Source organism: Apteryx rowi, unplaced genomic scaffold (assembly GCF_003343035.1).
Source record: "Apteryx rowi isolate R43461 unplaced genomic scaffold, aptRow1 scaffold_300, whole genome shotgun sequence".
NCBI lineage: Eukaryota > Metazoa > Chordata > Aves > Apterygiformes > Apterygidae > Apteryx > Apteryx rowi.
Window position 1 is genome coordinate 1 of NW_020449420.1, and position 129622 is coordinate 129622.

Genomic DNA, 129622 nt, shown 5'->3' on the forward strand with positions numbered 1-129622 from the left:
CATCTCCTCCTCCTTCTGGAGGGCACTAAACCTGTTCTTCAGCTGCAAGTCTTCAGGAGGAGTAGGAGCCTTTCTCCTCCCACGAGCAGTGACCAGTTTCCAGCCTTCTTCTACGATGTTATGATGTACCATTTCACACGGCACAGAGCCCTCCAGCAACTCCACTGCCGTGGGGGGTTGGGACTCCCGAAGCTGCACAGTCTCTGAGAATACCCTGTCTATCTCTTGCTCTGCTTCTCGGATGCTGCGCAGCCTACTGACCTCCTCCTGTAACTCCCTTACCTGACAACACAGCTCATCAACAGCAGCACAGCTCCTGCAGGAGAGCTGGCTGCCAGCCCAGGCCTCCCGGAGAGGCCCCAAGCACTCCCTGCAGCCTGAGACCTGTAGAGCCGCATCTRCTGTCAGAGGGTCGGTCTGGGTCCCAGCCTCTGACACAGCAACTCCAACAGCCACTGGGGAACGTGCTGTGCGGCGTGTCACGACCATACTTGAGGAARCGTACACCACAGGGAACAGAAATGAAGGTTCCTTTGTGCACCCTTCTGCGCAAACTGCTGCCTCTGTTCGCTGCACTCTAGGAGCTGCGCTCCAGGCCTGGCTCTTATATAGGCCTCTCCCTAGCACTGGCTAAGAGGGTGCTTGATCTGCCCTAATCAAGGGCCACTGGGATCAAAGGCCCCAACTCCCTCTGGTCAGGGGCAACCAAGAGAGCTCGTTAGCAGCAGCCACTCCTAGCTAGAGCTTTTCCCAGGAGAAGTCAAGGCCTCCTGCAGCTGTCCTTGCCTAGCTTCCCCTTTCCTGTTCACAGCAATCACCTGCTAGTTCCTGGGGGGTCCTCAGAAAGCCCACAACTTCCAACAAGGTCCTCAAGTTCTAGTCAGAGCCCAAACACTGCTGCGCAAACTGCTGCCTCTGTTCGCTGCCTCTGTTAGCTGCGCTAAAGGTATTGCTGACGTAAAAACATGAGTCCTATTGGACAGAAAGACCTTTCAGCTGATGCTTCTCACTATATGCCTGAAAATTTCTGAGAACATATTTTCAAGTGTCCTTCTGAGGTGGTTGAAATCATGCTGTTCCTAACTCATGATCAATCAGTGTATGTTCTCTATAGGCAGAGAGCAAATGACTGAGGTTTGAAGCTGGTCATCTTCTTCTGGGGCCACTGGCTGCTGTGGCCTCACTCAGACCATAAAGAAGTTCCTAGTAAATGGAGAGACACTTTGGACTGAAAAGCAAACATGATAAGTTTGATCTCAGCTGAAGTCCTTATTGTTCTTCTGGAGAGTTAGGGAGAAAAATCCATTCTTCTTCCAACTTTGTTTCCCTAACCTAGCACTGTACCTTGTTTTTTGCCCTCCAAAGTCTGACTGTTCTTGCAGATGAAGTGGATAGTGTTCATTTTGCCCAGAGCAGCTCTTTAACTCTTTCTTGGCCGATGTGGATTTGCACAGTACATAATAGTGTCTAAGTGTCTATCCTAATGTGAAGAGAGCTAATTGTCAGAAAGTTCTGACCACTTGAAAATCCAGATTGCTTTAGTTTGCCTCAATTTGAGGAACCAAAAGAAGAATGAAACTATCAGTAATTGTAAAGTAGTGTTCCTGCCGGCTGGTGGTGGGCAGATACAGCACCTATTTTGAGTACTAGGCAAGATGGGGAAATGGCAAACTGGGAATTTACACAGTCCTTTCCAGTAACAAAGCCTTACAAAGAAACATTAGTTTGAAATGATGCTGACATGCTGATCTTTTTGTTTAGAATATAGGTACGAAAGTTTATTCTGGTAGAGCAGCATGGTGTAAATGCCAGCTTAAATAGTACTGGGTTTAATATATAAAAAGTAAATGGTCAAGCCTATGTATATAATATGTACAACAGAGGGAATCTCTGACTTCTCAGTCAAGAGCAGAACCATGAAGTACCCTGCCTGAACTGAACTCTCAGTGTGTTTTGCCACTGATGAAAGCATCACCGGCCATGCAAGTCATCTGAAGTAGGACCATATGACTCCTCTGATGTGAACATGTGTCACAGACTTGTCTCTGTTTCTTTTGTGAACCCACACCACCTAAGATGGAAATCAGGTTTTCTCTCTTCTTCTACATAACTCTGAGGCCCACTGAGCAGAAAAAGCTTTGGGGAGAGTTTCTTGTGCGTCCTTAGACACACAATTGTTGCTTAATATATGACATATGAGAAGGTCCAAACTAGCTTCTACAAAATAGTTAAACTTGACAGCTATTTAATTTGAAGTGCAAAAATGAAGGCAAAACCCCATTGGCACAGGGCAAGTGAGAAAATTTAAGAGCAAAAATGAGAATTGCTGTCAGTGAGGTTCCATGTAACTTTTGGCACACAGATAATATTTCTGACAGCTTAATTTCATCTTTAAAGGAGAGCACTGAATTATTGCTGACCGCCCACACTCAGAAAAGCTGGAAGTCACTCCAATGTGAAGTATTTATTACCATGTCAAGTAGTGGGAGCAAATCATTAAGTACTTGTTAACACTGCATTCACTGAGAAATGTATTTACTGACAAAAGACATGCTACCAGAAAAATTTCTGAATGATTTTTGCTTCCTAACCTGTACTGCACAGTACAGCATGGAGTTGGAAAGTCCAGGCTCTGGGAGTCAGTGCTGTGACAGAGACTTACAGCAGGTCTTTTTCATAGAAAAGCAAATTTGAAAAACACATAAAATGGGGAAATGGGAAAAAAAAAAGAAAAGGGGGAAACATTGCAAACACTTTTTTTCTTTTCTGGATTAGTCTGCAGTACTGGATAAAGATGAGTGTGAAGAAGTTAAATGCCTTCAGGAGTGAGGGGTTAAAACATACTTTGTACCTTGCTCTGAGGAACGACCATAGTGGGTTGTACCATGGGAGTACCTAGCCCAGAAGCCTGACTCTGGCAGTGGCTGGTTTTGAATGTTTAGGGAGAAGCATAAGTACAAAATGGTGCTTCCTCCAGTGAGTGCTGCCGGCTCCTGCCTCCTTCCAGGGTAGTTATCCCTTGTTAGTTAGCATGACTCCAAATTCACCAACAGCAAAGGGTAGTATAAGAAGGGTACAGTAATCATCAGTAACATTTTCTAACTGTTTGAGCTCAAAGAAGTTGTTTGGTATGAAATGGGCTTTGTAGATCAATTGCATTTGTAGATTTAAGCTTGAAAAAATCTGCTGAGCAGCAGAGCCGCTCCTGCTGTGAAGGAAGAATTAGGCTCCAAAGTATTTCCTTTTAGATTGTAAAAGTTTGAAGAGGTGCATGTGGTAAACACAAATATTTGAAAATAAAATTAATAAACTTAATCTTTACCTTATGAAAGTTCATATTAAATGTTGAGTATATCTGAATAAGCAATTGTAACAGCATGTATCCTTGAAAGTGGAAACACTGCTGCCCTTCTTGGTTGTAAATGAAAACATCACACAGAGGCTTATTTCCTTCATGCCTCATTTCCTTTTAAAGGAGCTTGTGGGTATCTATTTTTTAAAGCAGAAAACTTCCTGAAGAAACTAGATAGGAGTTTCAAATCTCATTTTAAATATTAATCTTAGGAAAACRTTGTCCAAAATGTTTGAGAATATTATGTCTGTTAGGTACCAGGTGGGGGGGTGCACCAGATTTAAGGCTGTATGTATCTATAACTAACTCTTCTGACTTTGAAACACTATTTGTTGAAATGCAATATACTAAATACCTACATTTCCAAATATAAAACCCTTTATTTTGGTCCAGGTGCTCAAAGACATTTAGGCACTTAAATACCTTTGAAGAACAAGACCTTTGTCTTTTTGAATGTCATTAGATATTGTTATTAAATGTCCTCTTAAAGCATTGGTTTCATGTCTTCATAGTGCTCTAAGAACTTTTGTTTTCTTGAAAAACAGATTTTTAGATAAAGATTGAAAGAGAATAAAGCTTATCTGTATGTTTAAAAACTTAGAGGTACATGTCAGTGAGTCTTGACCCTCTGGCCTGAATGCACGGTGAGACTGAGGAAACAAATAAAACAGGGACTGTTTATTCTAAGTATATGTATGCCTTGTACTTACCAGCAAACCAGGGCACAGGGAAAAGACAGGCTTATTATTTTGATTCACTCAGTATTTCTCTCAAGGTGTCTCAAGCTCCATCAGCTTTACTGGAGGTGCTTCAGGATTTCATGAACAAGAACTATTTAGATCACTTACAATATAAGCTTTATTAAACGCATGTGAAGTGCTCATAAATTCGCAAGAGGTTGCTGAATTAGAATACAAGGGCTATCTCTGGAGCTTGGAAATTGAAGACCCATCCCTCCAGGAGATATGCAATCTTACTGAAAGTGCCATGAAGCCATACTTCCTTGATATAATGCTTACGGACTTTGTAAATATTGCAGTGTTGAGTTACAATCTTAAAAAAATTATGTGATGGGTCACAAGGAAATAGTTTGTGTCTGCCCATTCTTTTGGTAATGGACTATTAAATCTCAGCATAGGAGGCTGTTTGACACTGAGAATGGAAAGATTCTGCCTGTTTCTGCTTATGGGATTTAGAAATGATAATCTGTTTTGTCAAAAGCTCTGAAGTGCTTTGCAGTTTGTCATCTCCCTCAGTCTAAGCCAATAAGCTTTTATGGGTTTATAGTTGTGCTGACTATAGGTGTGATGTTTATAGATGCAGTAAGCTGTGAGAGGAGCTTTACTAACTCTCAAAGACTTTGTGATGTTCTCAGGAATGTTACAACATTGATATTAATTATGCACTAAATCGAACAACTGAACTTAGGTGTCAGCAGCTGGACTGTGTAATTTTCATCCAAACCATTGATAAAATTATAATAATGGCTGCCCTGATTGAATGTCAGCTAAAGCAGTTCCTTCAGTTTTCCTCTTTACGTGACTCAGTTGCCCTACAATGATTGTGCTGCTTAGATTCAAGACCAGTGGTTTCCCGATGGTTTGAGAGGAACAAAAATCCAACAAAACAAAAGTCTAAGGGGAATTTTACCTTGTAAGGCAGGACTTTCAAAGAGCTTTCACCTAGAATAAACTTAGCTCTTTGGGGCCCAGGTTCTGAAAGGGTCTTTTCCTATTGTCCTCAGCTGTTGTGCTTGGTGTGAGGCCCTGTTACTCCCTTTGGTTCACCCTTTAGATTCTGGTTTATTATCTTTTCTTAAAGTGCTTTTTCAATTTTTTTCATATCCTCCTGGGCCTCTTCTTATCTTCTTATAAACAATTCACCAGAGAAGTCCTGACCACACATCCGGTTTCCTCTGCCTCCAGATCCCCCCAGCAGAACTTCCCTTGTCCTTCTGTTCTGAGGAAAGACTGTTTGTTACACGTCCTTGGGAGCCTCTGCATTATGTGCTGCTGCCTTCATATGGCTTCTTTACTCAGAAAGTCCTAGTTCTGAGCTCGAAAAAAACATTGCTGGGCCTGGAAGAGCTCTTCAAGATCCAGCTGCGACATAGACTCTCCCCCTCTGCCCCATCCCCAAATCTTCTTCACATCAAATGTTCCCCCACAAAAAAAGTCTCTGCCTAAACTATCCTGACCATAATTTGTATTGCCACAAATAAGAACATGAAAGAAGAGCATATTCTGATTTGGGACCTTCAGATGTGGATTTTTTAAGACCCTGCTTTTTGAAAAACACTGCTTGCAGTCTAGCATCTTCTTGCGTGGTCTCTTACACAGACCTGTGCTTGCTCCACTGCACTCCAAGCCAACTTCATTCAAGTGAGCTCTAATCCAAGGGTGTTGTACACAGTTAGTGCAGAAAGCTTGAGAGCACTGTGCTTCTGCACAGGGCTGGCTTGTGTACTGCTGACCTCAGGCAGAGGCAGAGGGCATACAAGCCTACGCAGATTAGGAAAGCATAATGTGTTCTGCAAAATGATGAAGCTTAGGAATACACTAAATTTTCAATCAGGTGGGGAAAATCTAGGAAGGAAGGAGAAACTAGTGTGTGCACAAAAACAGTAACAATTGATTCTTCTGTATATTTCACGAGTGTCTCTAAAATGTAAAAATCAGCCTAGCCAGTATGTCCGCAGGCACACAGCAATGCTTTTGGGTCCCCACCTGGACCTAATCCATTTGCACGTAAGCTCTGAGGGATGAGACTCAAGAAGACCTCCAGCTTTGTGCTGAGCTGCAGTATGTGCCAATGTTGCCTGTCACAACTTAGGAGCAAGCTGGAATTAGTAGCTGTCATCTGAGCAAGCAGATCTTTCTGTCCTCCCATAGGAGTTCTGGAAATGAAACCTTGAAGATCATCTTCTCGCAGTGAAGAGAGACCACCATTAGGTTCCGGTTTTACTGTGCCTTTGCAAGCCTTCTTGTGACAGATAACCTCTTCCTTCCTCCCAAAAAGTTACCTTATCTAGGGCTTGCCTTCTGAAGGAAAAGGTAAAGTACATTTGAAAGAGCAGACTTAGGTTGTGTCTAATAGGCTATGGAGAAGAATGTGTTCATATATTATAAGGGGGAAAAAAATTGTTGTTAGGAAACTTATTCATTGTGTGTCAGCAAATTTTATAGAACAACCCAGCCTCAAATATAGAATAGATTGAACAGGTCAAAAATGACAAAGAGCATTGCTGGAAGTTTGTTTTCATAGGCTTTGCTAAAAATTGACTTGTTTACATCCAGATTGTGACTTCTGGGTTAGATACTTAATTTTCTTTAGTGATTCTGTACAGCGCTTGGATTTGGATTTGGGTGAGTAGGCAAAACTTTTGCCTGTAAAAATAACCTGAGCATGCATCACTTAAAGATTTCATTTTCTGTTTCTATACAAACCATCTGGGAATTCTCATTGTATACAGTCCTGATTAAATTATAGCCTCTTCACAATTCTAAGTGCATCATGAAGATCCTGCTATGAGGCAAAAATTCTCAGCATCAAGATATTCAAGAAATAAGTTCTGGATATTTAAAATGCTGTCTGCTTTGCAGCAAGGGAGCATTTTGGCTAGTTTGTTTTTAAACAAAAACACACTATTCCTCAATGGAGCTTCTCCAAAGTGCCAAAGGAAGTTAACTTTCTGTTTGTGGGTAATGAGTTCTGCGAAGGTTCCCCTTGTTAACAGTGTTGCTCAGGTTCCTAGATAGCAAGTTCTTCCTACTGCCCTAAGGAAGACAAATTTATTCACGTCTTTGCTTAAATAAAGGTAAAGATTATAACCAATCTCCCTGTCTTTCTCACTATCATTCAGCCAGACTGATTCTCACAGGAGCACATACTTCTGCACTTGTCATACCCTCTATAGGTAAGTGCAGGAATATTGCCCAGTCCTTTCCTGTCCACAAATTTGTTCCACTCTGCTATTACAGTAATATCAAAATATAGCTTAGTATGTAGTTGTATATTCATTTGCAACTCAGCTTCAGCAGCTTAATATGTTGCTGCCCCAAGTAGCCTAATTTTCTTCTCTTTAAAGTTCTGGCAGCAGTACAGGACTCACAAAGCGATTCCCAGCTGTCTCCATGAGAAGTCTAGCAATGAAGCAGAAACTGTGATGGGACACCTAGCATCAGGCAGCATTTGCGCTTTGGTTTGCACCAGGCATCTGCTCTTGAAGCAATTCTCTAGTCATCCCTGTTCTCTCTGCTGTCACAGCAGTTTGGGATCAGACAAGCTGGATTCCTTCCTGATGAAAAGAAACCAGCACACCCAGTGCCCTCCAGCCCCTAGTGGGCATTCAGGCYGTGGCACCAACGTCTGACATCAGCTCTCCAGAAGGCATATAGTGCCGATATCAGGTCCCCAGCACCCACTATTACTTTTTCTAGATTGCTGCAGCTGCACTACACTGCTTGCTAACACAGACATAGGTTTAGACCAAAGTTTCCAGACTTTGCAATGAAGAAGTTGAGGAGCGCACCTGTGTTTGTATTTTTCACCTGGTAAAGCACAGAACTGTCTTAAATTATTCCATCTTTTTGCTAGGTTAATGTGCCCATGCCCTTAGCTTCTAATCCTTGAGCAGTCCCATAGGCCTCTTTAGCAGCAGCTGAAAGTGTTATTTGGGCATTCATATGATGATTCCCTAGAGAATACAAAGGAGATTCAAATCTGAAGTCAAAAAATGAGAGCACTAAAACCTCTGCTGCTTTCTTTGGCAGAAGGGATATGTTCTTTACCTGTGATCAAACTATACAAGTTTGTTCTAAACATTTGTTGAGTCACACTTTTCTGTCAGTGAAATATGAAAGAATCTTAAAAAAAAAAATTCTAAAAAACCAGCAGCATTTAAATCTATTCTCTGGCTATTCTAGCCAGTCAAATGGTAGCCTTTTTTTTCAGTAGTGAGTAGTCTATCACATTTCCAAATTTTCCAAATTGCCTTGTAGTTTTCAGTCAGTTTGCCATCTGCCTCTTTAAAGGTTCTGTTGATCCTGATATGCTTGACACAGTGAACAAGTGGCAGTGGAAATACTTAAAACTGCAACTCCTGTAGATGCCATCAGTAGAAAGCCTTCAGAGCCAAACCCATTCTTCAAAGTATAAGTAGTAGACATGATCACAGGCCTTCCACTACTGCTTGCTTTCTCTTGGATTATTCTTTTTGTCAGGATCATTGCACTGTATATACAATGGCAGCTATTTGCAGATGTAGTAAATCCCAAATCAGTTGTTGTTTTACAAAAAAGATCACATTTGATATTTTCTACTGTCAAGTAGCAGATTGTTGCTATTTGCATTGGGTATAGTTTCAGGAATTGAGAGACTATGTCGACAGTTGTCCTGAAGCCATGAATGAAATGTTTATCCTGTTTTACAGTAGTGATGTAATTCCCTTTTCTCTGCAGAAATCCCATTTTTACCAGGAAAAGGACTGGGGGGGGGGGGTGTGATGGCCTTTGTCAGCCCTCACACCTCTCACCTGCAATAGCTGGGAAGCACAGAGAGAAAAGAGAAAAGCACAACTCAGTTCAATTAGAACAGGTCTATGAAGAGTGACATAAAGCTAGTGCTGAATGACCTAGTCCAGAGGGAGACCAGCTCTGCTGCCTCTGAGCAGTGCTCTGGCTGGGCCAAGTGCCTGGAAGCAGGGACTGGCTGAACCCCAGGAACAACCGCGGTGGCTCGACTATTCTGCGGGACCAAAGCAGAGGGGGGGAAGGCACCTCCAAAAGTCATCCAGTCCACCTCTCTGCCATAGGGAGGCTCAGCTATGCTACTGTCGTTCCTAACAGATGTTTGCCTAACCTGTTCTTAGGCTTTCTCTGTCCTTGCCATTAGAAAATGCTTCCTAACATCTATCCCATATCACCCTTGCCAGTTGAAACTGTTAGTTCACATGCTCCCCACTGAGAACAGTTTCCTCTCTGCAGTTATCTGTTACGTCCTAATGCTTGTTAACACGTTTACCCTCAATCTTCTCTAGACTAAGGATCTTTCATCTTCCATTCCTTCCTCAGGGTTCATGTTTGCTAAATGTCTGGTTTAGAAGAAGATTTAGTTATACCCTTGTGCTAGCTTGCTAGCAGTAGGTAAGTCAGAGGTGACTGTTGAACCAATTGCGCTTTGCTCTGGCTGCAGGTTCTAGATTTCAGATCCTCTGTGAATATTTATTAGTACAGAAGTAACAGCAGTGCCCCCTCTGTACCAAGTAGATTGTTGGCACATCAGTTTTTTTAACTGAAGTGATATAAATGTCCTGCTGCAACAACAGTAGAGTGGTAACATTGTTGAGCTGTTTAATGCTTCTTAGTTTGGGGAGTCTCCTTCACAGAAAGTTCCTAGGAAAAATCAGTCTTTGGGTAAGTTTTGTAGTACAGTTCTTTGCATTGCTGCTTGAGACAGCAGCATTTCTGGAGGGGWGTTTTCAGCTTTTCAGAGTTGTTCACAGCTGTTGATCTCTGTTCCCCTTCTGTCATATAGTTAGCTTTTTAATTAGGCATAGCATCAGTAGGCAGGACAAGCCCCATGCAGTTTGGGTCTACTAGAGTTAACATAGTATTGGTCACTGTTTTAGCTTGCCTTCTGCCCTTAACTTTTGCCTTTTGGGCTGGTATCCTGTAGGTCAAATGGGAATCTTCACATGAAAGTCTACTTTACTGGTTTTCTTTTGGCTTGGCCTCAAGGTTTTTGTTTATTCCCTCTTGTATATTCTGAGCTCTCTTTAAGGAGCCTTTAGGCTTTCTGTTTGCTTGTACTTTTAAGACACCTGCTGCTGAGAAAGAGAAGCTATTGCTTGTGACCCATGAAGTCAGCTGCACAGAGCATGAGGGAACTATTGGGAGCCTTTTAATCCTGCCCTATGTCCAAGAACTTGCTCTTGGTACCATTAGGCTGTATGAATTGTAGGAAATTACAGAAAATTTGTTCTTTCGGCAAATACAGGCTCAAATGCTTGTGATGCACCACCAGAGGGGCGTCCGGGATTCTTTCGTGTTCCAGGTTAGTTGTACTGAACTCAAGAGATCGTTATTTGTCAAGTGTGAAAATTTATTAGAGCTAGGAGGTTATAACAAAGCTAACAGTRTAGCAAAGCAGAACTGAAAAATATACTGAAAATATATATACATATCAGAGCTTTACAGTTCAATCACAGGTGCACGATACAATGACCGCTCTCGCCCTTTCCTTGAGGGCCACCCCTCTGGTAGAGTTTCCCCAGATTCTCTAACAACGGGTGCACGGTACAGCGACCGCTCTCGCCCCTATATGGGCTGCCGCCAATCACAGGGTTGTTAGAGGGTGCGCCCCCAGGCTGCAGCAACCCCACAGTGTGGTGGCGCTGGCCATGATGCACCCGGGGTTTGTTTACTCTTGGGGAGCACCCCAGAGCAAACCCCTCTTCTGTGGGCTGCACCATCCGGAGCCCCACGCTTGCTTGTGTGGTGCGTGTCAATGCTTCAGTCTTTATCTCTTTTGTGTTTATGTCACGTAGTCTGTTCTTTCATGGCAGGCTGTGCTTGGTGTAGGAGCTGGTACCTCAGTTAGGGAGTTGCAAGACTTTGATTCTGTTCATGTTTCTGCTGCCAGCCTGCTACATGAACATAAACCAGTTACTATTACTGCTGCTCCTCTCAGTTTCCATATCTGTAAAATTAACTTAATCATGCCAACCTCTTCTTCACAGTGCTTGATGTTCTTATGGAAAGTAATAGTCAGATATTAATGATGTTATTAATACTGCTCCCCACTTAAGTGCAATCTGCTACATTATGGAATTTAATGGATAAAGAATACAAATCAAGAAATTGTTAGGAAATGTCTTGTCTGTTTAATGCACTTGATTTGAAATAATCAGAACTTCAGAACTATGAATCAACTGCCCTTATGAATATATTTGTGGCTGTAGTGGAAAACTAAATTGGAAATGCGATAGCAAAATATCCCTGGGATTTTTAACCTCATTGATAGACTCTGAAAATCTTTGGCTGTAGTGCAAGTCTATTATCTATATGAAAAGCATTTGTTGTTCTGTTCACTGAATAAGTTGCATCAGTTGGAACATCCAACATAATTGCCATTTAACCTATTTCAGCTGCCTGCAACTGCAGTACATTTATAGTTCATTGAAAACTGAATTCATTATCATCTTCTGGGAGCTGCATCCCACTGCTTTTACTGATTCCCATAATACAACAGAAAACGTTACCTCTCTTCAGCCATGAGGGCAGATTAACAGGGAGGTCAACAGTGCCATTTCATGCCATTTTGAGTCAGAGTGACAACAGGTAGGACAACAGGGTAGGAGATTTTACACTGCAGACAGTTTGCCGCACAGCATGGTGGTTTGATCACTCGTAAATCTTCACCAACCAGCTCGCCAGGCCTTCTGCTCGCAACTGCTGCTGGAGGTGTGCTAGCACTCGCCTGATTCTCTGTGAAAGTTAGATTACGCGGTGTAGGAGACTACCATCTGTGATTTGTTTCAATGGTAACAAAATTCTTACTTGTATTTTTATACTCTTCACGTGGATTACACATGTCAGTTATGGTTTCCTTATGGCTGTGGCATTTGTGATGATGTTCAGAGACCAGCAATCAGCATCAACAGCAACCTCTCCTTTCTATTTGGTCTATAGCAGTTTCTATCTGTATGTGAATGTAATTGACAAACCAGAAAGGTTTCCATGGCGCAGTAATTTAACTGACATTTTCTCAGCGGTGCTAGATTATTTTTGTAAATTTGGGCAAAGTCTGAATTGCTCAGATAATTGTGCTGTGTCCCTGGTCATCTTTCAGACATTGTTTGTGCTGTGACATAGCTCCCATTTGGTGGGCACTTGTGATCATCAACATTGTTAACTCAAAGCTACCTTTCACACTCAGGAGGAGTTTCAGGTTTATGAGATAAACATCTATATAGCTTTTGTCAGTGCTAATCAATTCTATTTTATTATTATAAGCTATCCATTTTCATTATGGATATAATAAGCTATACAATATAAAATATGAATGTCATAAATCTAGGTAGGATGTGAATAGATACAGGTACTAACTTTAACCTTGTGTGTTACCAGTAGAAGGAAGTATTTTAAAATGTAAGTTTAGAAAGACTATTTTATACTTTTGTTCTTTTACATAGTGATCCTCACATTTTAGGTCACCTTTACCATCCATCTCCCTCTTCTAGAATATTTCCCCACACAAGGGAAAGGATGGGCCCCTCAGCGTGTGCCCTCTTGCATGCACTTTGTTCAGAAAAATAGCCAAGGTATTTGCTCAGCAGCTCCAGCAAGTGTTGGGGCAGACTTTTACCTGGAGAATTGTCTCTTAAGCGGCACATTTTGACATTGGTATCAAGGAACACAGGAGGCTGTCCCTAAACTATCACACTAAACGTATAGCCCTGGGTGCAGGTGCCAATATTTCACAGCATGGTTATCTGAAGTGTGCTTTCCTCATGTTCACCCGCACTCTGTTTTCACTGAGAAGTGTTTCATGATGATGGGCATTCTCTGAAGATCAAAGTGTTGCTACTGCCTAGCTGTATTGCTGAGGCAAATGCTGTAGGAGTTCAGTGTTTTCAATTCTATAATCAACAAGCATTGCAGAAAGTCCCCTCAGCCTTTCCCTGAAATTCTGGCATTAGAAGCAGTTTGCAGGAGTGTTATCTCATTGCATACTGAGGGAGAGATGCTGTCAAATAACATGTAGAGGCTTTCTTCATTTGTCTGACTCTCCAACCTACTAAAATCTGGACAGTCTGTTTTTCAAAAGCCACTCCGTCTTCCCCAGCTGAACAGGTGCCTGTGACACGCAGCATCCCCCTGGACTCCCAAGTGACATCACTGGGGCAGTGGGCAGCTGCTGTCCCCAGAGCCAAGAACCGGGGGCAGCGACTGCCTTGGAGACATGGCCTGGCGCGTGTGGAACCGAGAGAGAGGCAACAGCGCAAAGCTGCGAGTCACACTGGAGAAGTGGAGGGCTGTGAAGAAGGAGGGCCACAGATCACAGGCAGAAGTGTCTCTGGGTGGCATTACAACGGGAAAAGCGAGCTTGGCGGCATGAGCTAGACAGGGACATGAAACAGCAGGGCTGGAGCTGGCCTCTGTTCTGCAACTTTGGGAAACAGACGAGAGCTGGCTGCCTGCTCCTCCAGTGCTTCCCCCATCCTCTGGCTGCTTTCTGCTTGAGACCCCAGGAGGGCAGCTGAGAAGGAAGGGGGTTATTCACTACCAGGGCTGGTAGGGCAGGTGCTGCAGTGGCTTGTCTTGAAAGAGAGAGGTGGCAGCAGGGGTGATGCTGTTCAGCCCTGCTGCCCAGGTGGGTGTAAGAGATCTGAAGTGTGACTATAGGTAAGAGTGATGGAGCAAAAGGGAGGCTCTCATGAGGTGTATTGCAGGAGATTTGCCAAAGTCAGAGGGCTCTTGATGTGTGTCTTCATTAGAAATATGCAGAAATTGTGCCATGCTGTTATGTCACACTTTTTTGCAGAATGTTTGCTATAGAAAGTTTGTCACATGACAGGTTTTGAGAGCACTTTTGCACAAGTGGAACAAAATAAGCAACTTCCTACTGCAAGTAAAGCCTTGAGGAAGCCTGAAGGTTTGCCCAGTGCACATGAGGAGTATTATTGTCCAAGTAGTCACCAGAACTGCTGCCACAGTGGCTGGTGGCCACTGTGCTGGGTGGCCTTGGAAAAGCTGTATTACACCTCTGACCTTCAACTACCACCCGTAGGGTAACAGAGGTAGTGATCTAAGTTTCTTGGTAACACTGAGATCTAGGAATTAAAAGCACTGTGTGAAAGCTAAACTTTTCATTGTTATTCTTAACAGGGTTTTCAAGTCACAGAATCACAGAATCACAGAATGGTTGAGGTTGGAAGGGACCTCTGCAGATCATCTAGTCCAACCCCCCTGCTCAGGCAGGGTCACCTAGAGCACGTTGCCCAGGACCCTGTCCAGATGGGGTTTGAATATCTCCACAAATGGAGACTATACAACCTCTCTGGGCAACCTGTTCCAGTGCTCAGTAAGACAGTTGATTCCATATATGAATTTTTACTTCTCTGTTTTTCTTTCACTTAGACGGGATGCTGTAACATAATTTTACAGGCATTAATCCTGGTAAAAATGACTGTTTCATTTCAGTCACGCAAACACTTGCGCATAATAGCGAAATCTAGAAGTTCTGTATTGAGATGAAATCCCTGCAGCAGAGGAACACACAGTAAAAGATGTAACCTCATTCCCCTGCTGCCAGAGCAGGCTGGTCTGTTACTAAATCATTATTTAGCTTTTTCTGTCTAGTTTTATTTGAAAATGTGTAAAGCGATAGAACTCCAATCACATCCCTTCACTCTGCTCTTAGGGGTTCATCCTGTTAAGGTTTGCCTAACACAGCCTACATTTCCTCTTTTTCCATTTCACTTAGCTCCTCCTATTTATATTCCTCTCTTCCCTTTTATTTTGATAAATAATTCTTCTCTGTCCTTCATGTTTATGTCCTTTAAATATTTATCTGCTCTCCTCCTGTCCCTCTTTAGTCATTGCTTAGTAAGGTTTATGTTTAGATCTTGGCGGTTACCCAGTGAAATAGAAAACAGGAAGATTTCCTCTTCTGTTAGGTATTCTGTTAGAGTTCAAGCAGCTACATATATTTTCAGAACTGTACACAGGGTCTGAGATGTAGATGGTGAGATCCTATTAATGTCAACAGCAGTTTTACTACTGACTGTTTTAAGGCCATGATTTCAGCCAGAGACTCTCTGAACTTAGTCATATCTTCCACTAGGCTCCCTATATGGTAGTGGAGTCCAGGCTGAAAAATAATTTGCAATTGTTTGAGCACTGTGTTTCCCCTCTTGCAGGAGAAAAGACTAGTTCAGCCTTTTTCTTCTTATAGCAGATTCTTACTGTTTGTGTGGCCAAGGCGTGTTGATTGGAAAATTTAGTTAGTGTGGCAGTAATTATACAAGACCGGGATTTTCCTTATGTTCTAATTTAGGAAATGACCTTGCCTTGACTTCACACACAACTTGCTGATTGGACTGAAGGATTCATTAGTGACAGCAGCAGTCTTGCAGGTGCTTATTTACTTTTATGAGGCAAACATACCAACTGAGCGGTATTAAGAATGTCTGTACAGTGTGTCAGGGCCAGGCAAAGCTAATGTTCGGTTTGCCTGAGTGTTGACCATAAATGCTGCAATTTGCTTGAAGCATTTGGATTCTAAATTCCCATTGACTCCATATGCAAGTAGTTCAGAGGTCTGGGTTGTAATCAACCTAATAAACCTGAGCCTGTATGGTTTACAAATAGAAAATGTATCAGGGTCTTATGAGACTCCTTAGCTTTAGATGATAAACCAGTGTCCCAGCTTCTTAGTGATGCCTTAAGTATACTTGTGACTCATTTCACAGATTTTGGAATTTAGTGACTGAAATGCTTGTCCAAAACATTTTATTAGAGAAATAAGTTTGGCTCGGTGTTTGCCAAGTGCAAACAGCCTAATGGAACAAGCGTTTTAGAGTGGAAAGTCAACATAGTGGTTGTGAGCAGAGTTGCTGTTTTGCTCAATGTGAACGTTCACATTTGCGTGGTGCTCCATGACAAATCCATTCAAAATCCTCTGTTTTGAAACACGCCTGTGTGTCACTGTCAAGTCAGAGTCTTGGGTTAGCCATATCAGAACTAAACTGTCAGAGGGCTCTAAAATTAAGATAATCAAAATTTCCTGGCTTTTTTTTTTCAGTATGATTAACCTCCACCTAGAGGACACTGTTTTTTTGTTTAAAATCCCTGATGGGGTTGGTGAACATTTTTTTTCTCCTAACACCTATAAAGCCCATGATTTGATATTCTGTCTTCCTCTGAATGTGCGATTCAGCATACCTTTTCTGGTAGAGTGTCTATCCACAGGAACAAGGCTGTTAAGTGAAATTTCATTAGAGAAAACATTGAAAGTAAGCATTTCAGTGCGGGTAGAATGCTCAGTTTGGATTGTATTTCTTTTTTAAAATGATTTTATAGTTGTATGTTATAATTAGAGTTTAAAAAATAATAGATCAAAATCAAAATTAAAAGCCTTAACAAAACTGTGCTTTGATGCATGCAAAACAATTTTTTGTGATTTCATTTTGGCAAGAATTGCTAAATGTGGGCTTTTTGTTCCAATTCAGAACAAAAGCCACAGCCACAACATCTTTGAAAATGCTCAAAATTACAAGTTTCAAGCTGCTGTATAGCAATCATTTACCAGGATTTGTTCAGCTTATGAGCAAAACTGCCCTGGTGACCTATTACAGAATCCCAATACCTGCAGTCTCCACAGAAAGAGAGAATATTACCATCTCCAGTCCTTCCAGGAATTCTCACTCAATATTATATAAAAGAGTTTTGGTCCTGTCCATAAGAATCTCAGCTGGACCAGGCATAAGGTTCCATACTTTGCCATTAAAAGGCACAGTGCAGACCTCATGTAGGAAAATAGTAGGGTCTCAGGTGGGCCTTAAGTCGCTCTTGTGCAGCGGTACTTTGCACTGAGGTAGTATGCCAAGGCGCTCTCTTGGGAACTTCAGTAGCACCCTCATTACCCAGTTCCAGTGCCAGCATGAGGTCTGTGCTGGGGTGGCAAGTGAAATCGTTGCAGGGCAGCTTTACGTGAGTTGCTCAGAGATCCTGAAGGAGAGGAAACTCCTTTTGATAGAACAGACTTTTTAGTCCCTGAGGGACTAAATACAGGGACCAAGGTTTTTTTTCTGTAGTAGGGCTGGTATGAGAGGGAATGTTAGACCCTACATCTCTTTGTATTTTCACCAGTGAGCCAGTGGTCACTCCTAATAGCTTTTCAATCATAAAAGTTGTATTTTTGCCTTTGATGATACACTGCAGAGAATATTTGTGGTGAAAACCAAAGCGTAGACAGCTTTCATACTTTAGACTAAAGTAACCTACAGACTTTATTCAACTCTGCCTGTAAAATCCACAAAGCAGGTGTGTTTTAAGAGCAAAGAGCAATGACAGTTGATTAATTCATGCTAGGCTTACAGCTTAAAAGGCAGTGGTGAAACTTATTACCCTGGGAGACCCAGTAGTTCCTGGATGTCTGGATCATCTCCATCTCAAGCAGGGCAAGAGAAAAACAATTTCTTCATTGCTCCTGTTGACTTAGCAACATTGCAATAGCAAACACAAGCCAAACACTCATTTAATACTGGAATGCCCCACAGATAGGAAACATTTGGGCTTACTGCTGACTCTCCTTTGCAGCTGCATGCTAATTAGCCAATGCTGCACCATGACAGTAGCTCTGTGGGAATCAGAGTCTTGCAGGAGAAACAGGGATACCAGAGAAGTTTGGTGGAGAAAGTTAGTCCCTGTTTTGACTGCATTTAACAGTAGGATTGAGGACTAAATGTACCTGTACATCTTTTCTCTGCTGAATTCCTGTAAGTTGGTACTAAATGCTAAGTGTCTATTTTGGGAGGGAAAAGAGGCCAACCTATCTCACAACTGTTTCAAGCAACTTTTCTTTATTTCAGAACTATATAAAATAGCCACCAATTTCTCCCTTCAGGTCATCACAATTTCCAGAGTTACTAATGAACGATGTTTACTGGGATGTCTGAACTCTAAGAGTGGCCTTCTTGTTGGTTTCTCATATTGAAATTATACCTATTCCTAGAGCATGGATAATTATTGCCTGTCAGTGAGATTTAATACTGTAATTGCTGCTATTGCTTGCAATAATAATAATCATACACTATTTGACTAAAGCAAATATAGTACAAAACAGAGGTAGCTTACAGTAAATTTCAAGAAACAGAAATATCATCTCATGCATCTTTTGACAGAAAATCATGTCTGGTAAGGTAAATAATTTTAAATAAAACAAATGTATTACATCAGAAAAGATGACCCAGGTGCAGCTATGCAGAGATATTGAAGATTTCCAGTTTTGCACAAGTCATGGACAGATGGATTTTCAGCTGTAGATTTTTGGCTTTTTTGAGGATGTTCCATGCTAGCAACTGGCAGCTTTGTCTGCTCTTCATCAAGCCTTTTATTCAGTGTGCTTGTAACTATGTTAGTTTGAACTGATTTATGTGATCATAAGGGGTGTAATTCTGACTTTGTTGGTGTCATAAATCACTGTAGGATTTGGCTTATTAAATATCATTGTACATCTGCTGTTCACAGAGCTTGGGTGAGGTGGGAATGAATTCATCTGGGAGTGGTGTGGAAATTCATCTGTGTATATTCAATTGGTCCATCTTTGTTTAAAAATACCTAAAAAATCAAATTTTACCTCTGCATAAGCATGTGAGGTTTATATGATCATTCTGCTCATCTGTCTGTCAGTCCTTTATTAATGGTGGTTGAGCCCACTGGGTAATTTCAAACAAAGTGGGAGAAAAATCTGAAACACAGTGAAGCTCCTACAAGGCCTGTGAGATTTGTTGGCCAGGGAGAGAGATCCAAATTGGTGTCCTGTGAGGAAAAGGCAGGAGGTCGCAGTCATTATACCTTCCATCTGGCAGTAGCAAGCCCCCCAAACAGCATGTGCACAGCTCCAGACTTGCTGCAGCCTACGTAGGCTGTTTCTTGCCTGTCATAAAAATGTGGGAAAGAGCTTAGGTTACTACTGTGACGGAAACATTGTAAGCGTAAGTCATAAAACTGTAGGAAACAAGGCTTTATTGGCTCTCCCACTCACAGAACAACTTGTTTTTTGTTTTCATTATCACTTAAATGTTTTGCACAGCTTTTTCAAACATGTACATTATGGTTGTTGTTTGGGGCTTTGAGGGGCAGGGAGTTAGGGGATTGCCATTTAGTTGCATTTGTATTCARTGGAGTTAACATGTCCTGATTAAGGAATTTGCAAGATCAAGCTTGTCCAGTGTTTAGATCAGAAAACACAGAAACTTGTGTTTACTCCTGACAACTCCCATTTGATTTGTTTTGTAGCCTTAGACTTCATCATTCTGTATTTTAATTCTCCTGGTGGAAAATTGAGTAGAGATACTTCACAGGGATATTGGGAGATTTAATTATCTTTTCCAAATATTTTAAGATTCATGAATAGGTGATAAATAATATAATTAGAAGTTCAATATTAAATTCAATTCATTCAGTTATTTCAGAGGCATCTGTCATTCCAGATCTCAACATTGAAGCATTCAAGCTGTGTTTTTAAAAAGACAAAACCAAAGTCTTTGTTTTCTTAAAAGCCAAATGTGTTCTTTTATGTAAAAGGAAAAAAAAACAGGGAAAAAATGGACCTTGAGCTCCTAAAAACTAGTCCGAGTTCTTATTGATTTTTCAGAGTGCCCTTCTACAAAGGAGTGTCTCATGTTCTGTAAATCTGTTTTTCCCTTTGCCACAGCAGCTCTAGGGCTAAGCAGTAAAGGTCTGTTTTTAATGGCTCTTTCCCCTTCTCTAAAAGGTTCCATATTTGGGGGCACAGGGGATCTTTCTTCCAGAAAAGTAACCTTTCCTCCAAGGAAAAAGAAACACACATAAAATCTCTACATGCCGTTACCATTATAATTCTACATTCAGGTAGCAATAGCACACTTTTCTGGATTTTTTTTTGTGTTGTAATATGCTCCATTGAAAAGATACAACATGAAAAGCCACTGTTTAGGAGATTTTAGTGTAATACTCTGAAGCAGAAACACGGTAACACAAACAGTATTTCCAAGCAGAGTCATTAAAGCTAGATTATAATCCTTTTCTGGAAAGCCTGTATTTATCTGTATCCCATATAATTAATCACCATACAGGTACTTTATCTTCCACATACGCAATGTGTATTTAAAATTAGAATCTAGCCCTCTGTTTTTGTCTACAGTAGCTTGCATTAAAAAACAAACAAAATAACAGAACTGACAAGAATATTGCACAGTTTTGTGTATATATACAATTTGCTATATGATTAGCATGTTTCAGTGCTACATGAGAAATTTTGAAATTGAATTGTGTCTTCCTGAGCCTGAGTTATATTTTGCCTTTGTTACACTTGAGACATGTTACTGAGTTCTAGGGAAGTGATGAGAGTAATGGATGAAGTTTAGATTCATCATTTTATTTACTGGTTTTCTCCTGCTACCAATATTTTTCGATGGAGATTTGATTCAATTAAAATAGTTTCTAACTCCTGCTATTCTTGCTTTTTTAATTAAGAAGTGCTCCACCTCCTGGCCGAGCAGGGGCATTTCTTTTCAAAAAGTCATATTGAAAGGTAGGGGCAGGCAAATCATTTGTAATCAATAATGCATTTCACCAAATGTTTCTGAACAGATTGTTAAATCTTTGACATTATTCATGTGTTTTCTGTATGTATCCTCCTGCAGGATTAGCTTTCTGGCAATTACTTGTGTCGAATATGCAGGGGGGGTCTGTCCCTGGTGTGACAGGTCAGGTGATTAAACAGCACTTTGGGTAAAATTGTCAAAAAGAACAAAGGACAGTAACAACAAGTTACTGAGGCACCTAATGCCCACTGTCTTACCACCTGTTCCCAGTTCCAAAAAAACTTGAAGTTTTCAAGAAGGTATTCAAAAAGCCCATTTCAGCTTGGTGACACCGCTTAGGCTGCCTCCAAAACCAGTGGAGAGAGACTGGCCCACCTTGAGAAGGAATCTGAACAGCCCAAGCAGGCTCCTGCTGTATCACCTTCAGAGGACCCTGAGGAAGGTCCTGGTGCCTATGTCTCACAGTAGCCAGCACATAGTTCATCCAGAGAACAGAGTTATAAAGGGATCTGTAYGCTTAACACGCACTTAAAAAAATTAAGAGTTATCACTTTAGTACTATTGAAGAGTAGTAGAACTGTCTTCATCTTTAAGTACCTTGCAGAGCTCACAAAATTTATCTCCATCTGCTTTTTAAAACAGAATTTAGGCTAGAAGTCATTTAAGTATTTCAAGAAATGTTCTCCTGTTTGAATTTTGCATTTTGCAGTTGATTGTACCTTGTAAAACTTGCTCTGGGGAAGTATTGGGGCTTCCAAGTGCTTTGTTTGCATTTGTGCGGCTGCATTAGTAAGTCACAGACATTCACAGAAAATGAACACACAGAAGCCTGTGGTCATAAGCACAACAGAATTGTACTGGACCTGAACTAGTATGTACAGAATATTTCCACTGTGAGGCTCTGGCTCCATATGCTGTTGACTGAAAGATGTAAGAGCAATACCTAAGTTAGCCACTTCTGGAGGAAGTCTGAATATATCACATACATCTCTTCGCTGTCGGCATAGGGAGCCAAAGTCTGGCAGCCCTGAATAACAGGCACTCAGAATTGCTTATTGATCTCTTGAAGTTAGACTGCCCAAACAGGCAGTCTGGAGGCCAATCTGCTCTCTTACCCTGCATTGATCATTCCCCTTCATTGATCTGTGTTTCAGTTCTTGTCCCTTACCACCCCTACACCACACCATGGGCTTCAACGTTTCCTGTCTCTGATTCCTCCTGTGTGGGAGCCTGTGATGGATTTCACTGCACTAGAGATTTTGCAGTTTATCAAGTCTGTAACTTCACCATTTGCAGATCAGCTGCCCTTAACCAAGGCAGTCTATGAAGATGTCTGTAAGAAGTACTCCCTTGCTGAATCTTTTTCAACAAATACCTTTAAAAGAGGAAAGCCATAAGTGGAAAATTATATCAGTCACAGGATCCCTGACTTAAAGCATTTTTGTACTAACAGGATCCAGCTGGCACCAGGGGAAGCACAGTGTGATAAATGCTGGGCACCAGATAGTTTTCATCCCAGGGAGGAGGGTATGCCCAGTTTCTGCTGCTGCTGCTGCCCACCCTCATTAGAGGCCTTGCCAACGAAAGGTGCTCCTGGGATCCAGCAAGCACAGAGGTGCCCCCAGGTCCCTGGGGCTCCCTAGGCTGGCCCCATGCTGGGCTGAGGACCACCATACCCAGCTGGTGACCATCCACAGTGTAGCTGAGCCTCTGGCTGCTTCACTAACCTGATTTATGCTGGCAAAAGACAGGTATTAAAAAAGTAAACATGGCCCCATAATGCAATAGCTACTGAAATGAGTTTCTTCATATTTGATTTTCTGTCCCAATAAGGGCTCTTAAACAAGTAGACTTGAAATTTGCTGCTTCCTTTCCATTTTCCCTTCCTAACTTAAACAAGCTGGGAGGGAGGGAGTGGAAATGCAGGAGGGGCCATTTGGCACACAACAAGTAATGATTTTTACCATGACTGCCAAGGGAAAGTGGAGGTAGTTATGCCCGTACTTTTCAAACAAGTTCTTCCTCAGGCTAAAACAAAGCTTGAGAAAACTTGAGCCCCAACAGGAGCTTGTCAGAGAAAGCTTTGAGCAAATAAAGGAGAGTTGCTAGATTTGGTTGTTTGGAGCTCAGCATTATTTGTATTTGTCACTATGAGCAGAAAGCATATCCTGCATACAAGTGCGTGTATTTTCCTGCATCCGTACACAAACTTCCTCTGGTATGGCTGTTTATCAAAGAAGCAACAACATAACTAACTTAGTTTGTAAACAAAAGTGATTTCATTTGTCACTTCAGAATTGAAGCTAATGCACAATCTATATAAATTAATACGTGTGTTAGCTTATATACAGCTGTAGGTAACAGCCTTATGCCGTGTAACACCAAATCCATATGTAAAAATAAGAACTACAGCAAGTTAAACGATAGCTTTCAATAGCTAAATAGCTATTAATAAATAGCTAAATAGCTAAAATGATAGCATTCAAATGATAGCTTAAAGATAATTTTATTTAAGTAGAATTAAGAAATACTTTGTGCAGTAGTGAGAAGGGTAATATTGAATAAAAATGTTTGGAAGTTATTCTTTGGCCAAAGAGATCCCAGAAAGAATATTCTGGCTCCACTCAAGTCAGTGGCTGAATGCTGTTTAACTTCCATGGGGCTGTGACTTCAGCTCAGCTATCTAATTACAAGAAATATAACAAGTTACTTTCTCCTTACAGTGAATTAGCTATAAATTTGTATTAGTATTATGGTGAATAAATTGGTATTTCTTCCATAAGCTCCCCCTTTACAGCTCCTGTAGACCATGGTTTCGTTAATTAATAAGTTTGCTTTGGATTGGCTCAACATCCTGCTGAAYTGGTACAATGTTGTTGCCTCTGCATCAAGGAATGTCCCTAGATCATCATTACTTGACAGTCATTACTTGACATAGCTACAGATACACTGACTTTTAGTTTTTAGTGAGACATATGGCCAAGAGGTTCATTGACTGAAAATTAATTTTTATTTCYATGTTTAAATATCAACCAAAGTTAATATCATGAAATCTTCAGAGAGAGAAGCAGCACTACAGTTTTTTTTTCTTATGCAGAAAATAAGCAATTAGTCCTTTCTTGAGAAGGAACATTTTGAATGCATGGAAGATGTTCTGAGTATGCTCCTTTTTCCCCCTTTCCCTTCAATCCCTCATGGTTAGTAAAATTAAAACAGCCCAAGAAGTATAAATTCATAACTTAAAATGCATCCTGAGCTGCATTTGAAAGAGTGTTGCCAGCAGGCTAAGGGAGGTGATCCTTCCCCTCTACTCAGCACTGGTGAAGCCATATCTAGAGCACTGGATTCAGCTCTGGGCTCCCCAGTACAAGAGAGAGATAGAGCTACTAAAACGAGTCCTGCAAAGGGCTACTAAGATGATTAAGAGCTTGGAGCATATCTCATATGAGAAAAGGCTGAAAGAGCTGGGGACCGTTTAGCCTGGAGAAGAGAAGACTGGCGGGGGGATCTTATCAATGTGTATAAATATCTTAAGGGAGGGTGTAAAGAGGACAGGGCCAGACTCTTCTCAGGGGTGCCTACTGACAGGACAAGAGGCAACGGGCACAAACTGAAACACATACAGTTCCATCTGAATATGAGGAAAAACTTCTTTACTGTGAGGGTGACAGAGCACTGGAAGAGGTTGCCCAGAGAGGCTGTGGAGTTTCCATCCTTGGAGATATTCAAAAGCCATCTGGACAGGGTTCTGTGCAGCCTGCTCTAGGTGACCCTGCTTGAGCAGGAGGGTTGGATGGACGATCTCCAGAGGTCTCTTCCCACCTCAACCATTCTGTGATTCCATGGAAAAAAAAACAAACAAACTTCTCTTTAAGCATGCAGCATTAAATAAAAGAAGGGATAACATCCTCTTCTTTGATATTCAGAGCCAGACAGAGAGAAGTAGATAAACTCTATTTATTTGCATGTATCCTCAGCTGCCTCCACTTCTCTTTCATATGACATGAATACCTGGAAATGGGAATTGTTTTTATTTTAAAGTAGCAGGTGCTTCCTCAGCTGTTACAGGTTCCGCCACTCTAGTCCCTTCTGTCTTGTAACGCCTGGGATTATTTCAGGGATAGATAATTTGTCCAGGATCATGCAAACAAACAATCTTCATGACTTTGTATTCATTGCTCCAAATTATGTCCTCCATCTCTGTCTATTGTGTAATTTAAAGACAAGCCGCAAAACTCACCTTTCAGACCAAAGTTGCTACTGGGGAGAAAGGGCAAGAACTTTTGTGTCAGTGAGAGTTCAACAGATGAGCACTATTTCCAATGAGCGTTTTATGCATATAGGTATACACCTGGCTTTGCCAGAAGCATTATCCACCAAAGTCTTCTGCACTCCCCACTCTGAGTGCCTTACTGAGACCCCTGCAAATGGCAAAATGAAGAAGGGGCAGCTGCATTATTTGAGCTTTCATCTGTGTCTTTGATGGACATCCCCGTCATTGCAAGAAATGGGTAGAAGTAGCGAACTCAGACAGGATGTTCCACAACCTGAACCAAATACGTATACCCAGGGGGAGATCCTAGCTGTGTGGCGAGAGCATGCTAAATGGTGCCATCCTGTCATCTTCCCTGAGGCTTCTTCCCCAGCTCAGCTCCAGTGCTATTTTATGGTTCTTTGAAAAAGAAAAGGGATTCACTCATAAAGGAATCCATACAAATAGATTCTTTTCAGAGATCCAGTCATTTTGGAAATGAATTCCAAATGAATTGAATGGAAATAAATGAATTGGAATGGAAATGAAATGAATCAGAAATGAATTTCCAGTGAAATGAATTCCATTTGGAAATTCATGGTGATACACATTAACTGTTCCCCCAATAAGGTTTAAATAAAGACATGCAAGTTTGATCACCTGCGCAGAAGTAGATATCTGTAATGTTCAGGCCTTATCATCCTTGACATTGAGGCAGCTATTCAGACCCTGTCCATCTCTCCTCTTACTGCTTCAGGAGGCGCTGCATAGCCAGGGTTCAGCAGTTTGACTAAGGAGCTGGAACTATTTTATCATTCTCGAGCAAATTAATCTAATTACCTGACAGCCAGGATGTAGGAACTAGAAGGGAGATGCCCTAAGTGGAACAGCCTTGGACCACTGAATACTGGAAGAAATCTCTATAGTACAGAAGAGAGAACATTCTCCTACATGTTGTACCTGAAAGATGACAGAGACTGAGCCAGAGCTGCATGCTGTTGAAACGTTATGTTCAAATGCCACCTCTTCTTAAAGCCTTTGCTGATAGATATCAGACCCAAATGCCCCAATCCCCAAAATGTAAATGGGAGCAGGAGCAGAGAAATTCCTATATATATAGAACAAGCAAAAAAAAATCTTTCCTGCTTTTATAACAGAATCAATAGTAAGCCACAAAGGAGAAGGGGAGAGTGTCTTGTGCTGCCTTCAACCTTGCATGGTTATTAAATATCAYGACAATGGATGCACAGCATATGGTAAAATAACACACTGACAGTGTCCTGTGGTACGTAAGCTTGTGCAAGCAGGTAGATATGTTTAGGGACGCTATTTTGGAGTTTAAAAACAGGCATGGCTCAGGCATATGAAAAGAACAGGGTAAGAGAAGGACAGCGGGAGAAAGGGAATGGATTTGCTTTCCTACAGAACATGATTCATAGATTCTGTGGTGGTAGGATGCCATAAAAATCTATGCCTATATGACTTCTGCCCTCAAAGCATTTACAGCAGGCAGAACTGGATGTTGGAAGATGAGGAGGGCAGGTCGCCAACTCATGTGTCAAGGTGTAGCCCTGATTACAGTTTTGTTGTCTCTTTTGGCAGTCGCTATGAAAGTGATGATTAGAGCAGCTTTGGAGGAGACTAGGGTCAGAGAGATTATCAGGACATGACCTGCAGAAAGAGCACGGTATCTTTTGCTGTGACATAGCATTTTCTTTAATGTTGCTCTGCCTCCTGGCACGCTGTCTGCATGTGGGAAGGAGGGTGATATTGCAACCTGACAGGTCCACAGCCTCTAACCACCAACCTGAGCCACTTATGTGTAATATCTGAGTTGGCTGTGTCGGGTGGGACATGGGAGGATTGGCACAGGTGGTCTTTCAGCACATGTGCTGTGCTGTGCCAGTGGTGACTGACCAAGCCTCAAAATCAGCTTTAAAGCAAACATTGTCTAATAGAGAATAAAAAGGATGACCAAACCTGCAGTCCAAGAAAACACTGTTTTAAATCATGTTGGAACCCTCTACAAGCCAGACCCAGCTGAATTACTGAACCCTTTGCCCCTGGTTAGGGGTGCCATCCTGGAGAAATAAACCCTGCCTTTCACTATTGCCCTCAGATGTCTTGGCCTCAGCTGTACAGCAGAAGCCTGGCAGTGCTTTACCAAGGCCGTCCTGTCCTTCAGGTGTCCGCCTGGCTGGGGATGGAAGTGGGCAGGGCTGGCGGTTGTGTGTGTCCCTTGCTCCCCTTACACATGGGTTGGTGGCCTCAAGGTAGGGGAGGGAAGCCGTGAGGCCAGCTGCGGGGCAGTATGCTCTTGGGAGCAGGGCACAGGGCACATATAGCTTCAGCAGACTGTGCTCTGACACGCTTTAGAGGTTGAAATGATTCTGGTATGGAGGAACCTGCCCTTTTGCCAGCCTGTTCTCCCACCAGTGCAGTGCAAGCACACTTTTGCATTACAGACAGACAGATACCAGCTTCGTTGCTGACACTGGACTGTCTCTTGAATAACGACTGCTACTGAGAGCCAGCGTGTGAGGTAAACAAAATATATGGCCATGCAGTCTTATAGTCAAGTGCTGGATAGTACAGGTAAATGAATGATGGTGTGAGTTGCATAGAAGAGCTGTTCTTTGCCCTTGCAGAGTGATTTATACTGTTATCCAGCTGTGCATGGTAAACTACCTAGCTGGTGTACAAAATCTCCTGTGGATTTTGTGGTACATGGGGCCTCACATTTTGTAAATCTGGCTGCAGAGAAGCACTTGTATTAGGCTATCTAACCAAGCTTACTAGGAATATCCCACACAGAGTGTTTAGCGATGCCCACCTCTCCACCAAGAATTCCTGCCTGGGAACATCTCTGCCTGTCACAACAGTCTGGATCTACAGCATGAGAAATACTCTGCCTCTACAAAATTTAAGCATTTTGTGAGTGTATGCTGTGTGATTTTTACTCATGGAATAAGACTGAGATCCTTCTAGATTCCCTTTATCTTTGTTTTGCTTTTTATCTTAAGAGATGGCTTAGGTTGAGTAAGCTAGTAAGGCTTGCATCACTATTGACCTAAATAAAGTATTAAAATAGCTAGAAATCCAAGTRTCTCTCCACTCCTATTTAAAGTTTTCAGATCAGCTGTTTTGGTCCTATTTCTGTGCATCAATTTTCGTAGTGCAGTGACAAAATATGTGATTTCATTGTGGTATGTTCATTGCTTGGGTGCTCAGAGTACTCAGCTTCTCAGCAGATCCACAACACATGCAGGCGATGACAGAATCTCAGTAAGATCTCAGGCGTTACCACGTAAAATAGTCTCATAACATTCCTTGTGGATGTTTGCAGTTGAAAAACGTATTGACATTGTGTAATGCAGAGAATGAAGAAAATTTCAGTACTTTCATTGTAAAATAGGTTAAACTGTGATTTAGTAAAAAATGTATCTGTAAGATCAAGAGCTGAAAAATTGGGAACTTGAATCCTTCTCAATATCTGAACATTCTGTTAAATGTATTTGCTATGAAATCTTCAGCCTCAGTTTTGATTAGTTTGTACTCAGCTCACCTCTGTAATTATTTTTTCTATTCCTCTCCGTTCCTCTGAACCACAAAAAGTATTTTTCTCACTGCTGTCCCACAGTAATTTATCTCTACACATGAAAATCGTTCTTATATTATTTTTAACACAGCCACTGCTTTTCCTTTTTTACTGATTGTTTGGGGGGTTTATTGGAAGCTTGAATTACTTAATTTAAAACACTTCCAGAGAGTGATACTCAGCGAGTCATCCATACTGCTGGCATCAGCACAATATGATAAGTTAGTTTACACAGGGTTAACCTGACAGGCTCTGGAACTGGTAAATTCTGTTTAATCTTAAATGAGATATTAATTTTATATAGTTTTACTTTTCGCATTAACATTGTCTTTTGCAAACCATAATCATTTTCCTGTTTCTTGTAATACTGTAGTGCTTTTAGTAAGGGCTGGTCTCTACAAACAGAGGAAGACATAGTCCCTTCCTGAAGACTTACTCTTTACATAGACAAGACAAAGAAAGGGGACCCTAGAGAGTGATATGATTTGCCAAAGGTTGCACCACAAGCTGTCAGCAGAAAAGTAGAATCCAAATCACTGGAGCCTCGTTCCAGTATTGTATCCAGTGGACCATGCTGCTTCTTAATATGTTGCTGTTCTTATTGTTCTTTCTTTGTAGTTCGGGATCGGGTACGATCAAAAATGGAGAGAGATATTTTGGCAGAAGTGAATCATCCTTTCATAGTCAAGCTTCATTATGGTAACTATAATAAAATATGTCATGTTTGTGCTTAAATTGGTTGGGGAATTGTAACTAGATGTGTTATACTTTCATACAGATACCCCCTGCCTGCATCTGACTCTATCTTTAACAAAATCATAGAGGTTACCTGTGTGAAATACTTCAATTATGCTAAAGGAGGATTTCAGTATAAGTAGGTCTTAGCTATTCTTCTGTCAAAATACATTCAATATAATGTTATATATTGTGCTGGTGGGATAGTGGGAAAGCTGGTGAATATACATCTGCTAACCCCCTCACCCACTGTCAAGAATCATTTAGGAAACCAGAGAATCTAAATAAAACCTAATTTTAATAATCAGCATCAGCTTGAATTTGTCTGTGTGAATTAGATGTCTTGGTAGAGTTGCTTCCTTCAGCCTAACCAGCTGCCTGAGTTCCTGAGGAGCCCCATTATTAGTGTAAAGGGTCTTCTGGGGATGTTTCGGATAATGCGAGCTCTCCCCTCACACAGATCGTGGAGCTTCTCTCTGTGCCTAGCCCTCAGTTTCTCCTGATATCTGGCACAGTGGAAAGCAACAATAATTCAGAGGTGCTTACAATGGAAAAGAATATATTAATAATACATCTTTGTCTCTCAAATGATACCATTTTTCCCCCATAGTCTAAGCTAGTTTGCTTAATTGTGTAGAGAAGTTAAATTTTTCTCCTCTCTAAGTAAAGCGCTGAAATGACAGGAGAGCTGGTAGCATGAACAACACACAGTTAGTTAACAAGATTCGTTCTTTGGAGACTTTATCTTGATTCAAACTTCAAACATCTCCATCCTTTTCTAATGCAGCATTTCAAACAGAGGGAAAATTGTATCTAATACTAGATTTCCTGCGGGGAGGGGACCTTTTCACAAGACTCTCCAAAGAGGTAAGCTGATAGATTTTACTTTAGAAATGAACAACTATCCTGGATTTTCAGAACTCAGATGAAGTTGGTGGGAGTGGCAAAGGGCCTTGGGAATAGTTCTGCTATATATATGTAATAGAGCTATATCATCTTGCATCTTTAGGTGGGTTCTTAATAATTATAATTGAATTATACCATAAGTAACACAATGGATAGCACGTAAGCATCATGGCTGTAGAAAACTGCACCATTTACTAAGTCATTCCCACAGCAAAATAGCCCCAGACTCATTGCTCGCAAAATATATGTTGGCTATGATGAGAAATAGTCTGAGAAATCCATCCCCAAGACATTTTGCCTGTGACATGAGCACAGAACTGTTCTAAAACCACAACTGCTGGCAGCAGAAAGCAGAGGTGGCCATAGGTCGGAGGCTGCCCCAGGCTCTGGGTGCAGCAAGCCCGCAGGCTGGCCAGGGCATGACCCGGCAAGCGGGCAGAAGGAGCTCTGTCTCCTGTGGCAGCTGCTGGAGCGCATCGGAGGCCACACGCTGCCCCAGGGGCTCGCAGCTGGGCTGTCACAGCAGCTCACCTGCTCTCTTCCCTGCTTGCTCAGGGACAGCTGCTGCTTTCGACACATCCTTTGCCTCCAATCTGTCCCCTGTCCTCTGTAACTTCTGCCTTCGGGGAGATGCTGTTGCTGGCAAAAAAGGAAGTCAGGAAGCAATCCAAACTCAAGTTTCACTAATGCCAGTAGAGAGGGGCAGCAGCGGGTTTTCTAGGTTCATTTACCACTCACCTGCTTCTTCAAATACCTCTTCAGAGTCAGCTGTCTGCGTTGCTTCTAGCAGTGCAGCTTCCTGAATTTTGCTTCAGAGAGTCTTCTAGGTGGTATGGGTGGTGCTCGCAGAGGCAGCCCTGCTGCCCCCAGGACAGAAGCCCTGGGGAGGCATTTATGCTCCTGGAGCCTTGTCTGTGCCCAGGGGGTCACTATCTGGTGTCACCAACATAAAGCCCCTCAGCTCTTGGTCTCTTTGTAGACTGCTGAGACAGAAGGTGCCAGGAAGCACCTAACATAACATCTTTAAAAAATATGATAGGGATGTTTCAAATGCTGTTTTGAGGGGAAGCTGTGCTTGCGCTTCTTGAGTTTGGGAGTTACTGATGGAATAAAAAGCTGTGAAAACAGTAATTCATAAGTTCCCAAGTCCCCATCCCAGCCCTCAGAGCAGTGGCAGCAATTGCTGTTTCGGTGACATGCTACAGACTGGAAGTGGTTTGCATAGCTAACTGCTGTGCGTGCTGCAGTTCAGGAGCCCTTGCTTCAGTACCTGTTTGCCAGTGTGAGAAAACGTAACATGTAATTTCCATGCCAAGTAACGATATTTGTATAAGTTCTTAGTACATGGTAGCAGTTACTTTTAATAGCAGGGAAGAGATTAAAGGAAAAAAAAGTATTTTTCTTCTGTTTATCATGAAATCAGTCTTTGTCAATGACATAGCATGCTGTGTGAGGAAGGACTTCTCAGGTTTCATAAGAGAAGAGAGAAAAAGTCATTGTCATCTACCAAGTGTAGCTATACATTCTGTACAGTTAGAAGACTTTAAAGAGAACATCTCTGATTACATTCTCTCTCAAAACGTCAGATTTTTCCAAGCCTTTTCCAATTCAATGCATTGATTTTTCTGCTTTATACTATCAAGAATTGGTCCTCTTAACTTGACAGTCCTGACACAGACTTCTCTTTCCAGTATTTGCAACTCATCCTGTCTGCCTATAACTTGTAACTGCTAGTGCCAAGGTATCACAAGGAAAGACATTATAGGAAAACTCATACAGGCTGCAATTATTAATTATGGGCTTATTCCAATTGTATTGATTTCAATGGGCTTTCAGTCAGATCCCTTACACTACAACATGTGTACATGCAAAGCTTTATTTCAGATTTGGTCTATGTTTCTGAGATGTCTGACTTTAGCTGGAAAAGTGTGTATAGATTAGATTTTCCCTGATTCTGCTGATTTCATTTCATACCTACATTATTTGTTTTAAACCTTATAAATAATTTAAATTTATTTTGATGTCTAATGCCATTTTTACATTCTGGATCAATTAATTTTTTAATCAAAATTGTTACTTATGTATCCTTGTTCCTTCTAGCCTTTACAGATATTCTTAATTAAGTTATGTGACATCTGCCTGTTCTCTGAATCCTCTATTTTTGTTCTCAGCCTTCTGCAGCTTCTCAAAGCACTCAAATATTGTGGCTGCTGCTTTCCAAGAGTAGAGATTTAATTTTAAAAAATAAGCTGTGCAGTTTCTACTATATTTACATTTACATATGACATGTAGATTTTTATTGAGATGACTCATTTTATTTCTGTCATATGTAATATTCATGCTTGTATATCCAACATATAAGCTTCTCTTTCTGCATTGTTATTTTTGTATGTGTTGAACTTTAGCTAAAGAGAAGTTAATATCATCTGGGATATAATTAAAGTTAACTAAAGGGTTTTCTTGCCATCTGAGCTCAGTTTTTCTGGGCTTAGAGTTTTTTCTGCTAGAGAAGTTTCTTCCCACTGAAAACAGAGCTTTCAGTGTTTGTGGTAGCCATATCAGCTGTAGAAAAGAAACAACTGCCATCAATTTGCATCTCATTAGGCCCTGTATGTTAGATAGCACATCATTGCTTAGGATATCTGCACTCAGATAACTAAGACTCAGCCTGATGTCCTGGTCCCTCATCATATACACTGAATCTGTATTCACTCATTCCCCGGTTCCCTTTCAGAGCAAGTCTATTTGTTTTCTCAAAGCTAAAACAAGGTCACAGTCACTAGAAACTCTTTTGCACAAGGCCTGCTTCTTACAGATATTACGGACAAGGACATGCCAGGTTTGTTTCCCGCACAGTCCTCCAATACTATCCCAAAAGGCACTCTCGCACATTATCATCTGATAACCCAGGTCATTTAACACAGAGCCTAATGTCACCTGGCAAAAGTACCATGCTGAAGAATGCTGGCACACTATGTCAGGTATTTTGACCTGAAAAAATATCAACAAAAGTCTGTGTCTTGGGACTCCAGGATCATAGGGGAGACTGTCTGTATCTCAGGATGCAGGGTGTAGGGGAGACCCAGGCCATCTACTACATGGTGTGAAGGAGGCTAGCCACCTCTGAATAGGATTAACCCTGAGCAATGTAGTTGCAAGCCACTTCTCATTCTTGTCTAGAAACCAGGTATCRTTCCCTGAGGCAGATGTATTTGGCAATCTGGGCATGACCTTAGAGTCCAGTGGCCACTGAAGGCACTGGAGAGACATTCCTTGAACCCTCAATGAGTGGGTTTTAAATCAATCTCTTAAGTCTCTCCGTGCTGTATATTCTGTTCATATTTGGGAACTAAATGTGTTTCAGTTTCTAAAACAAGAAGCCTCTCACTTCCCCAGAGAGGTTTCTGCATCTTATTTTGTGGGAAATTGGGAACCAAATGCCAAGTTTTTCACAAATTAAGATACATGAAAGCAATAAGGGCTGTGCTGAATGTATTGAGTTTTGCCATTCATTTCAAAAGGCTGAGGAGTTGGAACCTTATTTATATTATTGTGACATGACATCATCTAAACAGATCAAACAGATGAATGAGAGCAGCATGCTTTAAGGAAAGGAGAGAAATACTTGACAGATCAGGTTCTGTTTTATAAGGAGAATCTGGTAAGAATTGTTAATGTGAGCTCAGACAAATTATGGAAAATCAAACCTGATATGATGGTCATTCCAGCATTCCTGTGTTAGACAGTTCCTTCCCCATGTCTGTTTAATGCAAGCCAGCCTACYATTATCTAATAAATAGACATGTTCTTCTTTTCTTTCTCTCTAGGTGATGTTTACAGAAGAGGATGTCAAGTTCTACTTAGCTGAGCTGGCCTTGGCTTTGGACCACCTCCACAGTCTTGGAATTATTTACAGGGATCTAAAACCAGAAAAGTAAGTTAATGAGAAGGAGTGAATTGTAACATAAATATGTGAGCTTTTAGGTCATTTCTGCTCCTTGTCATACTAATAAGTCAAAAGGTGCCGGAGACTCTACGTTTCTTCCTGTATCTGAGAGAGCTTCAACATCAAGAGTATATTTTGTCCCCTATGCAAAAGTTAATGAGGTAGTAAAGTACTGTATCCTTTCCCTAGTGAAGCATGGGAACATTGAAGTAACAAGCCCGTTGAGGCAGTGGCTGAGGCAGTGGTATTGTGATAAATAAAAAAGTAAGCAAGCACCATTATTCAAGGTGAGCCAGTAAGAACTGGGAAACCTTACACTGTCCAAATCAGAGGTAGTGCAATCTGTTTGCCTGTGTTTATTTTCAGTTATACCACTAGGCTGAGGTATGAACTGAGCTCCAATCTTTGCATTCCCAGTTTCCAGGTCTTCCTATTACATCATTTAAGCATAGGGCCAAATACCTTAACTCTAGTCCAATATGATGTAGTCTCCGTGTGCATGGCCTTTATTTTAATGAATGATCTCAGTGCAGGATCCTGATCTCTGTGCCTTTGTCTTGAGTAGCACTGTTCTGGATTTGCACTATTTAATCTGGTCTTCCTGTTGATGCAATATAAACTGTTCARTGCAACTCCACTTCCAGCTCAAACAAAGTACGTCTTGGCACAGTGCAGTTTTATTACTGCCATTGTTTAAGGTAAATGAGCATCTCTGAATGCTAGTGTTCATACTAGCTCACGAGAGACATAATAATCAGCATTTTAAAGCGCTTTTATTGACTGTCCAATATATTTTCCCAAGAACAATTCAAGCTTATATATGCAGCTATTTGCTGTTCCTAATGGGATACAGTGGAGATTTTTCCTTTCTCTTTTTTCTTTACAGTTCTTCAATAGACTAAATGACACCCACAATGATATGACTGAGAATCATGTGATACTGTTTTTATTCTGTTCCATTTGCCTGGTGCTTTCCTACATTTTTATGTACCAGCTCTGATAAATGTGCTGCAATATTTCAAAGTTACCAACCTTTTTAATGAAATGGTCACAATCCTTTAAAAGGATGACCACTGAGAGCAGTCAGTTTAGCTGTTGTTTACACTTCCAAAGTATAACAGCAGAGCAGTCTCTTCCCTTTTGTGACATGTAATTTAAAAATGTGCAGCTATTTCTTTAAAATGAAGTGCTATTGCTTTCACACTTCTGGACACAATAAGACACCAAGAGCAAATTGAAGGTGGAGTTTGTAGGTGTGAAAAGTTGAAGGGGAGGAGACTATTTGTCTACAACATAGTACTCTGTGATTTAAACTTTAAATTCAATTTTGTGTTTATGTTACAATAGTAATAGTAGCAGTAGCAGTAGCAGTAGCAGTAGTAGTAGTAGTAGTAGTAGTATATGAACTTGTACAGATTGACATAAGCAAAGCTCTCAGTCTTCTGGGCTAGAGACCTTTCACAAAGGACCAAAATTTCCACTCCTGTCTGTTTATACAACTGAAACTGAAGACCAGAGTCTTTGTCAAATACAGCAAGTCATCCTCCCACTCAAACAACTAGAGGATTAAAGGTGYCAGTTTATTACATAACATGAAATGGAAGTAAGCAGCTGTCACACCATAACTRCCATTGCCATGTGCTGTTGCATCATTGTCCGCTAGCAACCCTTTGGTTTTAATTTTGTTCTGAATTTTTATTATATCCATATTTGCCAGGCAGCATCAACAAATATGCATGTTGTAGAGTTATAGAAGGTATAACTTCAATAAATTAATTGCAGTTTTGTTCGTTGCTCATTCTGTTCTCAGTGGCAGCCTTGGGATTGCTGCCACATCCTTTTCCTCTGCCCTCTCTCCTTTAGGCTAAGCAATCCAGTTATTGCACTGGTCTTCACCAGTCAGTCTTTTGAGGCACTGGATCAGTCTCCTTGCTCCCCTTTGGCTTCTCTTCATCCATATCTCCCTTGAAGTACAATATCCAAAATTYCACACTCATCTTCAGGAGAAGCATTACCAGTCTGATTAGAGCACAAGGTTTACTTCTGTTTTGTAGACCTGTTTCCAGAATCTGAGAGAAATTAATTAGTTTGTAATTTCCCAATCATCTTCTTTCCCTTTGTTAAAATACAGGCACTTCATTTGCCCTTCTTTGATTGTTTAATGCTTTTCCTATTCTCCAGAAGTTCCCCAAAGGATCTGCTAATAGGTTTGAGATTGCTTCAGTCTCTCTTTAAATAGCCTAAAATGAAGTTCACTGGGCCCAGCTCATTTGAACTGTTTATGTCAAAGAAGACTAGTTAGAAAATAGCACTGTTCAGACCATTTGAAAGAATTCTCAGTCCATTAAAATTTCAAGTTCCACAATCTTTTTTTAAGATTCCCTGAGCAAAAATTAGTATTAACAATTTAAAGCTATGAATTAATTTTAAGTGCAACCAGCATACACTCTGGGAGCTGTTATAAGATTAGTTGTACTTATTTCAAAACAGCAAGCAATTGAGTTTTCTGGTTTAAGTCTTACTTAGAACATGCAGATGCTTCTTCACTTAAATTGCTGCAGCCGAATTCTACTCCCTGAGTTGCCTTAGTGGTTTCAGTGTGATTCTTTGTGGAATAAGGTACTGTTCTGTCACACTGAAACCAGTGGAGTTACTTGCACAGTGAACATGATCAAGCCATTAAACATGGCATTACTGACTAGGAAAATGGAAACTTTTTGTAAACTAGTATATGAGACAAATGTTATTTCTTATGCTGTAGTTTAAGGGCATGAATGACTTCGAAGTGACTCTACCTTCAAAGAACGCACAGATATTTTTATTTATTTTTGTCTTTTCTAGCTCCAAGTACCAAGTTCCACCTTGATATTTTTCTGTCGTAAGTGCTTTAAGGAAAACCAAAACAACTGCTGCTTAATAGAGCATGCTGTAGACCAGGACAGTTCCTTTGGGAGCCTAGCTGCCCCCTGTAAAGAAAGCAGTTCTGAGAATTGGTAAAGGGCAAAGAGTTTGGGGGGAAAATCACCATCATCATCCATCAAAGTAAGCAGTCCTTTTTTGGGAACCAGAGCCCTAAATTTTCCTTATTTTCCCTGGTGTCATTGAAGCTACATCAGAGCTGAGTTTAGCATGAGACTTTTCAGCGTGGTGAGATAGTATGGCATCATGTAAACACTGACGTGTTACAAAAGATGCAGAGTTTGTGAGAGGCTTCATCTTTTTAGAAGGCATTTTAATACTTCACTCTATCTATCTGACCCTTTCATAAAAAAACCTGCAGTCAAATTAAACTCCTTTATGAAGTTTCAGATTTTCTTTCTGACCTGAAATTTTGGCCACATTTTCTGAAAAACACAAAGTGTGGGTTGAATTTTCTGCAAAACTGAGCTGACTTGGAAGGAAACTTAAATCATCCAAAAAAACCCCAGAGTTCCAGCTTGGATAGATTTGACAGAACTTCACATTGATTTGAGTGTATTGGAGTTCAAAGTGAAGCCCAGAAGATATGACTCAAATTTTTTTTTTWAAAAAAAAGAGAAATGGCAGAGAGAATTGCTATGGCCTTGATTTAAGATACCCTGTAGAATAATGTCAACAACTGATATAGAAGACTTTTTAGCCCTGTGCTGAAGTTGCAGCAAAGAACTACTGATAAGGGTTGCAATTCTAGCTCTACTGTGAGCTTCTCATATAACAGGGAGCTTGTCCTTCCACAGCTATTGGGTTAGCTTCCCTGCCTGTGACATGGAGTCTTATAGCCTTTTTCATCTCAAGACATACCTTTAAGCTGAGGACAGTGAAAGTGGTTCAGATTTTTGTCAGACCATCCTGAGGCTAAAATTTTGTTACTGTGTTGAAATAGAGAATAGGTAACAGCCACAATATCCTGCAAGCACATATAAATCTTAAACTAAACAGATAAATATGGAAAACTCTAGTAGTAAGAGATTCTCTCTCAATGAAATTATAGCCTACTTTAACCTATAAAAGTAGTCTACTTCTTGTGTTTTTTATAATTTCAAAACATTGATTTAGAAGAAAGATTTTTCTTCTAAATCACATTAGCAACTTCTGGGTCTTTTTTTCCTACCCCAAAATAATAGTAGTTTATTTCAGATTAGCTGATCCTGCATAGCATAGCTAAAATAATTATTGTCACAATAAATTTTTTTTAGTGACAGTATGAGATAAAAAGGAATTGTAAAATGATAGAGCTAAAAAGAGAAGACAGAAAGGATGATCAGAGAATAAGTTTGTTTCCACAGTCACTGAAAAAATGTCATTTGTTGTAATCTGGATACCTAGTAGCAGATACATTGTTCTTTACTTCTCTATGTCACTCAAAGCTAATTCACTGAAATAATTATCATTTTACTCATTGTTATGATATTATTTTCTTTTTACATCAAATGTAATTTTTAGTTCACAAGCATAGTTATGTGAGTTGGCAGATGGCAAATGTGGAGACACCCAGCTGTCCAAAGGGGTACTTAAGCAAGGGAAAGCTGAAGGCAGGGGAAGCTAAAGGCAGCTGAGGGTACTGTATAAGGGTATTTGGGAAAGAGGAGACAGAGGAGGGAACTGGCGACCCAGTTTCAGGAGAAACAGGATACACATCAATAGAAAACCAGGATCCTATCATTTTGTCCCTCATACAAACATTTAATATGTGAATCTGTGAGAAAGTTTATTGTATACTTTTGGTTCACTTGACCTAAGACAGCTTTGTCAGTCTGATAGCTGCATTGCTATTGCCTCCGTACTTCTAATGAAGGGTAAAAGTATGAAAACCATATATTACATACATAAAAATGCAGCATGCGTTATGCATAGGAAATCCATGAAATATAAAATGGATATTTCTGGGGAAAATACTACACCCCTTGAATAGCAGTTATTCGCAGTGGCTTGCCCTGGGCATGGGGAAAAGTTTGGGGTGATTTCTGTGAACTGTGCCCCCCATTGCCACTTTTCCAGAGCCATATCTATCGAGTTCATACATTCATTCTCACTTCTGAACTGCCAGCTGTATTATTGTGTTCTCTTCCAAAGCATAAGCTTCATATTTAGGGTATGTAATCACAAAAATACATTTAAACATGCCTGTTACATGGCTAGTACTTAAAAATTATGCCTCTTCAAGAAATCTAGGGAGAAGGAATGGATGTAAAGAAGCTTTTATTGAGAAGAAAAAGCTTTAATTATTGAACAAATAGTAGTGACTCATCTGCTGGCCTTTATTTGATGAATTATACAATAACAGCCTGTTCCAAACACACACATGAATGGCAGAAGATCATCTCTTTTCAATTATGTTTCAGCCCAGRAACAACCTTTCACAAGCGTATATGCCAATGTGTTAGTTTCACTTCTGTCATATTTTCTTTTTAATAAATGGATTAAAGTGTTTCTGTAAGAGAATGGGAATATAAAAATAGCTGAAATGTAGCTATGCCAGTTTGGAAAGAGAAAAATACTAAATCTGACTAGAACTGTAGAAACATTACCCTAATCACTGCATCAGTATTACTAGCCAGAAGTTACTGAAAATCATTATTTTTCCATTTCAATGTTCTTTCTTGTTTCCGTAAAAACTAGCAATGCTTTTTGCAAACTACTGTCATTTTTCTCACAGAAATGTTGGAGTGCCTTTGTGAGAATAAAAAATGTTGGCAGGTGGCAAACGTGAGAACACTTGAATTTGGCTTCCAGGATGAATTTTCATTTATGCTTCCAGACAGAATAAATTAGCAGGGGCTGAGGTCCATGCAGTTAGACTGTGACTACTCATTATGCTCTGTGATCACTTTTATTACTGCAGCATGAACATGTCTGCCTTTGGAGTTCATCTGAGGTCCAGTGAGTCCAAGCTGTTATTATTTATGTTCTTTCCTCTATTTTTATGAGAAGAGTAGAAAACCTGTAGCTCCTTCTCTTGCTAGAAGCAGATACTCTGCAGTTATTTGCTTTGAACACCATGTTCTGTCTGAGCTCAGTTCATATATCCGTCCTGAGCATGCTGTGGAGTAAAACCAAGGCTCCTTATCCAACTTCCACAGCCTGTGCAAGCTTCAGATACGAGATTAGGCAGACCTTGGAGGATTGTTTTTCTTTCTGGAGGCCTAGAACCCACTGGGAGTTTACACATGCATTTGAGTAATGCATATTTGCTTACCTGCCTTCAACATGTTTTATTCATGTTTGTTAAATACACTCTGTATCTGCCTAATGTATGTATGCTTGCTTTTTACTTTACAGCATTCTTCTTGATGAAGAGGGCCACATTAAGATAACAGGTATGTGAGGAACAAAAACTTAATCTCTACAAGCTGTCTGATTTTTCTGCAGTATGTTCCATGCATCTTGGGTTTTTTCTTGGAAAGAGTTTGCTTACAAGAAGCCAGAAGCCAGAAGAGTTTTGAGTATTGGCATTCTTTCCTCTGGCCACTAGTCAGGCGCCCCTGTGCTGCACAGCATGCGGAGAAGATGGTGTTTTGTTGGTAAAATTGGGCTCTTGACTGACTTGAAGCTTGCAGGCTTAACTGCCTACAACCATGCATGGTAGGATGCTTCCAGTACAACTCCTTATTTCAGATTAATTTCTCTAAATTACTACTGTTTAGAGGACACCTGTGAAGACGTTTCTTTGCCGCACTGGAGATGCTGTCTAGCCCTCCTTTTCACTGTTGTCCATCTGGGATTATTATTTTAGTGTTGTCGTAACCTGAGCAAGAATCTTAATTACCAGTGTCTTTGCCAAACCTGAACTGTGTATTTCTGCTTATTTAAACTCTCACTTCTGCTTTGGGCCAGAACCTCAGCTATGAATGGAGAAAATAATACACGTGCTTTCAGGACATAGCCACAACTGCCAGCCAGGCACTCTGCTTGGCCAGGGCTTCTGTGCACATAYGCCTGTGGCCTTTCTGTGCACAAAAGCTGAATGCAAACAGAAGGGTGATTTTTAGATTGGCTGGTGTGCTCTTCTTCTCCAGTTCTGTTTAGTTTGAACAGTTTAAATGTATGAGAATGTTAATCATCTTTTTTTGAAACCTGACAAGTTCTTTTTCTGTTTGTTTCAATTTATTTAGATTTTGGTCTGAGTAAAGAAGCCATCGACCATGACAAGAGAGCATATTCGTTCTGTGGGACAATAGAGTATATGGCCCCAGAGGTGGTCAACCGACGAGGACACACACAGAGTGCAGACTGGTGGTCTTTTGGTGTACTCATGGTAATGAAGAAGTTGGATTTGTTTGGGAGGAGAGGCTGTAGAAGAGATCAGATATCTCAGATAAAAAAGTATCACTTTCAACAATTAAGGGTTGGTAGAAAAGTAGACAGTTAAGAATTGCTTGATCGTTTTCACTGCATCAGCAGTAGGATACTATCTGCTGCAGACAATACTTGAGGTAACATTTGCCCACAGTTTTTCTCTTTTCCTTATCCCAGTTCTTTTATTAGCTTGTTGTTTTGGTTGGTTATCAAAAGCCATGAATATTTCTGTTCCGTGGAAATTAGCAGGGCAACCTCAGAAGAGTACAAACATTTGAGAACAAATGACTGTCTAGTTAGTAACATGGTTCCGGCTGGTAAACAGTTCCTCAAATAGCAATTTTCAAAAGTTAGGGACRTTGTCTTAGAGAAACTCAAAGGTTGACTCTTTCTTCTGCAAAGTATAATTGAAAATGATGTATTTTGGAGGACATTCAGAATGTTTCACTGTACCTCAGTGGTTCTTTTGCCATTCATCTTTCGTCTTCGTGTCAGCATCAGTGACTCTTGTTTAACTAATGAGATTCAGTAGTTTTTGAACTATCCAACAGTAGATTTCCTGTCAGTCTTCTTAGGGAGTGGGAGACTGTTATTCAAGAACCTTTGTTTTTTTTCCCTGTGGGAGAGAAAAACATGCATGTATGGGCACCAGGTATCCTCCTTTCTTCTCTGCCATTTTGCTGTTACTTGATTATGACTACGTTTGGATGTTTGCTTTGTCCTGAGTACATCTTGAAGCTGCTTTAAAAAGAGGATTGTGAAACAGCATTTAAATGATTGTTCTTCACAGGGAGGAAGTCAGCAGAAGCAGACACAAATGTGTTAATTGGCACAGAGAAATAGTTAGGATTCATCTTTTCTTACATGTCTTTGCACTGGATTGACTGTACAAAAGTCAAAGTTTTTTCCTGCTATTGCTTAACTTTTAAGAGTCCTGCAAGCTATTTCTGAGACAATTTAAATTTTAGAAGTTATGCAAGTTGACTTTTTATACATGGAAATCAGTGCAAAATTAGTTAATAAGAAACATGAATTTACCAAAGATCAGTTGCGCTAGATTAACCTGATACTTTGCTTGATGAGATAACCACCTTTTTCTAAACAAAGTACATGAAGGAGATCTCATCTGCCTSCATTGCAATAAAGTATTTGATGTAGTGTTGCAGGGGAAATTATTCCTTAACTGAAGAAGACATTCATTAATACAAGACCTACCTCTACCATCTATGAATCTATCACAGGGAAAAACACTACAGAGAGAAAGAAGCTATTTAAGCTTAAGAGTAATGTTGGCCCAGGAGCAGACAGGAGTAAACTCATCATGAAACAGAGTTAGCCTGGAAATTAGAAGAAAGCTCGTGACTGCTAAAGAAGTGAGGCCTTGGAAGACACTTTCCAGCAGGAGCTTTGTGGGGAAAATCCAGCTACAGTGGAGCTTGATTGGTTAATGAGAAGGATTTGATAACATGTTCCTGAGTGCTTCAGTATCTGGAACTAAGATGCAGCGCCAGAAGAGGCTCTCAGAGAGGTATTCAACTGCCCTCACACCAGCCATCTAAAATTAAGTCTTTGGGCGCTAACTTGGGCCCTTCCACTGCCTCCAGCCCCACCAGTCTGCCATGCCACTGCTGCTGAGGAGGCTCAATGGGAAGTTGGTTTTTAACAGGAATAATTTATCTTTAAAATCGATAAGAGAGCAGCAGGTTTTTGAAGCAGTTACTCCCAGAGTCATTTTATCAAGTGGAGCATTGTCTCTTGAGTGTAGATGCCATGCATTTATTACTCTAGTAGCAATATGTAGCAATATGGTCAGATAACAAAGATGATACCGCTCTCCTGAAGTGTGCAGGCTGCAGGTCTGTCCAAACGCTGAGTGCCCAGCCACGTACAAACGTGCATGCTAGCTTCACGTGGATGATCCAAACTGCGTACCACAATAGTGTAGCTGTGGCTAGTGTTGCACTTCACCCTGCAGAACCAGAGCAGAAGCAGAAATTAATGTACAAAGTGATGTGCCGACACAGCTGTTTCTCGTATCCAAGCTATTTTAGGTAGCTATATATTGCACTACGTGCCACAATACATAAAGTATGTTTAAATTTTGTTTATTCTAAGTAGACAGTGTCACCAAAGAAAGTAAGGGTAGGAAGCAATGTGAAAACAAGTAAAAATTTTTATTTGGGGGTCTGCCTCATTGGTCTAGCTGGTTGACAGCAGTTAATCTAGCATTAACTACTGTAATTTATAACCTGAACTTAAAAGCAGCAAAACATCCTCATCTCCTATGGACATGAATGCATTTGTGGATGCTCAGCACATCTAAACCACTTATCTTTATTCAGTGAAATCAATGGATTATGTCTCATATAATAAATATACACAACCCTTTGAATACTTTATTATATGCTCAGTTTTGGAGGATAGCTGCTCCTTTTCACTGTCCTTCTCTAGTTAAAAAGAAATGCTGGTGTATTGGTACGTGGATTGTTTTTCTCTCACCTGATCTTTTGCATATGTTAAGTTTTGCTAGACTTTCATTTTTTTCTCCACTTTCTCTTTTCCATTCCATCCCCCAGTGATTCAACATATTAGAATTAGAAAAGATAAGAGTCCATGCAAAAGGAGATGAGGTAAAAAGAGTAAAATCATTGCAACTGTAAGTTGATGCTTTAAGCCTTCGAGTGCTGCCAGTCGTCTTAGAAAAAAAAAAAACAGCTTTAATCACTTCAACCTTTTTTCCTTTTTAAAAATTAACTGATTGGAGCAGGAAAAGGGGATATCCATACATTAAAAGTGCAGGAGGATTTCCTGGTGCTGTCTTTTGCCTTTGCTCATCTCTCCTTGTTTTCTGTCACTAATATGTTCTGTTTGCTGGGTTTTATGCTGTTCCGAAAAACTGAAGAGAGATAAATGATATCCAAATGACTTATTAGCATTTCTCTCTAAGTAATTTCCAGTATGATGTGAAATATGCATAGAAAATATACCAGTTGGTGGCATATGCATAGCTTGAAAGGAAATGTATGTGATAGTATAATTTTCATATCTAAAATCTTGATTAATAGAGGGAAAATACATTCCCTGTAGTAGGGAACATATTAAAGAGTTAATGATGAACTTGCTCATAACCTAGCCATYAAAAGAGCCACCAAAAAATAAATGCTTTCTTGTGTGTTCTATTCTGTGAACTGGGATTAATGCTATAATATAAAGAGGACTTAGAAAACTGCTAGCAGCACGTTGTCAATCTACATTGACTGGGGCACAGTCTAGAATCAGATTGAATGATATTTGAAGGCAACATCAAATATGTCATGTTGTGAATATTATCAATATCAAAACAAACTTATCTGACAAGATTAAATTCTGGTCTTACTAAAATCAGTGAGTTTTGCTATCAACAGTAGTAAAACTTCATTTACCACCAGCTAAGTCTTTGATTCAGGCCACAAAAACAGAAATGTTATCTGCTCTGTTTGTTTGCTGCTCAGTTTGTTTGAATCATTTCATAGTAGTCTGGCATGTGTCAACTGGTATAGTTATATTATRTGAATCTTGAAATTCACCTTTTCAAGTATTCCACGAAGGACGGTACCTGCCTCTTATTTAGTAAGTGATAATAACTGTTTGGACCCAACTAAAAGTTTGTGCTGGGGAGTTTGTGTGGTTCTCATGACTAGACACATTCTGTTTTCTGCCTGTATCTTACTCATTGCATCTGAGATATTAGATAGGACATTGTTCTGTTTTAGTAGTATTCTAGAGAAGCTTTGCATCAGGAAATCTGCATGAATAAGCAGTTGACTTAAATTGTTGAAAAACTGTGGATATGGCTAATAACTTTTCAGCTGCACTGCAAGAGCTTTGATGCCCACACTGGCATCTCTGAACCCCAGATACACTGGCCTGCGCTAATATAACATGCATAGGTCTCTTAAAAGGCCTCTTGAAACAGTGGTTTCATAGTTCATCTTACCAGCTGATTTACAGAGTCACAGACCTCATGGAAGTTGTATCTCTTTTCACTGCAGGAAAAATACTGGATGTCTTTGAGAGCCATATAGGCAGGTAGTGGACTATAATTAGAGAAAGCAGGGGTGTTATGCCTCAGTTGGAAGTCCCAAATAAAAAGAAATCTCTTTGTATTTGTCAGCAATGTAGTGAATGCATAAGTTGTAAAGTGAAGTCTGCACAAGAAAAGAAAATATCCTCTTGGTAGCCAGACAGAAAGTATTCTGCTCTGTAGTAATTGTCACTTCAACATAACTGTCCTGGCACTGGAAACATCCATACTAAACATCAAAGCAATACTATCTTCTTTTACAAAATCCCATCATAATGCTCCTGTTTTATTCCCAGTGCAAGAGATGGTCTTCTTAGTGAACGGTATTTTTTATATTTATACTATGTGAAGGTACTCAAGCCCATTACAAACACTAATTCATTATGCTTTACACGTAGCTAATAATGATAAATACAATGATAAATACTTAATGCATTTTATAAATGGTAAAACTGAGTGGCTGACTTGCTCCCAGCTACCTGAAAAATCACTGGAAGCATTGAGAGAGGAACCCAGCCATTCTGACAAGTATGTCTCTACTCTCCAAAACTGAGTGGTGTCAAGTTTCTTTTGTAACCCAGTATTTTATCCTAGACTCCCAATTCTTTAGCCAACTTGGGCTGAAGTAATTTGCACAATCTGCTCTTCTTCCATCTGCTAGGAATATTCATGTGGCCATTACCCCAGGCTGTGGATTTTTTTCTTGATTGTTGTCTTCACCCATGACCTAACAGGGTCCCTTCTTGTATACATTCCTGCAGGAAGTGTGGCCCTCTTTCCCAAGGTCTTCCCATGTATGTGTATTTAGTGAGGTCTCCAATGCTGCTGTTTTCCCTGCTGAAATTGAAGATTCCTCTGAAAGCAGGAGAAAGGAAACGCTGCAGACTATGTTGAGGCCTAAGTAGGGGTTGGACAAGGTGACCTCCAGAGGTCCCTTCCAACCTAACTTACTCTGAGCTTCTATTAATAGGCAGCTGAACTGGAACAGAGAATATTTTCCTCTCCTGCTATATATATTGGTATAGAAAGGGAGACAAGGTAGTAGGGAGACAAAGTTCTTCTGAAGTGTAGGCTAACAGAAGTGGTCCTCCAGAATATACTAAAAGTGAGTAATTGGTAGGCAAGAAACAATCTAACAGGTGGTTTGTGCAGATGGAGGGGGTGAAAAATTAGTCTCACAGCAAAACTGTAGGGTCTGCTTTAATGACAACCCATAGCCAATAATACTGCAAAGTTTCTACACACCTAGACCCAGCTCTCAGTCAATGTGCTGTGACCCACACAACTGTATCTATATGAAAGGGTGTTAGCAGCAGTGTTCTGATTGCATGTTTAGATTTAACAAGCTTCTTGATTTTTTGATAAATAAACAGCAAAGCAGGGTGTTGTGAGGTAGCTTTGACTGATCAGATGAACTGTTTCAATTTCCGTGGGGTTTTTTTTCAGTTTATTTTATTCTTTAACCGATTATAGAAGCAGCACTGCAATTAGAGAAACTAGTGCTTTCTTCCAGCTGCTGCTCCATTCAGTTCATTGAAGCAAAAAGCTCTGGTACACTTAACTCACTGTAGCTTCATTTTGATTTAAATATTGATGTTAAGTGCCTTTCTTCTGAATTTGAAATTGCAATTTGCAATTGGAGACACGTGGTAACAAAGCACTAGCCATCAGAGCAGCATAGTAAATTTTCCATGCAGTCCATGGGATGGACATTTACCTTACTCTCTCCTATAGCTTGTTTCTTTTTTCCTTCCTGCCTGCCTGCCTGCCTTCCTGGACACTGCATCTAAATTTCTTGCCTTCGGGTTGCTTGGCCTCCTACACATAATGCCTATACAAATCTTTCAGTGATATCCTGCTTGGTGGAAACCGCAATCATCTTCTTCCCACATAGTCGCTGACCAAGCAGTTGCTTTTAACTGTATCACCTGCATCAGTAGCATCAAGCCCATTTCTGCCAAAATAAATGAGCTATAGCAGTCATTTTTAGTGCTGTTAAACTAGGTTTATAATAACAACAAAATAACATGAGCCAATATAAATGAACATTAGGAATTTTACCTGAACATAAAGTAAACTTTAGAAATCATGAGGAGGGTTCAGTACAATACATAGCACTTTTCTTACTGCCTAGGGAAGAAACTTTCTCTGCCCCTCATCTCCAGTATATTTGAACGCTTTTATTGGGACTTAAACTCTTACTGGCCAGAGTAATTTTGAAATGGGACTAAAGCTCCTATGTCATTTAGGCAGCTTTAAAAATTCTACTCCCTTCATTTTCTTTATAAAAGAGTAGCTCTACAAGACAACTGTTCTCTTGACTTTCCTAGCCCAAATAGGAATTTACACCTTCCAAATCTTGTTTACATTTGTCAGCCATAGACATATTTTTAAGTATTTTTTTCTTTTTTCTCCTAGGTGTTTTAGTAGATTGAGAAAATTTAATAATTCAGATTAATTTTTCAGTTAATTATAGTCAATTAGTTACCAGCCTTCTAAGCCTGTCCTCTGCCCTCCTCACAAAACTAGGATAACAGTTTCAAGGTTATAGGGGTTTTTGGTTTGTTTGTATGTTTTTTTTCTGATCAGTGTGATTGCTAAAGGTGGAACTGTAAGAGACTTTTTCAGTTCACAAGGGCTTGTGATTTTTTTAATCTTCAGTGAGCCTGAGCCTTTCTAAATTCAAATGTGAGACAAGCATTCAGATTCTCAGTTTCCAGAAAAGCTGTTTCTCGTGGCTGTCAGCAGTGACATTTCTAGCAGCTCACTCCGCCCGAGCAGGAAAACCGGGCGGCTTCAGTACTGTGATCGAGCACAGCAGCAATTGATAAGTTTTTCTCCTTTTATTTTAAGGTGACATTAATTCCACCTAATTGTGGCTATTTAAATAGCTTTAACTGGTTTTCTAGATTCCTCTTACCTAGCTATGGAGAGAGAGAGGGGGCCCTGTCAAAGACAATTCATCCCATCTAGGAGTAGTATTAAGTACAAGTTTGATGCAGCTCCTTCTGAAATTAGTTGAATTTGCTGATTTTCAAAGTGAGACAAGCCCTCCCATAACTTGGCAAGTTGGTTCCTTGGTGTGACTTTCTGAGTTACTGGGCTAAGGAGACTGCCAAATAAATCATGTTTTGGTTTAGAAGGTGATTTTTGGCTTATTACTATTATTTTAGTTTGCATTATAAAACTTCATGCTGAGGTCACTACTTTGGAACATCAGATTTGAAATGAGGTGTGTTACAATATATCTGCTAAACTATTACTTTTGGATTTAACTTAATTTTAATTCTATAAAGATAAAGGGGTTTCACTTCAAGCAGCAATGTTTAAATAGCTTCAACAACTGCAGGTTTAGTAGTGAAACCTAAAAGAAAAGACTAAGCTAGCTAACATTTAATGAAATGTTTGTAAAAGATCAGAACATATCATTGAGAAAAATATCCAGTTTAGCTTTTATTGTGATGCCCTGGAGAAATGGACCAAGACAGAGGGCATTTTGCACAAAGTTTTAGTTTTAAGAAATGCTGTGATTTCATTGGAAATCCACTTTGTTTGAGTGTTTTTCTTCATCTTCCATTATGATGTGCCATTATATGCCTGCTGTGTGTATGAATTCCTGAAAGAAATGATCATCACAAAAAGCTGTTCCTTGGTGTGCCGAAATTGTTGTAGAAGTTCAAGCCTTCCAYTGAAGTAATCGTACACAGTAAATTGCTCCTGGGAAGCACTGGCATTTTAAGTTTTGCTTTTCTTAAACTTCAAGGCAAAAAAAGTAGCAATTTCTTTCAATATAAGATTTAAAAAAAAAAGTGAAGTTTTCTTTTACATTAAAAAAACTTGTATCCTCCAGAACAGATACAGCACAGCCATTCCTCAGAATCTGTATTTGTTTYCTCTTTTGTGTCCTTTAGATTCCAAATTTGAATATTACAGGAATACATTAAATGTTAAAATTAAATTTAATGTCTAATACTGATTTGTTTTGAATTAAAGCATGTCAAATGTTAGCTATACCGTGATTATTCTTAAGTGAATAATGCCAGCTAGGATCAGATTATTCAAAATCTTGTCACTTTTGTCAGCACTGATAAAAGGATATGCTAGTCGGGCAGCTTCTAGAAAAAAGTCAGAAAACAAGTTCAGCTACTGTTCTTGTTAGTTATTTGTTCAGTGGTCCCTCATTTCCTTCACTTCTGTTTGTCTCAGTTTCCCCATTTTGTGGTAAAGACTGTATCCCTAACTTTCCAAAATACTTTTAAAGATGTATAGATTAAACAAAAATGTGGGTAGAAGGTGAAGTTGTGTTTAATTATGAAGTACTTAGGAATAGTATGGCTATATTTAAACTAGAAAAAGGGAAGAGTTGAGCTGTGGGTCAGTTTGTCAGAGATTTTATTGATGAAAGGATTGGTTTTGCACAAAGGTGCTTCCTGAGAGCCGTGAAACTACTTGTGTGATAAGGTACCAAAACTACAAAAGGGTGAGAGAGTCTGTCCTGCCTTAATAGGTATTATGGCAATGAATATTAATCAGTAGGTAGCTATTGTAGTAGAAAGGATCCAAAGTCTGACTCAGACATAAACAAATAACAATTTGCTTTATCCGTCAGTGGACATTGTCCTCCTTTATGGCAGGGCTAAATTGTGTTCTTGGTTTGGTTTTGTTTGCTGATACATAGCCTTCATCAGCCCTTAGTCAGAGGTATCAGCGTCCGCTGATACCTTTGTGAAATGTTGTGGCTGGAGCTGTGTGAAAGCCCTGGTATTGAATCCCTACAAGGCAGGCTTCCTTAGCTGAATTTTTTTATTACAAATGTGAAATTCCTGTCAGATTCACTGAAAGCATTGCTCTGTTTCAAAGAAGCCATAAATGATTGATGTTTTCAGGTGTGAGTTAGGCAAATAATTGATAATGATTGTGAGTTTTGTTTTTTGACATTTGGGTGCACTTAAGCCTGACACTTGCAAAATTCAGTGCGAGTACAGCCAGGGGAACCAAAACGGGAAAGTAAAAAGCACACTCAAATGCCTTGAGAATGTGGGGGTTAGGCATGTTCCTCCTGCAAAGTGTAGCAGTGGCGTCTCTGGTGCAAATATACAGCAAGTGAAGGCAGTTGGACCCAGACTGAAAGATGGGGAATGGCATGGCAAACCCATTTTCCTTGCACCACAGCTCAAACTCCGAAGGGCAACTATACCGTTTCAGACTAAGGGTCCATCTGGCCAAATAGCCTGTCTCCAGCATTGGCCATAAAGCAGGCTCTGGAGAAAGAGCAAGAACAAGAACAAGGCAACTATATATAATGCTTCTCCCCAAACATACCAAAACTTATTGCCAAGTATCAGTGTAAACAGTTTGTAACAAGACTCTCGAACTAAACTGTCATGTTGGTCCTTGATGTTCTGCAAAATACAGATTTGCACTATCCTTTTTTTTTCTAAACTACTGCTTTTGGGGCAATTTCTATTCCTGAAGTGTTCAACTGTGTTTGAAATAAATAGAAGATGTGTGGAGTGTCTTGTCAGCTGTGCAGACTATCTCAACACTTAGTTGATTTACCATTTTGTTGTTATGTGACAGTTTGAGATGCTGACAGGATCATTACCGTTCCAGGGAAAAGACAGAAAGGAGACAATGGCTCTCATTCTCAAGTGAGTAGTGAAATCTATTTCGTTTTTCTGTTAGTTAACTGTACCCGTGGGGCAGGCTATGGGTCCTAGATATATGAAGGGTTGAAAATAATAATGTGCATAATGAGTTTTTCAAAGCTGTGTAAGGCATGAATGTGGTAGGGCATGCACAGCTAATCCCCTGCATGTGGATCTAAACTGGCCTTCAGAATAAATAGCAGGAAGTGAAATACTGAGAGAGCCTTGCGGAAGAAATGTATCTTCCTGTCCTTAATAAAAGACTGTCATTATATACACACAAGTGGGAACAGTCAAATTTGTGCAGGACAGCTTATGTTTTGTTGTTTCCAGAGTTTCAAAACCCTTCCTTTTCACATTTCCCATTCATTTAATATTCAGTGCATGCATAAGTGTTTCAGGATTTGAGACTGATCCTTGCTTAATATCACGTTTTTTCTCTGAAATAGAGAATCACCAAGGGAAGAGTTTCATTCCTTTTAATTGATACATGGTTAATTATCATTATTTTCTTGAAGTTTTGTTTGTGTGTTTAAATTTCTCTTGATTCCCAAATTTATTCCAGCAAACTAAAAAGCTGAAAAAGTTTGCATAGGAAAATGGCCTCTTTGAGTAAATCTTTTGCAATCTATTCACAAGGTCTCATGAGATGCATTAGATCTACTTCTACGTCTGGTGAAACCAGTGGTAAAACTTTCTTTAACTTTAACAGAACAAGATCAGGCCCTCAGTTTGTAATATATTTACGTAGCCATGCCTTTGGTGACCAAACGTGTGTGTTTGCCTGTCTCAATTACTACAATTCCACTTTCTAAACCACAGTGCAATGGAGAAAAATTTTGAAAAATCTATTTTCTTTTCAAGTGTTGTGTTCTTTCAGAGCCAAGCTGGGAATGCCACAGTTCTTGAGCATAGAAGCCCAGAGTCTGCTGCGAGCCCTCTTCAAAAGGAACCCATCCAACAGATTAGGTATGAGTGTGCATTTGACCTGTGCATTTGTTATTTGTGCTCTGGCTTGTAAGGTGGTGATCATTTCTCTCAGTTTATCTTCACTGGTAGTTATCCTTGTCATTATAAATGCATTTTGCATTCCTTCCCATAGTGCAGTAAATCTGGAGCATTACTAGAGAGAATAGCAAGGAGCACAGGCAAACCACTGGAATCCAAAGCATGATATTAGCTTCTATTTAATTTTTTCAGTGAAGAGGGAGAGTAAACCACTAGCATTTACAAAGGGTGTAAGACAACCCCTGCATATGGTAATATAGAGAGCAGAGAAGACAGGTATCTTTTTAATTCTGTATAACTTAGCTCTAAATCTGAGGTGGGCAGAGAAAGGGAGTAGAGTTCATTGTGTACTCTCCATTTCTTAGTACATTCCTATGCTGTCTCATTTGGTTTACCGGGAACATTTTAATAGGCATTCTTCTTTGTTACTCTAAATGCATTATCTGCTCTCTTATGAAGGGTGTTTTCACCCTTCATTAATGATTCTATTTAAATGTAATTAACTGAACAGATGTATTGGATCATGGATATTGTATCATATATGGTATCTCTACCGTTGTTCAGTAGTTTTATTAAAAATTCATTGCCTTTGGCAAAGTCAGGGACTATGCCTGGTGCATAATTTTCATTGATAATTTAGTCTTCAGTTTTTACATGGAAAAATAAGACTAGTCATATCAAGTGAATGATATCAAGATAATAACACTGTATTGTTTTTCATTTAAAAATCTTATCTAGTTCTGTGAAAAAGATTGAAGGGTTTTTTCCCTCAGCTCTCTAATATTCTGCTGTGTTTTGGTGAAGAAGGGAAGAATTGGTTTCTAAAGGAAAGGGACAAACCGAGATGGCAGAAGGGAATAACTCCAAAATACACATTTTATACTTCTCTTGGTTTCCTTTTCCTTTGTACCCGTGTTGGGTTTTTTTGTTTGTTTTTACCCTCAAATGTACCAACTATCTGTACCCTTTCATTACTGCTATCCTCTACTCATTCATGTCTTACTATTTCTAAATATCCTTAGAATTTTTAAATGTCTGTTCATCTGTTGCCACGTCCAAAACAAATGCACTCCATCCCTGAGACTGCAGTACGATGTAGGTACACATCATGACTTTGCATTTGCTAGCTCTAGCAGCCCAGGCCCTGTGCCTGTGGTGACACAGCATATAGCCACTCTAGTTTTGATCCAGGTCTAGTGTGATGTTTTACAAAGCTAATAATAAGATGTATGGGGTGTACTGGACAAATCTGAAAAACTGGAAGAACTTCTGAAGATTCAGAATTCAAATGCCTCACAAGAGGAGAGCCATGTTTGCCTGATAGTGTTGGAACAAATTTATTCCCTTGTGTAAACATACCAGTCCAGAATAAAAATGATTTCCTATTGGAATAATCATCTATTTTTGAAGGAACAAGTGATTTATTATGCATCTGCCACAACCAATCATTAAGATAATTCTTCTGCTATCAACATCTTATATGATTGCTGGACATGCTTTGCTGTGTCAGTGCTCTGAGGTGGGCATACATTGCTTTAGAAGCTAAAAGGAGCTGTAAAAAATGACCTTAGGAGAAGGAACAGAATCCTTGAATTCTGTAAACTGTATCATAAGAAGTGAACTGATTGGTCCTATTTAAATACGTGTTTGACTGACAGTCATACGTGGAAATTTTGGCAGCTCATAAATGACTTTTCTTTTAGGGAATAGCATAGATTGGTTCAGTATTGAGACTTGTGAAAAGCAATTTGCTGTTATCTCTTGCAACTGTTTATGCTTGTAGCATTATTTCAGATTGGAAAGGTAAGGTTAGAAGTAAAAAGCTAAATCAGGAAATAATTCGTCCTAAGATGTGGAAAGAGCAAGAAGTGCAAGAGAAATTTCTCCCCCTTCTCTTGCAGTACCCACATGGAGTTTCTCAAATGCTGGAGGTGGTACTGTTGAAAGTCTGCTACATACTGCTTTTGATCCTCTGTGCAGCAGTCACAGCATTAGTGGTCTGGCAGACAGCTGATAGCAAAACGCTTGACAACCCGTTTCTATCACCATCTGGCTGAGCAATGGATCCTGCAATTTCTAATACGTCCGCGTGTGTGTGCATACACCCGCGTGGAAGATGGATGCTTTGCTCTGTGTCCTTGAGCTTCTCTTTGACCCTTTAATGTTCTGATAGCTCTGGCTACTGCTTCAGGTGAGGCAAGATGTGGGCCAAATGCTATTCCAGCGCTTTCTTTTTATACTGAGCAGCAGCAGACTGTGATGTTTTAGGTGAACGGATGTTTTCTGAGAGACGGCAGCAACGCAGCAGGAGCCACTGCCTCACGCAGAGGTAAGACACAGTGGCTCAGCGGTTTTCTGAGCAAGCCTATGGAAGAAGACAGCGTGAAGCAGGCTGCCCCTCACTGCGGCTGTTTCGAGTGCAGCCAGAGCCCAAAGCCCTTGCTTCGCACAGGGGCCATCCCGGCCGTCTGCAAAGTGGTGGCTCCCACTGCCTGCGGGGGCTGAGCGGGAGGGGAAGCAATCCCTCAGCATGAGCTGTGACCCCTCTCCTCCCAGGGGACACCACAGACCAGGCTGTAGCCCCCAAATGCCCGCAGAGCCCCCGCGCAGCCCGGGGGAGCGCCATCAGAGGAGAGGAGCGTGTTGCACAGGCAGGGCAAGCTGCATGGCAGAAGGAAGGTGTTCTGCTGGGTTTTACCTCTTGATCTAACGGCAGCGCTTAAAGCCTAATACTCCACAGAGGTGATAGTGCAAAAACACATTTTCTCAAGCAATTTGCTTGACATTAGAGAAAATTAGAGTCTTGGGATTTCTGGATTTAATCAAAGTTCAGGAGAATGCTGCAGCAAATATAAATGTTTCCACATCTCCCCTCTCTATTCCCTTCTTCTGTTTCCTCCCTTACTCAGTCTCTTGCTCTTGCTCTTGCTCTGCTCATTTTATGGCTTCCCACAAGCTGTTACCCGTGCAAAAGGGGGCTTCAGCGAAGTCAGTGAGAGTTTCTGGATACTGATCATTAAAAAAAAAGTTAGTTACTAGAACAGGGATTGAGTTGCTTAATTTTAGAAAGCAGCTGTGACAATTCAGGTTACCGTATTGTCTCCATTTTAATAATGGGGAACTGCTGAGGTTGAAGGTTTTAAACCTGAGGTTTGTTGAAATACTGCAAAGACTGGCAGAAAGGAAGAGATTAATTATAATATGAACATCCAAGAAGAAGAACCTAAAAGCATAACAGAAAAGTAGATGTTAACATTTCAGGGATAGCAGTAGAGAGCTTGTGAAAGTTGTCTTGAGAATCAGCATGAAGGGTAATGAAAACAGACTTGTGGGTAATGAAAAAAGAAATACTTAAATGGTTGGTCTAAATACCACACAGAAGTCAGTACCTAAAAGGACCGCTTTAGCTTTGTAGATTTTAGCTTTTTCTGGGAAAAGAATCATAGTCTGAAGTTAAAAGAAAAGAAGGTTTAGGCATCCTGTTTTGAAAAATCTTTGGAAAATTAATGAAGTGAGCTAAAATAAAGTGGCAACGATATTATGGATCAAACACTTGTTTTCAGTCATTGTTTCAGAATTCTGTGAATCTGGAAAGTGTTTGTATTTATTCCCAGAGTGTTTCTAACTCTGGCAAGTAGAAAGATACTGGTCTTAAAAAATCACTTTATTCAGACTACCATTTTGTTTTTGCCATTTGATTATGATATTTTAATAAATAGAGGTAAAGGTTGAATATCTATTTTAAAAATTTGTTTTGAAGCATTGTTTTGAAGCTTTGGACTATGAATGTAGAAAAATGCTAGATACTCAGAAGATACTGGATATATACTGGAGCAAGATACTCAGAAGAAGCAGAGAAGGAATTTAGTAACCCAGTTTATCTGTTTCTACGTTTAAGTCTGGTGCCTACTAAAATATTAGTGCTTTATAACAAATGTTTTATAAATGGAAGGTCTTCCTTTCTTTGACATCCCTTGTTATGGATACTGTCTAACCTTTTCTGAATCAAGCATAGTATGATCTATATACTCTGCTGTACAAATAGTCTGCAGTACTATGCGGACTATAGTGTGATAGTATTGCTCTGATTAAATACAACAAATTACAGATTATGGACAAGCATAATTTTAAATTCTTAAAATAGATTAATTGGAATACCCAGGCAAACAAGGAGTAAACATTTTGGAAAGGAAATAGCACAGTGAACAATGTTGGTTTATCACATTGCCAGTAACTTAGGCAACAAAAGGATCTAATTTTCATTTACACCAAGACCTGCATCTATTCAGGTAGGTAGATGAACTAAAAGGTTTCAGGAACTCCTTACACTGCTGAGCAGTATAAAGGTACAGAAACCATATAACTAAGAATTTTGGACAAGAAAGGATAAAGTAAAAGGATATTCCAGCGGATTCTGAGTAAAAGTGGAAGAAGTAGTTATTCTTTCCATAATTGCGTGCTCTCAGAGAAGATGTGTTCTGCTTTGACACATAGAAAACTTTATTTTTCTGTTTTATGAAGTGATGATGGGTTTGAAAAAACAAGTTTCTCCTTTATCAGAGTGGCTGTGCATTTTCTTGTAAACCTTGGGAATGAATTATAAAATGTCTGGCCCACTAAAAAGATTCTGAGGCTGCGGAGACACTATAATTTTATTCTCTTAAACAAAAAAACTGGAAACTCTTTCTACCCATTTTGAATTCCCAAATAATCAATTTTTAAAATTGGTGTGGCTCCCTTTTTCTCCTTGGTCCTTTTCAAGGCTCACATTGTCCATAATGATTCAGTAATCAAAAATAATTACAAATAAAACATTTTACTGTTACTGCTTGCAGGCACTTTTATTACAGGCATAAAACAATCTTCAGTAATCAAGTTCTCACTTATTAACATGAGGTTGCTTTTATATAGATCCTTGCACTCTATAATGTGTTTAAACTAGCAATTTGATCTAAAGCATTATTTATCATCTGTTTCTCTTGGATCCTCATGGGACTATATGCCATGTAGAAATCCTTGCAGCCAGTAGGTTCTGATTGTACAGATTCTTCTTTAAAGATAGGTTTGATTACAAAATTGAAGTAAAAGTACAGTTAAAAAAACTCTAGAAACCTAGAGGAAGATGGAAAGTTTGTCTTGTGGTGTGCCAACATGTGCTGCACTTTTGCAGTCTACTAAATTCTCATCTTTTTTCCAAGATCTGTCAGTCCCCGTGAAATAAGGCATGCCAGTTGTGACCCCTTTTGTGCTTCTGTTTCCTCCATGAAAGTACATCTCTTTCCAGTACCACTGTAGATTTATGGATGGTAGATAAATGGCTGAAATGTGCTGAGCTAATCCGGAGAAACTTTACCATTAAAACCGGTCTCTAACTTCCCCCTTTGACTTCAGCAGCTAGGTCAGGGTCACCCCTCTGGCCATGTCACAGAGCTGTCCTCGAACACCCACTGGGGCCATGTCCCTCCTCCACTTCAGGAGGAGTCGAGGCCAGGTGCTGCTGCCTGGATCCAGGGCACACGGGCAGAGAAGGAGCTGTGGGCTGCGCCGGTAGGTCTCACAGTGGAGAAGAGCAGGGAAGAAAACCTGCAGAAAGCACTGAATCTTCTCCGTGGTGCAAAACCAGCTGCTGTGTATCAGAAGTCCTTCACTCTTTGCAAAATTAGACTATTACCATCCTAAATGTCTTTAGTATGTTAAGCTAACCAGAGATGGAGTCAAGCCATGGCATTCCTAACAACATATTCTTTCTATGCCAGAGCTCTGAGGTGGCCCCAAGTGGGAAATGCTCTTTTTTCAGACATGCGGTTCATGTCAACCGCATGCTACACTGCACACTGCAATCCTCCACTAATAGAAGTATCTAGGGGTGAGCTTTTTCATTAGTACTGAATTCTGGTTTTTTAATTGAAAAAAGGCATCAACAGTTATGCTCAGCCTAGGGAACGCTACCAGTAATTTACAATGCCTGAAGCCTTTATCTTTGTCCTTTTGAAATCAGTTTGGTGGTATGGTTCATCCTTATGTAGTAAAGAACAACTATTGCACATTACAAAGTTTCCAGTCACCACCACTGAACACAAGACATATCCATCACAGATATTTCTTCTCTAAAGAGTTATTTAATGTAATTCTTTTCAGAGTAATTATGTTGGTTTGATGTCTCTGTTGGCATTGCTAAAATCAGAATGAGCCTGCCATGAGTATTTAGTAAGGATTTTAGACTGTGCTTGGAAAAGTCATGCTAAGGAAGACACAGAACAAGGTTTATTACTATCCAAGTCTTAGTATTTTTTATTCCTGGCATCAAATTCCATGATCATAAGTACAAGTTTAGGCCACAGGTCTACCTAGTTCAGTACCCTGTGACCATGAGCAGCTGCCAAGGGGGAAGAGCGAGAAGAGCAAGCACATGTGATACTTCACCCAAATTCTCTCCCAGTCTCCAGCTGCTTTACGCTCAAGGGGTTTCCTGAACCTTTTATGGTTTGTGTTTCAGATAATCTTCAACAGATTTCTTTTCCACATACTTGTCCAGTCTCCCCTTGAACTCATGTAAATGTTTTGCATCCACGTCATCTTTTTGCAAGGAATTCTACATGTCACACAGCTATCTGTTGCATGGAGAAACATATCTAGATGGTTCTGAAGCTGATTCCTACTGCGATCATTTAATGAGCAATGTTCTTCTAGTGGAAAAGATGTGGAACAGCTAATCCCTACCCACCCATTCTGAACAATCACAATTTTGTAAAGCTACATCATATACCCTGTCAATCATCTGTTTCCAGGTTGAAAAGTCCCAGCCTACTCAGTCGTTCCTCATATGGAAGTCATTCCATACCTTTCCTTGTTGCCTTTCTATGATTTCTCCAACTTTAATATACCCTTTTCAAGATAAGGAAATCAACTGCATTCACTACTCAAGCTAGAGATGTACCACAGACTTTTAAAGTGATATAGTGATGTTCTCCATTTTGTCCTCTATACTCTTGAGATTTGATTTCCTGTTATGTTTTCATAGAACTGTCTATCATAACCCACAGACCTCACTCCTGAGGGGGGATGGTCAGCTCAAAGCACATAATTCGGTAGGCCAGGCTAGGAGGGTTTGGCCTCATGTGCATCACTTACATTTGTCTATACTAGAAGATTACCAGGATGGGGAAGTCATCAGAAGAACATTTCTTCTGAATTATTATCCAGCAGGCCTGACAGACAGCCCTGCATGTTATGTTCACAAAGTGCTTGTTTTTCGTATCTATTCATCAGTAAATGTTAAGCAGGCTGTAGGAAGCCATTCCTGATCAGTGCATTTTGACAAACATCAGTAATGTCTTGTACACAGGGAAAGCAGATGTCACATTTTATAAAAACTGGATTTGACAATTTTTAAAACTGCTTGCAGTGTTGATCTTCAGGAAGTACAAATACTGCATATAAAAAGTTCAGTCCTCTGCAGTGCTGAGTGCCTTTTGCAAGGTGCTTGTTAATCCTGAGTCCTTTGGGAATCAAGGATGCTCAGCCTCCTTGCAATGAAGGTGCTGAGCACCTTTCAGGAACTGTCTCCAAAATTGCAGTGCAAAGCCTTTGCCTCCAGGTGTTATTTCTCCTATGGAAAAATGAAAGGTGCTATTAATAAAGGCAAATCAACTAAAAACATGGCACACTAAGTCATCTCTGACAGTTGTTTAATTATTACTGAACACCTGTTGGTTTCTGTGATGGCACTGAAGCAAATAAATTCAACTAGCTGAAAGGAATAAAAAAGGCAATCTTAAATGAAGACATAAGGCAAAAGTAATAAAAGAATTAGATTCATTACTAGATCGCAAAGGTGTTTCACTAAATTTCTTATACAATACTGTAAAAGAAATTTAACAGTATTATCAGTGAAGGAAAGGTACCACTGACAGTGATGGTTTTGATACTAATAAAAATTTGAAGATGGTATTTGAAAAGAGGGAACCCAAACCCCAAGTTCCTCAAATCATTTAGAACCTTTTGATATTTTGAGTCTAAACTTATTTGTAGTGCAGTTTTTCCTGCTCCTGGAGAATGGGGGATTAAAAAGATTTCAAAGTCAGCTACCAATAGAAGATCTGTGGTTAGTGGCAGGAAGCGGCAAGAACCTGCCGGAGGATCAGGAAGTCTTCCAGTTGCTCCTAGCCTCTCTGGCGCATGCACTCTGCTGCAGCTGGATCCTATGTCTCGCCTGAAGCCTGAAGAGAGCAGCTAGTCAGATTTGGCACAAGCCTCATTTTAAAAAAAAACCCTCAGCCATTACATTTTCATTAATGAAGTGCAATTTTCTATATTTCTGGTAGTTTATACAGTTATGGCAATTGTACTGTTCAAGGTTTTTTGACTAGAAGAAATATTTAGATGGTGACTTTGGCTTTGTCAGAAAAAAAGAAGGGATGAGGGAATAAGTTTGGAGAAGAGATGTCATGAAGCACTCTTTTCTAAGCATGCCTTTATTTTGATTCTTTCATTCTCTTGTCAGGTGCTGGATTCGATGGAGTTGAAGAAATTAAACGTCACCCTTTCTTTGTTACCATAGACTGGAATGTAAGTGGAGCTGCATTATTATTTTATTTTAAATTATCTTTGCTAAATTTTTGAAGACTAGCTGCCGTGCTTAAAAAAGAAAAAAGATTAAGTGAACTCTAATATAGAGAACTCAGGAGCTAGAGCCTTTTAATGGGTGCCTGTGTCTCTTGCATACATATGTATGTTTATCAACATACCTGTAAATGAAAGAAATAGAAAGCTGCTTTCATCATTGTCGTTTTTTTCTAACTCCTTGTTTCTGTTTTGTCTAATGGTCTGGTTTATCACAGTACTGCCTGAGGCTATTTGCAGTGTTTCATAGAATAATTTCTGCATTCAACTCTAATAAACATGACGTATTGATTGTGGGAGCTGGTTCAAAGTGAAAATAGGCAGCTTTAAACAAAAGAATTCCTGTAATATTTCAATTGCAGAAGAAAGCCGAGCTGAAGGACTGGGTTTGAAATAGATGCTCCAGAGGGAAGCAGTCTGATACTCTGGGTCCCTCTATCTTTCTGCTTTTATATTCCATATTAAAATACTTGTCCCTTCTCACTGGGTCTGGCAAGCTAGGTTAAATGCTAGATCTGTGCTTTTGAGGTCAGGGACTCCCAGGAATCCTTTTCTCTAGCCCCAGGTCCTGTCTTATACATAGCTGCTGGCAATAGCTCCAAGACGCTCCAAGACCTCTAGGCGCACCCTTTTTCTAAACCCAGTGTGCTGCTCCTGGACCAGGGTGGCTATTTGCAGAACTGGTGTAGCAGGCTGTACAGCAGGTTGTGCTACTTTATGTCATAAGAATCATAAATCCTCCAATAAGGTAGCTTTATTGACCCTTTCTTGTCACTTTTGGCCCTAAGTGAGCATAGGCCAGGATCTGGCCCTTCCATTATTTTGTGATGCATGCTACAGAAAAGCATAACGTAGATGAATTTTCAGAACAGTGATTTTATATCACTGAGTATACAAGCCAGACAGACAGAACAGGAAATAGCAATTTCTCTTATGAGTGGCTAGTGTTTTATTGAGGTGACTCATTAATTTAACATCAGCATTCAAAATTGGAGGAGCAAACATTTCATCAAATGTAAAATGGTTCAAATAAGATGTGTCTGACATGATTTGTAAAATGGTAAACAAGGATTTATTTTATTGCTATCAGTTACAGCTCATAAAGCTGGCCATAGAGATTAGCTAACTGTTTGATTCAAACTTGCAACAGGTTAAACCTYCTCACATTTTCAGTATCGGCTTTGTTCACATCAACATATTTTTAGACAAACCTGGAGGCAAATATTTTTCGTTCTTGATCTGGGCATCTGCCAGCACATCAGAGCTTCTGTTTGCCAGATCCTTTATAATTTTCTAGTCCAGTTTTATCTGACCTATGTTATGGTATTATGTCTCTTTAATATTTGATCTGAATTCACAGACAAATGTTAATATAACAGGTCACATAAATGCAGTTCTTACTGTAAATTCTGGTAAAACATTATGATTGTATGTGACATGGCCATTCTCAAACCGTTGCCTAGGGCTTTACAGTAAAGCTGATTCCTCTGTGAAACCACATTTTTTGGCACCCAAGGGGCTTTTAAAAGGCCCACAGAATCATTTATTTTGGAAAAAATCATGAATCTACTTTGGATTTAATGTTGGAAGAATTGGCATGACTCAGAAGCATGTTACAGGATGATAAATAAAAGTTGAGTCTGAGATTTTCCTTTACAGCCCAGCTGATTTCTAGTCCCATTATATACATTCTGGAGTCCAGATTATCTTTCCTCATCTGCTTCTTACTAATTGTAAGATTCTGTGTAAGGATTTTCCATTTATGAAAACATTAAGTGGGAGGTAGCATCAGCCCTATAGACATTTGAAAAAAAGTAGAGACTCCAGAAGAAGGGGTATTCTTCTTATTGTCTGTGTCCCTCTGATATCTCTGTAATCCTCAGCTTTGCAATCAAAATAAATGCAGGTTAGATGCCTACATCTTAATGTAATTGGGGATGTTGACAGAGTGACAGGGTTTCTCCTTCTTCATTTGCTAGTGGAGCAGCTCAGTAACTCATCACAGAGAAATAAGGCTCTGCATCTTGGAAAAGTGTTCAGCAAGGTCCATTCTGGTCTGTGAGACCTCTCGTGAACACCTTGCCTCACGATACTTGGTGATTGCCTCAAGCTTAGTTCTTTAAGGAGTAACTTTATGCCTGTCCTAGGGAGACTGTATAGTCCACCATCATTTGAACAAGTTTTTACAGATAGGTTGGGGAAATGTCTACCAAGAATGGGCTAGGTATATTTGAACATGTCTTGGAGCCAGAGAGGGAGGCAGAATTAATGGCCCTTTGATGTCTCATGTAGCCCTGTAACTTTGCTGTAGAATAGAGCTGTAAAGATCCATTTTAATCCAATGTAATTTGTGCTTATTGCACTCTCTTGGAGACAAATGTGTCATTATTACACACATCAATTATCATCTTTTTAATATATTTGTTCATTTAATCCTTATTTTACTATCACTCGTGGAGATCTTGGAAAGGCCTGCATAGTTACAGAAGCAGTATTGTATGCATTTCAGAGCGATGTGAGCCAGCCTCGGCTGGAGCTGAAGCCAGGACTTTGCCTTATTATGACGATCCAGCCAACAGTTAACAACTTCTCCATGGACAGAAATAGAGCAGAGTCAGAGAACAGAAATGGCTCAGCCGCAGATGTTTAGTGCTGATCTCTGTATTGTTGCAGGGAAAGAGTCCTGGGTGCCCTCACATTTTGTTCTTCCGCCAAGTATGTCTTGCATCAATTTGCAGGCAGTCAGCAAACAACAATAGTGATGAGGCAGRACGTGAATGTTGTTATATTATATACCATAATATATAAAGCTGTCAGTGGGCAAGAGGTAAGCTCTCTTGGAGTGCTTCTAAGCTACCTTGGCAGCTATGATAGACAGGACTGTTGCAACTGACAGCATAGAAACTTTAAGGGACTGTTGTAAAATCATCCTCCATCAAGAGCCCACATATTGCCATGGATCAGAATGGGTTAGTGTCTTCTAGAAACCCAGTGCAAAACAGGCCATTTGTTAAGCAAACTTTTTCCTACTGTTGGAATGGCATGATAACCAGGGAACGAACCACTGGTTTGCTTCATCTCAGTTTAGAAAAAGTTTCAAAATAGAAATGAGAGTTAGCTGCTTCTTTCCAAGTTGTGTATGATGTCTGAATATCACAGCAACATTCATTAGAATCACAGAAAGAAATGTATAAATCAGACCTTCATTTCACAGTACTGTCAAAGCTGTTCTCCTGGGTTTTGGATTAAGGACTGGTTATTCCCTTTATCACTGAAGCAAGTGTCTACCTGTTGGAGCCGTCCGTGTCCCACTTGTTTCCCATCTTTCACTGTCTTAAAACAGACACAACAAGACAGTGTCTGGTTCAGATGAAGGCAGCTCGCACAGTGGAAACAACACACACAGTGTAAAACAGCCCTGTTATGATGCTGCAGATGCTCATGGCAAGCACAGCAGTGCTGATAACATATGACCATTGCATGTAAAAGCAATAGATGCAATCCTGGAAAACACAAGCGTGGCCAGAGGACGAACATCCTCCTCCCATCACTTTCTGCCTCGTGGATTCAACTGCTTTATGCCATGTTCCAGGGTGCAGTTCTTCAGGACAAGTCTCCAGTCACTCTAGGTTTAACTTTTATTGTGTAAATAGCACTAAATGAACTATGGTCAATCTGATACAGAGTATTTATGCCACAACTAAATTATGGCAGATGCTAATCTCTGAAAGAGTCTCATTTTTACTGCTATTGTCACCGAGTAACAAAGTCCTAAAGCCTCGCTTCCCAGGGTGAAAAATACGTGACAGTTTCTGCAAATATTAGTCTTACTGCTCTAAGGCATTTAGTAAGCCATTGTGACACAAATTAGGTAGATCCTCTATTAAATGAATGGGCTGTCTTTCATGATGAAGGCTGGGATTCATAGGAAGGAAATTAGATGTCCAGCTCCTTCATACATGTTTTACATGCTTACTACCATGCACCCATTTTCTCCCTAAGACAAACAGACCCGAATGGAGTTGACCTCAGGTAAATTTAAATCACTGGTATCTTAGAAAGCACCATCCGGTCCCTCATTTTTTTTAGTACTGTTTCTTCTGGCCTTTCACTCAGTCTGTGAAATTCCTTTGTGCAGGCTGCTATCAGAGAAGTGAGACATTAATGTAGTTTTTGTTTAGGATAATCCAGGTGACAAGCTAAATTGGAACTGAAGAAAATGACATGCTAGAAACTGAACCATCTTTCATCAAATACAGCTGAGAGAAAGAGTGGGGGAAAAGTGGACTCAAGTTCTGTTATTTCCTTCAATATTAATCAGAGATCAAACTAAACTAAGAATGTGAATCATTTTATTGCAGACTTTTACCAACAGCAAAAATCAATCCCAAGGTCTGAATGCTGCTAGCTTTTCTATCATTTACAGCCAATAGCATTGTACCATTAATCTAAGAGAGGACAAACATTTTAAAGGGTAGTTCATCTTTTTGTCTGCTTATTGGATTTACCATGACAGGTATATGTATCAAGGGAGTTTATTCTCACGCTACAAGTGTGTCACTGTGGAGGCCAACATCTTTCTATTTCTAGAAGGTGCCCAAAGAGTAATCCAGTTCTTCATCAAAGAAACTCAGTTGAGGAAATGATTAAATAGTTTTTAATTAAATTAAAGCATTTTCTTTTTCTTGATATTTTCCAAGCACATGTAGAGGGCATTTACATCGATGGGTTTTTTTTAGGCGTGCACTTTTTTAAAGATAATGTTAAATTAACTGCTTATAAATAGCAAGGGACCAGACACCTGTCCCAACACTTGATGACTAGTCTTCCTGGTGTATTACTTGAGTTCCAGTTCAGGCAAACCTCGTGTCAGGGTTCTGATCATATCTACATATATGAGCAAAATCCACTGGCAACATATATTAAGAAAAAGTCATTGAAAATAATTTTCATCCTGTGGGAAAATCAGTTATTTCAAAACTTTTTCATCCCAAATCAGAAAGGAAGTTGAAATACCACATTTTATGGTGGATTGCAAAGTTCCAGAAATAAATTCAGTTTGAAGAATTTTTACCTCTGTATTTTACACTAAAATCTTTACATTTTGACTTTGCAAAACAGTGTTTCAGTGCAGGTTGATTCAACATTTGCCTGCATCTGCCTGAGTTGCCACAGCACTATGTGGATATTATAGTCTGTGCTTTTATCTCCATTCTCTGCTCTGAATTTGGCCCATGGGCTTCAGTACATTCCCCTTGAGGCATACTTACATCTGGTCCCAAAGAGGCCCTGTGGGAGTTCAGCCAGAAGAGAGGGTGTGAGTCCCATCACAGGAGGTATAGGTGAGTCAGAGGAATCCCAGTGCACAGAAGAGAAGGAGGATGATGCAGTTTTCCACTACAGCTAAACTGAAACTACGGTTAGTTGCCACTAAAAGTGTGGTGGCATGCCTCTGTTCACCCCAGCTATATCCCCTCTCCATCCTTACACCGTCTCTGACTCTTGTTTGACCCCAAGATGAACAAGTTCATCAAATGAAACCAGTAGAAAAATAATCCTATAAAAATCCTGGCATATGGCATTGTCAATGAATGCTGGTGCTTGCACAGTGCAAACAGAGAAAGCAAGTGGACTCTTGGTAGCAGCTAACCATTAGATTGGCCAAGCTACAATGAGAAACAGCATCTTCACAGCAGGAGGTACCCAGTTCTAACTGCCACAGATTGATGCTAAACTGATCTGAAACAAATTTGAAGAATTTAACTTTGGCATTTAGATAGAACTTAATCATTAAAACACATTTAATGAAAAATATCTGACTAACATGGTATAGGGAGTAGCTGTTTGTGACTGATATGTTCATACACAATATTTTGTTGATTGTAGGCTTTATTTTTGTCATTTGTCAAAGCAAATGCAGTTTTAACAGTCTTTTTATCCTTTCATCAAAAATATCAACTTTCTGTGGACATCATAGCAAAAAAGTCTGTATTCTCAAAACAATCTGTGACTTTAGACGCTAACAGTTTCTCACACTGCTTGAGAACTGTGTTCTGATTAATTCATAGATTTTTATTAATATGAAGGTACCGATATCAAAGTCTCAGAAGGATGTGAGGGCTTGATAAACAGACAGAAGCATGGATATGTATCCAAATGTGAATATCTAAATCAGTACTGTCACACCTTGGAGTTCATCACCCTCATTCTGAGGATTATACACTCCCTCTGCACAGCTTTGGGATCTGACAGCCCTGTGTGATATGTTATGATTCCTGACCTGTCAGTTACATCTTTTTGTGATAAGTCAATGCAGTGGCCAAGTTAAAAGTTCAGATGGGATGTGGGGGTTTATTCTTTATGGGGAGGGAGAAAGAAGTTACATACACAATAAGAGATTAAGGTCTAAGCAATAAATTTCTCCTTTCAGCATGTGGAAGCAATATGGAAGAAAAAGGAATTCTTCAGCTCTTTATACCTCTGCAAAATAATATACACATAATGATCTTGAACATCCAACTTGAAATGTAAAAGCTCTAGTAAGCACCAACATATCCAAAGTCCCTTTCAAACATGAAATAAGACGCCCCAAATAATAGCTCAGCTATGAAAACTGGGACTCCAGACACCCATCCCTGTTCCCATTAAAGTGACAGATCTCCCAATGATTTGTGTATACAGAGCCAGGACTACAGTGACTTAGGATCTAGATAACTGTTTAAACTTTGCCAGAAGTCATATGAGAGCCTGATAGACACCATCAGAGATAAGATTTCAAACTTATCTTGCTATGTCATTTGCCACTCTCGTTGGTTTCTGTTGAAGGAGATCAAGGTGGTTCATCAGCCCTGAATGATTCTGGGGACATGATAAGAGGTAATAGGATAACACATTTCTCCTAAAATTTGAAATATGCTTGGGAAGTCCAGAAGGATCTCAGATCCTCCAAGAGATTTGTTGTCTGTTTGTGTGGAAGACAGTGGCTCTGATTCTTACTGTTTTCTTAGGGCTGCTTATGTCAAGTTGTATATTACAATCTCCAGGATAAGGGTGTTTTAAAGGAATAAGTGTTCTGCCTGCAGCAACCCTTCACATTTCATTGTATTGGGCTGCTGTATGCTTTAGCTTGCTTTAGTGAATTGGCTTTGGTTGTAGTGGTTCACTCAGAGAAGAGGAGCCAGTGTGGGATGGGAAAGCCCACAGATGACACTGCTCTGCTTGTTCTTGTTCCTCAATGATTTCATTTAGTTACTTGATTCAAAAGCTTGGAGAAAAAGATGGTTTGGGCAGTTTACCTTTTGCTGTTCCTAGTCATCTGGTCAGAAACACCAGAAATAATTTTTATCACTAATGGAAAAGGAAATAGAAAAGGCTATCCTCTGGGTTACTTTCAGGGTAGGTTCCTTTCCTTCATACAAAACAGTTCTTTGTTTCCATCCCCTCCCAACAAGCGGATTTGTGATTACACATCTTTAGGTGGCATGTGACTCATGATGAATCTTAAATCTCTCCTTAGTAGTGGAGAATGTGGCTTGGGGATGCAAAACACAAATGTAGTTCCAACAGCATTTAAGAAACTACAGATGGGGAGAAGGAATTAAGAAGTCAAGGAGAATATGGTTATGATAATCAAAAGAGAGTGCAGTTCCTGAATGATGTACGATTCTAAAACGTTTTCCAATTTTTGGACCTCACAGGATGAGGGGTGCATTTAATTCAGGGATGAAGCATGTGTGTGCAACCATACTGCTATGTGCAGTAAAAGGAGTGCAGTTGTGTATCAAGACAAGTAAAGGGAAGCTGGAGGCAAACAGATTTCTCAAGGTAAAATCCTAGCAACAGAAAAACCTTCAGAAGGTACTGAGTTCTCTTTTAAATTTCTGTGTAGACAGAAAAATGCATATGCTAATTACTAGGTTGCTATTTTTCAGTTGGTGAGTGACACTTCCTGCTTAAGATTGCAATTGGCTTTTAATTATTTGGAAGACTGGCTTTCCATTGTGGCTCACAGCAGTTATTCATTTCTTTTTCTCTCAGAAGATACAGAGCAGTTTTACGCAAGCAGGAACTTTTTATGGTGAAATGGCCGTTAATTATTGCAGCATCGTTTCCAGACTCACCATTCCACTTTTCCAAGGAATCATAATTCAGCCACAAACATCTGCTTTATGCTAATGCTAATACTATGCTACAGAATGTCTTGCCTCAAGAACCTTTATTTATCTATGCAAAATAAAGTTTAAACTATGTTGATGTGTATATATCTTAGGTTGACCACATGCTTTATATTATATTTATATATAGGCTAATTCACCACAAAAACCACAGTTAAAAAGAATCTTCCTGCATGCAAAGAGTTGGACAAGCATGTATTAATCTCCATTAAATATTTCAAAAAATCAGCTCATTATGAAGTTGTTTTAAGAGTTAACCTGAAAATACGCATTGCAGTCAGTCATAAAATTGAACACTCAAGCTCTTACTGTGGCTTGAAGGTTCAAAAGAAACATTGTATTTTTGCTCAGGCATGTTAATTATTGAGGGCTGTCTGTTGCAATTAATTCAGCCCTTTGAAACCTAAGAACAAAAGTATTGCTAGAAAGGGAACACAGCCTAGGGACTGAAACGTGGGGCAGGGAGTCAAATCATAGTTCTGCTCCCCATGCTGCCATCAGCATGACATTCAGTATTGGCCAGTTCAAGCAGAGATCACAGAAATCAATAGCAGTCTTTCCATTAACCTCTGTAGGCTTTGGATCAGATCCAGACATATTGTGCCTCAGTTTATTCATCTCCCAGAGTGTGTGTATATTAATGCTTGCAAAGGAGCACAGTGAAGCAATTTGTTAAGCGTTGGTAAGCACAAGCATTTGTAAAGAGCCCACAAGATGCATGGTACTGAAGGCAGCATATTAGCATACATCTGTCGAGACTGTTATTTGCATCATTCCCTACATGCCCCCTCACTCCACAGCACAAACTCATTTCCATAGCAGTGCTTATCTGTTGTATACCTCCCTCTGTTCTTTGATTTTTTCCTTGGGTTTGCTCCTCTGCTCAAGGAATGCTTAGGACTTTAACATGACTCTCAACCCATCTGCAGAGCTTTCTTCCTACCTCTTTTTGGTGGGAATTTGATCTAATCACCTCTCCTCCCAGCTCCCCTTCTATTTTTCCAGATATGTCAAAAGAAGAAGTCTTTTGTTTAGGTTGTGAGCACCAGGCAGCAAGGCCTGTTGTTCAGTTCAGTCTGGCAGGGTGTCAAGCATATTGCTAGTTCTTGACAAATAATAAGTGCTAAAACAGTCACCATTTCCCAGTGGTTCTGTGTGCTGATTGTTGTTGCTGCATTGCTGAACTCACCCATGCGCGGTTTCCTCATGTTGCCAGTGCACATTCCAATCCTGCCCTTAAAGACCAGTGAATTTCCAGGTGCCCCAGCTGGAATATTGTGCCAGTCTACAGACTAAATTTGTACCTGTGACATCTGTGTTGATATCCTGGGTTCTCATAACTAAAAACTGCAGAGACCGTCCAGGGCACGGATTTTAATCCTGCTAGTTAAGCGGGAGCCAGAGCAATGGCTACATCATCATCTTTGTCAGTCCTGCAAGTATAGCACATGGCTCGCAGAGGACACCCTAAACAAAGCTTGGGAACATATCTTCACATACAGAATGTTGTTATATTGTTAACTGTGATCTATTCTTGTTTTTGTAGAAACTATATAGGAAAGAAATCAAGCCGCCTTTCAAGCCAGCAGTGGGACGGCCAGAAGACACCTTTCATTTTGATCCAGAGTTCACATCTCGGACCCCCACAGGTTAGTAAGATGCCACATGGTAAATAGATCTTTTTAGTGAGCAAATTCATTCTACCTTTCCTCCTCATTCCAACTGAATCAAAGAGTCTGATCACCTGTGGGATTAGTGGGTTCTGCAGTATCCAGCTGGAACCAGAGTATTCTGCATTTCCAAGGGAAGAAACTCACAAACATTTTACCAACTTCACATTAATTATGTCTCAGGAAGGACAGGTCTCACATTTTTTATAGCAAAAATAACTGTTGATTGGTTATTTTATTGCTATTGTTGTTGCTTATGTTAGCTGAATTTAACTGTTTTTAATTAGATCAGCTTCAAAGAACTTTGCATCTCTGCAAGTTACTATCTAATTATATATTCCATAGATGTTCTCTTTAATTATGAAAATGCTTAGACTACAGACCATTGGAAGTTGATGCGTGGTTAACAGTGATGGATAATGATCAAGTTCTCTGATCAGTGGAGTTATGTGAACAAGTAGTTTGGCCCACAATGTTTAGTAAATGCTTGCCAGTGAGAATGCTGTTCTTATAGTTTCCATATATATATATCAATGAAGGTGATTATTGCACAAAACTGCCTCTCTCTCTGTGGAAAGTAAGAATGTCAGTAACCTCAGAATAGTAATCTCAGTTATAATGTTGCCTCTTTCTAAACATGGATAAATTACATTTCTGTTCTGCCCTTGTTATCCTCCTGTAAAATAGTACCTAACGATACCCTCCAAAGCATAAAGATGTGATTAGCCATTGTTTGTTAAAGCACTTTGAAGATGTCAAGTGCTATAAATATTACATAGTATTGTTATAATAACCAAGTTGTTATAACCAAGTAATAATAACCAAGGTATCAAGATTCAGCCTTCAGACTCCCCCAGAATTATTCTAGTAAGAGTAAAGAGATCTGAGTTTTTATTAAAGTAAACCCTGTATTACAGCATGTGAATCAGAGCTGCGATTTCCTTTAGTTTTCATTCAGGCTCATCATGGTCTGTTTTGAGCCTTCTACTTAGAACTAGCCCAAACTTCTATTCAAAGCTCAGCTCAAACCCCTTGCATGGGGTAGGAAGTAGTGGTACCTAGTAAAAAAATGTTATCACTCTTGGTTCCTAGTTTTTTGGTGAGGGTGCACAGACTTTCACAAGCCACGAGAAAAGTTACAGTTCTGCTTATTTGGGCCCAAGTGGAACATCCACTTATCTCCAATACACGTTAGTGGTGTTCTGGTATTCCTACCCTATTGCATGGAAGCAAGTGATCTTTGGATACTAGATATTTCACAACTGATTTTAGCTTTAATTCAGATTTCAGAGGAACCCATATGCCCTTTTCTCTGAAATATTGGAGACTGCAAGTCAGTCTGTTCTTGTGAGAACTGTAGGCTGGTGCTGCCCTGGAGAGTCTCAGAGAAGCACTGAGTGTTTGGATTGCTTTGAAAGTCCGCACTCCATCAGTTGTACTGTCATGAAAACCCTTGTACTTCTGCATGTGCTGATATATTGGATTATATTTCATACTGTACAAGTTAGGAGTATTGCCTGATTCAGTCTGATATTTCATGCAAAACACTGACTTGAAAGATTGTCATGGGATGGGGATTAGGGTGGGGAGATGATCTGCTATGATACTGCTTCATGCTATTTTGGAAAGCGGCCTGAGAATCAAAGCCTATAATTTCAAAATAGATGTAATGGTAAGCATGAGTTCCTTTACTCTTCCAGAGCGGTAAAAGGCCCTTGCAAACTGAGAGTATGTGTTCTGCAGCCCCTGGGCCCCCCAAACGCAGCCCTGGTCTGTTGTTCTTTGCCTGCCTGCACTCAGGGCCTTGCTGTGATTCCTCTGTGAAGTCCAGTCACATCTGCAACAGTCTTTGTCCCAGGGCCATCTCTTTGCTAATGCCAGTGCTGCGCTGAAAAATTGCACCACACTGGGGAGAGAAAAACAAGTAAGCAGTCCCCTTGTGAAATTTTGGGTTGTCTGGGGCCATACAGTTGCCTGAAAATGTCAGTGAAGGAAGGCTTAGGAGATCCAAAAGAAAATGATTTAATGTGCTTAATGTAGCATTTCACCTTCAAAGATCTGGATTTAAACCTTGCCCTGATCACCAATGACAATGAATTTTTAATTTGGTGAATGTTGACTGGTTGGGTTGACCAAGAGGGGAGAATATCATAAGAAAGTGTTGTAACACTGGCACACATTATCATTTCAATGGAATCAAACAACCCTTTTTATTTTGTGCTTTTTCTGTCATGACATAGGCCGCATGCAAACTCACCCTGTCACTGAGAACATACCCAGACAAAAAGTACTTTAATAATTGCTTAGGTTTCATGATGATAATGCAGTTGGTGAGTTTTAATGAAGCTGTCAGAAAGATATTAACAAAGAAAGGCACAAATATATACAGTCACTTTGCAGTCTGTCTTTATGAATGAGTTCTACTTCTGGAAACAGTTTTATATCAAAGTTTTGGCTCCAGTAACTTGCCAGTCTAGTAGTTTGCTGTATCACAGAAACCCTTCTTTAACCAGAGGTTAAAACAGCTTTCCATGTATTCCTAAGCTCTGGTCTGAGCATGCCAAACATGCACTTTCTGACATTGTCAGTTCATCTCTATAGGTACAGTTTCACAGCATTTTGTCTCAGGGATTCATCTGACTTGAGGAGTCACTTTTTCTGGCCATATGTTTCCCAAGTCCACTGCTATGAATTCATTTGTGCTGAATCAGCTGTTTATGGTGCCTCACAGGGAACAGGAAACTGAAATGATCCAGGTTAAAAATGGCTGTTTGAACATGGATCAAACCAAGATCATTGTGGTGATCCAACTTACAGTGCAATCCACAAATGGTTGTACTGTTGTAAGTAATGGGGGCAGTGCGCTGTAACAGGGAAGTAAGAGTAAGTGACAGGCAGGCACATCTTTGTCTGGTTTTACTGCTGAGAAAAAGAATGTAAAATTTCGCCTCAATTATCAAAATTTCCTCTTCTGCAAATAAGATAATGAAGCTTGCTAACCCCAGTGAAGTATAGTGAAGTAAATCATTTAAGATTTATGAGGCTTTTGGAAATCCCCTAATGTAAGATGCTCTAATGGGACAAAACATTATGACTTCCACAGTCAGAAATATAACCACTATACAAGATCAGTGCTTGTGTGTGGGTCTAATTCAGACATATCAAATGATTCTGGATTTATCAAGACTCAGACATATCAAATGATTCTGGATTTATCAAGACTATCTAGATTTATCAATTTTAGATTTCATAGCTTATTAGATATTGCATTCAATTAACATGATTTAAACATGATTTTGCACTTGGCACAGATGTTTTAAAGATACGTTCATACGATGGGCATATCAGGTCAGTGGTGATCAATATTTGATATGGAAAACCAAATAATCAGTAATTCTTTTACATCAACTGATAAAGAGATTGGCAGTGAATTATGAAGGAACCATTATTTTCAAATAGAAATGACTTAGCACTTACAGTTTGGAGCTGAATCATAGCTTTTCTAAAGTTCAGGAGTGTTCAAATTTGAATTAGTCTCATTCCTGTTTCAAAACATGCATTCTTTTTCTTAATTAATCCATCTTGGAAAATTACTGTAGTATATATGCCACTGTAAGAAGTACCCAGTGATGCAAGAGGTCTGATGTGATTCCTCCCTGTGTTTGCAAGGGCAGTGCCTGTCAATACACTGAGATAAACAAGTAGCCCACATCATTTTACCAAAAAACATGTTTCCCCACAAACACTGGAGGGAGATCTGACTTGCTGTGCTTATTTCTGACTTCCATCAAAGTTGAGGCTGCTTTGTAATGAGATACAGAATTAGCTGCAACCTGTGTTTCTCTTATTACTGGACGGATCATTTCTCTTTACCATGTTCTGGTTCAGAAGGACTATTCTGAGTATCCTTCCTCTGTTCAGTTGACAAATAGGTTTATAAAGAGAATGTCCACACATGGAAATACTTACATTCTCACGTATTTTCAGGACCGCAAGCAGTCCTCAATCCTTCACACCATTCCTTTTGACACTAATGGGTGGTGCTGATGGTGTAGGCAGGTGAGTCAGATGTAAGGTTCAGAGGGGGTGTATTCTCTTTAATCTAGTGAAACTGTGTATTTACACACTGCCTACAAGGAGACAGCCTTCTACAGGAGGTTTAGCTCTTACCCTTGCCGTGGTAAATTGCATGTTGCACTGGAAGAATATGAAGAAGAAAAAATCAAAAGAACAAATAAAAGGTGAGAAAATTTGAGTAGCACAGGTTTTATAATTACCTATCAGGCTACCCAGGAATAGTTTGCAAATGCTTCTCTTACTTGCTTATGAAAATACCTGAGACAAAACATATATTGGGGAGAAGAGATCTCTTTAAAGCTTTTCAAAGCTTTAAGTAAAGTGCAACTCCTCCTGCTTTGGCAGGATGGGGTTTGGGGTTTTTTTGCTGAGTGATGGCATAGGTACCAGGAACTGCTCTTTAGTTGTTTGATTCTAAAGGTAGAATAATTCAGACCTCTTTGAACTCTAGTCACTCCTTCCCCTGCACTTTCCATGTCCAGGGAAGGAGCGGGGAGAAAATCTCCGTGAAGGTTGTTTAAGACACCTCTAAGCCTTGTTGTTGCCCAGGGGACATGTCTACTGGCCTCTTCCCTGGAGTAGGCCACAGCTCCTAAAGCTGTTCCTGAAAGATCCTTATGAGGCCAGGAGCCACCACTAGAGGACCATCACACTTTTACTCTTGCTTCAGATTTTTTGTCCTCTGCATTCTCCTGACCCACACAACACACCTTATTATCCAGATAGCACTTCAGTCTTTGTAGTTCCTGTAGCCAAGGTGTGCTGCACGAGAAAGATAGAGCAGCTTCCAGCTTTTTTCCACTCCCTTGAAAATCTCTCCTGAGCCAAAGGAGGCCCTTCTTTCTCCTAGCCTGGCCAGCCTGTGCCTTCTCTCTCTACAGAGACTCCTGGCACATGCAGTGCTTTGCATGAAAATGAAAATGCAATGTGAAAAGAACCTCTCCGCTCATGAGGGGAGATCCTTGCAAACAATATCACCCCACTGTTCCCCAGAGGAAAGGGAGGGAGAAAGCCCATCAAAGTCTTGATATGGAGGTGGATTGTATTCACATGTGTCTACCAGTTCAGCAGGGTTTGTTGCTGACTAGCAGGGGTGACTTTCTCTGTTGCAGGTGYTGTGCTATTATTTTCTGGTCTTTTGTTCAGCTTATGAGGTCATTTTCTTCTTTCTCCTACAGATTCCCCAGGTGTTCCTCCAAGTGCCAATGCTCATCATCTTTTCAGAGGGTTCAGCTTTGTTGCCTCTAACTTGGTGCAGGAGCCTGCACAGCAAGATGTACACAAAATCACAGTTCATCCAATTGTGCAGGTACTGATGCTGATGTTACGCTCACGTTTGATGGGCAGAGACGTATGTGCATGTTACATTTAAACTGTGAGGCAGTTTAAATTCTCGCTGGTACTTCACAGCTATCCAACCCTCATCTGTTTATATGTAGCTTGGAGGAGGTGGAAAATGAGAATTTTTTCCCAGAGGCTTTTATCTTTACGCTCACAGTCTCCATTGCCTTTACAAAGGAAAGAGGAACCATACCTTTTCACAAGTCAGATGAAAAGTACTTCCGAATACCTGGAACACTGTTCTAGTTGGGCATACAGGGCAAGTAATGAAGTGTTTTTCAGTGAATGCATGTCATTCTTAGTAGTTTTGTCTTGGATTATGTGATGCAGTCTGTGTTGGCAGAGGGGCCTAACAAACTACTGCTGTAGACTCCCACAGACGTGGAGCCCAAGCTCCCAGGTGTAAGAGGTTACTGTGTTCCTCATGCTATTGCACAAGAGCCTGTGTGTACTTGCATAACCCAGAGTAGCTTGATGGGGGAAGGACAATTGCCAGACACTTGATACTTTGCTGCTATTCCCTACAATATGCTCTCCAGTTATTGCAGTTTGTTGCTAATGTAGAACAGAAGTAATTGCTACAATTTGCTCAGTACGTTAGAAGAGCTGTGAATCAGGAGAGAGAACTGTGCTGCTCAAAGATGTGCTCACAGGGAAGTTCCTCTCTTACCCATGGTGAAAGGTATACATGCCTTAATGGGAGAGTCCTTGCCTGAGGTATCAGCCTTCATCACTATTTTAAAAATTTGTGGTTTACAGTGGAGTATGTTATATTCTTTAAGATTCTCTCATGGAACTGTAAGTGAAATGTTTCCCAAGCAATTTCATTCCAGAAAATTTGTATATTTTCTCTTGGTTTTGTTTATAAAAGTTTATTGCATATAACAACTGTGTGTTTTATAATTTAGAAGGTTCTGTGTGGAGTTTAGCTAGTGAGGATGCATTTTTAGAGAGAGAATCCCGGAGGCTTTTTAGAGCTGCTGGTCATCTCTTTAGTCCTCGAATGGAATTTGCAGCAAGGCTTCAGATTTGGGCTTTGGGAAGCCATCACCACCTAACAAATCCTGCTGCCCAAATATTTTCCAAAGGTCGTATCCACTAGTGGTGCCATTGTTTGTTTTATACCTTTCAATAAATAAAAACAGAAATTTAAAAATATTTTCCTATTATTTTCATTAGCAATATATTTTCTTAAGTGAGATTGACTTAAAATAGTAACTTTTCTCTCACATTGTAATCATAATTAAATGTACCTGGACAAGACCTCCAGTTTGCATATATGGGATATCTCATTTGAAATCTGTGAAGCTGTTACTGGTTTATAAGTTATCTGATCCTTTCATAATTAGAAATAAGTTTATCTTGTCAAGATATGTCTGTTTGTCAGGGGATCTGGGCACACAGTTCCCCATGAATTTCAGATGGGAAGTGGTTGTCTGCATTCCATAAATAATTTAGAAAAGCACAGCTGCTTTTGCCATTATTTCTACATGGACAGCTCCATCTTACAGACTGAAAAGTGCTAAAAAAGGAAGGGACACATTTGTTTAGGTAAAAAGTTTCAGATTTTTTGAACTGGACTTAGAAAAATACCTAAGGACAAGAGAGTTTGAAGAAAGTGAAATCAAGCACTTACTTTACTAACACCAGGCTAGTCCTTGCATTTACCTCCCCAGGTCCTGATTACCTTGTTTCTTTTGTCTTTCCCTATAGCAGTTACATGGGAACAATATTCACTTTACAGATGGATATGAGATCAAGGAGGACATAGGAATTGGCTCCTATTCCGTGTGCAAGAGATGTGTTCATAAAGCAACAGAAACAGAATTTGCAGTGAAGGTAAGAAATCATGCTGGTAGATGCCAGAAATGTGGTTAAGACTGCTCCGTCACCCAGGGCAGCAGTGTGGTCAGTGAATCTATTGTTGGCTCCTTTCTTGTTGGTGCAGGTGGCCCTTTTTCTTCTTTCAGAAGATGACAGGTTTTCGATAAGCCTTGTTATTTCTTACATTGTAATCTCATGAAGTAAAATTCCAGAACAGAAAAACCTTTATAGTCTCACATGGAAATCCTGTTAATCATTTCAGCCATGCTCCTTGCTGTCTAGATAACACATTTTTAACAGAACCTAAATTTAAATCATCCTAAATAAACAAAATAACATATAAAATGATAGCAAAGTTGAATCCTCTGTGATTACAAAATAGCTTTTCTTTCATTCATTCTCTAGTTATTAAGTTCTGACATTTTGTATCACAATTAGAGAAATTTGTTAGTGAAATGGCAATCTACAGTAACATGGTCACCTTCAAATAATCAGATTCCCTTTTGTCTCCTTGACATTCAGCAGCAACATGCTATAAAAAGGGAGCAAAAGGCAAGATCCAGTGGAGAATCAAAATAATAATTTAATAGAGTTTAGTTGGATATTAAAGACAAATCAGTGAACTTGAGTCTTGGTCATGAAATACTGTGTAAGCAGAGTCACAGTGACCAGCAGCAACAGGAGGATCAGCAGGCTGCTAGGATGTATATAGGAGAGAGATCTTTTCCCATAGGAAAGAATGGTTTTGCAGTAGAATTCCTTTGGAAGGTCACACTCAGAGGACTACGTTGCAATTCCTATTTAGTGTTACTGAATAAATGGTGTCCAGCTATTACAAAGACCAGAAGAGACCAGTGTATGTGGCAAGTGATTGTGAAGATATGTCTTAGGGGAAAAGTCCCAAACATTAAAGTTTCTTTAGGAAAAAGGAGTAGTAATTACAACTCTCATAGGTTAGAGAAGTATGTAATGGCTTTGTTCTTTTATCAAAAATGGGACAAGATTTGATTAAATCAGTGGAATTACTCGTATAATGAATTTGAGAAGACTAACAGACAATAAAGTCATTGTCCTTTTAGTCTATGTGATCTCATGGGAGCAGATTGCTTAAATTAGCATAAGACAAAAAATAATTTCTTGAAATCAGTACATAGAGAAATATATTTGTTGAACCTTCAGTAAATGAAGAATTCCTCCCCATTGCCTGTCTACTTTTCTTTTTTAACTTAGAAAAGATATATAAACTTAGCTTATAAATGAGATTGTGTTTTTGTTATGAAATCTAATGATGGCAGCTTAATAAAGTGATACAAACTCTGCAGTCCATGAGATAAGTGGTAGTCAGTAGAATACTAGTAAACATTTTGTTTGTTCTTATTTTCCATTACAAGACTGCTAATAAGGCTGTATATTGGTCTGTGAAAGTTTTGAGGTCTCCCAGTGTTGGCCCCAAAAGTCTGGAAATCACTAATAATTAACAATTTGTTGATGTCATTGTTCAAACAACAGTTGAGTTTTCTAGGCTACACCTACACCATGAACAGGAGGACAGACCTACTAGCAGGTCTGTGGGCTTGCACACGAACAGTCTAGGATTTTCATATTTAATGAATGGAAAAATCACAGTTTTCCAGTGTCCAGTTCATTTGTCAACAGATGGCATTATGTTATAGTAGGTATGTTTTTTGTGTAATTAAATGACATCTGTGATGAACAAAATGCATATTAAATTAAAATCATGTGTTTAAGATTTTATTTGTCTCTATTGCCGACAGTTTTATCAGTGTAATACAGCAAGCATGAAACCAAAATAAAAAGACCTTGGATCCCCCAAAATGTCTGAGTGCCTGAATCCAATAGGATCCAGCACTTACTTAGCAGTTACAGTTTAGAGTACCTTGGAGAATCTGGACCAAACTAAACACATGGAGAAATTCAAAACTCCAGGGGAGTTTAACACTTTGATTGCTAGGTTTAGGCTCTTTTCCATTATTAGTAATCTTTTTTTATTCCTTTCTTCCTCCACTTCTTACTACTCTTTTCTTGTCATGCTAATACGTCTTGATTTTGATTACTGGTTTAGGCAACACGCACACATCTCAGTTTTTAACACAGTGTGAGTCAAATGTGCAGCACAGATTTTGGGTTGGAGAGATTGGTGGGTTTTTGTTTATACTGTCTTTCCAGCACATTGCATGCTGCCTCTTTGATTATTATTCCTACAAATGGATTGATTTTATTTTCCTTTCATTTTTATCTTTATTTCGTATTACGACTATATCATTTTATTATCAAAGTGGCTCACTTTCATAAAGATTACACAGTGCCACCCATTTCAAGTGCTTAGATAGCAGTTGCAACCAACATTAACATAATTATATATCAGTCCTTTTGACATGCATCCTTTAACTCTCGCTATAAAAATCAGTGTAATTAGATTTTTTTGATTTCTTTCAGTAAGTATAATTTGTTCAGTGTTCCCTAATACATAATGTTCACAGGAAAAAACATGTACAATGGTAATTTGTATGACAGGCAGCTGCCCCATTTACCTGGTAGTACCTCATTAAAAGCTCCCTTGTTAGGATGGAGTGCTGACACATCCGCAGACATCATTCCATCTCCCCAGAGGACCTGTCAGTAGTGAAAGAGTTAAGGAAAAGACATCATTGCAGGAAGATACACATAATGTTACTGGGTGAATAATCCCTCTCAGTTTACGGAGAATGCCACTCACCAGGCCTTATTTACTATTCTGTAAAGTGCCATATTGAGACAGCAGAGTACTGAGCCAGAGTAACTGAGTCAGAGCTACAGCCAAAAAATCCACTCAGAGAAACAAAACCTTCCCTAACCCAGAAGGAGAATATATTTGTTAAAATATAAAACATTTCATCACTTTTCCTTTTGCTGGCCTTCTGCAACAAACCATCTTACGGAGTCAGATAGATGTCTAACAGGGGAAATAAGTGCTTTGCTGCCATTATAAAAGCACTTGAACAGCTCTGTAATTTAACTCCTTTTAGTGTTTAGTGAGACTCAGGCACATTACTCACTGAAGAAATCCCTCTAGATACCTATCCACACCTTTAGGCACCAAACTGTCTTTGTAAATCCAATCACTGAAGTTGCAGAAGAGACTTTACTTGCAATATCTTCCCCCCTCTTCCATACCATCTTTAAAAATGGAATGCTAGTAACAAACTCTAAATCTATTTTAGACATGCCCTCAGGCTCCTAAATACAATATTTAAAAATTCAGACTTACACATTTCTGCTACTGAGACCATTTAAATACCATGCAACAGAAAACCTTGTAAACAGCCAGATTTCCTACAAACTGAGTCTGCTCAAAAGCTAGTAGCAACCTACCTGGGTCAGTGTAGGTAGATGTTGGTTTAGTGAGTCGTTATATCATATTCCACTGCATGTACATACTCTTAGGTACTTTTAAAATTTTACTATTACTCTTTTTTTTTCTTTCTCATTCCCAAGTGAAAATAGTGTAAAATTATGAAATATAAGTAAATATATTGTTCATTCTTCTGAAAGCTGTATAAGACTGGTACAAAGAAGAGAGCTGGGAAAAAAGCATTTCTCATCTGACAGATCTCTACTGTGTTTCAGTCTTCTGCTAAAATATTGATCATCCTGACTACAGCAGGCATAATGGTTTTTAATAGCAAGGGGAACTGGCATTGTCAATCACAGTTACAAGCATCACGTGGTGGGTATAAATGTAGCAGTGAGATCAGAAGCAGAGGAAAATAAGATCAAACTATTTCAGTTAGATCAGTATCTAGAGAAAATAAGTCATTTAAGTAAAAGAATGGTGCTAGAGCAGATGATAGGGATTTCTATGGGTGGAAGAAGATCTGTGATGGAAGCCTACAAAGATTGAAAGCTCTCTTTTGGAAAACAAAGGAAATGCCACATGCCGCAGTTCAGAGTTACTGGTGAATCAGATTTTTTGGTGAATTAGATTTTTCAAGCCTGCCAGAGATTTGATGCAATTAGCACATTCTAAAAGGTTTTCTTTCCTTAAAACCATTGTACTGGATCCAAACTTGGATCCTTACTTCTAGTGAAGCTTTCAAGCTGGATTTTCAGATATACTTGTCACTGATGCCAGATGAAGTAAGTTTGCAAAGGACCTGATTGCATCCTCCTTTCTCTAAAGATTTCTTTATATAGATCATTTTTTCCCCCAGGATAGATTACTGGTAGATAGTAGCCAAAATAAAAATTGCTGCTGCTATGGCCCATTCTGCCCCCAACATGCTATCTGCTACAAATGTTGCAGGGCTGGGTGGTATGGGGCTAGCTTCAACAGCTCCATGCCAGCTCTGTTCTTCTCCATCTCAGAAGGAATACCTAGCTGCTTAAAACTTATGGATTTTTAATCTTTCAGTGCTATTAGAGCCAAGGCGAATGGCTGGATATAAGGACAGCATACGCATTTCTCCCTCCCCTGATAAAGAAAACATACAGTAGAGATAGTTGCAAATGATAAGTCCAGTTTTGCAGATGCAATATTACAGTGGAATTTGAATCTCAAAACGCATGTGAATTTCATGACTTTTTCCCATCTTTATAATGCACTAACGAACTATTTGGCTGCAAATGTTCCACAGCTGTGAGCAAAGCCAAATTTTGCAGTCTGTCTGCTCTGGGATACAAGTTAATTTATGCTAGAGTTCCAGTAAATCCTACAGTTCATATGTAATTATGGTAATTTGTAAGCACTGAAAGTCCATGTATCTTGGCATGTTTTAGATATACAGACTGGGGAGAAGTTACATATTTATTAGCTGTAAAAACACAATACCAGAGAAATGATGTCAACATGCTATCAATAGACAGAAGTCAGTAACTCTGGAGAGACGTTTTTAGCAGGCCTGTGTAATCAGACTTGCCATATACGTCCATTTACGTGTTAATGACAGCAAGTGACATAGACACTGAAAGCTGTAGGAATCCCAGTTGTTTCATAATTTCTTTAAACTCCTTTTTCCCTTACATTGATGTTCATATGCTGATCTGCTCATTTTCAGGCAGCTGGTATAAGTAGATACAGTATCATACTAGTATGAAGGCAGGAGGCTATGCACTAGTATTTAGTTAGCTCTGCACCATTTTCTTCAGGACCCGTGGCTATATGAGGAGTTTAGTGCTGAATATAGAAAGCATGAATGACAAAAAAAGGTAGTCTTCCAAGATTGACTGCAGGGTGGCGCATCATCTGGGATTCTTTTAAAGAAAATAGGAATCCCAAACACATAGGCCTTTATTTACTGAAACAGGAAAAGGAAAAGGAAAAAAAGAAAAACAGTCCAGAAGTCATTAAATCTTGACAGTCAAGGGATCTGTAAAGCTAGACAGCTTTTCTTAGATTGATTTCTCCTTAAACACAGGAAGTCATCCCTCTGAAATGAAACAGCCTGTAAGTTTTCCAGGGGAGAGTTTGTGTCCTTTTTTGTCTGTCTGGGAGGTACCAAATACCCAGGTGGGTCATGGATAAATATATCGGTAATCTAGTAGGCAGGTCAATAAAAAGTTTGCTGGGTAACCACAAATTTCTTGGCCCTGAGACTGCCAGCTTGTCAACACTGGTAGGTACCAATGCTCTCACACAGTCCCCGTTCTTCCAACCTCTCCTCCCACCACCTTGAACAGAACCTGGTGCAGAGGTCTGGACCCAGAATACGTGCAGAGATTTTAAGGTCAGAGCCGCTGGTAAAAATATCCATTTCAAATGTAGCCATGAAAGAAGCTTCATAGTGACCTGGTCTCACATCGTTTAGGGCAGAACTGCAGAAGTTACCTGCTCCTGGAGCAGAGCAGTAACAGGACTCTAACAAGGGGGAGGATGGGCTGAATATGTCTGGATCTAATGTTGAAGTCCTGTCTCAGTTTTCAGTTGATCCTTATCCTTAGTCATGCAAACTCCTCTTTACTACACTGGGTGGTTGTCACAGTAAGGGTTGTATGAATGAGAGTGCTGGTCTGTAAGACCTCACACTGAGGAAAAAAACTGCATCAAGAAGAGTATGTGATGAAAAGAGTTTAGACCCTGTTTTAAAACCTGCTACCCACCTGAAGGGAAAGGGGAGTGATATCCCTGCCTCTGCCTCCAAAGCACTCTTATGTCCCAGGTCTTCCTGAGATGGCTTATTTATGAAGAGCAAAACTCCTGCCTCTGCAAAATCATACTGATGATTCTGAAAGTTACTGTCTAATATTTAACTGAGAGAAAATGTCTCTGAAATCTCCCCCAAACTCTCCATTCCTATTTGCTTTCCTTCCCTGAATAGTATGTAATGAAGCTGTTCGATATACACAACTAATTCCTAAGAAGGAAATTTGAAGATCCGAACCTCCATCAGAAAAATGTTGCTTAAATTTGTTGCTTGTATAGCTTTATTAATGAAACTGAAAAACAAATTAATAGATTTCTCTCTTGCTAACATGCTTGCATATATCTGTAGTGGTTTTGCCTGTAGTACCTGGGAGGGACTATCTGACCCTGTGGGACTGTGTGCTATTTTGGTGTCCATGGTTTAAGATAGAAAATAAACAAAGTAAAGAAAATCTGAAGAATGAATAGCAGAAAATATGCAAACATTGCTAAGCAAGCTCTATCAAGAGAGCTACAAATATATATGATGTAAGACAGACAAGAGACCAGTGGGAGGTGATCGAAATCTGTAAATATCTCTAAGGTGATATAAATGATGGATGACAACCATTCGGTTGCTGAACAGAGCAAGATAGAGTGTCTTGAAGCTAAGAAAGGGAGTTTCAGCAAAAAGGTTAAATGTTGAGAGCAATTGATAAAACAGACTTCAAGGAGATGACCAAGACATCCTCATCCCCATCCATACCCTTCACTGTCTGAAGGATGCTTAAGTTGGTAGTGTGACAACAGAATCAGTAGAATATAGGGTGCCATGTAGGAGATACAGGTTTCAGAGCAGATTTAGCCATAAATCTCTAGGCTGCTTTGGATTTGCACATGTTTTCCCAGAGTGCTGCTCATCTGGCACTCTCCAAAGGACTGGCATGTTAGACTAAAATTGGGATCTATGGAGGTTACAGTAAGAGTGCTTACAAACAGTATTGACTGGTGTCCTCTAGATGTGATGGAGAGGGAACAGTAATTGCAGTGAAAGGACTGAAGTAGCAAAGGAATGAAGTGGAGAAAATTTTCTGTGATGATCTTATGTCTGATCAGTGAGAGTATTTTAAAGACTCTCCTGATTTTCCTCTTTTGAGCAGCTTCACAAAAGCGCTTGAATTCCATGCTGACCTGGGCTCCCACGGACAATTTCACTTACCACAGAAGGAGGCAATGTAGCATAATTTACACGCTGTCCTTATTTTGTAGGATTTGGGTTTAGTCAAATACCTACAAAACTTCACTCAGTCTCACTTTTCTGCTGTTTTCGTTTGAGCATGATCACATTTCAGCCAGATATTCTCACCATAGAAATAAGTCAGTTCTCCAAAGAGGCACAGCTTGAATGGGCAGGATCCCTGGAGCTGCTGTTTCAGAAAGGATGGAGGAGTACAGAGTACTGGGGTCTGCTTTAAGGGCTTCGGAGAAAAGGCAAGGCAGAGAGCCAGGAGTGCCTTGTGCACTGTTACAAGCAGCAAGCTTTTTTGTAGCAGTGGGAGCCATTGCTGGCTGGTGACTTTTTGACTGGATCGGACTGAGGTGTTGTTTAACAGATAAGCAGAGGAGGCAGATAAAAATACAGAAATGTGTGCCGACCACTTCTTAAACTCTGTGTTAAAACGTCTCTTAGAAGTGTGTGGGATGTGTTTCTCGTTTGGCTAAAGGATTTGTATAGCCTCCTTCCCATTTGGTCACAAAGCTCACAGTGCTTCTCCTCTTGGCACTGCTGCACTTTTGAAGAATGTGAGATGATGGTGTTTCTCAATGCTAACTAGATCTTTTTTGAGACCTAAGATCAGGCCACAGTTTTCCTACAGCTTAATAAGATCATATTTCTCTTCTCTAGGTCACTTGCCAAATACCTAAGTATTTTGGATAGAATTTGGTCCTTTGTGGCTCTGTTTTTCATTTGAGGCCATTTAAACTTTATTTCATGTATTTGTATTCCATACTGATGTAATAATTTTCCCATTTTGTAATTTGAACGTGTTACACCAGTTTTCATCCTTAAAGCTTTTTGTAAAAGTAGATAGGAGTAGCACTGCAGCCATTTTAAGGATTGAAAATTCATCAGTCTGATCCAAGGACATGTACTAGGGCTGTGCAGAGCACTCTAAAACTGAGGTCTCCTGACTGTCAGTGCAGAGCCTTTCCCACTGAAATATTCTGCCTCCAAAGCTGCAGTTTTCATCTGTCTAAAATGAACTTTTCTGTTTCACGGGCTCTATTGGAATAAATTTCTTAATGTTGCTTAGAAAATGTGTGCTAGTGTATAAATGCTAAGTTATAAGTAATACAGTTGTAGTTGACATTTGGGAGTGCTAAGTCAGCAAACACTGGCAGTGAGTGGGCATGCTCGCTGTGCTTAATGCCTCACCTACACAACTTGATCTGATGGCCAGTACTTATTTCAGAAAAGTATTGCTAATTAGGCCTATTTCTTTTAATATTCATTTCACTATTTTTCTGGAAGATTTAAGCATGGGTGGGGGAAATGAATCTCTGAAGCTAATCAAAATTAATAGCACAGCAAATAGTCCCTCAGAAACTATTAGACTTGGAATAGTTCTCCTTGGAGACATTGTAAATGTAAAATTATACCATGTCCTTTTAAATAATGTTAGCCTTTCTGCAGTGATTTTCATCCAGCTTGAGTAATTTGACATCAAAAAAGGAACCATATTAAAACAGATGCTTGGCATGAATAGAGCTTATTTTTAGAAGGAAATATTACTGAAATGGAAACCTGAACATTTTCCAGAGGCACAGAACTGCAGTTTTATCTGTGTCACTTCTGTTGGAATTAACATTATAGATGAAACTGTCAGTTTAAAATCTCTGCATGCATTGTTACACCTCTTTTCTTCAGAAGAGATGCATATCCCCTCTGTAGTCATCAGTGGTGGCCTGAGTTTCAAATGTATCATAGATATGGTGTAGAAATAGTGTGCAAAAAGACATAGAATTAATTCTTCTCCCTCTCCTCATCCTCCCCCCTTCTTTTCCCTCCCCCCAAAAAAAGAATTTATACAGGGGGTGTAGCATCACACTGTGCTATATGAATCTCTTCTTAAATGTGATTAACTCATACTTACACTCCAAACAGGCTTTAAAGAAAACTTGAAAGCATGTAATACCAGGTAAAGCAGCTTTAAAAAGCTCAGTGGTGTATAAAGTTCTCTTCCTCCTCCATACTTTTTCCACAGTGCCATCATATGTTCCCTGGTGCCCATTAAAAGGAGCTTTAGGAGGTCCTGCTTTCCAAAGATACCGGCAAACTCAGCTGTGGCTGTTTAAGGTATTGCAACACTCAAGTGTCTGCCCTGACCTTCTTCTGGACTTTCTGTTGCTGTAGCCAGAGTAGCAGATTAGGACTGTGCCAGTGACTCAGCTGCCTCAGTTCACACTCTTGTATCTTAGTTTAAGTTGCCAGGAAAAGTCACTTTGGGCTAAGACTGTTGCCTGGGGCAGTTGAGGGACAGACACTGGTCCCATTCAGGACTGAGGGCCGAAAGGGCAGCCAAGGAGAGCTACATCTTAGGCCCTTGCAGCACCCACCAAAGCTCTTCTGTCAAAGCCCCACAACCTACTTTTTAACCATGTCAGTGCTGCAGAGTGCACCTTTAATGCTCCCCAGTGCTTCTGGTTGATCCCTCTGCAAGCGGAAGGTTTCCAGTGGAATAAATCCACTAAAATAAAATGGAGAATTTTTGCTACAGTCCATGGTAGTGGCATACACAGGGTTAAATCACAGTGCCAGTATTGGGCACAGTTAGTTTGATTTTCTTCAGGAAGGGAGACTGAGGGATGTGGCTACTGTTGCCCGTTTTGACTGATATGATTAGACAGAGCTTTTGTGTCTTTTTTCACTTAAGAAAAATCACTCAGAGCGAAGCAATTTTTTTTTAATGCAGGCTTGTTTGTTCATTAAAGATGTGCAAAGTCCTTTTTTTTTTCCCCCAACACAGGAAGACTCAAAGAGCAGAGAGCAGTTTCCTTGCTCCCAGCTCCAGCTTAGCCTAGCCAGAGCCCATCCTTTCTCCTCAGCCCATCTCACTGCTGTTCCCATCAGTGCATCTTGTGCTTCTTTTCTGTCTTCTTTCTCGCTCTGTTGCTTTTCTCTCACTCTTTCTTTTAGGCTGTAGACAAATGTTCACTTTCCAGACAGCAGAGGCAGCTAAATTGCTATCTCCTACCTCATGCCTTTTTCCAGTCTCCCAACAGCAGTGATGAAGGACTCCGTGTGAGAAGCATGGTAGTCCTCCTCACACAAGGTCATCCAGGTTAATTTCAGCTGTTTAAAAAGGCAATTTGTATTAACAGGGCTAATTCTGCCCAGAGAAGATTAGGGAGTGCTCTCACATACCATTTCTATGGCAGGACTGTGAAGGCCATAAATCCCAGCTGGTAGGTGGTATCAAACAGCTGAGGACTGTAATATCTGCTAATGGCATAGCTAGATCCAGAAGAAGAAATTTATCTGCACAGTTGGAGATGCACTGATTCCTTAAAAAAAATTGTAACCATCAAATCCCTTCCACCCATGTGTTCCCTTGTTTAGGGTGACTGTTTCTGTTACCTGGTTATATAAAGGTCTTTATAGTTTCTTTATATAAATATAAATACATACATATAAACACACACACATATATGTATATATAGCTGCTGTACTTATTTCAGCAAGGTTTGACCCACACAGAACGTTCTTTTTTGTACTCATCAGTCCACTCTGGCAAGGCTGAAGACGTTGAATACCCACTAATGAGGAACAATCAGGTGATTTTTCCATGCAAAAGACTTGTAAAACTGTCCAGACTTGCTGATTGGGATTTTGAAAATACTTATTCTCTCCTGATTCTTCCTTCCATGATATAGAGCTTAGTATTATTCTTTGATGGAGCCTAATTTGTTTTAACATATCGTGAGGTTTTTACCCTAAATTCTCCTGGGAAAAAATATTCAGCTTTCTTTCAGCTAGTCAGTAAAATACACAAAGGATATGTCAGTCAAAGAGCAAAAAACTCTGTTAGAACAAAGGACACTATTGTATGAGTTGAGCCCACTTTACTCTTGGATTGTTTCATCCATCAGTAATACGGATGAGTTTCTAAGAAATCCCTGGGTGTCTAGTACATAGAGAGAACTCTATTTGTTCTATAGCTCAATTTCTTATTTTTCTGAAGTACAATATAAAACCCATTTGCTTCATAGCTTTTCTCTGACAAAGGACAACTGAGCTCTTGTTATATTTTTGGTTAAGCTTTTTATACATTATGATGCCTTTCCAAGTTGGTGTTCTTCACCACACATCTACAGAGAGAAATAGAAAAGCAGCGTCATTTCACAATACCCATAAACTCAGAACTGGAAGCAGAAAACAGAAAAAACTTCTCTGAATTATGTGTATACATTTTAGTTGACTTCAGATCAGAATGAGTTGCCTAGAGAAAAGACATCATTTTGTGCACCTGAAGAGCTGAAGAAGGTTTGTGGGCCATTGCAGAGAGCAGTAGAGAAGAGACAGACTGTCTTCATGCAAGACAGAAAGTGTCAAAGGAAATGCAGAGTTACCAGAATGCGAAATGCTCTTTGTTACCAAAAACAATGTTTTGAAGATGTATATTTTTGCTCAGCTTTTAATCAGGTGTAAGAGTGTCATTGCTTATGTAAAATTTGAACAAATATATTTAGCTTTTCAGCACCTAACAATAGAGCTTGCAAATTATAGCAAAAAAAGAAAAGATTAATAATAATATTAATTCTGCACAACAGCAGATACTGTATCACATGCTGCGGCATATGTGTTCTCATATAGAAAGGGGGCAGGACTGCAGTCCCATTATCCTCTCTACCTTGTATCCATACCTGTAACATTTAGTGCTTTTTTCTTTGTAAAATTGCAGCCTCTGATATATAGCTAGGTAAGAAACAGTCAAGACTTTAGCTCTCATTGAAGCAGTGTAGCCAGCAAAGGGCTGTCCTTGCAGGGTGTCTTTGGGCAGCCTGAAAGAATAGCTCTGACAGCTGTTGAATTAGCCTGAAATATGGGGAACATACCTAGCTGCTACATTGGATGGGCGTGAAGTGCCACATACCCTGCTTGGTTTGCCACRTAACCTGCACAGGCTGATTCAGTGGATAGAGCTAAAACCTTCTGTTTGCAGAGGTGGATTGACAATAGAGCTGATCTTTAAAATTAGAGATTAATTAAACTCCCGTGCCAGAAGCAAGATGAAGAAAAAGTAACGCAGAAATTTAAAGCTAAGTGTTGGGTGTCTGGTCTGATAGTGGTTCACTGCTGATGAAAGCCCATTAGAAAGGCCATGAATGGCATCTGTGTCCCCRTTGTGGGAGAGCCAGGTCCACTAGGGCAACTGAACTCAGCACAGTGAGACCAAAGGCCCTGCAGACTGGAAGAAGCTTGCCTGGTCCCAGCTGGAAGAAACTACACAAGAAGAGTGCTTTGATTTATTTCCAGAGCCAAGTACAAGTGCTATATTTTCTAATGCATCCTTCACCTTTTCTGACAGTCGGTCTGACTTGGTGAACACTTTTCAAATTATTGTGAAGACTGCTTCATAGATCTTGGCATTGATCCACTCCAGGTAGGGGTTTGTATGTGGGAGTGTGTGTGTAGATAAAGCTGTAGGATTGTGGAAAAGGTGTTCATGTTGATTTTAGACTCTCATGCAGTTTTCTACCTAGGTTCTGGCTACGGCTTGGAGATACCATATTCTTGTCACAGTTTTGCTCCTACTCACTTTGAAGCCCCTTTGAATAACTGTCTGGGTAAATGAAAGTACTGTAGTGGTTAGCAAGAAGACAGGATCAGCATTTATATCAGAGTTTTTAATGCAATAAGTAAGCTGGTAAATGTTGGAGTGTCACGTGTCTCATTTCCTTGGCCGATTGCACAGGTGTTCTGTTTTACATGAATGTCCCAGGGTGTCACTGGAGGAAAAACTCAGGCAGAGACATCTTTCCATTGTCACTGAAGTCCTCCCCTTTTCAGCTAATCCTGAAATGACAGAGTGATGACAAAAAAAAGCCAAATTGCTTGATGTTGCAGAGCTGCAAAGAGACATCTGGGTGCCTAGAAATCTTTGCATCTTCCCTAAGGCAGGCCAGTTACTGTAGAAGTTGGAGGCCCTGAGCTTGTCAGCTGGGGCCTCCAAGATCCCCAACACAGTCGAGGAGCAGCTCGCTGTGCACATGACACAGCACAAGCACCCTAGGGTGCAGGCCGTTGATGTGTCACCCCTAGCCAGTCGTGCCCATGAGTCTGGTGGCAGATGAGCTGCACATGCACTGTCAAGCTGCATGTGTGTAGTAGCTGCATCACCAGGTACCCAGTGGTGCTGCTGTCTGGAAAAGAAAGTGGTTACTGTGTTAATATAGCAAAAGCCATGTTCTTTTACCAGAGCAAGGGTGGAGATGGTGCAGCACAGGCAATGCCACGTTCGGAGGACATCCAGCAGCCTGGCAGCTGGCTGGTGAGCCATGGCGGGAGCAAACATATAGCAGCACCTATATTTCAAATCAGGAAGTAAAGCTGCACAAAATGTGTTTATTTAAAAACTATCTAGTGAAACCATTCCCTTTTCACTTACATATCTGATTTTTTTGAGAATCTCAAGGCTACTTTTGAAAATCACTGGAACCCTGCAATGCATCTTCCTTTGTGCCTGTGTTAGATAAGGCGTATTGGGCCAGGTTTATACTGGAGCTCATTTTGGCACTTAGTTAGGGCATGATTTGCAAATGTCCTCTGAATGCAGCACATCCTCTTGTGATGCAGATGTTCTACATTTTCAAAAGGAGGTGGCAACCGCTGTCAGAACCGTTCGGAAATGACAGTTTCGCTCTTTTGAAAATCTGGCTAAAGTTTAACAATACATGAGAACACTTTCTGAAGAGGAAGACCAGAAGAATCAGGTATCACAGTGAAGCTACAGGGGATATTCAAGGAGGCAGAATGACAATTTTGCCACTGTGGCCACTGCAGCATGGGAATAAAGAAACTCTATATACTGCAGTGCTGCAGTGCTGCAACTGCATCTCCTCCTTTGCTATTTTGTCAGTCATGGGTCAAGTTAAGTCACAAGTGCACTAGAGAGAGGGACCCTCAGGATGACAGTCTATTACGGTGGAGGAAAAAAAAATTGTTCTAGCCTGTCCTACTGGACTGCCCAGGGGACCAAGTGCCAGGAGTTTCGGGACTCTGCTCACAGCTCTGACAATGATTTGTAGTGTGGTTTTGGGCAACTTGTCTATTTAATCACTGCATTGCAATTTGTGCACACATTAAAATAAAAAGCATGCCTATTTAGCAGAACTGTTTTGAGATTTATATATATACAGCATGTTGTAAATTAGAAGCATTACATATCATCTACTGCTGCTATTATTAAATTACTAGCAGACTGCTTCAGGTTATGTTATTTTGAGTTTTCTGTCAATAGCTGAGACTATTTTTGGTTTGGGGTGTTTTTAGGCACAATATATACTTTTATATTCCTGCATTATTAGCAGTTGCTTAAAATTTTCCACGGCTCTGTATGTTTCCTTTCCTAAGAAAATATAACAGGAGAAAGAATCCAGAATATATCACTTGCTACAGTAGCATAGTGATAGTAATGCTTCATATAGTAATAGAAATACTTGCTGCAGTAAATTTTTCTGGTTTGTACCAGGCAGGCAAATCCTGAGAGGCACACATTTGTGTAACTCCATTAACTTCACAAGAGCTACATTAGCTTACTCCAGCCAAGGAAATTGCCCTGAGTATCTTTTTATGTGTTAGAGTTGTTGGTTGACTGGGACACATCACATTTAGTTGCTGTGGTTCTGTTTATGAGGAGTCATTCATCCTGGATTCCATTGGCATTTTGAGACTGTCTCTGCTAAACTGGGTGAACAACATTACTGTAAGGAGAAATTGCTAGATTTTTTTTCCCACTTACCTATTTTTTAATTTTTCCCTTCATTTATTCAAATGCCAATAACAGCCATTTACCTCCATCAGCTCCCAGTTTTACTTTCACTTGTCACACTGCTGCTGATATGGAATTGAATCACTGATATGGCTTCAAATGCATACTTCAATCATGGACAACCACTGACCATCATTATCAGTGCAAATGCATGTCAGTCATGATACATATTCAAGTATGCCCTATTACAGCTGATACATTAAATTCTAGACATGTACTTAAACCGTGTCACTGTAATTAAGTCATGAAAATGCATGCAAAAGCAACCAGGCATTTATTCCCATTAAAAACTTTTTTTTTTTTTTGAAAACGTGTTTCCCTGTGAATGCCACTATTTTAAATCTATGCTGTATGCCTAGTTATTACATAGAACTAACCACATTTAAGGTGGGAAGTCTTGAAATCCAAACCAATAATGGAAGTATGAATTTCTGAACATGCCAGCCATCCTTCTTCTAGAACCTGTTATTCAAAAGCACCAATACTTTTTTCTAGCAATAAGAAATTCATGCCAAAATACTTCCTTTACTCCTAATGAGTTTTCTAGTAGTCTTTCAATATTCACTATGCAGTTGCATTTGGTATTCCAAAATACAGAGACCTTCCTTGGATTATTTTGTAGCTATTTTTTGTTTCATATTTATCATTTAAATCTATGAAATGTGAGTCACTAAGCAATGCTCTCAACTGGGCAAATGATTGAGGCTCTTTGATTGACACCTCAAATATAGGTCATAAAAGTGTTGATGAGAAGTCAATGCCATGCTAACAGCATGCAGTGTTGTCATTTAAGCAACAGGTATAATGTTTTTCTGAGACCTGCTGCTTGTAGACCAAAATGTTTTCATGCCTCGCTATATTCTCTGATAATGCAAAGGATATATGCCTCTGCTGAATACAGAAAACTCATGTACGGATGAGATTTCTTTCTGGCATAGGAATGGGCAGAGTTTGGCTATGTGATCTTTAGCCACTCTCTTGTTCTTTACAACAGCATGGCCCAAAGAGCCAAGTGATTACCAATAGGCTCAGCTCAGTTCTTTCCTGACAGTACATGCCTATACATTTTCATTTCTGACAAACCCACCTGACAAGTAATGCCTATTCATTTATCAGCAGATATGCCAGCATATGCCAGTATTATGAATGTATGCATTTTTATGTCAAAGATGTCATTTCAAAACCATTATTTTTTAAAAACTATTCAGTTTTTTTTTTATTTCTAAATAACACTTCTTGTAACTCCTGTTATTTATGGGCAAACAGAACTATAGGCATAAAAAAGAGGGCCCACACCTTCTGAATATAAACTAATTATTGCTCCATCTGGTTTTGGCAGATAGTCAGCATGATTCTCATTTTCACAGGATTTGAGCTGTCCTTGCCTAGAATGATGATTAAGAGAAGAATTTAAAATATTAATTTGTTTAAAGTGTAGAAATTGCTTGTTTTATGCTCAGGGCTGCCAGCCGGTATCTTACTACACTGCGCTTCGTTTATTCTAGATAATTGATAAGAGCAAGAGAGACCCCTCTGAAGAAATTGAGATCCTCTTGCGATATGGGCAGCATCCAAACATCATTACTCTGAAGGATGTGAGTAGTCTTTGAGTTCTTCAGCATTAAACAATTCTCATTTTAATATCAAGCTCACCTACTACTCCATATCTGGAAAATTTTCCAGTTCTAATTGTCAGTCAAAGCGAAAACTAGACCCATTGACATCAAGGAAAGAACATGACTTTAACAAATTACTGAATAAAACTTGGGAAGACCAGTCAGGTTGTATATTCTCCAAATATTGTCTAACCAACTGTAGGTAAAACCAAAAGGCCACAGTGCTGGAGAGCAATAAAACTTATTTGGTTTACCAAAAAGTTTTAGAAGTGAGATCTCATCAGTCTAGTATTTCAGAGCAAATTGTTCAACACACACACTGGTGCTGCTGGGCATGGGAGGTACTGTTTCTTGAGAAACAGCAGTTCCTACACAGCCTGTGGGGTCTGTTTGATTGAGAAGAAGAGAACTAACAAGGTCACTGTGGCTTCCTTTGATAGCGTTTTAATGCCAGGGAGCCTTTACATTTGACTCAGTCAGCCTCAGAAGACAAGAAGAGCAGCATTTCTTTAGTATTTTGTATGAAGAATAGTCTTCATTGTGTCAGATTCAGAGTTTAAAGACCAAAATCTTGTTTGTGCCAGTGTCTAGTACTTTATCATTCAGACCTTAGAGAAGTATAAAAAAACCTTCTAATCACATGTCCTCAGGAAAGTCTCACCTGATTCTTAAGTGTTGGGGAGTATCTTAAAATCTGCATAAAAAAGGTTTTATATTCCTTCCAAAAACATTTAGCACTGATGACTGTAACATTGTCTGTTATTCCAGTCCAAATAAAAGATTGTGACTTGAAAATGGCCATTTTCCAGTTTAGACAAAAAAAAGTCTTTTACCCCATGCTGTTGACGCTGAAGGTAAATACATTTTGCAGCTGATGTCAACAATATAGCCACCAGAATTGCAAACATAAACTATATGATATCATTGGAAGTAAGTCTTGGCCAACAGTATAATGCAGTTCATTTAGCTGATCATGAGTCAAGGGGAAATATTGATATTTAAAATGGCAAATGTTACCCTGTAGAACTGGAAAGAAAGAACATTACTGAGAAGGAGGCTTGGGTAAGAGCCAGCAGACATTTCAGGCTGTGTGAAGTGGTGCTGCTTGGAGCAGTTTTATCTACTCTGCTGACATGATAGCAGATCATGAAAACTACATTTCTGTGCAGACAAATCAGCAAGTTGCTACAGACATGATAAAAAAGTGATGATTATGTCATATTGTACAGTTGCCTTTTCTGCTGGTAAGCGTAATAAGCGGATTCCCCACATGAGCTCACACTTTCTTCTTGCATATCTTGCTCAAGCAAGTCAATACTGTGACTAAGGAACCAACCTTCACCAAGTTAATGAGTCCAGAACATACACTTATTTTGTTGCTCTTCCAGGTCTATGATGATGGGAAATATGTGTACCTGGTGATGGAGCTAATGCGAGGGGGCGAGCTCCTGGACCGCATTCTTCAGCAGAAGTGTTTCTCAGAGCGAGAAGCAAGCGCTGTGCTATGTACTATCACCAGGACCGTGGACTACCTGCATTCCCAGGGTGTAAGCATTGCTTTTTCGATTCTCTGGATCAATCTTCTCAAAATCTGACTTCTAGGAAAAGCAAATAGCTGTGATTTTGTTTCTCTGAAATGTAGATAGGGTTTTTCCTCAAAAAAGTATTGAAATATGTGTTTAATTCTTTTCCATATATATAATTACATTTAATTTGTGAAATAGGGTCATAGGCTTTTTAGCCATTTCTCAACTGAATTGCAGTGTGTTTAAATGACATTTTCTTCCCCAAATTACACTGATTTTCAGGTCCATGTACCTTGTTGAGATATTACTTGTTTACTTTTTCTCACAATCATTATTACAACATCTGATTTTTTAACAAAATTTCAAACAGGATATCTGAATAAGCAGACAGCGAATCAAATGCTCAGTTTCCAAAACTAAGTGTCAGTTTGTGCAGCTGATTGGAAGGGTTTCTGGCATGCTGTTAAAAAACTAATTTTTAACATTTGAACTTTCTGCATAAAGCAATTTGAAAAACTCTCTTCTTCCACTGTTCAGTGACAAACAGTTTGGGTAACTAGTGAAATAGCTGCTTCTTTTTCACTTTCATTGTTAAAACAAGTTCATGTTGTGCTTGGGCTTGTATGTTTTTATGATAGTTTTTCAGCGTTGATATAATCAATAAAGGCCATTTTCCCATCACAGAAATGCAGCGCCTCTAGTAAAACACAGCAACTTGAAGTTGCAGAGCTACCCAAAGGATTTTTATGAAGGGAAATGAAGAAAAATAATCCCTCTGTTCAGGTGTGAGCACTGTATGAACAGTCACAAGAAGACCCTTGTGCATTTTCCTCTTCTGACTGGACTTTCCCCCTGCTTTTCAAGTGAAAAATTAGGACTGTCAGGTTCCAGGKGACACCGATACTTTTAAAACACAGAACTATACAGACATTAAATTGAACTGGAACATTTTTGCCAGCAAGTCCAACCTGCTGCAGTCACAGGCAACTGTGCAGTTCTTGCCCCATTTAAAGGGCTTCCAGAGCATCTGAGGAGGATACGATGCATTTGTACAGCAGTCCCCTCCGACAACCCTCAGAAAAGCTGTCCCCCCTTAGAATAGCTGCCTCCATCTTCATATATCAACAGAGGTTGCAGAACATGCTCCTTCTGATCTTAATAGACTTCAACCCTTTTTTCTTTTCATTTACCTGAGCTTCCTAAGCAACCTTTCTCCAAAACATAAATATTTTAGGCAAGAGCTCTTGACCTACCTCAACAACAGACCAGAAATTTAGAGCTATGGCAACAAACCCTGGATGCTCTGTAACCTCCTCTCTTTGCTTGTTACTGACTGCTTTCTTGTTAAGGTGGTGCATCGAGATTTGAAGCCAAGTAATATCCTCTACATGGATGAGTCAGGAAACCCAGATTCCATCAGGATCTGTGACTTTGGATTTGCCAAGCAACTGAGAGCTGAGAATGGACTGCTCATGACTCCATGCTACACCGCCAACTTTGTCGCCCCCGAGGTATGATCGTAAGCTGTGACTAATGAGTAAGTCATAGAAAGCAATCTTTTGTCCCTCTCTCCTTTCTCCCAGCCTTCAAAAGAGGAGCAAGCCTCTATTACCATGATTTTCCTATTCCTGTCAGTCTTTCCAGGCCACTTGTTTTTCTCCTGACAGAAGCCGGTGTCTGTCTGGGACTGACTTACACAATACTTTGGCATTTTACTCTAGGATAAATACCATTTTTAATCTAGCTGCTTCTCCTAAGACTACTTCCCCTTCAGTGCACTGTGTCACAACAGAATAAGGCTTATAAGGGAAATCTTGATACCAGGAATAAGAATCCGAAGAAAACTCCATGGGTGAAATCCTTACTGCACTGAAGTCATTGGGAGCTTTATGGTTGACTTCACTGAGCTAAAGAAACATGTCTCCTCTTAGGCTTTTCTAGCACTGTCCCCCCCCTTATGGGGTATGAAAGTATTATAGTAAAGATAAGAAAGTTGTATGGGTCTTGAAACTCTTCTCTCCCAGGCCTACCTGTCTGTCCTTACTCTCGTTTTGGAGATAGTAGCTGAATTTGTTTGTGGTGTCAAATCTCTGGACTTCTTTTTTTCCTGTACCAGTTTCTTATATATTTATTCTGTGGAGTTGCTCATAGAGAATAGACTGTTTCAATAATGGATCAGAACTGACCTATCTTTTTCTGCTAAACTGCAGTACTTTGTAGTTCCCATCCCTCCCAAACCTAAATATCGCTCAGTTGCCCTCACAACACCTGTGTGAGACAGGAAAGTGCTACTTTCCCATTTTTACAGGTGATGAAATGAGACAGACTAAGCAGCTTGCCCCAAGCAAGTGGAGAGCTGGCTCTGTGTCCCTGGCTCGCGCTGTTCCTTTCCTCATAGGAGTGGGCTTTGCTTCCCACGGCTATTTGAATGGTTTTGTCTATTCAGTGTATATGACACTTGAGCCTTTCCTGACTGCTTCCTTCCAATGAAGTACCAAGAGGTTAATTTTCTGGATAATTGTCCGTTTGTTGTAGTGATGCATATTAGCAATTTTAGTATTTGCAATATACAATTCTGCTTATGGTTCTTAAAAAAATATACAAAACTATTGCCGTTCAAAACTTTGCCTATCCTCTACTATCAAATATCACTTTCTTTCAGTCATTATCTTTCAGCAATTTTTTCTTGCCCACCACTTTCCTCCATCCAATGTTCAGCTGCGTAGTATGTAACTGCGAAGTGAAAAATGGGATGAACTTTCTGTACATGGTCCTTTTGTGATACCAAAAGATATAGATATCATAGCCCTCCAGCATCAGAAAGAGAATTTGTTAAATTGAGGCCATTGCCAGGGTCAGTATAAATTCAAAGCAGATTTTTTTCAGTAAAAATCTTCCACTGACAAATAGGTTTGATTTGTTATTTTGTTTGAGTTTTCATTCTAGAAATTGGAATGAACTGTTTAAAATTTATCAAAATAAATAAAAAATGTTTTGTGGCACCATAGCAGTTCAATTTCTAGCCCAAAAATTAATCATGCTCGTAAGAATTAAAATACTGAGATTTTCTCCAAGATACAATGTACCTAAAACAGGTGTAGATATTTTTCATGATGGGCTATTTTGTATAGTTCCTGTAATCACAAATGTTGCCAGGTAAAACTCTATTGATTTGAACTGAAAACAGAAATCACACTCTCAGACGTTTGCAACGAGTAAGAGAGGTCCTGCTAATGCAGGGAACGTTGGAGATTAATTGAAACCTTACCAGAACTGACGGAGAGCTTACATAAAGCCTTAAGTGCTTTTACATTTTACCTGTGATATAATGCTGCCTCCAGCCTGGACTTGATTTTAAGTTCTCTGTCTCAGCCCCACTGCAATATCTGCAATATGCTTATTGCAGAAACCAGACAAGAAGGTAGGAAGTCAGTTGAGCTGATGGCACAGGAATGATGACATGTTTGCATACTTAAATCTGCCTTTATTTTGAAAACATTTAATTTGGGGTTTAGATGAGAACATCAGAAATGATGAAAGCTGTCTAAGGGAGAGAAGCAGTCTGCCACCTAGCGCAAATAATGATGTTTGCAAAGAGTGAATAGCGACGTTCGGTCAGGAGAAAAAACACAGCACAGTATTTCCCTACTAATGCAGTAAGGTCCTTTGGGATAAAGTAAGAAGCCTTTATTCTTCAGATTTAATCCAAATACCGGGAAGAACTACTGTATTGACATTTGAAAGTATAAGATTTTTTACTATCTTTCACACTCATTCACTTCCCTGCTTGTGTCACAACTGCAAGAAAAATGTAGCTGAGAAAAGCCTATTTTCAGAACATTGTTCCAATGTATTGAATCCAATAATACAAAACCCACAGAGGTAAGAGGGTTTTGCATAAACATCTGAGCTATTATCAGAACTGAATGAACCCAGCTGAAGACTGAACCTTGTCACTGAAATGCCCTGTCATGTGTGGAGCGAAGAGCCAGCTCATACATGTATTTCAAATCCAACTGAGTTATCTAGCTGACCTAATACCCTTTGTACGTGGTATATTCTTCAGCTCCCCTTAGAGCAGGACACCACTGCATATTTTGCAAAGCTCTTTCACTGGCTGATTTGTTTTTAAGACAAATGCCTATTATTGTTTGATAGTACCTAGCCACTAAACCAAATACTAATCTTTTTGGCCAAAGTTTCCAACGCTTGCTCCTGCCAGCTCAGTGTTCTTGATTTAACCACTGAGTCGTGTAGACCTGCTAGACACATTTTAAAATAGCAGTGATGCTAACTATTAACTCTCACTAGATACTGTTTTTATTCACTGGGTTAAGTTGCTGTTGATGGAAAGTGATTGCCGCCAAAGTTTTCCCTAGACACTGCCACAGAATGAATGTACCTGTTATCTAGCAGAGTTCTTGCATACTGAGTAATAGCACACAGTAAAACCTGCTATCTGTCACCCCTCTGTCCATCATTTTGGATTTGTATAACCACTTCCTTAGTACCCTGTCCCACTACCCATCATCACTGCCTCATTTTTCCATCATTTGCCTTTGGTTGACTTAATTGTCCTTGATTATTTGAGGAAGACAGTGATGACAATGAAAATGTAACTGTTCAAGGGGCAGCAAGAATGCCCGCACTCACAGTTGGGCATTCAATCTCACGGGTGAAGCAAATGAATTTGACAAATAGCAAAGCAAATTTTCTCATAAATATCAATGTAATAGAAGGGGGATGAATGCAAGGACTTAAGAAATAGACACAATTAAAATAGCCATAGAGAGTATATATGATGTGCAAGAAAGAGGGGCAGAAGCAGGATTACCAGTATTGTTAGCAGGAGGAAATGCTGGTTTTTTGTCCAGTTTTTTTCAAGGTAACAAATGTTTGCTCAGCAGCATACCTGGCAGATGGTTGCTTTTCTACTCGTTATTTGTAAAATCTGTTGAGGCAAAATTTTCTGAACCTGTTTCGTTTTTTTGATAGCAGTGCTTGTTTTTTTTTCTGCAGTAAACTTCAAAATAGATGAAATCACTACTGGGTAATAAGGCTTCAAGTCAGAAAAAGACTAACTGAATGTGTACACTCCCTTTGCAAAAAATCTACCGATCCATCAGAAGAGGACAAGACTCTTCTGATGTGTCAGGATTGAAGTTAAATAAACAGAATAGTTGTTCGCTTTTCAAGGAAATGGAAGACCTAGAGGTTGTTTATGACCTTTTCTGAGCCAAACAGAAATGAAGTTTTCCCCCTAATCTCAGCAATGCTGGCTCAGTTAGTGACTTCACTTTCACATGGACCTGCAGTAACTCAAATAGGCATTTCTTCTGGTACACATTAGCATAAATGAAATCCAGTTTATACCTTTACTGCTCCAACTCTCTATCTTGTACCAATATTGAGCAGATCTCTGACAGATCTCTACTGAGTACCATACAGTTTGTTTTCCGCACAGGGAAAAGTGATCACGTTCTCGCCAGTATCTATTAAGCCCAATGTAAATGGGACCACTTTTCTTAATACAGAAGTAAAACACAGAGTAAGCCTTTCAGTTTTCCTTTCAGTTGTCATACATCTTCACTAGTCTGACATTAGATACGAGTTAGTGAGCATCCATGTGCTATATCAGATCCAAATAAAGTCCAGACATGTTTATCATTGTCACTCAGGCCTACATTTGTTGCATCCCTGGTGTATTTAGTAACCTCTGCTTTAGGAGATTATGTTTGAAATTATTAATTAGCTTATTTTAAGGGATATATTTTTAAAAAATGAAGTAAGCAGAGGAGGTTAGTTTGCTATGTTGTATTGGGTGGTCAGAGAGAGTCCTGGGGCCTCCAACAAACTGCATTCATCTCTGTCACTGCAGAGGTCACAGTTATGCTGGGCTTGCACACTAACTAGCTATCTCCCGTCCAGGTTTGACCTCATTCCCACACTGTTACCAAACATTTGACTCCTGAAAGAGCCATCTGTTCAATCCAGATACAAGGGTGAGCTCTGAAAATGTCAGCAGATCACAACCACGAATCGGTGCTTCTGGAAGCCCAGAAGCTAAACATTCAGGAATGTGGATTAACCTATTTTTCCCTTGTTTTCCTTCACATAGGTCCTTAAACGCCAAGGTTATGATGCAGCTTGTGACATCTGGAGCTTAGGAATCCTTTTATATACCATGTTGGCAGGGTAAGTGAAGAAGTTTTCCTAGAGCAGCAGTCTCCAGTGGGCATACTTCAACACTGCTTAAGGCCAGAAGGGAGTCATAGATATAGACATTGACCTGTCTGACCACCTTTGAGAAATGTGCTCAGTTTTGTGAGGCAAGAAAATAGATGCCAAGATCTAGAGTTAGGGTAGGTTTTTCAAAAATACTTAAGTGTCTTTGACACTTTACAAGTAGCTTAGGTCCTTAACAGCCTTTGTCCTGTAAGTTTTCACAGAGACTCAGATTCCTAAAAGGTTCAGCCACTTAAGCAGTATGAAAGTTTTACGCTACGAGAGTAATGTAGAAGCCACATATTAAGAGCCCAAATATGTTCATCTTCTCCATAAGAGAAGATGTATTCATTTCTGTCACTACATGTATGTATTCTCTTCAGCTTCATTCTTCTTCTTCTGTTCTTGTTATTGAGGTACCTGAACACCTTTAAAAGCTAAAAAAAAATCCAAACAATGTTTTCAGATGCTATTTGAAAAATATGCTGCAGAGAGGGCAGAAAGTAAATAGACAGACCAGCATGAACAGTGACAGGCAGCAGGAATTTTGGGGGGCTTACCAGAAAAAGAAAAACCTTCCAGTGTATTGGCTAACGCTAAATATTGGCACAAAAAGGCTCAAAGAAAGAGAGATTGAAATAAGCAGAGAAGGATAAGAATAAGATGCTGGGGTGAATGGGAAACGCAGTGTGCAAACCCAATCCGGAATTATCAGGTCCCTGAAAACATTGAATTTCGCTTATCTTGCTGGCTGCAGAGTATGGTATGTGCACATTTGTTGTAACTAAGTGCAGCTTGAAACTTTTCAGTGACCCCTCACAGCTCTTAAATCTACTTCAAGATCRCTGAGCCATGAAAAGAAGCTTGGATTCTTTCCTAGATTTATACAGAAAACAAACAGTTAGATCCTACCTTTCTGTTACTTTTGTCTCTTGCCTCATGGATTATAGAAAAAGTGTCAGGAGTTTCTATCCCATCTGTTTTGTTCCTGAGTACAAGTGTGTTCAGCATTAGCTGAAATACAGTGTGACTCTCCAGAACAGTCTCCCTGTCTGTCATGATCTCTGAAAAACTTGTTTCTGCTTGGCTAATGCCATGGATTTACAGTGATATATAATCAGAATCAGTAAAATAAAAACAACACATTACCCAGAATCAGATCATCTGACTGATTGTAATAATAAAATTTTTTGTTTTAAAATGTGATTCTAAAAAGAAACCCAAATATATTTGAATTTGAAATACAAACTGTACAACTTAGTGGATATTAAGTTTGCCAACAGGTGCTATAACTTGTACCTCACTTTTTTCTTCACTTAGAAGAGAAAATAAGAGTAATGCAAACAGGTGATAGGTGCTTGCTTTTTAATTGCCATCATTGCGTTTAGGGATGTCGTTGTTCTTCCTTTTGAGAGCAGGAAGGCAGTTGGTGTGGTGAGCAGCGAGGTCTCAAGATAGTCTCAAGAGTCCTGATGCTTTAATGAGGACACGGTGCAATAATTTAGGCAGAAGGATACCTAATCCAAACTAACAATAATCTCTTGGAACAAGAAGACAGTGTTTGTAGTAGGAACTGACTACTGTATTACCTGCATCCAGTGCTTTATTCTCTTTCCATCACCACTATGAGCCAAGAGCGCTCCTATGCCAGGGACTAGAGCAGCAGTCTGGGATGCTGTTAATGCAGGTATGGACAGACTCCAGAATTTTAGCCAGTGCTTAACTCTCTGTACATCCCTTTTGACAGTTATGGACTGGAATAATATTCTTTCTCTCTCTTTGGGCTGAACTTCTGTGAAATCTAAACATTTTTGAAAACTAGAAAATATTATTGGTGTGAGGAATCTAGCAGGTTATTACAAACCAGGTGGGTGAGAAGCTATGGCCCAATCAAGAGGGCTGTTTAGCAATATGAAACCAAACAAATTTTTGGAAGAGAAAAGACAGATGGAAGGAAAAGTCTAAAATCTAAAATACCCCGTTCTCCTAAACCTACACAGCTGTTCAAGATTGCAGAGTAAAATATTGCCTGGTAAATTTTAGTCAATTGCAAAACCTCATCACTTGTCACTTTTTGAAGGAAAACAGTGTGCCCAGTGTATATGACCCACTGTAATTTTGTAAAGCTGGATACATGTAACTAGTACTTACTGACTGGCTAGATCAGAAGATAACCTATTGCAGATCATTTGTTTAGCCCAGCAGAATTGCACATTATGATTAATAAAGGACTGCAAAATAGATTGTAAATGTAAATGTTTTTCCTTTTCACTGTCTCAGATATGAGTTTTTCTCCTTTATTATTTTTATCCTTTGTTATCGCTATCAAGGTTCTTTCACTGACAATAAAACCTAGTCAAAAGGATTAAAGAAGAAGTAAAAACCTCTGTATTTTTAACAAGAATATGCCATTCCTTAAAAATGAGGAAGGAACAGGAAAAAAAAAAAAAAGGATGGAGCATTCTTTTCCTGTGCAGAACACTTTAATATGAGGAATCATTGCACTGTATAGTTTGAATGAAAATGAAGTAGCCATTTTTGTGGTCTGTTCTAGAACCAAATTCCTGTTGTTGTGTGTGGTAGTTAGCATTAGATCCTAGAAATTATACACCTGCAAACTACAGTATATTTTTCTGTTGTTTTTTTTAAATAGGTTCACTCCTTTTGCAAATGGACCAGATGACACCCCAGAAGAGATTCTGGCCAGGATTGGCAGTGGCAAATATGCACTTACAGGGGGAAACTGGGATTCAGTATCTGATACTGCAAAGGTCAGCAGACATTTCTCAGATGTTTTTCTTGTTCTCTTAAATGGGCTGGCAGTCTGGTAAACTCAAGAGATAGTCAGAAGCATTATTTCTCAGTGCCTTATGAAATAAGAACTTGCTTGTTTATGTTTAAACTGCTCTGCATGAAATATTGCATTAGGAATTTTGGTAGTTTATTCATTAAACTAAGGCATAATATAGCACCATTAATTATGAATATTTTTAATATTAAAATAGTGCAGAACTTTTTGATTCAACTCAACTTTTAAAATAAGTGTAGGTTAATCAGTGCCTTAAACACATGATCTGTTCTGAATCATCTTTTTCATGATGAAAAGATTAACCTCAAGGTTAATCACAAGCAGCAAATTCATAAACTAGCACTTTTAACTCCTCTACTGTCCACAGTTCAGACTGCCTGTCTATGACAAAGCCTGGAAACCCCAAGAGCTGGGATTTGGTGGGTGCTGAGACTTTTGGGCTTCAAGCTGCGCAGGTAGATGGGCAGGAGGCTTCCAATGATGGGCGAATTTCCAATTGTCTGGTATTAATCAAAAACTTTGACAGGATTTATACATTCCCACAAGAGATTTCGGTTTTAACAACTGGTAGTTTCCGATGGAAGAACATTGACATATTCCATCACAAAACTTTAGAGAGGTGCAGTAACTTATTCATCTTGCTACCAACACATGTGAGTCTCATTATCAGACAGTGAGATTTTTATCAAATGTCCAGTTTTGAAATTAAGATGTTCAGATGTGGTAGAACTGATCTTATTGAATTTTAGCCACCTATATGTTAGATTTCTGTTTTAGGCTTGTCTTGTAAGCATGCTCTGGAGTCAGTGAAGAGATGTCTCCAGATGGCATCCTCTCTAGCTGGAATTATTCACCCCTACAAAGTCACCAATAATTGTTAACACTCACTCAATATGCTGAATACTATTCCAAATTATCTTTTGACTGGACTGTCAGTTGAGAATTGAACATTACACTTGAAAATTTTGAAAATTGGATTTTACACTAAAAAGTATAAAGTGTATCTAAAAGCATCCCCCTCTCCATTGACATGCTGGTGATGGCACTGCCCTGGGGAAGATCTTAGTAAAACCTGGACTGATATTAATTACTTTTTCCCTTTTACTGTTTTCTTCCTTTTAAACACAGGATATTGTGTCTAAGATGCTTCATGTAGACCCTCATCAGCGCCTCACAGCAGTCCAAGTATTAAGACATCCATGGATAGTGAACAGGGAGTATCTGTCTCAAAATCAACTCAGCAGACAGGATGTTCACCTGGTGAAGGTATATCCTACACTCCTGAATCTTCTTTTCTTGGAGAAAGAGCTGTGATTTGTGTAAATATCCTGGAAAGAGAGAGAGGACTTGGAAATATTATTTGCCACAGAAGCCAAATTTAATAGGGCACTGTATTAACAGTAAAGCTTTTTGACCCATCATCTGCTCAACTTTCAGCTGCATTGTAGTAAACTGGTGGGACTCCATGCATGCAGCACTACCCACCGCTCTGAATCAGAGACACTCAGCTGTTGGCCAGCCTATATATTGTTATCATTTGATGAAAATTGTCCATTCACCCAGGGGATTGAATAGGAAAAGGGAGGGGAAAAGCATCAAAGAACTGAGCTTTAGCCCAGCATTTTCTCTTTTTTATTTCACAGGGTGCAATGGCAGCCACTTACTTTGCTTTAAACCGAACACCTCAGGCACCAAGGCTAGAGCCTGTATTGTCCTCCAATTTGGCTCAGCGGAGGGGCATGAAAAGACTTACCTCAACCAGGTTGTAGCAGTACCCTCAAAATGCCTCTTTGAAAACCCACAGTTTATTATTTGAGAGGTTCATCTTCACTTGGTTAGTAGAACTATTTTGGACAACTTGCACATGAAATCACCAGAACAAGCAGAAGCCCAGCATAAGGCAAAGTTCTCCTTTTCTCTATCATTTCTTTTACATTCCAGACAGGATCCTGAGTTTAACAGCTTCTCAAAGATGTGCCAATTTTGCCAGTAGCTCTATTTCCTTACTGAGAGAAAGCCAAATAAAGTAGGTGCGTTCCATCCTTTCCACCCAGGAAAATACTATTTTTGAGTTCTTAAGATGTTCCATGAGAACATAATTTTCATTTTGTTTCTCAAGAAAAGCACTTTTTGCTATGAAGAATGCAGTTGGGTTTGAATGTTCAGCTGCTCCAGCAGGTGATATGAAGAAGTGGCTCATGCCAGTCACCTAAACATCTACTGATCTGCTGCAAATGGATCTCCCCCCAGGAAGAGCAAAGGCTGCGAAGACACTTATATAATATCTTACTTGAAATAAGTGCTATCTAACATGAAGGAGGGAGAGTTGTCAGTGGTGAAATACCTTCTGATTCCAAGAAATCTTTTGCACTTTGCAACTGCCCTCTGTGGAACAGAGTCAACAGCACTCTAGGAGCATGTGCCATGAGCCCTGACTTATGCAGATGTTGGGCCTTCTGAGAGCAGAAAATCTCTGAGAAACATGGTCCTCTGAGGAGATTACTGGGACTTATGAGACTGTGGGAAAGCATTCACTCAAAACGGTATGAGTAGGAGCCTATGGATTGGGGGAGGAAAGGTATCTGATCTTGGCAACATCCTGGTAGCACGCAGGAGGTCTAGAAAAGCTAGATGAGAGAGCTGGGAAGCTAAACAGCCAAGGAGGGGCTTGGGTGAGTCTAAGGACAGCAGGCAAAAAGACCCATGGCAGTGTAGTAGGGAGCATCACTGAAGGGAACTAACATGCACAAGCTTAGGGGCCAAACTGGGATTCCTTTTAAAAGTGACAGAAAGTCCTTCTCGTGTGGTTTATACTGTAGAGTGTCCATGGGTTGCTGGGCTGAAGAGGGCCAGGTGGATTAGCGCAGCTGTCCTCCCATGCCGCCCACTGCATCCGCTCAGGATCTGCTCTGGCTGCCCAAAGCTGCTATCCTGAAGTAACCAAGGCCATGGTGGGTCATCACTCCCTGCCCTTTCCTGGCTGCTCACCTGAGTCCTCCTCGGTCACATAACACTCAGCATCACTTCCTGGCTCTTCTGCTCTAACAGAGCTAAATACCCTGTATTATGTGTGTGCAAAGAGTACGCACTTCTGAAGAGCCCAGCTAACTGTGTTACAAGCTTTGATATTACTAAATTAGAAGAAACAGGAGGATACCATGTTTATATACATACGTATACATGTGTATGTGTGTGACAAAAGTTCTATACCCCAACATCTGTATTGTTTCAGGTATAGGGAAAGAAAACTTCATTAAAAAAATCTGAGCAAAATGGATCTTTTCTCATTCTCTGATTTCAGAGAAAGTGAGCAAGGTTTGTGATGCTGGATGTGAAATATTTTTTTATTCTTTTTCTTAACCATCTTGACTTGTGGTGGTCCCAAGCTGATCAGGATTCTTTTTAGTGCTTTTGTTAATTTTTGTTTTCCAAGTGAATTTTGTCACCTCGAATGCTTTGTGGGAGCAGCTAATGTGCTGTTGGCTTTTTTCTGTTGTGAAGGGAAAAAGAAAAATGTGAACATGGAACTTCATATGCTTGGAGATTTTGATTTTTCTTGCTGGGCAGTTTGTGCATCTTGGTGCTGAACTGGACTCACCGGATCATTGCCTCAGAGTGTCCAAGAGAACAAGGAGTTGGCATTTGCTATAGCAATATGCTTCCTAAAACTATTTATGTTCTCATATTGATCTGAACTTTATGCTTCTTTGCATTAGTCTATTTTTAAATTTAAATTTATTCTTAATAATTTAAACCAATATTTAATGTTCAGGTTTATGTGCTGTGCACACAGGAATGCTGCAAAGCAGCACTCCTTGAAGCCTTTCTCTTTTTTGAGAATAAACAATGCTGTGAAAATTCACACAATGAATAAATTGGCTTGAATTGATTTGTGCAAACATGCACAGGTGTTTGTCCATGTTTCTATACACAGCAGCCCTTATTCTCTACTCTGGCTAGGCTAAGCTGTGCTCAGTATGAGCTTTTTGCTGCCTTTACACTTTTCCTCTTGTTAGACGTTAATTGAAGTCTTACATATTTCTGCTATCAACACACACTGAGAGGCTAGTCCAGAGGCGTGAGATCCTGGGTGATGCAGAAATGCGCTGGCTAGGTCTCTTCTCCCTGGATTTCTATCTTGGAGGAAGGCAAGATAGGCACAAAGATGCTAAGGTCAATCTGGAGGGCGGGCTGGATTTTCTGAGGTCCCAATTGATTTGTGCTATTTCAAAAAGATGTATTTTTAATGGTCAGTGTAATTGTATTGTATATGGGTAGAAAGAGTGTTGTAAATAATACGTACAGTTTTTGTCTCTCCCTAAGATTTCCCAGTTGTCTTTCATTGCTTAAGTTTGCTTTCTCTTCATAGCAAATGGAAACAGCAAATTTATCGAAGTTTGATCCCCTGTTGATATACTTGGTCTTAATTTTTTGAACATTTTTTTAAATCTTAATATTGTCATAGGCCAAGCTTGCAGGATGCCACTCTTCCAGAAGTTTAATGGTTTGAATCTGTTCCTGAGTTCGCACTTTCTAACCCACCAGCTGTTAACCATACAGAGATTGGGCCAACTGCAGAATGTTATATGTTGATGCTCATTAATTATTTTACTTTATAAACATATAAATGAGATACAATGGTTTTCGCTTATTAAGATTTTCTTGCCGGTGCATCCAGATGTATGCACGTGTCTGTATATGTAAATGCATATACAAACATGTGCTCTCCCAGCTTGTCCAAATGAGAATACGTGGGCAGTCAGTGCTTGGAGTGATGCTTCAAAGGAGTTTTGTCTGTGGTATTCTTGGAAATCTGTACCTGAAAATGGCAATCGTTATGCAGGATGTGGGTGGGCCTGCACCCAGCAAGCAGCTGTGACCGTGGAGGAAGTTATCACTTCCACCCTTGCCCGTACCCCTGCTGCGCATCCCTGCACTGCTCCTGGCAGGTCACCCCCCACAGCCTTGCCACTGGATGTGCTCCTGGGAGGTTGTCCTGACCTGTTTCAGTCAAGATGAACCCAATTAAACCATTTCCACAGTCAGTCTTGCTGATCCGCCTCCCTTGGACTGAAATACAAGAGCCTCCATCAGCAAATCCAAGGGACAGTCGCTCCTGGCAGCAGGGGAGGAATAAGCATTTTGCACTAATTATTTCAGACTGATAGCAACCACCACTTCCCCCAGCACAGCTGGATCCCGAAGATGCATGTCTCTGGCCTAATTACTGCTACAGCTACTTTTATACCAGCAGCTCCTTTCCAGACTCCTTGCTAAAGTATAGCTCAGCAATATTCTCAGCATTTATTCTTTCTAGGAGAAAACTTAATTGAAAAAGGCTTAGCCTCTCTCTATATATACATAAATATTTTTAATCTTTACGGACTTTTACTAGGTGTTATGTTCTAACTCCTGTAAGTCTGAAAATCACTTTGAATTATATAATACCATCTTGCTGGCAATTAGTCTGCAAAGTGACCTAGTGCCTTAGGCTATTAAAAAAAATAATATAGTTAAATTTCTGAAGCATCGAAGTGTGCAAAGCAGTGACAGTCCAAGGAGTACTAAAGTGTGTCTGTCACAGATGCAGTCAGCTTATCTGGAGAGCCACTCCGAGAGCTGTCACTCAGCTCAGTAGAGTGGAGCCAGCCCAGCTGTGACAAGGCATCTCCCCACACTTTGCAGAGCTGGGCCTAGGGCTTTGCAGGAGCAGAACGGCCCTGATGCGGTGAGAAGAGGTGCACCGTTCCTGCACAGCACCGCAGCTTGTGCGTATGGCAAAGGTGCGGGAGACAGTGCTCGCAGGCAGAGCTGACCACCACCCCAATCCCTCATGGTTTTGTACCTGTTTAAAATCTGCCTCATTTTTTTAAAGCAAGTTATAACCGCAGATAGAGGTTAGAAGGCTTGACTTCTGCATCAAAACAAAAGTGGCCCTCACAGACACTTTGCAAGGAATCTCTACATCTGGAGAGCGGGGGGAAATAGATTCTAATTTGCTTCTCCAGAAATTCAGCTAGAGCAGCTCCCTGAGGATTCCCCTGGATCCTGGGAACAAGCCAGGTGCAGAGAGCTGGCCGAAGTGGCATGTGTATATGGACTGTGTGTTCCTGGGCTTCGCCTAACCCTAGCTGATGTAATACTGGCACTCTTTTCAGCCAGACTTATGACTGAACAGCTTCTAGACTGAGTTTGGAAGGCATAATAAATCTGTTGGCTGAGCGGGTGGATCAGACTCTTACAAATCAGCATGGAAACATTTTAGGGACAGGCCATCCTGGTTTTGCCTACTTACTTCAGTGCTCTCTCTAACAATTTGTACCAGGCTCTGGTACATCTGGATAGATGGACTTGAGTCCAGTGTGGCCATTGTTGTGTATCTATGATATATGTCAGGGCTTGGGTCACTACCTAAACCACTCCAGCCCCCAATTTTAAGTGCCACAAAGGTTTCTTATGCCTCTGATCCATGGACAGCGAAAGGAGGCATATGCCAGTGCTGATACTAAAAAAGGCCATCAGTTTCTCTTGACCTTAGCTGCTCATTTGTGCCCTTACACTTCCCTTATCCGTCCTGGGGCAACGTAAAAGCTTGTGCATCACAAGTGGCTGGGGACAGCAGAAGGCAACACTGTCTTTTTTGGCAGCAGCGCTGACTTAAACACTGGTGTGGCTACAATTTTGGCATCATCTGTTTTCCTCTGCCATTTCTGATGTAGCTTGGAGTCACGGCAATGCGTGATTTGATTTTTGTACAGAAGCAGGTTGCAAATGCCAGGTTTTGCACACAGAGGTGGAAGGCAAGTCCAGGTTTCTGAAAATTTGCTGCAAGCTCATATAAACTCCCAGGAACCAGAAGGTGTCGGGTTGCAGATGACATGCCARGGAGAAATAATGGTGATTGATTGTGCATGTTTTTGCCACCATTGAGTTTATAAAGAAGATAGGAAAAACCCTGGGTTTGTTTTACAGCGAAAATTCCTGTGTTTGTGGAGTGCTACAACTTTCTAGCGCCCTAATAGCACTAAGGCAGGCAAATCATAGAAGATAAAGCAAGTTATCACAACAGGAAAGCAGATAGCTTTCGCAGCAAAATGATTTTCATCCAGGTTTTTGAAGCTGTATTTTAAGGTGTGTGTAGCGAAAATGCCAAAGCAAATAGTTGGAAGCAAAGTTCTCTTGTTGAACATCTGCAGAGTGCTCCTTTAAATAAGAGCCAAGTGAGCTCCAGGGTCACATGTCTGAATCCTAAAAGACAGAAAAGCAGCAAAACTGGGCAAACCAGCTCAGATACTCCTTAGATTTAAAAAAAGCCTAAAATACTTTTAATAAGGTGCTTTTATATAGATCATAACAAAGAAAAATGTGCAAGCCCACTTTTTCTCTTTTTGAAGTATACATCAAAATCCTACTGGAACTATGTCTTCTTTCCTCCTAGCTGACTGCTCTCCTAAAACTCTGTGTTGCCCTGAGACATTGCAGCTCACCGGCTTCTGGTGCCCCAGTCACTGTGTGCCCAGCCCCACAGTGCATAGCCCAGCTCCCCCACTCCACGTCTGCCCACAACAGGCATCAGTAATGATTACACATCCTCTCATATTCTGGAAGTTAGAAAAAAATACTTTGAGTGTTTAAACTCAGAAAATAAAGTGAAGTTAAAATTAAGGTTCTCACTGTGTACATAACTAAAGTTCCTAGTATTTAGGTGAAGAGTGCGTAGAAGCTTGTACCAGACAAGAATGTTATAGAGCAAATAAAGTCACGTTAGTTCTTAAAGCCAAATTTTAGCCAACTAGGAAAATCTATTCACAAGTTTTGTAAGCCCAGACCTTGCATTTCCATGTGCAAGTAAGTGACAGCACATGCAGGTCAGCTAGGTAACCAGTCATCTGATCATGCATGTAAATACGGGCTTGCACATGTAAATATTTTGCAGGATGAAGCTGAGAGTCTAAAATTTGAAAATTTTGCCCTTTATATGAGCCTGTACTATATAAACCATGATGTTCTATGTTGAGCTGTACAACCAATAATTCTTACTTAGGTATATGTAGTTACAGATTTAATTTGTGCTCCTTTATGTCTCCTAAGTGGTTCTGATGGCCATAATTTGCTGAAATGTTGTAGCCTGAAAGGCAAGTGAGGAAAACACATGCCCTTTTTGATAAAAGAGAAATTTGAAAGGAGAGGGTGGTAATAAGCATTTTCAAGTGCAGAAAATGAAAAGCAGTTGCTAAAAGATTATTTCTGACTTGTTATTCAGAGCGAAATCTTGCCTCCCTTACTCTTGTTGTGTTAGTACCTTATTCTGTAAGCAGCCCCAGTGAAATTAGGGGAACAGCTCAGAGCAGGGTCCTCTTTCATGTAATGGTGGCGGAGTCTGGCCATTAGGTGATGATATGTGCAAGAGGTTTACTTGGGTAGTATTTAATGAATTGGGCAAAATATGAACCATGATCTAGCACTTTGTTTACAGGCTCCATATTCATGTTTACAAACAATGATTTCTGAGGCTCATGCTTTTTACGTTTCCTGTATGAAATGGGCAGCCGGTGTACAGATATTTATTATGTTTACCAGCGTTTCTGAATAGATTTTTTTTATAGTACATAGGTTTTATGAAGTGTAATATTTTTATAGCAGAATGATGATCTTTGGACTTTCTATATTGTTACATACAACTGTTTGCAAATAAGCTCTCTGCTCCCTTTTTTCTGTGCACTGTAACCAGTGTTGCTGCTGCTACTGTCACTGGCCTCAGCTGCTGCTGCCCCGCTGTCACGTGGGCTGATGGTATTGTGAAACTGTGCAAACTCACCTCAAAGAGCTGTGATTGTGCTGAAGGGCTGGCTGCGAGCTGGGCATCCCAACAGGAGGGGATGGGGAGCACGGTTGTACCAGGGTAAGAGTTACTGAGGATGGCCCCTGAGGAGAAGCCTCAGTGCTCACCTTTGTCTGTGCTCCGCCACTTTGGCTTGGCATGCCCATCCTTTCCTTTCGTTATAAAGAAATAAAAAAGAAAAAAAAGGATCCTGCTTGTTTTTGCATAATTCCTTTTCAGTTCCCAGGCATTGGCCATGTTTGAATGCCATGCGTCGGTCATGATAAAACCACACAGTCACCTTTTCAAATTATACCTAAAGCTGTTATCTCTGTGCAGCCTGGATACTCAAACCTCTGATTTGGGAAGCAGCAAATAAGCCTTTAACCCCGATCTTTCAGTCAGCTCACCAGAAGAGTATGGGATTTCATTGCTAGACAAATCAAAGCTTTCACACGAGCTGCCTGCTGCGGATTTCCCTTACCCCTTAGAGATCTTCTAAGATATGGTTCTTCTGAAAATTGTTGGTAGTTGGCAAGCAGCCTGCATAGCTTTTTGTGCTTCCTGAACTTGCTAGTGACCAGAAAAGCAGAATTGCTCTCTCCTGCCTTGAGGGGTTGGTTCTGCTTCCCTGGATTTGCTGCACCAGAGTCTGCACTCCAATACGCTGCACTGTCGCATCCCTGCGCTGCCACATCCCTGCGCTGCCGCCAGCCCCAAAGGCATCGCAGTGGTGAAGAGCTCCCCGCAGGAACGGCATGTGATAGCAGATATGAAAAAACTGCATATGATTCAGGCCCAAGCAAGCGTAACTGAGCAAAATTGGACCTCAGTTACATTACTCACAGGATTTCTGCTCTGACCGTAGCTGGTCTCATGCCTCTGTTCTCCTGCCAGCTGCTCCTGGCCTCCTCCCACTTCCGTCCTTCCTTTCTTCTCTCTGTCCCTAGCAGGAGAGATCCCTCCTGTTCCTTTAGTCCTCATTGTCCCTCATCACTAGGGCACTTTTGTGTCCCTCCCCATCCTTTCCCCAGCCCCAGGGCTTACCAGTCTCATGGATTATTCCTGCCTTCTCTTGCCAAGCTTTTCTCCCAGCTGTCCATCTTACAGTTTTTATAATCTCACCTGGTAGGTACGCCAAGGACTCCTATGTACTTGTTTTTATAGGCTTAGTGGTTAAAAAATGGGGCTTTTGTGGAGAATGCTAATCATGTACAAGAGCATCAAAGTGGGAAGACTGAGGGCAAAAAAAGGCTTCTTCCCTCCTCCCCTTCTAATTCCTCCTTTATCATGACCACAGTCAGTTATAAGCCAAATTGAGCCAGCTTTTGACATATGTAACTCTGAAAAAGACTTGGTTACGAAGCACTGTGGCATGCCAGGCTCTGGGCAGGAAGATGCGAGTCCTTCCCTCAAACCTTTCTTCCAGGAAAGGAATAAATGAGATGTTTAGGCACTTTACCTCTTCTGTGGAGTAGCACTCACTAGCACTGATGCTACTCCTAAAAGAGGAGGGCTTTCCTGAATAATCTGGAAGTGCTTGATACAAGACACTGCCCTTTTAGGAGGAAGCCTGCATCAACAACCATCTCTAGTCACTGCAGTTACTGGTAGGTAACTATGCTTTTCTTCTGGAGGGAGAAGAATGCATATGTTAACAAAAAAATAAAAAAAGACAAACCTCCCCTGCCCCTCCCCTGCCTTGTAATCCTGCTTTTTAGTCAACATTCACTTCGTCCTTATGTCTGCCTCCCACTTCATCCCCCTCCAGTGCACCTTTGGCTGTTTCACCCCCTTTTTGTGTCCCACTTGTCATGTGCCATGAGAATTGTCCTTTAGGCTCAGAAAGTCTTTGTCATATGTCTGAACAGCATCTCGGTTCAAAGGGAGGAGAACAGCTGGCTGAGGGCCTCGGGCATTACAGTGAAGGAAATAATGGGTAATAACAATAACAGCTAATGTCTGAAGATCACAAGAAGCAAAGATTTTGCATTAAAACTGTGGAGGAGAATTGGAGATAAGGATTTTATGCTATGCCCAGCTGTTCAAGTTAACCATGGATTACTCAGCATTGCACTGACCCCCAAAGTTGCCCCGCTCCCACTTTTTGGATGCAAGATGGAAAAAGAGGATCTCTTCAGCTACATGGACTGGAGAGCTATTCACAGTCTTCTCGGTCTTCTTGCTGTTTTCTAAACAACTGAAGTTGGCCTGAGCTCAATTCCATTCTTTGTTGAGAAAATTAGTTTATAAAAAGGCTGGTGATTCATAGTCTGTGGTGAGGCTGTGTGCTGTTTTGGCTTGGCTTACTTCTGTCTAATTAATTCTTCCTGTGCTTCGAGTTCTGCAGTCACTGGTAAAAATAGCTCACATTTTCCCTACTGTGGAAAGCAGACTTGAATTTTAATGACAGTCTCTTTAGTAAAACATGTTAATAAAGGATCAGTGATTTCCAGTGCATTTACCCAGACCTCTCAATTGCTGGGTTATTGTCTGATCTCTACTCCCTATTATAAATTCTATTATAATCAGTTCCTTGCTTTACTTCCCTATTTCAGGCTAGCTGCTTCTCCAACTGGGTAGTCAGTGTGAAGACTGAAAGAAGGATTTTTTTTAGCGTTCAGCTTGGRTAAGTGGGTGGATTTCAAACATAGATCTCCGCTAATTGTTATCATCTGCAGTGACCCCACTCAGTGGGACACAGTGGGAAGGCCATCACCTAATGTCAGTAACCATGTCCCCTTGAAGTCAGAATCAATGTATTGAAAAGAACATTGTTGTATTAAACATACAAGACTTCTCCTAGAGGCCTAAATTTATTTCACCACTTGGAACTAAAATGGTCTAGCTTTTAGGAATGGTAGCTGTTACAATAAAGCCTTACACATAAAGAATAGAAACAGCCTGCGTTTCACTTCAGAAAAGTGACAAAAGTGATTTGTCAGATTTTAAATCGTTTTAAAAGTGTTTATTTTTTGCTCTTTGGACCTCTGTTCTCATTCCAACCCCCCGTCTGCTACCATCTGTTAAAGTCTGAACAGAGCTGCATGTCAGTGACAGGGCTGTGCTCTTTGTATTGGCTCTGCAGACTAATACACATGAGAGAAAACTGCCAAGGACAGAACAATGTGTATTTATAGGTAAGAATAAAGTGGTATATACAGCTGAGATGTATACTTTGACCTGCACAAAATAGTGCACATTCAGCTGAGCAAAGGTGAGGATTATTTATTCTGTGATTCAGGTGCAAATTTGTCATTACTCTCCCAAGCCAAAGAATAACAGGAGCTTTCTGTGAAAGCCCGTGTCAGATATTAGACACACACATGCACACAACTTGCACAGTCCCCAGTTCCAGGAAGTCTCCAAGTAGCCCCATGTTCTTCTACCACCACACAGCCCAGTAGGAAAAATTCTGCGCTGGCATCTGAGCTAGGCTGAATTATATATTAGTATGCCCACCAACTTATGTACAAATCATGGGGGCTACAATACTGGTTATATCAATTCAAGTCAGGAATACCTCCTTTTTTGTCATGCAGTCAGCGGCTAAAAATTGCATCTAAAACATGCTGGGTTGCTCCCTCAGTCACAGAAGTTTTTTTCTAGATTATGCTTAATTTCAAGTGAGATGCCTATCTGGGGAGGATCCACTGCCATTGGCCATGTCCTATGCTTAAATCTTGGTGCTTCATTCTTCTCAAAACTTTCAGCTAATATCATCAACTAGCACTTGACACTCCTAAAAATCGATCTATAAGGATGTAGCAAAACCTCACTGGTGTAATTGGAAGCTTCATCCCTGGCTTCTAAAGAAATCCGGAGGAAAAGAYTGAAGGAATATATGTTAAATGTAAGCAAATGTCATCCAAAAAAAGTCACTCAGGCCTTAAGTGCCATTTTTAAAATGCACTGATTAGTATTATTCAGTATATTTAAAGGGAGTCAATTCATGCTGGAGCAGTGAAGTGAGAACGCAGTGAGAAGAGCTCTTGTTTCTCTGCTTTTCTAATAATGGACAAGCCATAAGTACTATCTGAGCAGCAGTATAGCGTAACAGTGGTGGGAAGCATAATTATGAAAGGAAGCAACTTTGATTAAAAGCCTGTCCTCATCAGTGATGAAAGTGTCAATTAGAATTTTTAAAATGCACATCAGATTGAACACAGGGGAAATAGAAGCGGGGTGTGATATTTTAAGCAAATGGCAAGGAAAGTTGAAAATACCAAGGAAAAATCATGGCTGACAGAGCCTAGAACAAATAAAAACTCTTTAAAAGTAGTAGAGACAGTGGAAAAATGAGCATGGTCTATGCCCACTCTTAGGAAGAGATAGTAAGATTATTAATAATGATGCAGAAAAGATTGTTACAATTTTTGCTCTGTATTTTGAAGCAGGGTGATGTATCACATGAAGATAATTAAATCCTTTCCAGTCCATTAGTACCCAAGAAAGGTGTTAAAAATGTTACATCAATAAAGACAGATACATACAATACTAATTAAGTTGTCTATGGAGATTGATTATGTTACTTTTTACTAAACCATGGACTATGGGAAATTCCAGAAGACAGGTGTTAACATTGTGCCAACATACAAAAAGAGCAAGTAAAACCACCCTGATACATAAAGGCCAGTTATTCCAATTTCTATCCCAGGTGAAGTAACAGATCACCAGATAAAGGACTCCACTCACCAAGTGCTAAAGGCTAGGAATATGGTTTTATGCAAAACACGTTTGTCAGATATGCCTGATTTCATTCTCCACTGCCATCACGAGTTTGGTTGATAAAGGTAGCTGCAGAGGTGTAATATGTTTTTGTTTTTCCAAATAATAAAATAGTGTTAACAGAACACATTAAATGGATTAAGAACTGGCTAACTGACAGATCTAAAAAAGCAATTGTCACAGAGGGACCTGGCTGCACTGATGTGTTTCTTAATGAGATTCCAGTGGGATCATCTCAAAGTTTGACACTAATCAAAATTTTCACTGCTGTTTTTTGGGTCACTGCTAACAAAATCTGAATATGCCAGAAAAAAACTGTAAGGTAGCATGTGAGGTAGTGATGCAGGGCAAGCTGTGCGGAAAATGGCCTGTTCAGTCAAACTTCTTTTAATATAGTTGAATGCAATTATAAACCTAGGAACAAAGAGTGCAGGTTACACCTGTGAAATGAGGAAGTGTGTCTGCAGAATAAGTGAGTCTAAAAGAATACCTGGGTTCAGAATAAAAAGGTAACTCCCCTTAAGATACTATGGTAAAAGAGCTACTTTAATCTGTGCTCAATAATTGAGGAAGATGCAGAAAAGCCAGAAAAATGACTTCCATGGCAAGGATTAAAGACACTGATCTTTAGTTCAGCCTGAAGATGACGAGGGTGACTTGATTATTGTCTACAAGAATCTTCATGGGGAGAGAATAATCCCATTTCTGGAGGTGCAGAAAGCCAGACAGGAGCACAAAAACAGACAAATGTCTGGCTGCAAAAACGAGACACCTTCAGAATGGAAATAAGGCGCTGATAGTTTTAACGGTGCAGCTGATTACTCATTGCAGCAACCATGAAAGCAAGGGTGGGGTTTGCTGTCCCTCTCTTAGGGCCTTTCAGTAAGACATATCTTTGCAAACAAAAGGTCAGTACAGGAGCAAGGGGATGTCTTCAATAGCCTGCAGTAATGTAAACATCAATTTAAGTGGTATGATTGTCCCTTTTGGCCTTAAATATGACGGCTGTAAATGTATTCAACAGAGTCACCACCCTACCACAAGTAGTTAGCAATGAATGAATATTTTAGGTTTCCAAAAGATTAACATAGATGGATGAGCTCCAAAGATTAACTCTAAGAAGATCATTAGGTCAAACAACTGTAACAATCAACTTCCACCGGTTAAAGCTGTGTTTTTAATGTGGTTCCTGTGGAGAGCCTTTGCTCTCTTTGACAATGTAGAGTATCCCTTCGCAATTTTGTGGCAACCTTTAACATATCTATAGCACTAATTTAGAGCATCCTGTTTTACACCATTTGTGCTGTATGTTTAAAACTTGTAGTAAGACTGAGTAGGTGCTGTTCTCATAAAAAGAAAAAGACTTACCTACCTAAAACCAAACTAAGTAGCAGTAGCATTAGTAGTGCATTAATCCTGCGAACCACAAAAGGGCCTAAAGTAAACAGATGTCAAGCATGAATAAAACTTAGCAATACAAAAAGATGAAGATGGCTTTGACCTTGAATAAGCTATCCAATTAGAATTAAGCTGTTTAAAAGACAGCAAAAAATCAGGCCATATACCTCCAGTTCTAAAATTCCCAAGGCCTGGATCCTGCCAAAAGATGATTTGTCAACTCACTGACTTCACACAGGTTTTGCGCATCCGCAGGGTATCCCCAAAAAAGGACAGGCTGCAAGATCCTAGCCACAGTATCCTGGTTTTTTTAAAAAAAAGGGAGAAGGGAAGTAAATAATCAATACCCAATGCAGCTGTTGATAACAGTGCACAGAGACTGTGAAGGAAGCAGCTCCCCCAGGGAAAACAACACCCCCCCCCCCATATGCATACATATAGAGCTTCAAAAACTGTAAATGTTAGCAATTCTCCCAGGAACTACTCTTGGAAAATACTAAACAACCCGAAATATTAAAGATCCCATCTAGTGAGCGTTGTTCTGCCTCCGTGGCACATGTTGCTGCAGCAGTCCTCCTGAATTAGTGACATGGATAATATTTGTGTTGAGGGCCCGCTCAGCACGCATGGCCACCCCCATCAGGGCACCCCGCTGCGGGGTTACCGTCCCTCTCTTTAGCCCAAAGGGCCTTAAAGAGCCTAAACAGCTGTAACTTGCACTCAGGTCCAGGAGGTGGGGCATGCGGGTTCGACCAACGCCAGCCCGAGGAAGGAAGGAGCTGATTTGGCTCCCTGCACTGATCTTTGCCATCCCTGGCAAGTACCGCAACCACAGGGCTTTCACATGACGTGGAGACAGTGCACACACTGCCTCCTCCTGAGTTTTTTCAAAGAACAGAACAAGCTGCTCTCAGCATTTAGTGAAAACCTGCCTCTGCACAGTCTGCAGGAGGGACAYGCTGAGCAGCAGGAGGCACCTAAGTTGCGGAGCGGTGTCACTGCACGGCCGTTCCTCTGCTCCGGATTTTCTGTTGGTTAGTTTTCATGGAGGGTCCTGCTTGGTGTGAAAGGTTTTGTTCCCACCCTGGCAGGGCCAGCTTGTCCCTTCTCCATCCCCACAGTGACGCTGGCCATGCAGAGCCAACTCCAGGTGCCAATGGTCATTAGCTAGGTATGAYGTGGCTTTTGGATACAGGCTCGCATATTTAATTTATGAGGATCTCAGTGCAAAAAATCAAGATATGTCTTTCCCGTCCTTGAGAACTGAAGTTGTAGCATCAACCTCCTAATATTAACTTCTATTAGAAAGGTCAATACCCCTACAAAATACGGCCTCAGGTTTCTGTGGAAGACTCTATTTCAAAGTATCCTGGTGAGGAAAGGACCCCTGTTAGGAGTGCAGAGGCTACTACAACCACCCAGCTCACTTTTGCACACATACAGTTGGGTGCATGCATATGTGTGTCTGTTTTCTTAAAGCTACACACAGTTGAATTGGTCCTTTTTTTCTCCTAGACCTTGTACAAATCTAACTGGCTCCATGTTGATTCATGCGTGGCCTTGTAGAAGTCTACCGGGACCTAGTGTTTATTTCACTTTGATCCCAGCAGCTTTGGACAGGACTTTGGTATGTTTACCCTCACGTTACTCATCATGTATGCTCACAGTTTGTTTTTCCACCTTAGTCAATTGAAATTTTCCCCCCTTTCTTTCAGCTTGTTACAGAAATAGGCCAAAGGTGGTGGCAGGGCCCCTCTCTGGGTGCACATCACTAACGGCAGCACCAARGGCCTTGGTCTTCCTCTCGTGAGCCAACAGCATCCCGCATGTGCTCTCGCTACCACAGTCTGCCAGCCTGAGACACCTCAGGCCATCGAGCTGAAAATTAACCCCAACTTAAGCAGATTTAACCCCACAGCGCATGCCATAACTAGGCCAAAGTTAGCCCTAGTGTAGTCATGCCTTCCTGGCTCAAGCATGCTGATCTGCACTTTCCTAAATCAAGCCTGCCAGTATTTGTGATTGGGTTTTCCAGCTGTGGCAGTTTGGCTGGCTGGTTGTTGTTTGGGGAAAGGCTGGAAGCGGAGAGAAGCACAGATTTTCACTTTCCCCCGTAGAATGGTGTCGTCATCCCCTGCCGCTTCCCTGCCATCCTCCAGCCTCACTTGCGTTAGCTGGCGTGGGGGAGCCAAGGTAGGGGAAGCAGTATAGTTAAATAGTTAAATACTGTAAGTGAATTCATTAGTAGTGAAACATACTGGCAACCTGTATTTTTATTAGGTTCTACAAAATTTGTATTTGTTCAGCTCAATAGTGACCCATGATGCTTGAGGGGAGGATTATATGGCTGAAGTGATCGTCATTAATTAACAGTGTGGCTCAATTTTAACCTCTTCAGTTTCTGCCATCAGTCAGAGCCCTGATTTTCCAGAGCTTTTCCTTATAATCTTTGGGAGATTTTTTTTCTGGCAACACACTTGAGGAAGGTCACAGAAAGCTTGGGAGAAAACCTGTCAGTTGCCTATTCCTTCTCATGTTCTTATGAAACAAGTGTTTCAAGAGGCAATTTGCAAGGCAGTAACAAAAGCTCCTATTGCAAATCATCCACAGGTCACACTGTCCAAATGAATACTGTTCTGTGGTGTTGGTTTTATTAACAAAGAAAAAAAAAAAGATGAAATAAGTATCAGCTCAAACCATCCTCACAACCCTGCTTGAATTGTTCCTGCCACATCATTAATGCTCCTTCCCCAGAAAACTACTCCTACATTTTCTTTATCCCATTGGAATAAAGGCTGAGGCAGGTTTTTCGTAATGAAGAAACTAATTTCTGCTTTGCAGTCCAGTTCAACTCCTGGTAAGAGGTGCAGCATGTCGGGTGATCACGGCCAGTCAGCATGCCCTGCTTCTCCGGAGATGATAATTACAGCGATGAAGTGATTATATGCCATTTAACTGTACAAGAAGATTTTTCCCAAGTGAGTGAAGGAGGAGGATTTTGCAAGGCTGTGTTACAAGAAGAGGTTCTCTTACCCCAGCTGACCTGTATTTAGCAATACAAAGTGCAGAGTGCACCTGCCTGAACAAGCAGGCTTCATCCCTTCCTCCCCCAACACAAGAAAAACATCAACAATTGCTTCAAGGATAACAGCAATGCAATGGCATGGTATCAGAAATAGGGGTTTGGTGATTCTTCTCATATGAACTTGAGAACGTGATTTTTTTTTTTTAAATGACCATTTATCGTAGTAGTCAGGAACTGTTTCTTTACTTAAGAAAGGAGAATTTTATAAATTAAAAAGAAATACTGTTATAAATGTCCATTTTTAAACAGTAATCACTATACACTTGTAGCCCAGTGCCTGTATTTAGATCAACAACTGGAAGCTTAAGTAACTGGTAAATAAAGCTGTTAATCAGTTTTTCCCTATATTGTGAAAATGTATTCATTTTAAACAGCCTTAGCAATGTACATTCATATTTAAAAATAGACTCTAAAGTGATCTCCTTTGAAGCATTATTAAATAAGTAAACTGTACTGATGTGCTTGAGCCAGGAAAAAATCCAAGAACACAAATACATTTCAGTCTTCATGACTGTAAAAACTCAGATGATTATAGCCATCACTGCTGTACTTATTCCAGCAGGAAAATGGATTAAATAATTACAGCTGCAATTTTGGCTGCCCGTTTTATCATGTGTGACTGATTTCTGACTCAGAGCAGCCCCATTGCAGAGCAGCCACATCTTCTGACCGCCCCAGGGCCCTGCTGCCTTCAGCCCGCACCACACATAGTTTTTAGGAAAGAAATTATGAGGCAGAAACGTGCCCTGAAGAATAGCTCTACCATAAGCTTAAGCAGGAGAAGATGATGGTCTTCCTTTTTTTTTGCTTTTAACCAAGGTAGGCACCTGAAGGGTGTTTGAAGCCAGCAGTGGCCCTGGGAGCGCAGGGTGTTCCCACCACCCTGAGCCGCTGGCCAAGCCACACTGAGGGCCCTGGGGACAGGAGTGAGGCCGGTGGGATCCTGGGCTGCTCTCTCCGAGCACCGCTTTTCTTATTGTGGATAATACTTCCTGCTTCAGTTCCTACTGCACAGCTTTTACTTGACTGCCCAACTATATTTGCTAATTACTGTAGTTGCTAAGCTGCCAAAGTTCATGTCTCTGCAATACAAATTCTTTTTAAGGTCAGTTTAACTTTTTTTCACTTCTTGACCTTGTCCATTATAATTCCTACATCACAGTGTTCCTTTGGCCATTTTTAAAAGAGGGTTCATCTTTCTGTTGTGGTTTTAAAAATATTACTTCATTGTCTTATTTGCAGGTCCTCAGCTGGAAATACATGTTTTTATTTTGGTGCTTGATCCTACTCCATATCCTACTGAGAGCTGCAGATGATGAACTGCGTCTAGCTCCGTTGTATAATAATTCATCCTAATTGATCGTTTTTTACATGGAAACTATTCATCTCATGAAGGATGTATGCCGATCTTTTGTTACACTGTGCCAGTTCCACGTTTAGTGAGAGCTCGGTTACCTGCTGGCTGCTATATGATTCAGCACTGAGACAAGTGTTTTGGAAAATGTTTCTAAAACGAGATATAGCTCCTTCTAAAGTCATTAGTTGTTAGGCATTTACTTCAGTTTTCTTTAGACTAATATAAAATCCGTATTTCTACCAGGATGTCTCTGCACACATCATGCAAACATGACCACATATTTTAAAGAGATTATTCATTAATTATGTAAGGCAGCCTGAGGTGTTCACTCTACTTAAAGTTACTGCTGCATGCTCTACACTGAATAAAACCCCTGAGGCATCATGCTGGTACTGGCATTTAGGGTTAATGGATCTGTAATCAAAGATGCAAAGACAAATGCGGGTGTCACATCAAGCTGTTCTCGCTTGGCTCCATTCATCCTTCTGATGTTAATGGCTGCTTAAATGTCATGGACAATGACTCTAGTCAGTCTTCACATCTACGTAACAGCTGATTTGTGCTGACTTTAATAAAGACATATCTCATTCTAGGTCTCAGAGGACTGTGATGGAGATCCATCTTTTCTTCATATTTTTCCGCAACTTTGGAGCTATCATAGCAGGTAAATAATAACTCCTTAGGTCCCGAAGTCAGTTTCTTGCAGAGCTTATTTAACTGCTGTCATGCAACACTCCAAAATATGTTTTTCTGTAATACCTTTCACTGGTAACTGGGTAACTGGGAAAAAGCACTGTCACTTTTCCCTGCAGATGTTTGTTGACAGTTGTAACAGCTACATCCTTTAGGACTACTTTCATGTGTTATGCCAGAAGTATAACTGCTGCACAGCATTAAGTACACTTTCTGTAGTTCTGTGATGTCCGTAAAACTTTTTTTTCCACTAGTTTTATTGCCAGATAGGTAGTACATTCCTCTCCCCCTCTCAGGATCATGCTACCATGCACGTGTCTGAAGAGACATGACAAGAGGAAGAAAGAGCTGCCCTAAAAGGAGAAAAGTTGCAGGCCACCTTACTCAGCAGCTGGATCTGCATCTATGGAGATGAAGAACTGCTGGTTCTTGAACTGCATTTCTGGGATTGTCACCAAAATCGTGAGAAAAACTCCTTAACACCAATGTAGCATTAAGAAGCAGGCATTCTCTTTATTACAGCGCCGGATGCATGGGGGATCGCTCCGCCCAACGTGCACCCCGTGTGTCACATCAGACAAAGTTTATATTGTTCTGTTACATACATATGCATTAAATTTCCTGGAATGATTATACATATTCATTCTATTCCCTGGAACTAATTATCATATTTACATAATCATTATGCATGTGGTCTGAGTCTCCGGAGGGCTTCTATGGGGGTCTCTGGTGGTCCCTGGGGGTCTCTGGTGGTCCCTAGTGGTTGCTGAAGAGGTGCCTCTTAGTGTCTTTCCATGAACTCTGAGCTCCTTTTCCATAGATGGTCTCAGCTTGGCTCATTTCTTTGTTTGAGAAAGCTGTCTCGTTCCTTATCCTGGTTTCTGCTGGTTTATCTGCGCTCCTTCAGGATGTACCAGTCACAGTCCTTGGGTGCATCCTTGTCTGAGGCCCCTGGTAACAGTTCCCCCGTTCCCCCCCTTTGAGACTTCTTCTTGTCTGAGGCCTTTGGTAACAGGATGAGGATACCAGGAACAGCCAAATGTGCCCCGCAGCTGCGAGCTCACTCCTGCCACCCCTGCGCAGAGAAAATGAAGGGTATTTATTAATAATGAGGGGAATAGCTCACCTGCTCACAGAGCCATAATCTGAGACACTGTGAAAACATTACTAAAGCTCTCCTGGCCCTGACTACCACGCGTGTGTGTCCTTGTGGGCGCAAATGCCAGCACTAGGCATGCCAGCGCCACAGCTTTTGGGGCAAAGCTGGAGGAAGCGGGGATGCTCTCCTCAGTCCAGCCGGCAACAGCTTCAGCAAGAACAAATGTGCTGGGAACAAATGACGATGGGCTGCATAGATGGGTCTACAGAAAGCCTTTGACATCCTCAGTCACTAGACAGTGTCCCATGTAGAATAACTCCATGACAAAGGTAGAGTCTACCTGCTAAATACAAGGAAGAAAATTCAAGGGCAGCAGCTTGCTAAGCTACTGAGGAAGAGTTTAACATAAAGGTGACCAGAAAGAAAAGTCAATAATTGAGTAAAAGAAATAGTGACCTGGGCAAAGGTTGAGGGAAAACAAGAAGAATAACCAGGAGCCCAATAAACTTCAGAGAAATCTCTACAGGGAGGTCAGAAGGACAAGAATAAAGAGAAACAAATGAAAGCAATGGGAATTCCAGGAACAAATCCCAGGAAATGGCAGGTAGGGTTTTGGGCAGAAGATAATCTAAGTGATAAAAGATTGCAGGAGACCTATCTGTTTTGAAAGATATTTTCTTTCAATTGCCAATTGCCTATTCTGACTGGAAGAAAGAAAGGAATCACCCCCAGAAATAAGTCTGGCTCATTCACAAGCACCTAATGACCTAAAAATCAAAAGCAAACATACAAAAAGGACATATGAATAGATGCAAATGAAGAAACAGTGTCAGTCTGCAGGACATAGAATCAGAACAGTTAAGGCATGAAATCAGTTTCAACTAACATGGGACATAAAAGATAATTAAAGAAGTTTGTTAAAAGCATTAGAAATCAGAATAAGACAATTACAGAGCCATTAAATAATGCAGAAAGAGTACAGAACAGATAAATGCAAAAGTACTCTAATAGCTCAAAATAATTCTAAAGTAATTGTTAAAAAGTGATAGAAGCATAGTTCAGACTATGAAAATAACAGATGAAATATATTTTAGAGAGGTTGTGTGGCAGGACATGTTGAAGTTTACCCTAAGATCCATCAGGCCCTTGCAGAAGCAATTTGAGATCATTAGTGCTTATCCTCCAGGACACGGATCAGTCCAGGAGCACTGGAGAAGGGCACATGTCTTAAGAGACGGGGTAAAAGGTGACCCAGCAAATTATAAGCCAAACAGCCGAATTCTGATATCAAAAAAATTGCTAGAATAACTTAATGATCAGTTTATGTTCACTAGAATAACTTAATAAACGATCAGTTTATGTTCATGCAGAGAACAAGATGATTAAAAGCACAGCTAAGGCGGATTTGTCAAGAACAAATCATGTCAAATCTAATCTGATTTCTCTATTTGACAAGTTAAGTGAATAAGAAGGAAGCTGTGAATGTGATGAATCACAGGGTTTTTTGTATGGCTTTTGACAGTGTCCCACATGATATGCTTATAAGAAACCTAAAAAAAAAGAAAGATTAATTTTCAGTAAAGAAAAACTAAGCTACATTGTAGGTAAACTTGTAACTATAGAAATTATTAATGACTGGAACTGGCTCTGTAGATGATGTGGAATCCCATCATGGGAGATTTTTTTTTTTTAACTGAGCAAATTAGACAAACGTATCAGAACTGATTTCCATAGACCTTCCCAGTGTTGGCACAGGTTTTGGAGATCTCTTTCAGCCTTACACTTCTGCTATTAAACAATGAGTCTATATATGCCATAGAAGTATGCTGGGCTACATTTTGGCTTTTCATAATGCAGTGTATCAAGGGGATCAAAACCCTTCCTCCCACAGAGCCAAGTGAGGGATGTTCGTATCCTGCGTTAGGGATACAGAAAAAGGAGAGGCTGTGGATAGCTGCTGCCTTTCCTCAAACCTGCTGCTCTCCGAGCAAATGACTGGGGGAGAAGGGTGCCGGTCCCAGGGCTTCCTGCAGAGCGCAGGTACGCGCCAGCCAGCGCTCGCAGCCCAGTGCGGGTCTATAAAAGTGAGGCTGCAAATCTTTGGAAAACAGTCACAGTAGATAAACGTCCATGTTCATTATCTCTGGTGGGCTGAGCAAAGATAAAAGAAGTTATTCACATATGGGTATTCGTTTGCCTAGCCCAAATTTTATGGAGATGGTATTAGCTGGGTTAGAGTTTATCTTCCACTCTAAATAAGTGACCTCTGTGCAGGTATGAAATGGAAAGTGCTTGCGAGAGACGGGATCTCAGGCTTTGCCAGGTACAGGGGGGAAGCACCAACTGTTGCAGCACTCGCTTCTGCCACAGCCCTGCACTCCCAGCTCCAAAAATTCAAAGTCCGTATATCAGTCTTGTGAAAAAACACAGGACTATCTTTAAAAATAATCACTGAAGCAATTATGGGTCCTCTTTTGGGTTCTTGCTTTCTGAGGAGGAGGGAGGCCACAGCTCCAAAAGCCTGGCCCAGCACGTGCTGCCCAAAACCACGGGGCGGAAAGGGGGCTACGGCACCACACACACACACACACATTCACACACACATACACTCGCACGCACACACACACACTTGTGCACACTTGCACACACATGTGCACACTCACACATGCAAGCACACCCACACACCCACTCACCCACATGCGCACACGCACGTGCACACACTCGCTCACACACTCTCACACATACACACTCACATACACAGTCGCACACTCATGCACACACACACTCGCACACACTCTCACCCACGCACATACACACTCGCACACACTCTCACGCACTCGCGCTCACATACATACTCTCACACTCACGCGCACTCACACACCCGCCGCCGCCAGCCCCGCCCGCAGGTGCCCTTGGCACACGCACTGCGGGGGTGGGGCCAGACACCGTGGGGGGCGGGACTCGCTCCTCAGCAGCCAATGGGGAGCCACCAACCGGCACCTTGCAGCCAATAGCGTCTCAGAAAGACGCCGCCCGGCTCTCCCCTGCGGACTACGGAGGAATGCCAGCGGCCCCGCCAAGGGTGACCCTTCTCGTCGCGCTTTGCGACAATCCCCCCTCCTCCCGCGGCGTTGCTTTACGACGCCCCTCCCCCCCGCGGCCCCCTCTCCCTCTCGGCGCCTCGGAGGAGGGGAGGCGGCGCGGCGCGGCCAATCGGCGCCGAGAGCGCCACGGTGACGGAGGGGGCGGTGGCAGCAGCGCGGGCGCTGCCGTAAAGCGGGCGCCGGGC

The 129622-nt window shown here is 40.4% G+C and overlaps 2 protein-coding genes across 2 annotated transcripts in view; both read left to right on the top strand.

Annotated features, from left to right (window-relative positions):
- Positions 1-27438: 27438 nt before the first annotated feature.
- Positions 27439-106999, top strand: RPS6KA2 (ribosomal protein S6 kinase A2; the record flags this gene model as incomplete). Its single annotated transcript, XM_026069998.1, is given in 19 exon segments — positions 27439-27460; positions 29135-29215; positions 30039-30118; positions 33985-34091; positions 40362-40399; positions 41195-41337; positions 51022-51092; positions 51970-52058; positions 60601-60665; positions 70440-70542; positions 75819-75949; positions 77695-77820; positions 94482-94571; positions 95981-96139; positions 97468-97629; positions 102237-102313; positions 104997-105114; positions 106281-106418; positions 106796-106999. Coding segments are annotated over 19 exon segments (1926 nt in total), but the record flags the coding sequence as incomplete, so codon positions are not given.
- A 22357-nt stretch (positions 107000-129356) lies between these two features.
- Positions 129357-129622, top strand: part of MPC1 (mitochondrial pyruvate carrier 1) — a 13389-nt gene continuing 13123 nt past the window's right edge. The window contains exon 1 of the mRNA XM_026070000.1: positions 129357-129415. The gene's annotated coding sequence lies outside the window, so the exon portion shown is untranslated. The remainder of the gene's footprint in view (positions 129416-129622) is intronic.